Consider the following 133,007-nt stretch of genomic DNA (forward strand, 5'->3'; position numbering starts at 1 on the left):
AAAGATCGAACTTCTGGTGTTGAGTTGAACGTTCAAGCATGAGATGTGGCCTTGATGAAGCTTAGCCTGGCTTATATCACAGGCGAAGACACTAAACAAGAACAGTATGCTATTTCTCATTTAGAGGAAAAATATGTTAAAAAACATACTTGACAGATAAGTAATTGGGAAACAGCTGGCCAAAGCAAAGGCAGCAGAAGTGATTCCAATCAGAGATGGTTCGCTGAAAGCTTTTCATCTTGACTCCAACAGAAATGGCAAATTTGGTGCTTAAAGAATTCCAGCTTTCTGATGAAGTGTGAAAGAGGCTGAGAGTGAAAAGTGCACACAGACAGCCGGCATGAGGGGAGGGAAAGAAGCGACCAGGCTGCGGGTGGAGGTGCATGCCAAAGGCATGGAGGGATGGGTAGAGCTCTGACACTGTCACAGTGCTCGTATCGACTCCCCAGCACCACATGGGCCCACCATGCAATAAATGTCCCACCATGCAATAATTGGGTCCCACCATGCAATAAATGGGTTCCACCATGCAATAAATGGGTTCCAATAACCTGCAGGGAAACTTACACTCTGCAAGCCCACTGCAACAACACCACAACGCAGGAGCAGGAAGCAGGCAATATATTCCTCTCCAAATTAATTGTTGTTATTTTGATTAAGGCACATTATCATATAAATATTTGATTAAGAATATGATTGAATCTTTCTTGCTTATGAACTGTGACAACTTTAAAGTCTAACCTCTTACAGCTTGGCACCGCATCATTATTTTGCTCATTAGCTACATTTAATAATTCGATCCCATAATATGCTCTGCCATTTGAAACCTGCCTTTGTGTGCCAAGTTCAGATCGATACTGTTAGTTATTTGTACCACTGCAGATAATTAAACAAAAATTAAAAGCAATTTAACCTTGCAGTCTGGCTGCGGGGCGTTTGAGGAAGGCAGCGGTGGTGGAGCACAGTCAGCAGGGTTTGCTCTGCTGCTGGGGTCTGTCTGGGAAAGGGGGGGGTCTGAGGAGCCTTTGGGACAGGCACAAGGGGGGGGGGCAGCCAAGAGTTGGTCTCTATAGGGGGGCACCTCCTGTTCCCCCATAAGCAGAAGTCCCTGGGGTATGGCTGCTGCCCCTGGGGCCGTGGGATCACGGCTGTGCTGTGGGCTCCTCCTGTCACTTGCAGGCTGTCCCACTGCACAGCGATGCCTCTGTCTCTCCCAGCTTACTCTGAACAGAGCTCGCTTTCCTAATTTAAACTGCACACAAAAGCTTGCCATACATGGTCATGGGTGCTATTTTTAGGTTTGCCAATTAATCCAGCTCCGTTTGAGCTGGATTAGAAATCGCATACCCCCTTAATTATAGGTGTACACACTCCAGACTGGCAGCTGTTTGGACATTCTCAGCTGGGAAATCTGCCCTCAGCAGCCACCCCCTCCCCAGGCTGAGAGCTGCCTGCTCTGTGCCCATCTGCTGCCGTGGCACCATGCCTGCTCCCAGCGCTTGGCCGCCTGCCCCGGGACACAGGTGCCAGGCAGTGATGTGCTCAGACAGGCAGCCTCCCTCTCCCTTTTTCCCCCCCCTCCTCCTGGAAAATCTCCTCCGTGTCCCCCAGGCCTTTTCTTCTCGCTGCAGGCAGCGCATTGCTCAAGCTGCGGGCGCTGCTCTCTTTGCTCCCCACTGCTGAGCGCTGTGGGGAATGAGTGTGGATATCCACACCTTAGCAGTGAGTGATGCACCCCTAGCAGCTCCTGCATCCCCATCCACCTCTTCATAGTTCTGCAGCCTGGTGACCTTCTCTTTTTTTTTTCTTTTCCTGGTAGCTGACAGGAGTGGGCATGAATGCTCTTTGGTTCTCTGTTGTGTTCCAGCGTCACAGCACATCCCCGCTGGCTCTGCTGACAGCACACTGCTCTGCAGCACAGCCTGCTGACCGGGCACCCTGAGTGCTTTTCCATGGAAGCTGCAGCCACGTACATTCGTTCATCATCGTTTCCACTGCCCATTGGAAAAAAGGAAAAAAAAAGAGGTGAACGCTGAGTGCTGCCTTCAGAGAGAACAGATTCAGTACTGTTTGCATCGCCTTTGAGCGGAGCTGCTGCCCCTCCAGCCCCAAGTGCTGCCATAACACCAGCAGTCCCACCTGCAACACCACGGAGCCATTTGGAAAGGACCGTGGGTCTGGCAGGGGTGAGGAGGGGAATTGAAGCTCCCTGCCTTGAGGGGCTTTGGGAACTCGTAACAATTTGGGCAGAGTTCATAGATAGGTTTGGGGCCATCGTTGCTGAGGGTTTTGGGGTGGGCACAAGGAGTGGGCCGCCTGCAGCTGCTGTCATTTCTGCCTGGCACGGTGGTGACCCACCTGCTGTCCCGTGTCCCATATAGGGCCGGATCCCGGTGCAGCCTTGTGCCCGCCAGAGCACCGGTGCAGCTCCTGCTGTGAGTCACAGTGATGCCATGAGGCCGCCTCCCACTGGGCTGGGGGCAAACAGGAGCAGCAGTGTTTCATCCATGAAGCTTCATGATTAATAAATGGTTATCAGGGAGTGACTCAGGGGACAGCAATCCGGCCCATCCCCGCTGCTGGCAGAGCAAGGAAATGCCAGTGGTGAATTCCAAAGGCTTTGTGCATCGCTGGGCAGCCATCCTCACCAGGACCCACACCCAGATTGAAGCCATCAGCCCAAAGTGTCCCTCAGTCTCCCTGGGGGACAGAGGAGAGCCTGGCGTGGGGCTGAGCGGTGCTTGGGGCCCATCCCTGTGCTGGGGCTGCAGTGCCACCGAGGTGCCTTCCCAGCAGCCACCCCCCATGTGCTGCCAGTACCACCTGCACTGTGCTTGGGGCAAGCATGCAGCCCGGGAGCCCTGGCACAGTGAGCAGTCCTGGAGACATGAGGCTGTTCCTTACCTACAGCCTGGGGGCAGCTCCCGGATCCATGCGGGGATGGGAGGAGATGGCTCATCACCTGCCCCCTTGCTGAGGGCATGGGGACACCGCCAGGAGGCCACATCCTATAGGCCTGAGCAGCTCTGCACGCAATTCAGATTTTCTCAGGCTGCAGGAGGAGAAGAAATGCCAAATACACAGTCTTGTGGCAAACATACCAAACTCCATAGTGAGCACTGATACTTAAGTCCAAGGAGAACCGTAACATGACTGTTTCCAAACTCAAAACTAATTGGAAAACTGAAGATACGTTGTCCTGCCAATAGAGCAAGGGCTCACCTGGGGAATGCGGAACAAAGGAAGGGACAGGGAGACCAAGGAGGAATCACACAGTCCATGGCCACACTCTGCTCAGCTACTGAGAAAGCCAGAGGGGGAGTGGGAACCCCTCACCAGCTGAGGCCCCCACAGCCCGCTCCATGCCTTCCTCTTCTCGCAATAGCCAGCGGGAACTGCAATTAACGTCTGCTGCAATTTCTTCATTATCATAATGACAGTGCTCAGCAAAATATATGGGAGGCATTGACGGTGACGCCCAGATGCTGGAACCATACGATGCCACATGGAAAATCATGGCACCGCGTAAAACCCCGACGTTTATATGGCACAGCTGCCTCTGCATAATGCCCTTGTAATTCATCAGTGTGCAGCATCTGGTTCTATGCTGTCATTCTTCAACTTTCAGACAACCATAATCTCAAGTGTCTTAATAATAACACAGACCTGCCAGACGGGGGAGGGGGGGGGATATGTGGGGGAGGGAGGGGGGGCTCCTTTTGTGGCTTTCAACCCAAATGAGAGGGGAAAAACAGAAACAGTGAGGGGGTGGGAGGGCTGAGTGCTGCGGGGCAGGAGGGACGCGGGTGCTGGGGCTCAGCAGTAGGGCCTGGGGGGCCCTAACCCAGGTCATGCTGCTTTGGCCTGGGAGAGCAACCAGGCTCCTTTTGGGGCTCATCTGATGAAAATCCTTTGGCTGAGCCTGCAACGGGAGCGTGTAGGTGCAGCGACGGCACTGGCAGAGCTCGTCGGGTCCCCCATAGAACCTCGAAACGCAGCGCTGAGGGCCAGCAGGGGCTGCAAGGACAGGGCAGTGTGCTGCTGCCAGCCGGGTCCCAGCCCCCCGGCTCTGATCGGTCCCGGCCGTGATGCCGTGGGGCCGAGGGGACGCCGGCTCCGCGCCCAGGCTCCCGCTGCCACGAGGGGGCGAGCGAAGGGGCACCGTACGGTGCACAGACGCACAGACACACAGACACACAGACAGGGCCGGGGGGGTTTGGACACTCGATGAGAGCGATGTGCTGCGAGCACGGCTCGGGGCGCCCTGCAGCGTGCCACGGCTGCTCGTGTCCGCAGACAAACCCCGAGGGCAGGGAGCTTCCCCCTCCCCGTGCCACCTCTGCTGGGACATCCCCCCCACCCCCCTTCTCCACCCTTTGCAGCCGGGCCGGGTGGGAGCGGGGCTGGGGCAGCCCCATTAGCGCTGCTGAGCTGCACCTGGAGGGGGGCGGGGACTTCTCCTGGGTGCCGAACACGTTGTCCCATAGAAGGCAAAGCGCTGGGCTCTGCCTTGCGGGGGAGAAAGATGTCTGTAGTAACAGAAGGGGCATTTTATTAAGGACGTGCTGACTTTGTAAGAGAGCTGCTCAGCGCTTGCACTGGCTGGATGTTGGGCATCCTGATTCATCAGCATCGCAGCAGCCATTGTACTGCTGTTTTGAGAGAACTCATGGTGCTAAAAAAGGTAAGAGAAATTGATAATCTCATGTGCGTGCAGCTAACAGGTCTCCAGCAGACCTACTGGAATTGCTGCAATGCGTGGCAATGCAGGACATCCAGATTTGCTTCATTTTTAGCACACGGAAACCTGTGGCTGCTTTGTGCTTTTGAGGTGGAGAGGTGAGCAGGGAGAGGCAGGTGATGCTGCCCTGCTCTTACAGTATTTATGTCTTAATATGAAAATGGCATTACATCACAAGCCTACTTGTGATAAGCTGGAGTTCTTCCATTACAGAGCCCAGCTGGCCTGTATGCTTTCATACAGGTGTGAGTGGGCCATAGGTGTGCCCCTGCTTGCAGTGAGCACAGACCTGCCAGCCTCTCCTTGCTACCAGAGGTGACATTTGCTTCCCCTAAACCCTTGGCAGTGCTCAGATGTGAGGCAGCTCTGTGGGGTCGTTTTAGGACACCAGGGTTAAACATTGATGGCAGCAAAGGGCTCCGGTGTGTGGGCAAAGCACAGCACTGTTCAGTGTGTGCAGCAGCCTTCCCCTGCTCCATCCTGGGCACTCACGAGTGCTGACCTTTCCTGCAGCACTTTTTCCAGATGGTGCTTCTGCCTGGAAGAACAACAGTGTCTTCAGTGCCGGGGTGGGACCTAGAGCCTGATGGGGCTGCAGCCCTCCTAACCTGGCTCTGTTACTTCTGCAAATCCTGAAAATGAAATGTTTGCTCTGCTGGATACTGGGTTAATACATGCAGTGAAACGTTCTCAGGCCAAAGTCCGGCCAACAGGGCTGGTTCTGTGTGGAGCAAACAGGTTACACCAGCACTGAGCTGGAGCTGCATTCCTCAGTGTTTGTACCCAGCAGGGGCTGTGCAGTGACCCCATCCCTTTGTGAAAACAGACGTCTCAGGCTTTGTAAGTTCTCTTATTCTTTAACACACAGGTGTAAATCCACTTGTTGTAGAGCTGCCTTCTTCCCACACCTGCTCGTCATGGCTGTGTGGTCCACCTGTAGCTGCCTCTCATTGCCCTGATTTCCTTTCTGTTTGAGGAGGGTAAGAGGGCTGTGCTTTGCTCATAGAATCATGTGAGTTGGGAGAGACCTTCAGTGGCACCTAGTCCTCCTCCCCTCACCTCTCCATCCCTCGGGGTGGCTACCATGAGGATGCGTGGCTGTGGGTTGCAGCAATGGTCATCCTCGAAAGATATACTTATGTTTGGCTCATACCAAATGCTGAGTTTGCTGAGCTCTCACTGGTCGGACCTGAAGGCTGCTTTGTCCCCTGCTCATGGACAGAGAGCTGCGGATGTCCAACAGCTTGGGATAAAGCCCAGGAAGGAAATGCCTTCCTGCTGTCCCACCAGGAAGGAGGAATTTTTCTGTCCCTTCTTAAAACATCTTTTTAAATGTGGCTTATCCACCATTTCTTCTGGAGTTAGAGTGGTGGAAAAAACTGCTGAAAAATCAATTTGGATTTGGACGCCTCTTCTGGAGGGGTGGTGTGTTCTTATCTCCCCTCACCCCACTGGTAATACCTACATACGTGGCTGTAGAGCTGCTGAGGTGGTTACTTCATTGCAGCCTTTTGTTTTGTTTCATTGGAAACCAAAGTTTGGCTGTGTCTAGGACTGAATTCTTCTGTGGTGTTTTTAATCCAGGCTCGATGGCTTGCTCAGGTCCCAGAGGTAGAAAACAGAACAGCAATAAATACAGGGAAGGAACTGCTGGGATGTAAAAGACTCAGCAGCTGAGCAGAAAGCCTCCATCAGTTTCTGTGATATGGCTTTATGAAGGCTCCAAGAATCTCTGAGTAAAGAAGGGTGAGATGGTTTGAGAGCCTCTGGCAGCAGCATGGCAAGGAAGTTCTTGCTCCTCAAAGGGTTTGGGGTTAGAGAAGCAAAGTGGCCAGGAATGCTGGGGCTGGTGGGGATGGGTGCTGCTGCCTTTGTGCCTCTCGTCCTGGTGGCAGTGCCAGCTCTGACGGGCAGGTTTTGGGGGGAGCTGTGGAAGGGTGCTACAGGTGGTGCTGGCCTTTGAGCTGACCTCTGGTGCCCATGTTTCTCTCTCTTCTGCATTCTGTGAGGTCACAGAGCTCTTACTCATGCAGACCAGCCCAGAGTGCCTGCTTCCTGGGGCTGGAGACCTTGGCTTGAGGCTGAAAGCCCTCCCTGGGTTCCACTGGCCGCAAGGAAGGCTCCAGGTTCTCTGTACGACAGACTTCTCATGGGATGGCAGTTACTGTCCTGTTTGTGCCTGAAGGTGCAGTTATTGCTAGCAACCAAAGCGACATTTCTGCTGTGGCTGAGCAGCCTTTACCCAGGGCTGTGTTTGCAACCAGGAGAGTTTCACTTGCTGCCTTATCTGCCTTATCTATTGCTCCCTGCAGCCAGCACTCTGACGAGTGTTTTCTTCTCATTTATCTGTGCACTTGCCCTAGAAATTGGCCAGAAGAGCCGGGGAATGCTGCAGAAACCCAAACAAATCTTTTCCTTCTGATATGCATTCGTTACTCCAGGAATTAATTTTACTGCATAGGACAGAGCAGTCCAAATAGGGCACTGCTTTTCCCACTTACAGGCTCAGCACCCAAATGAAGCAGAATCTCACAGAAAGCCCAAGGCCCTAAGGGAAGGGGCAGCCCAGCCTTTCCCAGAGGAACCCCTGCACACCTCAGTGCTCACTGCTGTGTCCTTGGCAGTGACACAGGATCCCTTGGCCTCAATAACACATGCTGGGAGCTGGTCTCGCTGCGCAGATCATTTTGCTGGCTTTGTAAACTTAATCAGTTGACATGTTGCCATTAGGTCAGGAAAGCTGAATTTACCTTAAATAATTAATCCAGATCAATTAAACACAGGATAACTGTGAAGAATAGCGAAAGGAAGAATGACCCTTGTTGCTTCCACGTCTTTTTCCTGCATTGACAGCCCATAGCAAGAAGATGGCTTATGGAGCTTTACAGTGGGAAAGAAATGTACATTTATGTCTTGTGATGACAGCTCTATCCCGAAGGTTTGACCTAATTACTGTATCTTGTCTCAGTTTCTATCTGGCAGTTATTGTTGCTGTCACAGTGTCAAATGCAGCTCATGCAAACATCCAGTGGTTCCGTTAAAATATTAGTGGGGTGAGGCTGCTCTGTTGTGTGAGTGCAGATGCATGTTTCTGTGTTCCTGATACTTGGGGGTGGGGCTATTTTATCAAATACATCACCAAAATAAATACTTGCCACAACTGAAATGCCTTTGCACAGGAGAACCTACAGGGGCCATTCCAGCCAGTCTTGGAGCTGAGAGGCACTAATTGGCAGTAATTACATAGACTGTTTCTTGGGATCTTTATAAACTGGTTCCAGGTAACAGGGGCCAGTCAAGAAGCTGGCAGCAAGGAGCACAGAGCACACTTCTCCCAGGGATGCAGTTTTAGATGACTTTTGGTGGGGGGCAGAAGGGCCAGCACGGGGTGTTCCTGGGCCCATTTCCTCTGCTCCCAGCAACGTACAAAACTTGTTTTCCAGTTCTGAGAATCATCGGCACAAAAGGACCATAAAGAGTTTTAGAAGGACTTTTTGGCTGGCTGCTTCGGAAGCTCTTTGTAACAAACTGGCAAGTGCAGCTGCCTGCTGTCAGGACACAAGTGCTGCCCTGGCCAACTCCCAGGGAAGGGAAGGGCTGAGAGAGGTGAAAGTGTTTCCAGCCCTCTCGGTTGGTGTAAGGATCCCTTTGGTATGACAGTCTCACCAGCTTTAGCTTCCAGAAAGAAAAGCAAAGCTCTGAGCACAGACACAGCCTGTGGTTCAGAATCTTTCTTTCTTCCTTCAAAATAGAGGTTTTATCCCAAAGTGAAGGAAAATTCTGGCTCAGAAAGCAGTCCAGAGATGGACTGCTGCTCCACAACGATCCCTGCTGCCACCTTTGTCTTGTGTGGTTTGTCTCCTGTGGTTCTGACAGCTCTGCTCATCCTTTGTCCTCAGGCACAGTACATTGATAACTATTGAAAACATACTGTGCAGAGATAAATCACTGATCTTTTCCTTCCTGATAGGGAAATTAGAGGCTTTGTTTCTTTGGCTGCAGTGCCTGGAGATCAGCATGGTAGTGATGGAGCTGATGAACTTTGGGTTGGATGTTGCAATGCCCTGCTAGCCACAGTGCTTATCTGGATTAGTTCTCAGAGCACCAATGTCCTGACTTCTTCACAAGGAGGTTCATAGAGCAGTCCATAAATCCCTGGTGATGCATACAATGGATTCTGTTTTAATTCCCCATCTGTGCCAAGTCACAGCACACTGCTAATGAGCAGCAGGTCTGCCCTGCTGTCCTGATGTAACCCATGTGTGGTCTGACCAGATCTGTCCCGGACAAAGGTGGTTCTTCTGCCTGCTAGAACGGTGTGTGCTGTGAGGGCTGTGGTGCTAACGTGGGGCTGGTGAGTGGGTTCCTGTATTGTGTGCACTGCAGCAGCACTATCTGGCACCTAATGTCTGTAGTGTTAGCACTGGGAAACATCTGCTTGGGCACACAGACACATTGCAAACCTGTTAGGAAAAATAATCTGCAGCGCCAAAACAACTGCTCTGGTTTGTTCCACGGAGCTGCTCTCGCTTTGTTAGAGACTTTGGAGTTTTAGCAGTGATGGAGTGCTTAGCAATGCCACTGGAAGTTTGTGGGAGGAAAATGCAGCTGCAGGAGCTGTGGGTTCTGCAAAGAGTTAACCCGCACCGCTGGTTGCATGACAGCCCTCAGCTGTCAGTGCCTTCCCTCCAGCATTTCTCTCCTTCATTTCATCAAAGCAACAGGCATGGTTTTAATTTTCCATGACTTGCTTATGAAATATGATCCTTGCTGTAATAAAGAAATGATTTGGTTTGTAATGGGTACATAAGAAATCAATTTCCTATTTTTAAATTAGGTAGGATTAACAATGAAGCAAACAACAAGCAGAGCGACAGGGAGAAAGGAACAGGAGAAGGACTCAACAGCCCTGGGACAGAGTGGGCTGCACTGGTCGTGAGACTCTGCCTTCATTAATTGCTTTGCTGAGACACAGCTGGAGTGTTTCTTCCAATGTATATTCATTTTCTGCCTGAAAATTACGGTTTGGTGAAGATTGCTAAAGATTCATGACTCTCCTTCTGCCTAGCAGTGACATTTAAGGTGCAACACAGTTTCTGTTCAAATTCATAGTTCAAAATAAATTGTTACCACCGTAAATGTCTGGGGAACAGCTGCCTTCCCTGCCTTCCTCTGCAGCCCCAGCACCTGCAGCACGTGACTGGACCAGGAGGTTGGGATCTGCTCCTAGGAACAGGAAGAGAAGGAGCTCCCAGCTTGTCCTTTTTAAGGTTATTGCAGTATGGGAGAGAGCTGCTTGTTGGTAGATATCACAGTGGTGTGTTGTAGCCTGCACAGGACTGAGAGCCATCAGGAGGGGATGCAGCTCCTCACCTCTCAGGATGCTTCATGCACTCTCCTCCCTGGTGCTCCTGGGGCACGCTCAAGGCATGGAGCAGCACCCCGGGGCTGTGTGCTGTGAAGGCACCCACCAGCTGCAAGATGCCGCTCCTCGGAGCTGCGGCCGTCTCCAGAGGCAGATTGCCCTTTAGACCTTGGCCTGCAGACAGTTGATACAGGTTTCTCTGCCGGGCGGTGCTGAGCGCTGCCAGCATGTTTTTGTGTCATTAACAGATGTGCTGTTGCTCTGGTTTCCAAGGCTTGCACACAGTGCGTGCTCTTCTGTGCAGGGAGCATGAGGCCCAGGGCTGTCGGTCAGAGCGCTGTGCAGGTGTGCTGTGCTGGGGTCTGAGCCCATCCGAGCCTGTCCCCTCGCAGAACTGTGTGCTAGACTTGCTAGAGCTGCTCTTTCGGTGCCAGCATCTCCTCCTGGCCCCGCTCCATGCCTGTGCTAAGTGGCTTTGGAGCTGCCCCAGGGGTCTGTCACGGGTTGGAATTAGAGTTGCATTTGGCTGGCTGGTCTGTCTTCCCTTCCTGGATGCTCTTGCTTTTTTTTAGCTTATCTCAGTTCTGCATGGGTTTGTGAGTTCCTGCTGAAGTCTCTAACAAGATTTGTATGGTGGCTTCTTTTTCCTTCAAGCAATCATAATTTGGCCAAAAATAAATGTCTGCAGAAATCTTTTTAAAGTCTCTCCTTTATGTAGGTTTCAGCAGCCTTCTTGAGAGACAAGCCATAAAAACCGATGGGACTTATGGAAATGGTTGGTAGGGCTTCTAGGACTGGGCAGGAGTCCAAACAATTTCTTGTAATCTTCTCCACATAGATCTGTTATTGCTGGGGCAGGTACCAGATGCATTATCACTGCTAATCTCCTTCAAGGGTGGAGGGGTGTGTGAGTGCAGATAACTATGATGAAATGAAGCCAGCTTTCTGTCTTGTTGCTATAAAGTCCAAGAAAACTCCATGAAATCTGAGGCCTGCTTCTACGTACCAGTGTCAGAGGGATATTGTTTTTGTACTGTAAGACTCACAGTTATCAAACTTCTTCCCCCTCCAGTTCCAGCTATCCTACTTAAATTTATAGCATTTTTTTTTCCTTTGGCTATCGCTGGAGCTTCAAATAACTGTTGGTAGGCTTCCCAGTTCCCAGGACAAAACAGACAAATGTACAAAACCAAACCCAGATTCCTGATCATCGGAGGCTCTGCTCTCCACCTCCTCTGGCACTGTGGCCCTTCACAAACTTGCTATTTACTGTTGAGGTGATTCAGCCTAAGGTGGCAGGAAGGTTCAGGCATGCTTATTTTAATGAGATCATACTTGAATGGGCTATAGGAGAAGGAAAGTAGGCGCTAATTTGCATTAGAGACCAGGAGTCAGATTCTCCACCAGAGTCAGGGCAGTTTGCTGTCACCTCTGGAAGGTTTGCTCAGGTCTCACCACCCTTGTGTCAGCAGGGATCATTCCTGGGAGAGCTGGGCTGCTCTAGGCTTGGCAGCACATAAATGCAAATCACAGTGCTTTGGTAGCATTAGTGGGGGCTGGTGGCTGGCCTGTCCACCTCATAGAGGGTGAGTTTCGTTTGTCCTAGAACACGGCTGTATATCAGGAACAAATTTCTGGGAAAGGCCATTCCTTGGACACCTCTGCTTGGGAAATGCTGCTGTGGTGCTTTGTAAGAACAAGAACAACTACTGGCAGTTTGGATGAAGATTAACAACAACAAACTGCAGCTTTACGAAGGATTCTTTTAGACGAATACAAGGCCTTGAGGCTGTGCAAAAACAGCCCCAAAGCTTTTATATGTTCCTTTGGGAAGATTATAACAGATGTTTTATTTTCATTTTTTTCTGTCTTTTTTCTTGTTTTCCCCAGTGGTCAGGATCTGACATTTCCAAGGAAGGTACAAATACCATTTGTGGGGTGTGTGTTTGGAACAGTTCTGCAAGCAGCTTACTGATTTGAACAAGAGCTGTAATGTCAGCATACGACTGCTCACACTTACACTGGAGAAAAGCCATGGCAAGTGCAGTGACATGATGAGGAGCAGAGGCAAGGCAGCAGTGGCCAGTGCCACTAGTGGTAGTGAAAGCAGGGAAAGCTTTCTGTGTGTGTTGGAACAGCTCGGGGCTCTTCCACACGCCCTCCTAAAACAAAGAAATTATTTGTTTGTGATGATCGAAATCAGCCTGAATTTTGCGTATTGGTGTATCCTTCTCTATTAGAGTTTGTCAGGCAAAAGTAATATCTGTAATGGCTGCAGAAAGCTAGAAGGCATACGGTAGCTATTCAGTTTCTCCCTTTCCTCTTTTTTTACACCTAGCTGTTCTACATAGAGATTGACAGATGTGGTGAGATGCATTGTGGAATGTTGCTGACTGAGGTGTGCCAGCACCGATTTGACAAATGTGCCCTTTTGTACTGCTGAGGTTAAACCACTGCCAGAAGTGTCCTCTGTCATCACCAATAAAAATTACTAATTTGGACTTTAGAATGCTCTGCTGTGCCATTCATGAGGAGCTTTTTAGTAGTCTTGCAGCCAGGTACGTCTCTAGTCACAGTAATTGTCTTCAGTGAGGGAGCTAATTGACTACACTGCTGCAAGTATGGAATAAATCATGTTACTATGGTAGCCAAGGTTTTTGGAAAACAGTATTTCCCACAGCATAAATGCCATTTCTCTGAATTTTACTTTTTTTCCCTGAAAATAGCCCTATCATCACAGAGTTGTGAGATTTGAAGTGGGATTTTGTTTTTTCCAATGAAAAGCTCTTCAGCAAGCTGGATGCCACTTCTCAGTTTTACTTCTCTATTTGGTGTAGCCTTCGTTCATGTTGAAAGGACAGAGGTGTGTTGATATATGATGTACTCAGACTAATTATGAAAGGGATTGGAACCTGAGAAAGGGTTTTGAAGGAATGAGACAAAACATGGTTGGAAATATGACCTTGAAACACTTTAGAAATGAGTCCAAGACAGGGCATCGGGCTCAGAGACTTCTCAACCTGTACAGAGGTTGGACCAAGGCCTGCTTCTGAGCTCTGCAGACTTTTCTGTGCCAATGTGAGTTTTTGACCCTGAGACCAGTGAGTTAAAGAGACTGTGCTAACTTTGTAGCATTGAGCAGGGCCTCCATAGGCATGGTGTGTGCATCATTGTGCCATCTGGTTTTGGTAAATCCTGACAAAAGTAAGGTAAGCCCATATCCCCAATAGCATTAGTGGTTAAAGTGTGATTTTTGACTTTGTCTCTCTTCTCGTCAGCCACTGGTACATCCATAAGTGTTTTAACAAAGTATTTTGTTTCTCGTTTCCCAGAATACCAAGTGCATTTCATAACACAGCTGTTGCAAATGTTATGGCTATGTACTCTTCATGTGTTAGTCTTTCCTGTGCTTCCTTTCTCTGAATCTCATTTAATAGGGCATGTTTTGTATTTCTCTACTAATTTGAAGAAGTTTATTGCATTTGTTGTCTTCCCCTCTTTCTTTAGAAAATCAGGGGAAATTCCAAATTTCAATCTAAAAGCATTTTGTTGTAATTCATTTTGTTTTTACAGAGCACAGTATTTGTTGGAAGGAGAGAAGTTGAGATCATAATCTGGCTCGGTTGACTGAGTTTCTAAATTTTAAACCTCCGCCTTCTCTTTTTTAAACATTCTCTATGCCAACACTAAACACTGTGATCATTCAGGATGTGAACTGTACTCCCCATAGATGCTGATAGGTTACGGATACATTTACATACAAAGGAGCTGTTGAATGATTCATGTAAGAAGTTATTTTCTTGTTCTCAGCCCTCACAGTACAGCAGGTTTCCCTCTCATTTTCTGTATTTGCAGGAACAATTTGTCTGCCCATCACTCTGAGCAGTATTTGAGGAGGTACATGTGGCTAAAGCGTGTGGAGCAAGATGACTGTAAATGCTTTTGCCAGAAATTTTTGTGCTAGCCCTTTCTGAGGAGCTGTGGGAAGAACACCCAGAGCAGGGTTTGTCTGGAGCCTGTCAGGCTGCAGCGAGGCAGCCATCATGGGCTGAAGTGAGGCCTTAGGCTGCAGCGCAACACCCTGTGTTGGGCAGGTTGTGAGGCACCTTGTGCCACCGATACCTGCAGGTGGGGGTGAGCTGTGAGTCATCTGGGCTCAGAATGATGGTACCTGTCTTGCCACTGAGCAGCATTTCATGGGACGAGGGTCACTCCCTTATCCAGGTTCATGCACGTGCAAGATTTGGGCCTTTGGCATGGGTTCCTCTGACGTGAAACGTGAGCCGCTCCTTTTGTCAGATTCGTAGCGCTCTGGAAAGCCCTGAAATCTGCACATCTCCTGGGCAGCATTTCAAAAAGTGCTGAGTGTTTTGACATTGTTTAGAACCAAGAGCCTCTCGTGGGGCCCGTAAGAAATCCTGAGACTGCAGCTGGCTATCACTCTGATATTACCACGATGGATTCTCTGAGATCTCCTTGTCCTCCCTCAAACTTACCTAAATAGCAGCTCCCAAATAGTTTGGGAATGGACCAAGCCAATCAACTACATAATTATAAATAACTCTGTTTTATATGCACAATGTCACTTCTTGCACCCCAGAGGAGTGTGTATACACTGAATTGTTTAGAGTCTTCCCCCTTGATTGACTGATTGATTTGGATCTGGAGCACATTCAGGAGACCTACACCCATGAAGATGTGCTACTGAGCAGCAAACAGGCCAACAGACAATCACTTCTCTAGGGGCTGCACAGCTCTTCTCTGCTTCCCTCACAGCTTTCTGTTGTCCACACTTTGTGTGACCTATCGACTTGTGTCGTATTGCTTGTTTCAGAATTGGTAATGTTCGAGTTAAATCCTACAGGCGAAGCCAGGAGGCAGTCAGCGGCTTTTCAGGATGTGTGACCTCTCCTAGCAAACTTGGAAGGGCATCTGTTGACCAGCTCTGATACTGTTTGTTTTGGGAGGAAGCAAGGTCTATAAAAAGGCTTATTACACAGTGTAAATGATTTTCTTCTTGCTAAGCAAATATTTGCAATATATTTTGGGAGATCAAGCATTCAAAGTGGAAAAAGTACGATACCTGCCAAGGATGTGAGAAGCACATAACGGATATCTTAAACTGGGAGGACATGGGATGGTTTTACAGTCTTGATCTATGAGGAAACCAATCTGAGGCCCTTTCAGCTCAAGCTTTCAGGCTTCAGACACCTCAATCTAGAAAGCTTTTCACAAGCTCTCTTTGCTTCAGCAGTTCTGCTAGTTCTTTTTGCTGAAGCCAAAGCACTTTGGAACAGAGACAAACCCTAAGACTTCAGCAAATAAGCAACATCCTAATACGGGACTTTCCTAGAGGGCAGTTTATTTTACAAAGGTCTGAAGCAACTAATAATGGCTAGTTATGGAGAGTACGCTTCTAGCTGGATGCCTGCTCTCAGTTGGTGCCATAATTTCTGTATCATTCCTTTGGCTCGAATAAAGGTTGCAAGGAAAGTAATTGTTTAAACTATTTTGCTTAAGAGTAGCAGATCAATGCTAGTCAACATCTAACTTGTGAACTTGTCTCTGCGCTGTGGTATTGTCAGGAGGCCCAATTTGTTGGCACGTAGTTTTATAAACAGTGAGAATACTGGAAATTAGGTCATGTTTTGTATAAACTTTTATTTCAATAGTTTAAAGAATAAGCCATGTAAAACATCTGGAAATCACAGTAACATGAGGCATATATAATAGCAATATCTTAAATATGCATTAGCAATACAAAGCCATCTTTCACTCTGATAAAAGTTACAACTTTATTTTTCTACAAAATATTTAAGTCATGAAATATGTTTAGATAATACATATATACAACATTTATTTTTCATTCTTTCCTGTCAGTGATGCTGCTGAGATATGAAAAACAAAATTAATCCGAGACTCGTGGTTTATGTGCAGTTGTGAAACAATGTGCTACACCTTGCAAGCTGGATTATATCTACTGAGCTGTCAGCAAGCAATTTACATACATCATAGGTATGTGCAGAATTGTGCATGCCAAGTGACAGATCACAGTTTTGAAGACTGTGCTCACAGATTCCCACAGCTGCTCTACAAGACACAACAACTGATGTAGTTATAAATCACCAGGTCTGTAGTTATTTCTAGGATGCCCTTACCTGTAGTCTAACCAAACTAAGACCTACTCTTCATCATAACTCCTGCTCATCAGTGTGCTGCTGTACTTTCAGTGGTGATTTGGTAAAATGTTTCTATCCTGTTACAGAATGTGTGGATTGATAAGTAATTCTATTTCTGATCAGCTACAACTGTTTTATTCTCATCTGCAAGGCAAGCATTTCTCTTTCTATTTCATAGGGAAGGTCGGCATTAACTTGCCCCTCGAAGTACTGTTTGACTTCTTCCACCTCCTTTTCCCAGAACTCTTTGGAGATATTAAACAGTTCAGTTAAGTTGATGTCTTCTAAACCCTTCAAGTTCAAAGCAGTGTCAGTAGGGATGTAACCTATGGCAGTTGGCTTGGCAGAGGCTTTCCCTTGAATTCTGTTGAACATCCACTCCAGCACACGGGAATTCTCTCCATAGCCAGGCCACAGGAATTTCCCTTGGCTGTCTTTCCGGAACCAATTAACATGAAAGATCCTTGGTAGTTTTGCTGCTGGGCGGTGTGCCATGCTAAGCCAGTGTGCTAAGTATTTGCCAAAATTGTAGCCAAAGAAAGGTCTCATGGCAAATGGATCGTGCATAATAATTTTTCCTGTTCAAAACACAAATGGAGAATATTTATTCTAAAGCACAAAGTTTCAGTTCCTCACAGTATTTATTACCCAGCACCCTTGGCCACCTTTCTGCATGTGAACCACAGAACTTTGAGAAATAGTACAAATGTTAGCCTTGAAGTACAAATTGAATTAATCTTTGCAATCAGTGGAAAGTAAATTTCTTAAATCTCAGGTCAAACAGTTTAAGGTTCTTGAGAGCTGGCCTTCATTATTCATTTATTTTTTGCTGAGCGCTAGCAGAACAGAAAATTTAAGTTTATTATCCCAGAATGTAACAAGAACTCCATATCAACTCTTCTGGCAACACCATGATTGCACTCCGTTCTGTATGCTTGCCACCTAGGGGATTATTTTGCATAATTTGTCTTTTAAGGAAAATCTGGCTGTTAATTCCAGTATAAATATTTTCTGTTGTAAAAATGCATAGGTTGCACAATTAGCTGCCAAGATTTAAATGTTGAAGAGCAGAGGAGGAGGACAGAGAGCAGGCTCTCCAGAGAAGGTTGCTTGTAATACAGATAGGCAGACTAGATTTTGATTTACCTTTGTGCTCAGCAGCTGCTGTTGCTTCAGATCTCATAGCTGCTCCTATAAATACTCCATGCTGCCAGTTAAAGGCCTCGTATACAAGAGGCACACCTGTAAAGAGCAAAGTCACTTCAGTGATTAGTGATCCAGAAGCACTTTTATGACAGGTTTTGCTAACTGAGATATTGCTGGATCCCAGTTACTATGTAATTTATTCTAATTTTTCTTGTTGATTTTTTAACTTGGTTAATTTCCTGCCTTCTTAGAGCAATTTATATGAATGTTCTCAAAACTGGCTACTGATTATTGAACACATCAGCTGGGAGATATCTGAATTCCCAACAAGTTTTACTGGAAACAGATTCTGGTCCTGTGGTCACGATGGCAATATTAAATTCAGGCCTAGCATTACTTCTCTTTTTCAGCTTTAGCTATAACGGGTCTGTAAAGACCTTCTTTACCTGCAAACTGCCTACAACTGGTTTACATCTCTAATCATTTCCTATCTGAACTAGTTAGACTAAGCAATTTGGCATAAATAATTTGCTATGCCTCTCCTACCCGAGGTACTGGGTGCTGATTTCTCTCTACTCTCAAATTCACTCTTATCAGTAACTGTTTTGTGTTAACATCTAACAGTTTACACATTGTAAGTGTCTGTAAGCGTGTGTGTGAAAGGCTAACACGGAGAAGTTAAACTAACATGATTATCTCCTTGCTTCTGCTATCGTGATAGCAAAGCTTGTGCCTGTGCCCAGCTATGTTTCAGCTCTTCTGTGATGAGCACTTCAGACTTGCTGTGTGGTTTCTGCTTCTCTTACCAGCAGGTCTGCGGCCTCCAAATATTATCCCCTCAATGGGCACGCCTTCGGGCGATTCCCATGCTGGGTCCATGATGGGGCACTGGCTGGCTGGAGTGCAGAACCGCGAGTTGGGATGAGCACAAGGTTCCCCTGTACAGAATATGATAGAAAGGTCGTAACGGCAGATGGAACTTGAATTCAGTAGAGGAAGATGAGAGAATGTGGAACAGAGCCGGGTTACCATTATCTGGGGTCCAATCCTTATTCTTCCATGAAGTCAGTGTTACTCCCGGGGGTAATGGCTCGTCAATGCCTTCCCAATAGACACCCCCATCACTTGTTTCAGCTACATTGGTAAAGATGGTGTTCTTGAATATGGTTTTAATAGCATTGGGGTTTGTTTTGACTGAGGTTCCAGGGGCAACACCAAAAAAGCCATTTTCTGGATTGATTGCCCTTAAGTTGCCTGGAAGTTAAATGACAAAATATAAGTAAATAAAACTATTTAAATTATTTCCAGAACTTGTTAGCAAGTCTTGCTGACTCTAAAAGCAAACCATACCAGGCTATTCACCAATCTAATTTCAGTTCCATACCTTGTTCATCAAATTTCATCCAGGCAATATCATCACCCACACACTCAATCTTCCATCCTGGCAGGCTTGGGTTCATCATGGCCAAGTTGGTTTTTCCACATGCACTGGGGAATGCTGCAGCAAAATACTTCTTTTCACCTTCTGGATTTGTAATTCCCAGGATCTATTGAAAATCAAAGATAGTTGTTAAATACAGTTCTTTCTTCTTGTATTTTCTATTTTAAAAGCTGTCTCCCAGCAAGTGCTAAAGGTGAAACATTTGATTATGCAAAATTCTTCCTACAAAAGAAGCAGCATGTAATATAGTTGACAAATAACGCAGGCAGTATTTAATTCAGCAAAAAATCCACTTGTCTTGCCCTTAGATTATATGTAAATAGACCTTATATTTTTAGAAATGTCACATATGTATGATTCAAATCTTTTTATTTTTCTGATTAAAAATATACAGACTGTATATAACTGTGTTTCTTACTGAGACCTAAGAAAAACAGGCAATATTTTTTTACTGTAAAATTAGTATGGAGTGAGTGCACTTCAGGCATGATACTTCTCATAGTACATTGACATTTCTCCGAAGACTCCTCAATCACGCACTTTGAGATTCTTTTTGCCAGTTGTAATTTACAGTAGTAGAATAGTTAAATGACAACATTGCAGAATTTTTAGTCCACAGACCTGTTTATAATATGAGAGACAATTTTCAGACTTGCATTAATCCTTTATGATTCCATTTGTAGGGTCAGTGTAGATGCTCAGTGATTACATTTAGGCTTTGCTCAGTGCACAGATCTGCCCACAAGTCAGACGTTCTTAATCTTTCTTGGTTCCCAATTTTATATGCATTTCTTTAAAATGTTTGGTACTTGAACTTGCAAGCAGTTTCCTATTTATCAAAAGTCCTCTAAGTGATAAGTTCATACCTAACTTATCAGACTGTCATTTTATTGATCTCAAGATGTGACTGTATTTATGTTGGTCTACATTCAGGTTTAATGGTTGTTCAAACACACATCACGACTCAACAGCTCTTACCAGCATGTGCTCTGCTAGCCAGCCCTCTTCCTTGGCGATTCTGCTGGCAATTCTAAGAGCAAAGCATTTTTTCCCCAGTAAGGAGTTTCCTCCGTAGCCGCTGCCAAACGAAATGATCTCTCTGCGATCCGGGAGATGAGCAATCAGTGTTAACTCTGGGTTGCATGGCCAGTTGTTGATTAATGGTTCTGCAGAACAGAATGTTGTACTCATGAATGCAGCAATTTCCATGCTGTATCAGACTCTGCTGTTTCATCAGCATCGAGGCTCTGACAGCAACCCGTACCAGATGCTTCAAAGGAAACCCTATGGTAAATACTAGTGATAATAATCTCCTTTCCATGAAACTCTCGTTGAGCTTTGATTCCTTTAATTGACTTTTTAACCCAGTGCAATTACATAAACCACCCCGAATCTTTAATGATGAACATTTCCTATGTGCTGAGAATATGCAGCCAGCTCTAAAATGTGCCCAAGTACTTCCAGGTGTGACACATTTAAATCTTCCCTACCTTTTAGTGGTAGAGGGCATCCAACTGAGTGAAGGCATTTCACAAACTCTCCATTGCCCAGGGCTTTCAGAACAGCTGTTCCCATCCGTGTCATGATCCTCATGCTAGCCACCACATATGGAGAATCTGTCAGCTCGATCCCAATCTTGGCCAAAGGAGATCCAATAGGCCCCATGCTGAAGGGGATGGCGTACATTGTGCGTCCTGTAGAACAGGGACAGGAGCAAGAATGCTACGTGACAAAGAGCAAACCAGGGAACTTTTGAAATAATCTGTACTAATGTGGAGGTTGTTTCTCACTTCTTTAAAAGTTGTTTGTCTTGTGGGTTTCTCTGATGTTTAAACGTCTAACTTTCTGTTTGTCAGGTCATATAGCAAGAAGTTTCATCTTAAATGTTGAAAGCAGACAAAATGTCTAGGCAGTAGGAGAGGTGGGTGGAAGCTTCTCTGTTGGTGTAAATTGCTGCAGATGAAGCGAATGCTGGGCACGGGGATTCTCTGTTCTTGCCTCGCTTTCTATCAGCTGCTGAGGTGCTGCGTGACTTGAAGAAAGCACCTGAATTTTCCAAACATACTGTGCCTCTCTTTATGAGGAAAATGAGTTCTCTACTGGAAAGAGGCTGAGGACTACCCTTGGGCAGGCATTTGGATTTGTGCAGAAGATCTGGATGAAACCTACACAATGACTAATATGGAGGGCCTGCACCTAAGCCTTCAGCAAACACTTCTTCTATTAAATATTGGAATAATAATTATTAGTGTTTCAGTAATCCTAAAAATTCCATGTCGGCCTTTCTTTCTCACCCACCTTGCATGCAGCCTGGGAATCTGGTATTGAAAGCTTTCTCGAAATCCTCTTCTGACATCCAGCGACCCAGCTGGCTAGTTCCAGTTTTAGGGATTGGAATGGTATCTCTCTGTTCTTGAGTGATAATGACAGTTTTGCTCTCGATTCTTGCTACATCTCTTGGGTTAGTGAGAGCCAACCAGCTGCATTTCAGTGTAAATCAGGAAAATCAATATTAATTATTAAAAAAAAAATGATCAATATGACACTTCACCCACTTTTTTCACCCTTCTGCTAGGAACTCTTTAGCAAAATGGGTACAATGTTTTATAAGACTAAAACTGAAGTGGTAGCGCCAATATAACTGAGACAAATTTCAAAAATTAGTCAGATATATTCTGATACAAATTGCTTTTTTGCTTTTAAGACAGAGGCATCACAACAGAAACACTGAGTATAAGCGTGTCATAAACAGTGACGGAGTTTACTAAACAGAATTCTTTTTTCCCCTCTAAAAATTTTTGCCATTTATTTACAAAGGCAAGGATTGCTTTACGTTTTCACCTCTGTGCATAGAAATTTTCCACGAGTATAAAAATGTTCTAGCTGGGCTGTCATAACCATCATCACTACAGCTAAGCATATAATTAACAATGAATAATTTATCTGGTGAATCTTGCCCTTTTCTCTCCCAAATAGTCTGCAAACAGATTGCCAAATTCCTCCACTTAGTTACTCAAAAGTCTTTGCAGATTTCTTCCACACAGATTTCTTGGTTGGCACTTAATTCCTTAGCATGTACTTGTTGTTAATATTCTCCTTTCATGTTGGGTTAGTTGAGAGAGACAACGAAGTATTTGAAAAAAGTATTTGCTGAATATATTACAGTCAAAACTCATTGGCATGATGTGAATAATGCCTCCACTGAATAACATTTGAACACCCACGGATCTATTTGAATACCACAAAAAAGTATTTGACGAATAAACTAATTGACTAAAATAGAAGAATTCTTCAAAAGATGCATTTGCTAAATAATATTCAACCATTCCTAATGATTAGTTACATAAGTCTCATGACATTATTTCAGTTCCCTGATTTATGTAACTAATAAATAGAGACAATGTACTGCTGATATTCCTGTGTTTTATGTTAATTTTTACAGGAAAAGTTTGCTGTTCTCAATTATTTCAACTATGTAAATTGCAGTGCCAAAATGTTCATGGAAAGCAAATATTGAAGGTTATGAACAGTTTTAAATGTAAACAGGACAGAGAATGCACATTGCTATTCTGAGACACCCCTTGACCCCCTTTTCTGCTACTCACCAGTTCTCATACTTGCTCAGCTTCTTGATCATGCCTTGCTCCACCATGATGTCCAGAATTTTTTTGTTTTCTTCTTCTGAGCCATCGCAGATATGAATGCTCTCGGGCTGGCACAGCTTGGCGTTGCTTTCAATGAACTCCCTCACTTGTGGAGGCAGGCTCTCCAAGTCCCCCTGGATAACCTTAGGCATGACGTTGACCTCAGCTTTCAGCTCTGGGGGCATTACTGCTGCTGCAGCGGCTCTTGTTGAGGGCTTTGAAATACTGATCGCAATCTAAAATCAAATATATTGTGTTTGTTAGCATACTGTGATATTCTACCATTAACGATGCATAATGAGAGACCAGAATTTGTAGTAGGCTTAGTTTTATACCTCTGCCTAAAGTCAACAAAAAGAATTTTAATCACTGTTAATCTCAAGCTGGAAAAAATATATAGAAAGCATTGTACTTACTGTTGAGTTGGATGGATGTCAGTGGGGATTTGGCTCCCTTGCAGCTGATGGTGTTTCACTTGCTTTGGAGTGCTCGTTGATTTCTGAGGTGGTGTTCTCCTTCTTTAAATATTATCTGTGGTGTCCATCCCACCGGGTGAGGTGAGGGAGGCTTGTCCTTTACATCACCACCGGTTGTGTTTTGGGACAGTGCCACTGACACACTGTCATCATGCGAAGTTGTCAACAGCCCTGGCGAGGTAATCATTTAACAGGTCTGATTAATGAACGCTGAAAGCGGTAGTTCTTGGTCCCCAGATTTGCTCTTTGGAGCAGTTACAAAACTTTGATGAAGTTTAAACCACACTTTGATGCAGTTTAGCTTTGAAACCAAAAGCGTCACAACGTCTCAGTGTGTGGAAGAGGTTGGGTACAACCTGGAACAGGGAGCTGGCGCAACCCAGCAGCTGGCACAGCGAGCTGGTGCTCGCAGGTTGGCTGTGAAGCTGGGGCTCGGCTGAGGTGTGTTTGCTCTGCCTGGTCTGTGGATAAAGTTCAGTGCTGAGCACTGACGGGCCTGAAAAACCACGGCATGCTCCTGCCTGGAGGTCTTGTTTTTGTCCATGTGATTATAAATGCACGCAATGTAAATCGAAATGCTGAGTTTCAGCGCTGGAGGATTTCTGGTTATGGCTCGCTCTAGGCTCATGCAAGCTGAGCAATTGTTACCTATCTCTACGACTTGGAGAAGAGGCAGGTCACCAACTGCCTCAGCAATTAGCCCCCCACACCCCCCAGAAAAATTGTTATTTTACTCGGCATCCTGTGGCAATAAAACATTAACCTGTGCTTAAATTAGGTCTCCCCTGACTGCTCCTGACTCTGCCTGTCTGCCAGCTCCTTGCCTTCTGCCACTCTATTTTAAACCATCATGTCTGCAAACAGAGGCTGATCTTTGTGTCAGTTTGCCTGCATAGTCAGTGTGTGAGGACTGACATATTTCAGCCAAAGATCAGCGTAGAAATAACCCCTGTGCCATTTCATTGCACTCCGTTTCCATTTAGTCCCAGCAATGCTGAATTCTGGCATTTTTTTATATCAGCGGGTGTTCTACCATCGTGTAAGATATTATCAATAATAGCTCACAAAATGGTGAATTTGGAAATCCAAGATAAGTTTCTGGGAGTTCCTTAAAGCAACAAAATTGATGCAAAGGATATTCTTAACCCACCGCCTGCTCAGGCTCACGCAGTCAATGAGGCGTTTCCTGCAAGGCTCTCACTGGTGCAGACAGCAGAGCTGCAATTCCCGAAGAACTGGGTCTGGCAGAAGAGCTCCAAGCTGCTCTCTGAGCTGCAGGCACTGCGGGGCTGAACCTCACGAGCACAGTGGTCAGTGGCCATGGGAATGCTTCCCCTGGGACCATATCCTCTATCTCTCCTGCAAAGCCTTTTATTGTGTGTTGTAAATGCAAAGGGGAAAAAAATAGTGAAGTAAGAGGGGCTGCCCTTGATACACAGCAAGGCCAAACATTCCTGAGAAGGAAAACAAAAATCTGTTAGGATAAGAGGTGCTGGAGATTGCTTCAGAAAGGGCTCTGCCGTAAGCAAAGGTAAAATCAGAGCCGATATGATAATGCCAGTGGTGTTTGTGAGCAGAAATATTTTGCCCAAATGTTTTCATGTTAAAATATGTCATTAAGTACTTCAGTAAAAATAAAACTTCTGAAACACTGAGAAGACTTTTTTTCTTTCCAGAGGAGTACAGCAATAATCACAGTCTTTGCTGGTGGTCCCATAAAAGTCATTATGCATAGAAATAATCAACTGAGAGTAATACTTCAGATTGAAGGGGGAAAAAAAAAGACAGGGCCAGAGAATGATCATATTGCAGCACAGGTAAAGTCTGAATAAAAGCTTCAAGCTGACAGTGTAGCAGTGCAGGATTAGTCCTCGTGCCTCTTCAGTTTGGAGTGGAGAAAAAAATCCCCAAGCCCGCAGCATTAGATTCTGCCAATTAAATTATAGGCAGGCAGGTGTTGTGCAAATTTTCTCACACTGCAATCCTAACCTCCCACAATCTTGCTATACAAACTGTGGGCTTCTCTAGAGAAGACACTAAATATGCCAAATTGGTGGCACTGTGTTATGAACATATGTCCATTAAAAATCACATTAAGGATTCCAAATGTTTTTCATTTGTGATGGCAGCAGGGCTCGAGTGCAGATGTCCACTGGGAATTCTAGACACTTAAGCATCTAATTACTTCTATTTAGGTAACACCTCCTATCAGAGGATCTCAAAGCATGCCGCAAACACACAGTAAGCCTGAAGCCCCTATATAAAGCATGCATAGTATTTTGTACTGTGGTGTAATGACATAACTGAAGCATATGCAAATCAAGGCCAAGATTTTTTAAAAGAATCTTCTCATTTAGAGATTCAGATACGCAACATATGGCACTGAAGTTGTAATCTGAAGATACTGAAGACTCGTAACTTCCAGTGGCTGCCACAAGAAATTAGAAGTGGTATCTCCAGGAGCTCGGTTGTGGTGGTCCTGGGGTGTTCACCCACTGCCAGCGCATGTTGCTGTGTGCTGTCCATCTGCCTGCCTTCTGGCTTCAATGAGCGTGGGGATTTCACTGGTAAGAAACATGGGAGCTGGTCTGCAGGCCTCTTTTTAAATTAAAAAAAAAAAAATCTTGAATTTAAAGTGTATTTTCCACTTAGGTGAAAAATCTTCTTTGGTAGTAACTGTATTATAATATCTAATAGCTGATACAACTTCCTTGGATTTAACTTTTGTTTGGCACTTTTTCTCCGTACATCTTGACACTTGAATGTGATGCTAATCAAGGTGTCTTCTTGGAAGCTGTCAAATTATGTAAATGAGGGCGAATATGACATTTCGAGATGATCGTGTTCAACAAGTGCCTCAAAAGGAGTGTTTTCAGGATGTTTGCTTTGATGGACATCATTCAGCCTGTTCAGAATAGTGGTTTTGAGTACTTCCACTTCTGCCAACTCACTGGAACTCAATTCAGTAAATGTGAACGTTCTTGGATTCTGTGAGAAGGCGTCAAAGTTTCAGGCTTCGTTGCTACAAACAGAGGTGTAACGAAGCACTCTCAATGAGATTTGAAAGTTAATGGCATATAATAATACTGAGAAATTCTACCCCCTCCCATACTAATTATCCCACATATTGTCACCGCAGAAGAGTTTTTATATTGCCTGTTGTTCTGTTAAAGAAGGATAGCTTTTATTTTAATATTGTACTAGCTGAAGAACTCTGCTTCTGATTGTTGTTTTTGCTGCAAAGCTGTGCCCAGTTGCCACTGAGCGTGCTGCAGTGGTGTTTTACCGGCAGCTGCACAAGCCCTGCTCCAAGGGCTGCTCTCACACACAGCCTGCAGAGACCAGGGACTACTCGCTCACTTTTAGACAACAAATCCTGACCTGTGTGGATTACATGCAGTTGCAAAAGAGTCTGTGATAGAGCCAGGTGCTTACACCAGACCCGCTGCAGCTCTGCGTGACATTTCCACCTCACAGCCGCTTTTCTTGTGTGCGGTTTTTCAGCTCTGACGCAGCTGCGTGAGATTTGGAGGCTCTTTGTGCTCCTCTCCTCGTGTGCTCTGCTGACTGGGAGCAAGTGCCTCCCTTCCACATTTCCCTCTCCAACCTTCAGTGGTGCCTGTTGTGTTATATGCACCTCTTAGGATACAGGTCCGTGGCTCACTAAGCTGGTGTCCCTTTTTTTACCTGTCTTCCAAGTTAGGTGATCTGTTCTGAAGGCAGAGGAATGAGAGGGATAAATATGGAGATTTTCTCCCGGGTTGGTGAACTTTCGTTAGCCTGTCCAGCTTTTTCATCTTGACAACAGGCATGCTAAAACTTCTCAAAGCAAATGGAAGTAAATCTCAGGAAACCTGCATTAGTGCATGCTTATGTTTTCTGATGAAAATCATGAATATTTGATGCATAATTTCAGCTCCACTTCTCATTCCTAAGCTATATTTTAAGGAAAGTGCTGTGCCACAGTACATTTCAAGGCTAACATTATACTACAGACGGACTGCTTTCTTGCTTGTTATTCTTCTGCTTCAGCAAAGGAACTATTTACTCCTTTTCTTTTCTTTAAACCTCACTCTGACAGGCTCTCAGATATTGTTGTAGTCACTGGGGGTGCTGAGATTCTCTTTTCTATTTTCTCTTGTAAAGAATAAAAACTGGAGTCCGGACTGTGGAGGTGCTGTGGCTCAGCTACACATTGCCTGTAAATGACTGCGAGGATTTTAATTCCCTTTGTGTCACACAAGACAGCACCCCACAAGCGGAACAAGGCAAGCATTCCCGACGAATGATGTTTCCTCACTTGCTGGTTCTGAGCAGCATGTTGTCCACCATTTACCCTTCTCTCTCACCATCCCGCTAGTTCTAGAGATGGCATTGAGCCATGTAGTTTTAACTATACTGTGCATGACTGTCCACTGGTATGTGCCCAGTAGCCAGCTATGGCACAAGAGTGAGCACTCTGTAGAAGATCTAATAGGCATATGGAGTGTTGGGACCCACCAAGACTTTGACTGAATTTACCTTAGCCAGCACAAGACTGATAACAACATGTCTGATTTTTTGCATGGTTAATGCATTTTTTGGCTGGATGCACAGCAGGACTACAGCCAGGAGAGATGGGGACAAACTGTACTAAACAGAGTGGAAAACAGTCAGCAGAAGGTTCTGTTTCCCTTCACCTATGCAGCATCTGCTCTGCTCAGTCACACAAAGCCCAGATGGCACCAATATTTAGCTTTGCAAATAAAAATGGTAACCCTTGCTGGAGCGAAAGCTGTTTACCACAGTGCTGTGTGCTTGCAGCTGTCAAGGACTCCCTGCTTCCTACCTGTGGAAGGGTAAATGACAAACCTTGTACCAAACCCACAGTCTCAAAGCAGCAGGCAATGTTTCAATCTCTTGTTCAAGAGCAGTTTTTGTCTTCCTGCTGATTACTGGGGTGCTACTGGCACCTTTAAGAGAGACTTCACCTATGGAATGAAATGGCAGTGCCTTGTAAAAATGTAAGCTGGTTTATTATTTCTAGGATGAGCTAATCCTGGTTCCTTCCTTTTGCATGCTGCTCAGTACTTCTCCATGTTCCTTTGCTTGCTAGCAGCACTGCATTGTCAGTTGTTGCTTCAGTGTTATGCTGCTCTCTTTATCCAACTGGCAGCAAGCTTCTTCTCACTTACTGAAAGATTCTCATTTACCTTTTGTCTCACTTGTCATTTTTATTCCTCATTACATGAAATCTGACCAATGGGGCACAGATCTATGTCATTCATAAGCCAGTTTCCTTCAAGAAGAATGGTTCCCTACAGTGATTGTGGGTGCAGATTCACAAGTTTAGGTTCTGTTTCTTCCTATGGATTTGCTATGGATTTCCTGTTTGACTTTGGATGTTTAACTTTACGTCTCCAAGCCTTTATCTTCTCCATGGGAAGGGGCTGGGAGTTGGTAATGCCAGCTTCTCACTTCTTGTGTGTTCTTTCTAGTTTGGTTGATAGTTTCTAGTCTGAGGAGTTTAAAACATAAATAAGACAAGATCATTATCTTTTTTCACATTTATATTCTGTGCCACAGATAGTCCCTGCTGGCTACTCTTTAGATTATTGTGATGCAAATAGTGTGTCCTTATTTAAAGTGAAAAACATTACTATGATCAGTTTTCTGCTTTGATGGCACAAAAGCACTAACTTGTGCTAAACTTCTGATCCAAGTAAGATTTGTTCTATATTTTTCTCAGGAAAATGGCTTTAATGAATATTTCAAGCACTTTGTAACACTGGAAGTGACAACACGAAGAGAGAGAAGCTGATTGTGCAGAAATAAAAGCCAGGCTACAACTAAAGGTCAGAAGGCAAATGTGCCTAGGTCAAGCACTATATACCTTTGGGTTCTTGAACCTGACTGCTGCAGGAAAATCAGCATTACAAAAAACAGTTACCTGTGTAATAGATCCTGTGCTGACTGGTAAACCCTGATGTAAGTGTTAACAGGTCAGGTGAAACTCTACATACTGTACACCTACAGCTAGCTCATTTCTAACAGGAGGAGGGCAACTTGAGTAGACCACAACAGGATTTTTTGATGCAAAAGCATTCTAGTTGGCAGCATAAATGGTTCCCACCAGACATGAGCCACAGGCAGGACTATTGCTATAAACAACACTCAGTAAAGTGGTCAAGGATGCAACAGAGCACTGGAGATCACACTTTTTTTCTCGTCCTTCTGGGAAGACAGAATTCTGACTGCTGTACGTAATTCTGTTTATTGACCATCTATACCTGTCTCCAATGTTACTGATTTGGGGTGGTTCATTAGCATATGAATACTCTTTACTTAAGGAAGAAGGTCTTATTTGTGAGCTTTAATATGTTCAATTGACCAGCAGCCAATGTGCATTCTGGAAGTAAAAATAAGCAATCCACAGGTTAATCTTGTATAGTTCAGGAATTTGCATTGCAGTAGCACTAAGGCAGTAATTCCTTATTTTGTCCTTGAACTCTGCAGATCATCCTAAATTCCTTTGGATTCTTACACTGAGGAGTTCAATTCAGGATCCTCAGAAATTTATGTACCTGTGCAGATTTGTGATCTGAGCTGGAAAAAACTTGCACAGGAAGCCACTGCTCTTCTGAACCCACAGACAAGCTCTTTTCTGCTGACTTTGCAAGGTTTAACGTGCACTTGCTGCATATCCACGTGGAAGCAGAATTTGAACTCCTTTGGGTTGTACATCTCATTTATTGATTTATTAGGACAATGATTTAATAGTCTTGTTCTCTGGTGATCCTGTTAACTTCCAGACATTTATGCCTGTTTATTTGTCCACAAAGTGCTGTTCTCAGAACTGTTTTCTTGATTAAAGATTAACAGTGTGATAAAGGCAAGGAAACATGGGCATCCTTGAATTTTGTTTCTTACATCAGTTGGGTTAAACCTTTACTACCTTTTCTCACTGTGTGTCTTCACTTGATGTTTGGCAATCAAATTCTGCACAGCTCTAGCACGTTTCCTCCAGTTTAGTCAAAACAAGAGGAAAACTTTCTGCCTTTTAAACTTAACTTCTTTGACCTTTGCACAAACAGCAGCAAAAGGCTTTACTAACTAACTAAGGGGAGTTGTCTTTAGAACTTTCTTTGCTAACTCTTTGATTAAAGAGTATTCTGTAAAAACACTGGGAGTCACTGAGGTGTAGTTAACTGTAACTACGTTCATGTCTTTTGAAATGGAAGAAAAAGATCCTGAAGTAAACACACTTCTTCCAAACAGACCCAGGCACGTAGATCTGCTGCAAGCCACGCATTACTGGATAGTAAAATTGTTTCTAAATATATAACAGTGTTAGATGAAACAGTTCATACATAAATTGCAATTACGGTTAATATTTTTAGACCACTCCTGTGACTTGTGCCTGAGCAATCACCCCTGGTACTTTCAGCTCCAACAAGCTTATGCTAAATGCTTTCCCTTTTATGTATCCCACATCTGTATGCTATTATGCCCTGTTTTTTTTCATGCTATATAATTATAATTGTTAACTGTATGGAGCAGGATTTGAAAAGCAGAGGCAAGATGTGAAAGTATTAAGGTCTTTAACTCAATAGAAGTTGTTTTGGCTCTTCTATTAGAACCACTCATATTTAAAGAGGGTATTTGTCTTCTCAAAGCCAAGAGGAGCCCTGGAGAGAGAGCAGCACAAGACTTTTACTGTGCCTTCAGTACGGTGCATATCAAGTGGCTTGTGCATGAATGGCACAGTCCAAGCATCTCTGTGCCTCTAAGAGAGTGCTGTATCTCTGCTCACCCTCCTCTTTGCACTGAGAAAGAGAAGTGGTAATTTATACCTAGCCAGACACTAGTCAATCAATGCACCCCAGAATGACTTCTCTTTGACTTTGCTTTGCTGTGTTCCCATCTTTCTTTTGCTTTGGTGAAAAAGTATAGTAACAGTAGGACTGTATATACAAGTAGGGCTGCAGCTAAGCCGCTGGGCTAGAGGTCTGGCCAGCTTTTAAATGGCCATAGAGATGAGGACAGTAGTCCTGTGCTGTTTGACAAGAAATCCAAGTCAGATCTGAATGCTAAAAAATGCCTGCTGGAAACAACTGCAACTCCTGTCTCAGAGCCAGATGTCTAAAAAAAAAAAAGAAAAAGCTAAAATGTTTTAATAATCATCTTCTTTCCAAGTGATCAGTGTCTTTTCTGAAATTCAGAATGTGTAATTTCTCCTGAGAATCTTCTAGGCCAGTGCTGAAGCACTAAGTTTATTCTGAATCTGCTAATTTCAGTGCTTGGAACAGCACTGAATATAATGTATTTGTATATATATATAATGTATATATGTGTTTTTTTATCTTTAGTTGACATGACTTTCTCTTTTTTTAATTCAGGTTTTTGGTAGTCCCTGAAGTAATCCTTCTTCAGTGTGAAAATGGAACACTAAAAGAACAAGTTGACGACAGCACCAGAAAATAAAGTGAAAATATGTCACCATTTAGTGAGTACAACCTGATAACAGACCAACATATAAAGAGTCACGTGAGGTAGGAGAACTTAAAATTGTAATGGCTTTCTCTGAAACAGGTGATGGTGTGAGAGTTATTTCCTGCTATCATCATTTGGGGGAGCAGATCACACTGCAAAACAGGTGATGAAGGTAGCAGTTGTCCTGGTGTAAGAGCAAAAGTAAAGGCGTATGTGTTTGTAGACCAATGTTAGGGGACATAGATTCCACTATGACAGGTGCAGTGTGAATACAACATACACTTGGAAACAAAAGTGAGACATCGGAGGAAAGTGAAAATGGAAAACTTCAGATGCCAGGTGGAAAATGATATTAAAACTGTCAAAATAAGTCACAACAAAGACTGAGTTTCCTAGTAGGGTAACAGGAGTCATGTTCCAGAGGAGAATGGAGTTTTGAACTACAAGAAGAAATATCATAAAAGTGAACGATTATGAACATGTAAGGTTAAACTGGGGCTTATCTGTTAGGCTTTCTGCTTTGGTCTGTTTTTTGTTTTTTTCTTTCCAGTGTACCTAACAGCCCCGAGTTTTGTGGACAGGTCGTAAATGTGTAAATACCATTACTGCTTGAGTAGTTATCTATTCTGGGCCTACTTCCAAACGCATTTAAATTAATGGCAATCCTGTTGGTATCAGAGGGTTATAGTTTAGGACCTATGATGGGAATATGGAGGTGTAAAATATACACAAGAAAGGCTGGTTACACAGCCTCTAAATCTATCTGAAATGATTTTCTAAAACATGGGGAGAGAATGAAGCTGAAGACTTTGAAGTATGTATGTTTTATGTTGCATCATAATGAAGCTTTTATAAAGTCAGCTGCATATGTACAGATTCAGAAGATTATGAATAATGTGGTATCAGCACTGAAATATTAGCCCTAAATTGATGGAATACGTACTCTTCCTTAAATAATTGCTTTGGATTTGTGTTGAATCATTGTAACATAATAGGTATGACTAATTTGCAGTCACTAAGGGTAAAAATTTTATATTGTTCTTGCATTTACAACTCTACAGATTTGTGGATAAGAGTAGCTGAGTCAAGGACATCTGTGGGAATTACAGGAATCTGCTGCCTCTGAGGATAAGGTCCAATAAGGTCAATGACCTAATTAATATCAGGCTCATCATTATATTCATTTTTCAGGAAGGTTTTAATTTGCCATCCTTACAGCCTGTTACCGCTGTTACAGCCTTACCACTGAGGTACTTTTCATGGCTGCACCTTTTGTAGAAATCCAGAGCTGCATAACATGTGCTATCTTATGTACTCAGAACACAAAAATAAAAAAGTCCCTGCCAAATTCTTTGGAAGAGGGCTCATGTGGCTCCTGGATACCCAGTAGTGCTTACTGTATTCAGAAGAACACAGTATAATATTGGTGTTGGGCAAAATACCACCTTGTCTAATGGAACTATAAAGCCAAACAAACCACCAGCATTGCTGCTAACTTGAATTGAAGATATTTCACAAATGCCACTTTCAAGGAGTCCCTTACACAGGTGAGGAAAACCATAAATTGGCGAGGGATATTTTTTAAGGTCAGTAACGTGTTGAGTGGGATCTGGCTCATACCTGAATATAGCAGCTCTGCAATGCACTGTGCTGCATCGTACCTAACATTTAGAGGGAAGGTTCCACATCCTTCCTCTGCACTGGTTTCCAATAGAGTATGAATGATAAGTGGGCCTTGTGAGATGTTTGAGTGTTGGAAATTGCTAGTCTGGAAAGGTACACAAGATTAAATGTTAGTCTCTCAAATCTCACAAGTTTACCTCAGAAACATTTTTACAATACCTTTGGAGAACACTTATTCTCCTTGAATAACCAGCAGTGGCCTAAAGTATAATATAATGATGTTTATATACCACTCCACTGCCTCTATGAATGTACTTCAGTCAGTTTTGCATAATACTTAAGCTGTGAAGGTAAGAGATGCTGCAGTGCTGCCGTCAGCCAGCTCTTCAGCAGCACTCGGAGAGGTGGCACCAGGCTGAGTGCTTCCGGATGGGAAACATGGGAATCACTTCAAATACTTTGAAAAGTGGGAAAACCAACTGAGCTACACTGTGTGGTCTCCAGCTGAGCAGGGATAGAAGGTTAAGGGCCTATAATTAAGACTGAGCTATGCACTTTCTGCCGACCCTGGCACAGGGTCCTGTGTAGGGAGCCCACCACAGGAGGAGGTCTGCCGAGCTAGCTTGTGCTCCGCCGCCACAGCCCTGTGCCTCTTTCTGGAGAACACACAGTGAAAAACCAGCTAGCGGGTAGGCCTCTCCCTCATTGAAAGGCAGATTTGCCATGCTGAGGTGCTGCCATGGGCCGTTGGTGCAGCCTGGGTATGCCCTTCCCTCGGGGACAGGCCGGCTCTGCGGGCAGTGTGTGCCTGAGGGCCGCCCAGCCTGGCCCAGTCCCACAGCCCTGGGCTGTGCCTGCCCCAAGGGATGCGTGTGGCTGGGGAGCACTTTGTGCAGTGAGACAGCTCGGGTGGGGGACATGGCTGAGTGCGAGGGGAAGGAGAGGGCACGTGGAAGGTGGTGGTCAGGGAGGTGTGGGGAGACGGGGTCATGAGGGGACGGTGCGAGTGGACACAGAGGTGCGGCTGTGCTCGTGGAGGGCTCAGGGCTGAGGAGCAAGACAAGGCTGGGGAGCTTGGCCGGAAAGACCGTGGTTCGTTTGCCCTTATTTTAACTGTGCTTTCTAAACAGGCTTCTTCACTGGCGGATATGGTCTTTGGTCTGCTGGAGCCTTCCACCGAAATCAAGGGTGCTGTAAGAAACTGGGATGGAACAGAAGAGGGCAGGATAATCCCAGAGAAGGAGAGGAGTGGTGTCAGTGATGCGATGATGGGGACAAGTGACCCCACAGAGTGGTCCCTGTCTCCTGAAGACAGTGAAAAACATTTGCTGACGCTACAGACGGTGTGTTTAAGGGCTGAGGAAGATGACGTTGAGGGCTTCTGTCACATAACTGCCCACTCTCAGGAGGAGGTGATGCTGGCGGTGCCAGCCACAGTGGCCGTGGTGGTGCAGCATGGGCAGGGCGTGCCAGTGAGCGGGCACGAGGCCGTCTGTGATCTGTGTGACTTGGGCTTGGTGCAAATTAACATTCTGCAAGAAGGGAAGGCAGAGAGTTCAGAGAACAAGTCAGTGGAGGGAGCACATGACATGCTGCTGATTGAGGTACAAATTCTGGATGTGGTGAAGGTGGCAATATGATAGTTGTTAGCCTGTGCTATCACACACTGTTCTGACTTTAGTATCATTTTTCCTAAGCGATGAGATTTGTTGGACTGAAATAGCTAATCCTTTGTACAGCTCTCTGTTTTTATGCTATACTGAAAAAAGCAAACAAAAAAAAATGTAGCCTTTCTAGATTACTAGCTCTAAGCTGCTACAGCTCAGACAAACTTTTAAATCAATTCATCTGAAGCACTGTGGTGCTTCTGTTTTTCATAGCCTAGGTCTTTTAAATAGTGTTAGATAATTTCCTTTCTTCTATATGAGTACAATACAACAGTGGTTGTTGGGTGTGTGATATGATTTCATATGAAACGTGCTGTATTGAAAAGACATGAAACATTGGTATTAAATCTATGCTACTGCTGATTTATAATACTATATGTATATATTTGCTTTCAAAGATCCCTTGCCATCCTAGATAATCTCTGAGATGTGATCATATTTAAGATTACTGATTAAAAAAAATAAAAACTGTCATGACCTTATGACACATCATGCCACATGACAAAGGATAATACGTAAACATCACAAGTCCTATATTAGTTTCATTTAAAAAAAGAAAAAAAAATTGAGAACATATCTTGTCCTTTTTTAGAAGGCAAAAGTACTGAAATTAAGTTTAAAATACCTTTCCTTTAAATGTTGAGGATATAAGTTTTTATGTTCTCCTTGCTACAGTCTCAAAAAGATGCTCTGAAACTTGATGTAAAATTCTCAGGAGCAAGGACTCCATCTTAGTAATGGTTCAGATCCGTTAGGTTGCTGGATGTTAAATGCAAAATTTTATTGCAGCTTTCCCTAATAGTAGTTAGGATGACGGTGCATTAGAGGATTGATTCTTGGTGAAAGTTCAGTTCTTTTGCCATTAGCAACTACTTTTGATTAAGGCAGCTTAAAAACTTCTTATTTAAGTAGGTTAACAGAGATAATGATGTCACTGAATTTGAAAATAAGGTCCAACAACTGGCCCAATCTGAAGAGGATGGAGGAAAGGAAGCAGAAGGTCTGAGCTGTAAAGCTAGTGATGATTTGTCAGACTCGCATGATGAAGATAAAAACCACAAATATGCATCTCCATCAGTACAAGCAGTTATAAGAAATCCCAAGTATCTAAAATCTCAAATGAGTGCTTCACCTCAGAAGAAAGGTAAATAGTTGACCATAATATTCGTAGTTAATTATTTGAGAACATATTTTAAGTTAGACTTTGAAGCAAGATGAACATGATGTGGTTTTTAAAACCTCTAGGGAGCTGTCAAAGTTAAGATTGGGTATAAATGCCTTTGAATAAGCCTAATAATTTATTTAATCTTCCTTGGTCCATTCAGCTTCAAGATTCAGGAGTTTATGGATGAGCTTGGAATGGTTGCAACTTGTTGGTTGAGAGTGGTAGATAAATACCAGTGCCTATCATCAAGGTTATCTCCCCGAACCTAAATAAGAGTAATGGAACGTAGCTGTCTTAATATTTCAGGAATGTTAAAAGTGTGTTGCAGAGATTAAGGACTGGCTTAAAGGTCATGTAAAGTGACTTTCCCTAGAATCTGTATGTCTGTACTCTGAAAGTTGGATGACATCAGTGGAGTTGAGGAATCTGTGAATGTGTCCCTCATAATATCTGGATATGAAGACATACTGGTGGAGGAAGTTTGAAGTGTGGATGTTATATCAATCAGTAATGTCCCTTGGTTTAGATATTGTGTTTAAAGGAAGCACACTTGAGCAGGTTTAACAATGCAAAGGAAGTTCTGTTCTGTGGGATGACTCCATAATGAATAAACAACTAAACAACAATAAAACAGTCTTGTTGTCTGTTACTGAAGTGTTAGCTGCATGTTAGCTGTATAAAATGTATTCTGGTCTCAGCATGAAAAACATTACAATGTACACTTGGGAGCTGAGGCAACTGTTCTGGAAAGGCTCTTCTCATATGATCTATTTGCCATTTTGCAGTTTTGAATCCTTTTCAAAACTGGAAGTGCAGTATGCTTCCTCTTTGTTACTTGTTACTCTCAAAGAAATTTGTTACTGCTGTGATAAGAACTTGGAAATGTTATGTAATCCTGTAACTTTATTCTGTCTTCTTCAAGGAGTTGATCTTTTCTTGAAGTCAACTAATAATTTTGTAGAAGCTTTTACATCATAACAGATTTTACTTTACTGAAAGCTGAGGATAGCTTAGCCTGCCGTATCCAAATCTTTAAATTTGTTAGTACTAATCATACAGTTGACAACAAGAAGTGTGTTCCATTGTTTAGAAGTGCCTTGATGAACCACATCTTAGCCACTTTCATCCTCTCTTGGAGGTGGGAGTTAGACTAGAGGTAGGATTTGCAGAATTAGGTTCTGAACTACATCACTAATGCATGGCACTATTTTGGGGTGAATTGCTTTAGTCTTAAATAGCTACGCTACAAAAAGGCAAGCTGTCAGGCAGAAATTATTGCATTTTGAAGCACTTTTATAATAAATGTGTGGTACTTTTCCCTAAACTAGAGGCACTATATTGAATTCAGTACTATTTTTGAAGAGTGAAATCATTCTTTTGTATCTCATGATCTAAATGGGTCTTTGTTCTCACAGAAGAAAAAGCAGTCTTCAGCTGTGAGTTGTGTACGTACACCTCGCTCAAGATATCAAGTCTGAACCGTCACAGGAAAATCCATTCTAAAGAAAAATGTCACGTGTGTCACATCTGCCTCAAGGCTTTTCGAACAGCTGCTCTCCTGCAGAACCACCTGAATGTGCATACAGGTATCTAATGGGTGTAGTTATTCCACGTTACATGTTGTCTGCAGTATTTAATCAACGGGCAAGCGACAGACCTAGAGGTGTATTCTGTGATCATTCCGTCCTGAGAAGTTTCACCAGTTTTGTTTTGAGTTCTACACTGAAAGGATGTGGTCTGTTTGCAATTCTGTGTTACCTTTCACCATTCTAAGAATTTTTATCAACTGAAAATTTGCTTTGGTTTTGTCAGATTTTTGTATGCATGATAGAAACTTCTCTGATGTTTTCTTTGTGACTGTTTAACAATGGGAAGCAAATTGACAAAGCAGGTGTTTATAATCAGTATATGGAGGATGTTTATTGCCTATTTGAAAAAAAAACAGTGTCACAAAAAGGTTCTGATAAAAACTGTGCATGTTGATTTAATGCAGACAAATCATGCAGCTGTTAAATAAGGTTTTAAGAAACGGTATGTTCTTACAGGCACCAGGCCCTATAAATGCAGTGACTGTGATATGGCATTCGTGACCAGTGGTGAGCTTGCACGGCACAGGCGTTACAAGCATACCTTTGAAAAACCTTTCAAGTGTTCAGTGTGTAAATATTCAAGTGTAGAAGTAAGCACAGCATTTCTGAATCCTTTGGGGAAAGTTGGTAGGCTTTCAGATACTAAGTTGTACATGTCAAGCTACAGTATTAATGCTTGGCTTGCAGTGCAAATGCACATCTGTTCACTGCACTGGCCAAATGGCCAGAGTTGACGTTGTGTAATACTTTGACTTGTGAAAGGACCACAGGGGCTACAAAAGTGGGGGAACAATCATGCTTAATTCTATTTAAGTCAGTAGTATTGTAGATTTAAGTGGTTCTAGAAGTGAGCTCATTAAGTATGGAGGAATTATACAGAAGGTAACTCCTAATTTTAACTTGTATACTTGTTATTTATATAGGACAGAACCTACATAAAAACAGTATTAAAAAATAGAATGAATTGGACTTCTGCAATGAATGTTCTTTATATGAACTTGAAGATGAATAAAGGCTTTGGCTAATGAGTTTGGGCATTTTAAATTTGGTGTACTGAGTAGCATGAAGGTAATTGGTGTTCTTTTCAGCCAATTTTAAAATGTGACTTTTTCTATTCTCGTGTTAAGGGTTCTCCTTTTATTTATGTTGGTGCTAAAGATGGAAGTAAGATCATCTGGGGGAAGAATACAGAATATCAGCTAAAACCAGAACAGGCAGCACTAAGTCTGTAACTGATGCAATATTTAAAATTGCAGTAGATGTATTTTGTGAATGTGCTTGTATTTTAATTGTTTATACTTCTATAAATGTAAATGTTACTGCAGAAATTGTCTTATTTTTATGCCAGGCAAGTAAACTGAAGCGACACGTTCGCTCACACACAGGAGAGCGTCCTTATGCATGTTACCTTTGCACTTATGCTGGCAAAGATGCATATAAACTGAAAAGACACATGGCAACTCATTCAGGTAGGATTCCCCAGTGTAATGATTTATGCCTATGTCTCCTATAGGCCTTCAAAATCCCTGGGTTTCCTTGTGACCTAATTTCAGACTGTAAATCACAACGTTTCTCATTTGTGATTTTGAGTAAAAGCATACCTGCAAAGCACATTCTTTGTGCATTTTGCTTATTCCACATTGTTGTGACCTCAGATTGATCATGCCCAAATTTGACCAGTAAATTGACCAGTAAATAATCAAACTGTTTTAACACGATGCGCACAGATCATGACTCTGTAATGTGCATATTGTCTGAGAATGTAATTAGTATCTACCTCGTAATTCAGGTTTCAACTCAGTTCAGTCACAATGTAATGTGTGCCTCATTAACATTTTAGTACGAATGGCAGTGTGTTTCACATCTCCTAAATATGCCCACTTATGCTTTGGTTTACATTTCAGAGTAGTCTGGTGCAAACAGACTAACTTCTGTTTTAAGGAATTGACCAGAAATGTCTAAAAGTGGGCCTAGTGTTATCCAGTCATGGTGGGAGCTCAGCCCTTAGGGCCAGACTGGAGTTGGCTCAAAACCTCAACACTGGATGTTTCTCTGTGCTCTTAGTCTGTGCTTATCGCCAGCGCTGATGTCATTTTTGATGATATTCAGAGCTGATGTGGATTTCTGGGAAAGAAAGTCAAGGAAAAAAAAATATTTCCCCAGTACTGATGGCTGGGGTTGAATCAATTTTATCATGATGTCACAGCCATTCACTTCCTCTCCTTGTGCACTCAATCGTAATACTGCATTTTTGTACATGAAATGGAATATCCATCTACAAGATGGAATAAAAGATAATGAAGATAATTCCTGATTAATAATTTAGAATTAATGGGTTTATGCTTCATCAGTTTGACTTGCAGATTCAGGAAACCAAGAGTTTGCATAGGAATGGGCTATGTAAACTTGTTGGCCTTTCGTGCATAACAAGGTAACGTTACATTTTGGTTGGTCTGGCTGTTGCTGTTGAAAAGTAGATGTTCAGATCTGTGTGAATTTAGTGTTTGTATCGAATACAGAATTCCTAAGCATATATTCACATTTTAATAGGTGAAAAACCACATGAATGTTACATTTGCCACACCAAATTTGCTCAGAGTGGTAACATGAAAGCACATATGCTAAGGAAGCATGGAGAAAATGTGCCAAAATACCAGTGTCCACACTGCAGTACCTATATTGCACAGAAAAGAGATTTGGGTGAGTTTAAAGCAGGGGGGAAAAGCGAATGTGGAGATAATTAGGGCTGAAATGTTTCTAATTGTTACTGCTTACAGTGATACCAAATGCATTCTGTGACTTTACATCATTACAGAATATTCTATGGAAAATGTGGTCACTGCTGATTTACAGGGAAGTTCCTGCAAGGAGATGGGGTGACATCTTGTGGTTGATGCTTTAAGTTGTTTAAAATACAAAGCATCAAGTATTTTGGTCTTTTTCCCCTCCAGTATACCTGTAGGATTCTGAATTTGCTTACATCAATATCTAATATTATTTTCAGGCTGTGTAACAATCATGAAACATTGAAAGTGATACAATAAACTGAAATACCTCTTCTCTGGTTGGGGTCTTCTCCCAGAATGTAAAAAATAGAGCACTGCATAAGTTCGTTTTTATTCTATACGCAGAAAATTAATTTATTTTTTTCCCCATTGTCATCCATATCAAACAATGTTGGTATACAGAGTGATACTGAAAATAAAAGTTAAAATTATCATACACAGTTCTGGAGATGCAAGCCCTTGGGATTCTCTGGTGATTTCATGTACTACATTTTTAAAAAGCTCTTGTTTGGAAGACTGCTTGATTCAAATCCCTGTAAAGTCACTGTGGCTTTATTTCATGTGTAAATTCAATTCTCTTCTAGGAAGAAAATACTCTTGTACAGGTAAGAGTTTTATTAAGAAACCAGTATTAAGAAATAGAGCATATTTACTTATTTTAGGTGATTCAGTTGGCCAATACCAAGAAGAGCTAGATACAGTATTAGATTTTTTGAAGTTATGAAATGGCTATATTAAAAATATTTAGGCAGACAAAGTTGCCTTTTGTATCTATCTGTGTTTTCAGAAAGGTGCCTCTTAACAGATGTAATTATTTCAAGGTCGAAATGGAATTATTATCTATCATGTCACAACTCCTTTGTATATACAGATTACTTTGGGTAGCATTTTGAAATTAATCTTGTGCAGGTGAAAGCAGTTACTGGAATTTTCAAAGGGATTTGATTTATTAAGCAGTTTTCATTAAAATCAGTGATATTTCATCTTGTAAGTGCTTAATTACTCTGGAATTGTTGCTGAGAGTACAGAAGGTCCTTTTTTTCCTTCCATTTTCTTCTATAACCAGTGTGTTATCAGGGCTATGCACAATCTAACTCTTGTTCAAACTTGTGGAGATCCAAAATTGACCATTAAAATAATTATTTTAACTGTTCAGGTGTCCACTTGCAAAATGTGCACTCACACATGGCAGTGGCAGGTCAGTGCAGTCACTGTGAAGCTGCTTTTCACAACCATTACGCTCTTACTCAGCACAAGAAGATTCACAGGGATGGAAGAAGTTTCGAATGTGATCAGTGCAGCTCTGCATGCAAGCAGGTATTTAAACTCACTGACAAATTATTGCATATTAAGTGGATGACTTAATTCACTTTGGGTATGCTTACTGAAATAAGATAAAGATTTGTTACTACATTCTAACTAATATAGAGTAGTTATGTTTTATTTGCAAGAAAAATGGTTCATAAATGAAAAATAAAACAGGAATGCAGAAAAGTGAGGCTGTCTTCCTACATCTTTTGGACGTGAACTGTTCACAAGTATAAAGAAAGAATGGTCCTCCTCAGTGACATGAGAACAAAATCAAATGTTTGTGCTCTGTGTGATTTTTCAGCGGTGTCGCTGGATAAGATCAGTCTGAACACGTAAACATACTGCACAAACACACTCAGGATCACATTGCTTTCCAGCCTTAAGTGAAGACTGGACTTTGACAGTGTATTCCACTTTTAATTAGTTGCTGTATTGCTTACCTTTGCTGTCATCCAAGTGTACAGCACACAAATACCATGGGCGTGCGTGGTATTTCTTTATCTTGCAGCACAGTCAATACTTTAGAAACTTAAAAATACTTTTCTCTAACTTACAGGGAGAAAAAAAGGGGGAGGGGAGATCTCTAGTCCAGCTAGTGTGTGTGCTAAAATGAAGGGTCCACGGGTGTTCTGATCTGTATGTATCTCTGACAAGTATTTTTTTATACATCTGTAAAATCCAGAATGAAAGCATCGATTACACTGCATATATCTTCTGCTGAACTGATAGTATGGAGAAATATGAAGGTTGATCCAAAAGTAATGTCTCCTACTTATTTCCATGGAAACTACAAGAGATTTATAAAAAAAAAAAAAACAAAAAAAACAAAAAAAACATAATAGCACTATTTGATAGAGCAAACTGTCACGTAAAAATATCTTCATTCTGCCCTCATTCCAAAGCTTTCCCATTGCTTCCTTTCTCAGCCATCTGAAAAATCTGTCTTTTTGCTCATTCACAAGGCCTGTATTGTGAACATTTTTTGTTTTTGTTGTTGTTTTTATCCTGGATTTGCACGGTGAAATTGAGTACCACTACATTGACATATGATATGATAAAAATAATTTATCATATGACATATGATAAAAAAAAGCTCTTACATAATGGTTTGGGTTGGAAGGGAACCTTAAGATCGTTGGGAATGCAGACCTTCCAGCACATCAAGGTGCTCTAAGCTCCATCCAGCGTGCCCTGAACACAGCTGGGAATGGGGCATCTGCAACTTCCCTGGGAATGTGTTCCACTGCCTCACTTGGTCATGGCCTTGCAAACATTAATGACCTCAGGAGGAGAAGCTCTGGAGGAGACCTTCTCCAAGGGACTGGGCAGTAACTCGATGCATTCCTCAGCAGCTGCTAACAGTGGAGGGTAATGAAGGAGCCTGCAATGCTCCTGTCCTCCTGTCCTTTTCTGTGTGCCTGTGTGGATTTGTTGAATGTGGTACAGAGCCGGATAGTTATGTTGCAAATGTTTTCTTTGTTTCAGGAATGTCATTTAATTGTACATAAACGAACTCATAGTGGTGAGAAGTCTTTCACTTGCTCATGCTGCAGCAAAACCTTTCAACAGAAACAGCTTTTCACAGTTCACTCTAAGAAGCATTGTGATTCCAGTGTGAAATCTACAGCTTATGAATGCCTAAATGTGGCAAGGGCTCCTCACTCTGGGGAAGATACTTTGTTTTAAGGAATCTCTGTGGAGTTATCTTTAAGTATTTGGTATTTTACTGTTAGGAAGAACAGAGAATAGGAAGCAGTTTACTGGGTGGAATGTTAACTCCTTAGTGCTTAACCAGCAGAGCAGATTTTTGATGTCTTTTTTTTTTCCAAACATTACACTGATCCATTAATAATTGATACTTAATAATTAATAATAATTAATTAATAATTAGTTATAATTAGTAATAATTCTAGTATTCCCCTTTTGGCAGAGAATGGCTGCCACATCGTACATTCAGAGTTGGTACTGGCTTGTATAGCCTGGTATGGAAGTTATTCATTTGGAGTATAGTAGCCTTTTCAAACTAAGAACAGAGGTATGAATTTTAAGACAGATTGAGGAACTCAAGAAGATAAGTGAAGGGAAAGAGTGCTAGGATCAGTTCAGCAAGAAAATTACTATGAAATTATTACTCACTTATTCAAACGCTGTATGCTGTGAGAATGTATATCCATTTCTGGATTAAATGTGCAAATTTCTGAAACAAATGTAACCTTTTTTTTCCCACAGATTTTGCATTATTGCACATGCACAGATCAGAAAAAAAAAAAGAAAGAATGAATATAAGATCAGATGCACAGTGTTCCTCTCAAACAGAATTTTAGCATGTGTTCTGAACAAATCTTCAGGAGTTTTGTGGAGGCTGTTAACTAAGTTAGCCCTTCGCACAGTGTACAAAATTTGCCTGCCAAAACAATATTTGTTGGGGATTTTTTGTGTGTGTGTGTTAAAGCACTTACACATATTAATATTTGATTCATGTATTTATGGTTCATTGTGCTAACAGGGTGATGTGCACAAGCATCCTGAAAACTCTGGATTGGTGAGGGTCAAAACTGCTAGATCCAGCAAAAGAAGCAAGGATAGAAGGAAGGAAAGTGAGAATCTAAAGCATGCTAAGCAAGAAGGTAATCAGTGAATAACTTAGAATTTAATCATGTAAATTAGAATCAAGAATAAAAGGCTAAGGCGGTGAATCTTCCCTGCTGCTTAATTACTGTTTCACAATGAAGCTAATTTAGGTGCTAATAATGGAGGAATGCTTTAGAATAGTCTTGAATTGCTGAGCAGAAGTTCTGCTCAGGTACTTGTTCTGGGCCTGCTGTTCCCCAGCTCCTGCAGACATCTTCCTAAACTCCCTGCTCAGCAATGCTTACAAATGCATTTTTTCTTTTCCTTTTTACAAATTCACTTTGCCTTTATAAAGGTGAATGAAACACTCCTTGCTGTGTTGAGCCGTAGTGAGTTTCCTTGTGAGCCCATTTTTTTGATAATACACTGCTTTAATACAAATCAGATTGGATCATTTTCATTTTCAAAACTCAAATTGCACATTGATCTCAATACGCATCCTAATGAAGAAACTGTTCTTCTCTCATACTTGGATCAGATAATGAGCCAGCAATAAAAACTCTAGTGATCTAAATAGCTAGAGTCGTCCTTCTGTCGTGCTGCAGAGGTGACCAGGCCCGTTTATGGCTCTTGGCTCAGCACATCTGTACAGTCAGAAGGGCACTTGTAATCCCTGAGAGTTACTCAGTGTAGGTAGCTCTTGAGCACTCAGCGTTTATTCCTTCGATATAAAACAGAGGATGGTCTGTAGTTAATCTCTTTCCTTCTCTTTCTTCTGCTTCCTCATCTTTTCTCATTAGGTTAAGGTTCCTAAGAAGTGAATCAATTCAGATCCATTCACTGGCTGAGCTCAGAGAGATCTCCATAGGGACAACAGCAACACCTGTTCTGTCTGCTGGCGTATTCCTGGCACAATTATTTCTCTTCTTTGCAACTCTTAAAAGAGATGAAGTTAACTTTAATACTCTCAAACGTTAGCGTGTCATCACATACATGGTAATATTCTAGCAATTTTACCTTACAGTCTAAATTTGATCCAGAGATGTTTCCTTGTTTATGTGCATTTCTGTTGACTAGGCAAAGCACAATAGATACAAAATTCAGTTAGGCAAGGCTGTGGGCAGGATCCTGGTCTCCTCATGCATCAAGAGACAATTATGGAAATATATCTGAGGCCTAGGTGTCCTCAAACATTACGTTTTGATATAGCAGGTTATACCTATACTGACTTGTGGCCAATGACATGGAGATAAAATTTGACACAGAGTAAGAAATGTTGAAGCCTTTCAGAATCTAATGAATATATATCAGCAGCTGAGTTTACATTAGCACTGACATTTCTGTTTTCACTGGTAAGGCTGTAATGGTATGGTTAGAGAGAATTTTACAGCTGCAGTGTGTATGCTTTTGCAATAATTAGATTTAGCTGTTTATTAATGTTTTGGTACATGCAAACAATATATTTTTGGTATCTTTCAGATCCTTTCATCTGGCAGCTTCAATTTCTACAGCTAAGATAATGTCTCATTAGATATTGCTCATGCAGATATTCAGTCTGTTATTTGACATGCACAACTTTTAGAATTTCTGTGCTGGTTCCAGATTTTTTTAACATAGTTGACGTTTGGGAGTACACATTGCTGTTCACTTCTTGCACATTATGCAGGGCCTGTGGGATCCTCCATGTGCCTTCATTAATGGCTGTTACCATAAGAGCTGAGCCCTTGTTAGAAATGGCTTCTGGCTGCTGCCAGCAGTGATTTGCTGGAACACACATTTTCTTTTTCAATTGTTGATTATATTATCATATGAAAATTAAATTTCCACACATAATGCTTAGTTTTCTTCTAAACGTATAATGAGTGCTACTTGTGCTACTTCCTTGCCTGGCTCATCATATAATATTCAATGTAAAATAGTTTTATTCTCTAAATAAATTGAAAGTTAAGATATGATGTTATATACTGGAACTATTTTATCCACTACATTAAATTGCCTAATAGTGAAAACTATTGAAATATTTGCTTGTCTTTCTGGTTAATCACCACAATATTTAATTTTTTGCAAAACTGATCTGGAATTGTTCCCAGATGTCTCTACTGTGAAGAGTGAACATTGTGCCAGAGAGATTGTTCGTGTTTTAGAAGGAATAGAGGCAACAGCTTTGAAAGCAGAAGACAGAACCACCTCGTGAAGTGGCTGTGATGGACTGACGTCTGAAAATTATAGGGAAGCTTCACCTCTTTTTTTACATTCACACAGCAGAATGAAGAAAACAAGCTAATTTTGAGGTAAGTTAGGAAAGTAGGTTTCTTTCAGCTTGAATGTCATTTTTCTTCTAGGTTTACATATAGAATTCTAGATTTACATGCTGACCTGAAACAGATTTATTCTTTAGTAACTCTGTACAACTGAGAGCTGTGTGAACTTCAGTCTGTTTGTATTTTCCTGAGGTGAGAAAATGAAAGGCAGTGATGTTTCAGTGTAAGGAACATTTGCCAACTCTCCTTTCAGTGAACACTCTATATCAGATGTTTGTGCCAATTACTAGGAGTCAGTTTGTTTCATTTATTAAGATTATTCACCAGCTTTGTCCTCCTTCCATTATAGTAGTTGTTATTTGAGTGTTTAAGAAGGTTTAAAAATTATTGTTTTGTGTCTGTTTTCATAAAGGTTTTCATTATTGTTATAAATTCTGAGCAACACATTTCTTTGTTGAAATTCACCTTTGAAGTTTGTATAAGTTACTTTATCAATGTTCTGAGTATATTGCTTGCTTCAATTGTTAATAACCAAGCTGAATGCTATCCTGTGCTGGTATCTGAGCATCAGACTATGCAAAGAGGAATGTAAAAGAAAAAAATAAAAGATTTTAATGAAGTTGAAAAATGACTGTTTGAATAGTTAGAAGCCAGAATGTGTCCTTTTTGAAATCAAGAAAGAATTCTTCTGACCTGTTCAGGAGTCATTCCTTATGGACTCATGCTTTTTAATTGGGAACACTGATTGTTGTTCGTGGTTAAGAACTTGCATTACCATGGCTTCCAGATGATTAGTTTACAAAGTTAACTTAATGGTGTTATTTCTACCTTTAAGATCAGTACACATTTATTTGTTTCTTTTAAAACAGACCATACTCTGAACAGATGCCAATTTTTAAAAACTTCATGTTACTAATTATAGAGGAGTCATTAAACGCTCAGGAGCGGTTCATGTCACGAAGTAGATATTCATGGCAGTGCTGCCATGCCACGGCTTGGTGCTGTGAGCTGTGCTGCCACGGCTTGGTGCTGGGAGCTGTGCTGCCACGGTTTGGTGCTGAGCGGTGCGCGGTGGAGGCGATCGGCAGCGCTTCCTGGAGATGGCAGCACCGGTTCGCATCTCTTCCGACAGCAGAGCAGCAAAAGTTCGATGCGTGACAAAGATGCTCTGATTCTTTTTTTTTTCCTTCTTTCTTTTTTTAATTTTTATTAATTCACTTATTTATTTTTGCCTTAGTTTGAAATCGGGTGTCTCGCTTAACATCTTACACAGGTCAAGGCTAAAGAAGAGCTCTTGTTAGCTGTTTTTCTTTGCAGACGAAGCTCTGGTTGTCACTACGAGCTGCAGCCGCGCTGCCAGGAAGGAGGACGGGCTGAGGATCTGCCTTGCTCCCACAGCAGCACGCTGCTGGGATGGGCTGCAGGAGGCAGTGTGCCCAGGGGGCACAGCCCCAGCGTCCAGCCTGCCTTCTTCGGGCCGTGCCAGCCTGCACTCCTGTGCTCGTGTACTCCTACAGTGCTGTAGGAATAGTGCACAGTGTCACTGTACACATGAGGCACCTCGGCATGCTGTGATCTGGAATTTCACCGCACAGTGATCTTTATCTTTTGCCTGGGCAGTGTTCTGTAAGAGCAGAGAACAGTGAGTTTCCAGCTTGTTTCCATTCCTGAATTGTCTCCTTTCCAAGAAATTAACTGCCATCTTAAATTCCTGATATCCTCTCCTTCGTATCCAAAATAACTGTTTGTGTCTTTTAAATGTTGCTGGTTGCTGAGTCTCAGTAACAAAACGCACTGACTGTCATCTGCTCAAGATCTTCACAGCGATTACTTTTTTGTTAGTTAGAATTAATTTGTTACTGTTATTTAACGACCTCACAACTACACTGCAATTGGAAAACGAACACAGCCGCCATTTCTCTGATACCAGCCTGCTCTGGTGCACGTTGTCTTGTTCTATAAAAGAAAGAATCCAGTGACAGCTGTGGGACCTCAAACCTGAGATGCCCCTCATGGCAGTGCTGCCTGGTTCATTCCCTGATGGGCAGTACTGGCACTGGTGGAAGCAAAGGCGTTGTGCTGCTACAGCTGCAGCCAGAGCTCCCTGCCCACAGCTCTAAGCACACCTCCTTTTCCTCCCTGCTCCCGCAGCTCTAGCAATTGTATCTGTTGCTGTGAAAACCTGGCAGCTCCCAGCAGCAGCAGCTATGGCTGTCTCCATTGTACAGAGGAGGAAGATGAAACACAGAAGAAAATTAATCTCTGATTTAATTATTCTGCTTTTAGGAGCAATGAGACCCACTGATGATACAGTGTGCTGCTGTCTTATTGCTTGTTTAAAGAATCTCACTGAACTCAAAATAGAAACTGAGGAGTGTGGCAGCATGCAGTGATTAAGTTACATTAGAAAGCAGTGAGCAAATGTGCAAGGAACTAAAGACATTAAGCTGGTGCTCTTAATCTCCTCCAGAGACATTAAACTCCGAGTATTAAAAGTGAAATAACATTCATAACTTTGTAAAGGTCAGAGCTTAGGCTGATGTAAAAGCACTATGGCAGCACGACTAAAGGCCGTGGTTGTGGCTGGTGGCAAAGGGTCTCGTGGGGAGGAAACACGGAGGGAGATTCAGCTGTTGGTAACAAGGAAGCTCACAAAGGAGATGCAGGTTCAACACCGTGAAGATCTTCCAAAAGTAGCAAGAGTGAAACGAGGAACTCTTGGACAGGGGTACAGATGCAGTGCTGCCTTCTGCAATGAAGGGAGCTGCTCTGTGTGACTGGTGGTGGTAGAGGCGTGTGGGACAGAAGGTTGTGTGCTCTTACACTAACTTCCACTTGCACAGTTTAATATTGAATTTTTTTTTTTTGTTTGAGAAACTAAATGTGCATCTGAAAGCAGTTGACATTAATAGAATATGCCTTCAGGCAAACGTCATTGGTGTTGCTGGGCTCTAGTCAGCCCAGCTATTGTTTAACTCGGTTGCAAACCAGTTGGGTTCTGCCTAGCATTACAGGCTGTGTGAGCTATGGGGGTGTGTGAGCAATACGAAGGTGTGAGGAATCTTCTGACAGTTTTCATTCAATCTGTTTCCATTTTGAATTGGCACTTGACGATGAAGAATTTGGCTTCTTACTCCCGTGGTAGCTCACCACTGTGATTTAGTTTATTTCCAGCTTTGATTTTTTTCCAGTTTTGGTCTGTTATTAGTTGTATCCTTGTCCTGCTCACACAGCAGCACTCACAGCTAATGGGGTGAAAGCAAGGAGGGACATTACTGTTTGCTTTTGTTACCACCTTATCCAAGAGTATGTAGCAGCTAATAGTGATTGTAATTCAGTCTGGGAACTGCTACTCATTTTCTGGAAGGACTGTATGCTTGGAGAATTAAGCCATACTCCTTTAGGGCAGGAGTGATTCTCCATTATTTTGCTATAGCAGTTCATCTGTACTTTTGCCATAATAATTCACAATAATTTAAGTTCTAAAAATGTTTAGAGTAGTTATTTACCATCCTATATTAAACGTTCTCCTAGAACTGAGTCATTCGTGGTCTTTCATGCCATGTTGCTTTGCATTGCTGACTCCAAATTAAGATTACTCCATTTAAAATGGGCTGTATCCCCCAGGCCGTGCCCTCCAACAGCACTTCTGCTGGTGTTTCAGTACCAGCTATGTGGCAGTAAGCACAATAGTAGTGCTAATGCAAGACTATGCTCCATCTTTGCATAGGTGCAAATCATTAGCAGTCCCTTTTAGCTCAGTGTAATGCATTACAGTTAGATGGGAGCTGGGACAGTGCTGCCTTCCTACTGGGGCCACGTCCCAGGAATAATGGGTGACCAACAGACCCCACAGAGGACTGAGGCATTCGGCACCTTTTAGAACTAGGAGATGCATCTGTATTTTGCATGCAAAAAGATCTTTTCTGCTTGCCTTGAAATCCCTAAAAGAAATGCAGAAGTTTCAGAGGGCGCCTGCTGCTTTCGTCATGACAGCAGTGCAGCACAGCAGTGAGCTGCTGCCAGTCCCTGCCGCCCGCCTGGCAGATGCGGGAGAGCTGCAGGAGGTCACGGATATGGGCAGGCAGGCTGTCCTCATCGTGGGGTTTTCTCTTTCTCAGAAGCAGATGATTGAATAGAAACAATAGACTGCTTTCCCCATTTGATGATGAAGACTGACAGTTCGTAGGAGATGAGTCAAAGGTTACTGATGAGAAGATCCATCCAGATAATTGCCGTAATTGTACCCTGAGGATGCAGCTCCTATCACAAAGCCAGAGATTGTGATTCTATTTGTATATAAATACTTGGCAGAGAACTCCATCCTTTGCCTTAAATGAAGAGAATTCCTTCATGAGATACAAATGGAGAAAGCTCTCTTAAATTTTCACATTTGTGATAGAGAGCCCTGGGATTAGCTACAAAGGTGGTATTTAAACCCAGACAGCCAAATAACCAGTTGGATGTGATCTCTAACAAATTACAATGTTCTGAAAATAAAATTCAGCAAGTGTGACAGTCAGATGGGGGGGTTGGCAGCACGAGCTTTGAAAATAAATAGTCTTTAATTGCAGGAAATGACAGCGAGCAGCTCCTTGGCATCACTTCTCTCAGAGCTGTGCTGCACAGCCAGGCGGCCGGCACTCCTCCTGCTGTGTGTGGTGTAAAGCGTGTGGGCACATGGCAGGGACGGGGACTGAGAGTGGAGGGTTTGCCACGAGGGCCCCGTGCAGCTCTGAGAGCTGTGTCCTGTGACTGTAGTGGAAATGGTACATCATGGCCTGAAGCAGTGATGGAGCACCTGGTGAGAAGGCAGAGCCAACCCAGGTGAGCTCAGATGTAAGCAATGCATCTGAGTGATGGAAAGGCTGGAGCCAGGATCCACCCCTTCCCAGCCCTCATTTAAGGGCTGGCAGTGAAAGTGAAGGTATCTCATTTGGAGATGCCTGTGTATGACAGCATTTCACAGGTAACCTGAAGGTAAGCAGCTTCTTTCTCTTATTTCTGCACCCGCTGTTATCACGTCTAAGCAGGTCTTCACTTGCTGAAGTCTGAGACCTTGCTGCTCTTCCACCTTGTTATATTTTCTTTTCTATCATGTCATAGCATTGCAAGGTGGGCAGACAGTGAGATGTGTGGGCACAGAGGGCTGTGGAACCTTTTTTTTTTTCCTTCAGGAACCTTGGCAAAATAAATAAATAAAAAAAAGTGGAACTCTGTTCATCTCTCATGTACTGATTGATCCCTCGTGTGACCCTTCTAAAAGGTAAGTGAAAAGGAACAAATCCTTCATTTTACCCCTCTGAACTCTGGCACGGGTTTGGTTTGTGGTGTGATCTGTTGAGAAGCCTCCTGCTGGCTCTCCGTGTGCTGCAGTGTCCTTACCCATGGCATGCGGTCTCTGTACGTGTTCGAATTAAACAAATGAGAAAGCTGTGCAGCTTAGACCCTCTTCCAAACTTCAGTAATTGTCTTTTCCCCCCCGTTTTAGAAAACACAAATCCATCCCACGCAGCTCTCACGGTTACTGCTGGTTTATATCTGGGCAGAAGCAATTGGTGCAAGAGGCATTGCTTATAGGACAGTGCCTAAAAATACATCCAAAGATCACTGCACATCAGACAGAAGGCAGTGCTTGTGCCAGAGACTTGCCCTGAGAAATGCAGGTCTTTGTTAATACTATTTGTGTATATTTTAAACAACCCATGTTTTAAAAACACAGTGCAAACAGGCAGCAACGAATGCTTTGTGAGCTCTGAGAAAAGGAGGGTGCTTCCTCACCCACGGTTTTGGGCACAGATGTTTGCTGTTCTTGTTAATTTCAAGGTATGTCAATTAGAGCTGTATCATGCATATGCTTGGAGAAAAGTGAGGGCACTTCCATGCTCACTGTTTTCATGAATACCAGTGAAGCAACGACCCAGGAAGTACCAAGAGGATTTGTAGCTTGTTGTTTGCGCAGACATTCACCATGACTGTGCTTATAATTGCAACCACGGGCACAGAACGTGAGATGAAGGCCCAGTCCCATGTGCTCTCAAGTCTCTCCCCAGAAGCAGATGTGTGCTGGAGTGATGTGTGAGTAGTGCTGAATGGGGTTGCTGTGCTCCTGGTGTGGGACGAAGGCATGTATTTCCAGCATCTCAGAAGGGTGATGTTGCAATGTACCTCTTCTGTTATATTTGACCACTCAATTTCATCTCTGCCCACCAAATGCTTTTATTCTGGTTTTGAGAAAGCACAGTTGCTTGGATGGATATTGTGGAGCGTTTGGCACTTGTGGGTACACTTTGTACACGCAGCCTTTCCCAGCAGGATTCTGTGGGCTTTGTTCACCTCCCTGTGGCTGAGGTGGGAACACGCAGCACTGTCTGCCCACTCCACAGGGCTCACCTCTCTCCCTGCCGTGGAATACAAAGTCTTCAGCTCATTCCTGCCCTAGCTGTGCTGGTAGGGGAGGTGCTGGTTGCAGGGGGAGGCCCTCTCAATGCCCATCACCAGATGTCCCCACCTCTGCTCCCAAGACATCCCCAGGGTTTCCCCTGTGAGGACCTGTCCCTGAGCATCCCCCACCAGCATCCCGTAGGTCTGCAAGTAATGCTCCTTTACCTTTTCCTCAAATACCATTCAAACATACATTTGATGGGGAGATGCTGATGGACAGCAACATCTGCTCTCTCAGCTCATGGGCTCTTATTTGGATTGTAATTGCTCCATCGGCTGCGATCTGCTCTCTGTTTGCCCACTATCTGTTTCTGTCAGGTCTCAGCCTCTACAAACCACCCATTATGTGGTGGTGATAATTAAATCTCCCTGCTCCAGGCCGGGCTGAGCAGCACAGGGAGGGCCTTCCTTGTCCGACAGCTGCCAGAGCTGCAGCCCCTAACGATGCCTTGATCACCTGCCTGCTCTGCAGGACAGGACACCTATTTGTTCCAAACAAGCTCTTTCAGCAGCTGTCAGATGCTAATGGCTTTCAGCTGCTGACAACCTGTGCCCTATGCAAACCAGGGGCACATCATGGAAATGTGCATAAATATTCATGTGTGGCTGACAAAACCAGAAGTGCAAACGCAGTTATCAGAGTTCCTGCATGAATGTGCTGTAGCCTGCCCCGTTGTGTTGGTTTTAGTATGATGGATGTTTTGAAGTGATGTTGCCCTTTCGTTTCTGTGGTTAAAAATCCGCTGAAGGCAGTGGGGCAGTGGGTAAGAGCAGAATTTGGGTCCCTGTGTAACGTGGGCAGTTCCAGACTGATAATGCTCTATTCTGTGGGTCACGTACTGAAATTTTATTGAGAGAAAGGAGTTGCTTTGTTTAATCCCGTCTGTGCTCTATGAAGAGCTGAAGGTGTCTCAGTGGAATGTGAGAACGCAGTGACTGTGTTCAGTGCTTCAGTGTTTGAATCAGCAATTTTCAGCACAGAGGACTGCATGACTTGGTGAGGACCTGACAATCTCCCCCATCCCAGGTCCCTGGAGCACCAAAGTTTTGACACAGGCATGTTTGCACAGCTCACAACTCTTTTACAATTTAATTCTATCACTGGTTCTGCGGAGGATTGCATTAAAATACCTTATTAGCAATGCACCTTTGTTTTCTCCAGCAACTCCTGGACAACTGTGCTGAGTGGGTGCATTCATGCAATGTTTCCATTAAAGCTTACTGAAAGTTGCCATCTGTGGGACAGCATGAAAGGGGGTTGAGGGCAGCCATTGAGTCCTGGGTGGCCCTGACCCCACGTAGAGTCCTCCGTGGGTGCAGGAGGGGCAGGTTCTGTGCAGGCACCCAGCTGATCACTTGTGTACCTATGTATCTGGGATAGATAGGCCCTGTGAAAATGAAGTTAATTGAGTGTTTTAGATATAGATCCTTTTTTTTTTTTTTTAATTAAAAATTGTTTTGTTATAGTTACACAAAAGGGTTCAAATATTCTGCAGCTTAACATAATAAAAATTAGAAGATACAGGTGTTGTTTATGAGCCATCAGATTTCCACTGCCACAGTGCTTTAGTAAAATGAAAAGAAGAAGAGAAAAGGAGAAGCAGAGCCATGTGCTAATCCCTTCCTTTGTTGCTTAAGGGAGATTTCAGTGTAAAGTACCAATTTCCATATCATTTGAATAGCAGTTGCAGCCCATTGGTGTTAAAGTAAAATGTGCAACTACTATAATCAGCAAAACAGATGCAAATGCCTTGTCTGTCTTCAAATACTGCCCCCACCTTGCTGTCTCAATTAGATTTAGTGTGGAAAACTCGATCAGATAATTAAAAACGGGAGCTATTCTTCCATTTTTCATAGCAGTAGCTGCTTCCAAGGCAGCTCTGGGTATGGGACAGCCACCCTGCCCTCCCTTCTGGTGCTGCCCAGAGTGTCTGCACATCTTTGCAAAGGAGCGGCAACACAAATAAATGACGTTTAGTAGTTTGATCCCAGGTAGTGGTTCTGTGGGGAGGGATGACAGCACAGCAGGTTGAAGCCCCGCAGAGCCCCCTGAGCCCAGCTCTGGGCAGCTGCAGTCCATCCTCAGAGGGCTTTTTAGCTCTGAAAAGAAACATGGTATGAAGAAAGAGTTTACTTTATCCTTCGTGTTTCTGAATGAAACCATGAGCACGTAGTATCTCAGCTCCAGAAGGCTCATCTCATCTTCTCCCAGATGGTGGGAGAGCATGGGGTGGGTGAGGCCTCCCAGACAGGTTTCTAACAGAACAAAAAGCCCTGGTTTGCTTCCTCCAAAATGCTCTTCTGGGGAAATGAAATAATTTTCTTTTATTACTATTTTTCCTAATCAGGAGATGACTTATGGAAAAGGATTCCCATCTATGACCATCTGTGGTGATAAAATCCTCCTGGGACACTCGGGGCAGACCGGGATGCTTTCAGCAAGGAGCAATGCTCATTTGTTGTGCTCACTTGTGAGTGATAAAGGCCACACCAAGGCCATGCCAGCCAGGTAGGATGTGAAACAAAATGTGTCAGGGTTGTTCCCTTCAGGAGAGCATCCCTGGAACAGCAGAGAGCCAGAGGAACAAAAGCTGTCCATAATAGAGCACCCAGCTCTGATGGATGGGGCAGCTGCATACAGGGGCACAGAACTGCCTGCAGCCTTAGCAGAAGTGGGCTGCTGCTCCTGAACTTCTGGGAAAGTTTGAGCCCAGTATTGTTGCTCGGGTTATTTTCTGTTCCAGGATTCTTCCTCTGCTTGCTACAGTGGCATTATAAATTCATGCATATATTTTTTTTCTCCTGGAAAAAATGTGAAACTCATGCTCTAGAAATAGTAAAGTGCTGCAGGGTTAAGTGCTAGAGTTCACTGGAAAATCTACTTGCTTTAGTGGGAAAGGTTGGTGGGGTTTTTTTGTTGTTTTTTTTTTTTAATGTATTACAAACAAAACAAATTTGGAAAGTGTATTTTAAATATGAAGACCTGAGAGCTGTGTGAGCTGAGGTTGGGGTCAGCGTGGTGGAAGCTCAGGTGCCCTTAGAACAGCCTCCAGTCTGCATGTGGACCCATACAGGAGAGGCTGTTAAATTGAATAATTTAGTTCTTTTATTTAATTATCTTACTTTCCAGTTATACTCTGTGATGCCACCGCTGAAGATACTCTGACTGCTGTCAGTGGAGTGAGAGATGGACTGCACCTGAATATTTCTAACGAGAGTTAAATGTGATCTCAAATCGAATTCTTATGGCTGCTGGTAGGGATCTTATGGGTTCCTTTTATTTGGGGGCATGTAACTAAAGATGTTCAGCATGTTCCTCAGTGGGTGCCAGAAAGCTTATTTTCAGAAGTATCTGAGGCTCAGGGAAAGTCAACGGCAGCTATATTTACCCTGAAGTCTGTGCAACTGCTGCCAAAGTCGAGCCATGTTCTTTTTGTAGGAATAACCATGAGAAACAACAGCACTTGGAGGAAGGACCAGGCACCATACGTGTGACTTATCTGACATAGAATGACGTAGATGTCTTAAATGGGGCCCAAAAGGCCACCTGAGATTGTGCCTCGAGTGCTGCTGTCAGAAAGGTGGACGGGAAAGGAAACTTGAACTCTCGGTGCTATTGGTAAGCATTGTTTCTACAGAAACTCCCTCCCCTCGTTGGCATGTGGCCTTGCTCTGGTGGGAGCTGGGCCTGGGGGTCATGCCATGGTCTGCTGACATGATCCAATTTATTCTTCTGTGGAAATATAAATCTTGGCCCTTCGATCATGTGAACCATAAAAGAGGGAAACGCCTCTTTGTTTTATTTGAAAACAGTCAGAACTAACCAGAACTGCTCGTTACGAAATAGCGACAGAAGAGCTTCCTTAAATCAAACAGAGTCTCATTCTGCTGTTGGACCATCCCACAGTGTGCTGTGTTCACACCACTTCTGCTCAGGGGGAGTGCTCTGTCAGCTCAGACCGTGAGCAGCTCTCCAGGGAGCACTCAGTGCAGCTCAGGGCCCAGCGAGGAAATGGGTTTCTGTGTTTTTGGGTTGCACCACAGGAAGAGGAGAAATTACCCAGAGAGAGGAGGGGAGCAGCAGCTGGCCAGCAACAGGCAGAGCAGCTGGGCCTTCGTGGCCACGTCTCCATGTCACCGTGCCCTACCACGGTGCCCCTCAGTGCCACATCTCCCTTTGCTGGGCAGGCAGCCAGCTCAGTGCTGAAGGCAGGCAGGCTTCAGCCAAAGTTCTGCTGTGGGGATCGTGGGGCGGTGGCAGCTCTGGAGGGAACTCCATAGGGTTGGGAGCCCTCAGGGCAGGAGCAGAGGACCAGGAGACCCAGCAGGAGTGGGGGAGTGCAGCTGGATGCACACCAGGTCTGGCGCACGGAGGAGCTCCCAGCACCTCAAAGCTGGCACTTCACCTGCCCCAAACTCCAGCTGTTTCTACAGGTCACATTTGGTGTGACTTACAGTAGGTTTGGTTGTTCCACACTTGTCAAGCAGCGGGCAAGGTCTGTGGCAGCAGCCAGGCTCAGCAGCAGCCCAGCGGCTGCTTCATCACAGGTTGGTTAGCTTGCAGCCTGAGGCAAACCTGAAATCATTAACAGCCCATTTGCTGGGCTAATGACTCTTTTTTTTACTAGATGTATAATTTAATATATGGTAACTTTCATGCTTAATTACACTCTTCAAAGCTTCTTTTGAAGGAATTTATTTTTCTGCATGCATTTATTAAAAGGTGTTGGGAGATGGCTGGCTTGCTTCCCTGATATTCTGCTTTAAAAACCAGATCATTTCTTTAAGGAGATTTTAATTGGAGATTAAATATGGGTATTTCCTCCTCTGCAACTTCTCGCAATATTTTTAACCTTGAATGCTGGAAAAAACAAATAAGGGTGAATTATCAAGATGTTACAAACAGCACTGTTCTGTGCCCTACCGCAACCTGCCCCGTTGTTCAGCACAATGCAAGGCTTGAGCTCAGCAGCCTGGCCCCATTCCAGCCCATGTCTGACTCAGCAGTGAGTGCCCCTGCTCTGTAACCTCAGTGGGAGCACAGACAGGCTCCTGTAAGTGCTGTTAATCCCACGTGCCGTTGGCATGTGGCACTTGTAAGGCTTGCTGGGATCAGTTCGGATGAAAGAGGCTATGCATGTGAGATGTTTTCCACTGGCATCCCAAATCCATTACTGTATCAATGAAAGGATGGTGTGACTTTGTCGATCATGAGGCTTTTTTTGAGCTAGGCAGCTGATTGAGGGGATGGTATGAATTCGGGTTTCTTTCTGTGAGCTCTACTGTCCCCTTCATGGAGATTAAAAATTTCCCAGTGCTGTTTTCAGCTCCGCAGAGCAAGTAAAAGATAATCTCCTGCTTGGATATCCTCGTGCTATTGCGATCCACTAATAGGATCACCATCCAGTTTTGACTTAACAGGCACCGGGAGAGGATAATCCTGTTTATTCGGTCATCCAAAGCACTGATGATGATCTGAGATAACCGGTGGCTGAGAGCAGCCAGGAGGTGCTCCGTGCCTGGATGGATGAGTCAGATGCTCAGCACTGCAGCCCCAACAGGGTGTGGAGAAAGCCCCAACCATCCTCACAAAGACAACAGAAACCAACCAGGTAAAATAAAAGCATTTCCTAGGGTCTGTGCCAAACGTTTTGCTTGTAACATTAACTCTTACAGCTGACACATGAGCTGTGGATTAACAGCAAATTGTGCTGTTGACTTGTGAGCCTTGTTCTGTGACCTGAGAGCTGTCCCCACCCACATGACAGGTTTGTGGTTTATGGTTTGGTAAGCCAGCAGCAGCAGATTGCCCACCAGCCCTTATGCACCACAGCTAGGGGTCGAGCCCAGCTCCTCACCACAGCTACACTTGTAAGTACTGAACACACGCACAATGAGTCCTGGGTCCTGTGCAGTGCTTACTTCAATGAATATTTTATAAGGTGCTGGCTATATTTATCTTTCCAAACTTGAATGGACACGGAGACCTGATCCAAATGACAGAATGTTGTTATGTTCTTATATTTTAAAACCAAAAAGTGCTTTTCCCTCCTTGCTGCCAGGTGTTTGGGGCCCTGCAGGTTGGATTTTCATGTGTGGCTGTTCGATGAGCCCTGAATGGCAGAATTCTTGCTCTCCAAACTTTCTCCCTCTGCACCCGAAGAGTCAGTGCTGAACACTGTGCTCCTCCTGACGGTGCTTCAGGGCTCCTCGTGCAGAGCTCCGTGCTGCAGCACAGCCCTGAAGGCAAAGGCTTCATCTCTGCTGAAGGCACCGCTGCTGCACTCCGGCCACCAGACTGAAATAGTGGCTGCACTGCCCCGAAGGCACCACGTGTTGGGTACGTAGCACCATTTCTTTATTGGTGTTGGTAAGAAAGAAAAGGTGTCGTATGGCGGCTGCAGACCGCTGCGGCTCTGTGGATCCCTTCTAAAGAGACAGCAAGAGTTACCCAGCATGAGCAAGGCTTCTGGCACCGGCACAACGATTACAGTGGTTCTGCAGGTGACAGCAGTTCTGCAATCAGCCCGCAGGGAGCAGCAGAGCGGTACCGGGCTGCTTTCCTCCCGGAGCCCCTGGGGGCTGGCAGTGCCTAGGAATGGACCTGCAGACCCCCAGGAGGGAGTGCGCGTCCCCAGCGACCTGAGGGCATCACACCGTGCTGCAGCGAGCACAGCCGGGGCTGTCCGTGTGGCCACATCCGAGCAGGGCCAGATCTGATGTGACAGCCGCTGCCCTGCACAGCAGCAGCATGGGACCAGCAGGAGAGCAGCGGCTGTGTGGCTTCACAAGGTGGGAATCACCAAAGAAAAACTGTTTCTCGGTACTTAGGTCTGCCTAGATTGAATCCTGTGGAGATGGCAGAGAACAAACTCATAAATTCCCCTTCACATTAATATAAAATAGCTTTATTATAGCTGAGGAGATCTGGATCCACTCTAGCGTGGTTTTTCCTGCATTCTGGTTTTTGCATTGCTTTCCACTTACTATTTGTTATCCATTTTCTGTTGTTTTGGTGTCCTTCCTCCTTTCCAAGTCTGAAATATGGCATGAAGTTACAGACTTTGGCCTGTGGCAGCTTGATGAACATGTTTGTTTGTTTCAACTAAATCTTTTCCTTTCCAATTCTATTTTCAATGCCCTGGAAACGTTCCCTTAGTCCCAAAGTTTTGTTGGTCATCGTTGGTGACGAAGCGCACGGGATCAGCAGTGACCCTTCTCAGGAGGTGTCCTCAGCGCGGGGCTGGCTTTGGGAGGGCACATGGGGACAGCAGAATGCAGGACGGTGACAAACGAGGGTTTTTTCTCAATGATTTGGAAAGTTTCTTTTTCTTTGAATTGCGTTCTGCAGCGTAAGCACGAGGCAGGAGCTGACAGCCCCACCTGCACTCACATCTTGCTCAGCCTGATGCCAACATCTGGTGAGTTTCCATTCTTCCCCTGTGCTCACGGTGGGGAACGGGCCTTAATTTAACCCCACGGCCCCGTTACACAAAGCAGACAGCTGGGTGCCTGACTGTGCTGCTACAACAAGTGTTTTCCTGTTGGCCAAAGTTCAAATCAATCAGGTCGAGCCTGTTGCAGGCTGACTATCGGCGCAGTGAGTGATAAGAGAGGAGATGGCTCCGGAAGCCCATTCCAGGTGCTGGAGCTGAGCCAGCCTGGCTGTGGAAGGGCTGCAGACAGCACTGATACTGGAACCCAGCGGCTGCTCTCAAGCTGAGGGTAGCTGACGGGAATTCTTGACAAATTCTGTAAGAGAAAACTGGGCCCTGGTGGACAGGGTTTGTGGATTGTGGACAGGGTTGGTCCTGCCAAGGGCCGGTCCAGAGTTCAGTCCTGGTGTCTTGAATTTAGTGAGGTGTTTGTCAGATGGTGGAATGGCCCTGTGAGAGGGAAATGTGATTTTTCTGAACGGAAAGATGTCTCCTATGAAGCACACAACGGGAAGCTGTGTTTGTCACTGTGTGCTCACAGCACAGCGGTGCTCTGCAGCATCAGGGCTGGGCAGCATCTCTGCTGCCAGGGAAAGGATGGCTGGAGAAAACTGTGCAGAACTGCTGGGGATGTCAGAACTACAGCACTTCAGAGACCAGTGCCGCAGTTTGTACGGCTGCTGCTTGAGCAATGTGATGACATTGCTTTAGAAGAACAAGCAGAAAAATAAATTAAATTAAAAAAAGGAGAGGGGACGAGGACTTCTTGTAATAGGCTTCTTCTCTTTGCATTAAGGCGGGGGACATTTGCCAGGGAGTTAGAAAGCCCATTAGAACACCCATGGCCCACAGCCATGCTTTCACAAGCTTGCAAGGGATGGATTTTTTTACATTTACTTTTTTCTGTCAAAGAGAGCATTCTCCAGGGGCCGGCTACAGAAAAACCTCTCCCGCCTTCTTGGCAGAAATTCCCCCTTACTTACACAGCTAGGACTCCCTCAGCTCCAGCTCTCGTGTGACCCATGTGCTCAACACACCGAGGGCCAAAGGAGCATCTCTGGACTCAGGGCTGAAGCTGATATTTTTTTCTTATGTGGAAAAGACAGGAGTAGTTCTGTGTGCTGATGCAGACAGGTGATGCTGAGGGTGAGCCGACGCCGCATAGGGAATGTCTGCATGCCCCGACCCTCAGAGATCTGATCTGCTCTGCTTTTCACTCACCTTCATCTCCACTGCTGGCAAAACCAGCAGCAACAGAGAACAGTTTTTGTTCTGATCTGATTCACAAAACCAGATGTGCCTATGCTTTTTTTGAGCTCATTTGAATGCATGCGATGCACTTCTGGTTTTGCAGAATCATCAGTTAGCAGATGTCTTTTGAATCGTAGCTCTTAATTCAGAGGTTAAAACTACATCAAAACACTCACTGATAAGAATTTACATTGCACTTAAGATACAGTGGGCTTTTCTCCACCTTTTTCCACTGAAAATTATCTCCTGGAAATTTTTTGGCTTCTAAACAACTTGTCACTCATCTCTCAAAGGCCTTTCGGTCCCACATTTGCAGATTAATGCTGCTTAATAATCAATGGATGAGTGGATGGAGGCATAGGGTGGAGGAGGGCTGGGGGCTGCACTCCTGCTTCTGCCCCCCAGAGTCCCATCCAGGCCTCCTGCAGGGCTATCTGGGGCAGATGTCTGAAGGTAGACTCGAGGTCAACCGAGAAAGTTTGACATGCTGAAGATGAGGAAGAGCCATTTTGAATATCCAAACTCTGGACATGGGAGGCTAGACAAGGACGTGGCACTAGTAACCTGACAACGGCTGTTTAGCTTAAAAAGTCATGATAATTAAGAAGAAGAGCTCTGAAGCACTGTGCTGCTGGAGCTGTGGGGCTGCAGCTGTGCTGGTGTCAGTCAGTGCTGCCAGCTCCCATCCCAAACCAGCACGGTGGGCCCCGAGCAGTGCTGCCCATTGCTTTGGGCTCTTATCTTCCGTTGGATTTTTGTTGTTGCTGTTTTCATTTGGTTATTTTTTTCCTCTTTTGTCATAGGACCGACCCAGAATAGAATCATGAGACCGGTGTTTATAACTTCCCAAACCATCTATATGCTGTTTTTAGTGCTGACGCTGTGCATGAAAGGCCGTGTCACCACCATGCTCATATTTCCATGTGACTCTGGGGCTGTTTTGTCCCATTTCATAACCAGTAAGTGAAGTGAGTCTAACAGCCTTGGTATTGGCCCTCACTCGCTGGTTCCCATGCTGCAGATAAGCTCAGTTAGCAATAAATTCCTGCCCAGAGAAGAGAATTACAGTTCAGGCTCAAAATGTGCTGGTGTTCTGTGCGAAGTTTTCTTGACCAAAGCAAGCTGGAGCCGGTTGGAAGCGTGACGTTTGGAGTGCACAATTTATCTCTTCATTCTGCCCAAAAGTACCTAGAGTGGAAATATGCCTTATTTGCATCTGAGCAGAGAACAGTTGAGCTGCTCCAAAGAGAAGCGTAAACACAGCATTTTAAATGTCCCGTGTTGTTTGTTTGTTTAATTCTGTATCTAGCTGATATATGAAGCTTTAAAGAAAAAACAAATGGTTTTCAACCACAGGAAAGCTTATTTAATTGGTGGTAAGAACACCACGATACTCTTGTAGCACTCATTGCCAGCTCCAACTCCTGGATGCAGAGGAGCTGTGAGGTCACCACAGCCATGTGCACAGGAGCTGCACATCCTGCATCCCAACTCATGCAGAGCTGCTGCTGTCAGTGTGAGATCCTTCCCCTCCCCTCCCCGTCCCGTTGGCTCCGCTATTTATTGAAGCTCCATCTGTGCCTGCTGAGCTCTGCTCCTCCCCCCTGGGCACCAGCACGAGGAGCTGTTTTTAGATGATGTTTTCAGTGGGAGTTTCGAGCGGGATGAGCTGGCTCAGCCCAGAGGAGAACAGCATGTGAAACACAGCGGGGTCAGACAAGGACCAGCACCCCGGGCTGCCACTGCTGGGCCCTGCAGCTGAGCCAACCCTTGGTGTGCATGGGCACTGACATCAGATGTGGACTCCCAGTGCTTTGTGTCCATTGGGCTGACTTTGTCCTCCCATCTCTTCCTGCCTCTGCTCTGGGTTTTCCAGAAACAGGCTTTGGAGGGCTTTCTTGGGAGGAAACAGTTGCTGCATTTGCGTTTTGGATCTGAAGGGGCCCTGGGTCTGACCTCTGGTATATGACACGGAGTGTTGGATTTCATGCACTTAACTCCCACTGTCCGTCCAAGAACTTCTGGCTGACCACAGTGCTTCCCTAAGGGAAAAAAAAAAAGTGTTCTGTAAAAAAGCAAACAGACCACCCCTGATATTGCAGTCATCTCAGTGTTGTAGAAATGCTTCTTATTCCTAACGACATGCCAGGAGCAAGAGGTCCAGGGGTTTCCAAGAAGACTCCTGGACAAACAGCTGTGGCCCCAACTTCCTGCTGCCCTGTGCCCCCTCACTGCTCACAGCTCTCCTGGCCACGTGCTGGGCTGCATTTTTTTTTCCCCCCTTTCCCCTTACATTTGGACTTTTTGCTATGAAATTTCATTTCTGGTCTATGATTCTGAAAGGTCACAAGTAAGGATCATTGTCCCAAGCATCTTTTTGCCCTACCTGTAGCAAACAATGAGGGAAAGCTAATGGAAGCCTTTAAAGCTTTTTTTTTTTTTTAAAAAAAAAAAAAAAGAAAAGAAAATAATAACAATATCTATACCCTTTTAAGGTACAATTTTGTTCTTTTGGGCTAGGGAGATGTTACATAGGCTGAGGAGGCATAGAGAAGAAGAGAGACCCACGTGGGGATAAAGAAGGGGCAGCCTGGAAGTGGGGCTCTTTGAAGCCAGCTCAGCAGCAGTCAGACCATACCTACACTTGGGTGGGAAAGTACTTCAGTGTACTTCACTTATTCATTTCCCTTTTTGTTCTTGCAGTACCCAGATATTTTCCATTCTCCCAGAATATTATGTCAAATAAATGATTTCTCATCTAATAGACGAAATACAGGCAGGGAGGACTGGGACAGACCCACCTGCAGCAGTGGACAGCTGGGGGATTGATGTGGGGGACACAAAGGTCTGCAAAGGCACAGCATGGCCTTTCCAACATGGCACAGCTGAAGATATTCTAGAGGTTATCTGCTAAAACCTCCATGATCAAGGCTTTAATGACTCCTTAAGAGTGGCCAGATGCCTGCTTATTATCAATCACTTATTGCCAGCCTTACTCATTAATGAGTTTCTTGCTAACAGCTGCTTATCACCCAGAACTGAGATACCTGGTGCAGTGTGTGCTGCTGCAGGGCTTGAGGAAACACAGTGCATTGCCTTCATGCTGCTGACTCAGGCTGAGTCAAATGGTCAGCCTGGAAGCCAAGGAAGAAGGGGTTTCTTTCACCTCTTGCTTTTTAACCACCACTCTGTCATGCCAGAAGGGCTGTGCTGCCTACAGGAGCCCCACTCACCTGGCTGGAGGTCCTCAGTGCACCTGAGGAGAGCACACAGCCCTGCACACCCATCTGCTGTAATCACAGCTCCCTGGAGAAAACAGTTTGGAAATGGTATTTCAAGTCGTTGAGATTTTTTACGGATTTATTACCTGTTGGGTTTCCTTTTGTTCCCTCTTTGGCTGCCAGCTCCCTCTCCATCTGCCACCACTGAAATCCACCTCCCCTTATCTCAGCACAGTTTGCTCCACCTCTTGCCCATTTTCATTTTATTGCCTCGCTAATCTCAGCCTCCTGCTTTTCCTAACACCACTCCCCCCTCCCCATCTGTGGCAATTAAATCACTGCTCCTTTTGTTTGGTGCCACTCAAAATTCCCTCGTTTCACTCAGCCTTTGGGATGCTTCCAGGCACTTTTGCTGTTGTCACACACATCCGTTTTCCTGGCACAAAAAGGCCCGTCAGCATCTGATGGGAGCTTTAGCAAGCCCTCATTCCAACCAGCTCTGAGACAGCCTGAATGTGAAATGGAGCTGAGCTCAGCCCCAGACATGCACAGTGTACCAGAGGTGGCTGTGGGACTGCTGCAGGAACACTATGGGAGCACAGGGCAGCCCCACAGGGCACAGCTGGCACCTGAGCATCAGGCAAACAAAGCCCCAACTCCTGCTCCGTCTGAGAGAGGATTTCCCCCGCATACACAGAGACGGATGCACTGCAGGAAGCCATAATGTGCACACAAGTCCATGAGCCTGTGATTTCCTCTAAGTTTCCAGATGAGATCCATAGAGAAAAACAAAGGTGATGGAATGCATGAAACAGACAGAAACTAAAATACAACCAAAATAAAGCAAGTGAAGATTTGATAGAAATAGGACAGAAATAAACCTGACAAAGAGAGTCACCAAATTGGTTAAAAAAAAAAAAAAAACACACCTCTGGAGAACAAGACTCTTAGTTCTAATGACACCCAGACTTTGAAGAGGCTTTGCATGCACTGGGGTGATGTCTGGGTGCACTCAGCACCCAGTGGCCTTCAGTGCTCATGGCCTCAGAGCTCCCTCATCACAGCTCACCTGCTGAGCACAAACACTGCTGCTGTTCAGCTTAATGGTTTGTTTTTAACCTTTGCTGTTATCTCGTCTTAATTCTCAATTATCAGTGCCAACCATGATGCATTTACTCTATCTCCCCTTACTACTTTTATCTGCCAGCATGTTTTAAAGAAGTTTAGAGAGCTAAAAAAAAAAAAAAAAAAAGAAAAAGCCATCTGAAGATAAAAGCCAGCAGCACACTTTTAAAAATAGAGCAGCCCTGCAAGAGGTGCTGAGTAAATGGGTGCACAGGAGAGAGCAGAGCAGGCTGCAGAGGCATTGTTTAAACCGAAGGTAAATAAGTGGCAGGGGGAGCTGCAGTTCATTTTGTTCCCTTACGTGTTGGTCAGATAATGCAACATATCTTCAGGCAAGCAGCCGGGTGCTAAAAATGGATGCAGCTCTTGGGTTTCACCGGGTGACACACAGGCTGTGGTGCTCAGACTGGTTCTCCTCTGAAGCATCAGTAGAAACCAAGCAAGCATGTGCCAGATCTGCACACAGAAGCATTGGACATTTCAGAGCTGCAGCATTGCTCAGGTGGCAGCACCTGGATTGGGGAAGGTGCTTTCTGCATTGAAGGATGCCCATCTTTGGGATGGCAGCTGAAGCAGAAGGGCTGTGTGCAGACCCCTGAGTCAGGCATCCTCTCGTTGAAGTCTTTCCTGCTCTGGTTGACCTGGGAAAGCTGTGATCATTTTTTGGTGATGGCAGCACTTGGTCAGCAATTTAGGTTTGAAGCAACCCATCCACTGAGTAACTTCACAGAAGCAGAGTTTAGACTTGAAGTTAGTTTAATATAATAAAACAATTGTCTTGAAAGCCTCCTTGGCATTTTAATGGTGTTTTTCTTTGGACTAAATATACACTAGAAGTTGAGAGGCTATGTAAACCTAGCAGGGAATAAAAGGAACCGAGAGGAGGACTCAAAGGCCATGTCCAAACCCCAACTATCACACAACATACGAGCCACCAGCTCCTGCGGGCAGGAACACCCACAGCCCCCCATCCTGGGAGCCACAGCTTTTAATTTGTTATTTCTCTTTGTTTCCTCCTACCTGGGTTTGCTCAGCTCAGCTGGGAGACAGAAGAGTGTTTGATCCTCAGTGCTGTGGCAATGATTGTGCAGCTGTGTCTTCTCTGCTCACTGGGAGACCATGCTTGAATTGAGTATGTTACTCACTGGCATGGAGATTTCTATTGGCTAAATTTTCTCAGATTGTCCCTGTCCTACAAAGAGCAAATTCAGGAGAGGAAGGACAGCGTTTCTCCTTTGCCAAAGCATGGCAATCAATTGTTTTCCCATTCCTGCAGTCTATTAAAGTAATCTATTCTGAAGAGGCAGCCTTCCTCCTGGGAATAGAGCATTCCCCCCTAGGGTTGGTGCCTGTTGGGCAAATTATTGCCTACAAAGTTAGGCTATTGTAATGCTATAATATTTGCTGACAGAGAGTACAGCAATAATAACAGAGTGCCACAATTCTAGGCTGCAGCAAACGAGAACAAGCCCAACTACAACAACCGTGGATGCAGAAACAAAAGAAAGAAAACTGCTTACCTTCAAGAGACCTCAGATACACAGGAACCTCCAAAGAGAGATGCTCACATCTCCACTGCCAGCTCTTGAATGAGGGCTGGAAGGGGTGGATCCTGGCTCCAGCCCTTCCATCACTCAGACGCATTGCTTACACCTGTGCTGTCCTGTGCTGGCCCTGCCTTCCCACCAGGTGCTCCATCACCGCTTCAGGCCCTGACTCAGCATTGCTGCTACAGCTGTAAAAAACGAGCTGTGATAGATGGGTGTAATGAATTGTGCAGAATCCTTACATTGGAGGAATGACAAGCTACATGTTTTGGTCAGAATGGAAAACAGCAGTATGCATTTTGCTGTTGTTCTGCTTTCATTTCTAGATGTTGGGAAGTAAATCAACACTGCCTGAGTTTGTAAGGTTTGAGATGCATGGCTGTGTGATGTTTTATCTGCCTTCAAAAGGAGCACAGCTCTTCTGGGATCCGTCCATTTGTCCCCATCTTCAACAAATGTGATTTGGACCCACTATTGAGAATAAACAAAACTTTTCCTTAGGTGCAGGAGAACAAAATGTGTAGTCCCAGAACTGCGTGTTACCCAGCAGTTCTGACTGAGGCACAGCACTCTTGTGTAGGAAATTCCTGGTGTGGTGAGATCTGAGAGCCCTCTCTGTCTGCTGGGGGTGTCTGAGAACCACTTTTGTCACCACTGCCAGAATGCATCTGTGCGTTCGTGGGACTGAGCTTACTGAGGACTAAAGACATCAACCTGTGTATAACACTGCTACTAACTGTAAGTCAAAAACTGATGTCAGTCAGGACTAAATCGGTGCATTTCTCCAGATGTTTTCTCCTGACTGCAGCTCAGTGTGTTACGTGCTCATCCTGCTCTTTCTGGCCTCTACTGATGCGATCAGAAGCAGATCCACTCTTGCTGAGTGCTATACAAGGCATCATTCTAACACAAAGTGGAAATTTCTCCTTAGGGTGTGCAGCTTTCACAGGAGGCAGTCAGTGGGGTGACTGCTCACAGACCTGCCTGCATGCTTTCAGACATGAATCCATACAGAATATCCCGTGTGAAAGCAGCTATTCTTGCTCCTGCCAAACTGCTGAGAAGACCCATACAATGATGTTAATTGTAAACCACAAGCTGGCTCTTATCTTTGAATTGTTTTTCTCCAACGATTTTAAGAAGAGCTCAGCATGTTCTCAGTAGGAGCTGATAGATGCTGAGCACTTCTGAAATCCTGCCAGCTTCATTTCGGTTCCTAAACGGGAACTGAGTGCTTGTGAGCATCTGATCCTAAGGGTGCATTTTGTAGCACTACAGCTCTGTCCATCCCATTCCTTTCCTCCATTGCTTCCCACAGTGGCAATAACACCAGGAGCACCAGGCTGCTCAGGGCCTGACTGTCATCTCAGTTATTATGTTGTCTCAAGCCACACTGAAGGAATTAAATGACAGCAGTTAAAGGCGGGTGCTGTTGGCATCCAGTCTGCACCATCACCTGCTCCCCACCATCGCCATCGGCAGCACAGGCACAACTGAGATGGCTGTAATGGATTTTATATGTGTGTGTTTGTATATAAAACATTTAATGCTTTCCTTTTCAGAGTGTTTCACTTTGTGTTTCAGACCGTATACACTGTGGTTGTCAATGCTCAGCTTCAGGGTTCAGATTTCCTTCTAAGTCAGTTCTCTGGGCAGAATAATGAGCATTTTTTGGTGCTTTATGGAACAGAGCAGAGGGGAAGATGGGCTTTTATCTGATGCTTTTCCAACAGATTTCATGCGTGGAAGGCATCTGCTTGGGCCCTGTGGGCTGACATCCCACAGGACTTGGCAGCAAGTGGGAGAGCCACATGTCATAAAATCTGGGGGGCCCACGCACTGTGGACAAAAGTATGGCAAAGAGTTTAAACATTACTGACTGCAGGGATGTTGGAGGGCTGGCTACAAACGATTAGCATAGCGCTCTGGAATGTGGAGCTTCAATAGCCGCTCCAGAAAGATCTGCAGCCCCATTGACTTTTGCATTGTCAGTAGGAGCCCCTGCACTCCGGCTTTCGCCTGCCTGAATGGACGGACGTGCAGGGCAGCGTGTGCAGGGAGCGCAGAGCTGCCGGGCTGCTGCTCACAGGGCAGCACACGCCGTGCCCCACGTGCTGGGGTCTCTGTGCAGAACATTCGGGTGGCTGACAGTGTCCTGGTGCACCGCCAACACCCCCACGAAAATCTTTATCGGGGTTAGGCCGTAACCTTGTTGCTTGTTTGCACCGGGCCCAAGCAATAAAGCTGTATTTGGCTGTGATGTGACGGCGTGTGCGCTCGGCTTGGGTGTCAGCGTGGGGTGCGGTGTTTGTGTTCTGCTGCCTGGGCTGGGAATGCACCCAGCAGGACCGAGCGTGTGTCTGCGGTCGCACTCACTTCATTCGTTTCTTTTGCTGATTCCCTTTTTCTTTTTTTCCTTTCTGATTTCTAGACAGATAAAGTGCGGAATCAATGAATAATGAAGCTGAGAAGGCGGCCTGCCTGGTGTGATCACGTACAGTTTTAGTTGAGGTGGGAAAAGAATGGGTTCATTCAAGCCCTCATTTAGGCCAGGGAATTCCCTAACTTTTGTCTAAATATGGCATGCAAGAGAGAGCACAGCAACGCAATACTTCACTGAGTATTGTTTAAAGGGTGTTTGGCACCGCTCAGCAAGTAGGATTCTTGTAAAAACATGGCACGAGGAGTTGTTTGACAGATTTTGACATAGCAAAGTCTTTACAAGAGATGGAAAAAGAAAAAAAAAGAACAAAATAAAGAACAAAAAGAGAGAAACTACAGCGTACATAAAGCCAAAAGCATGCTCTCTGCCCAGGCAGGATGGAGAATAAAAGGGACTTAGCAACAACTCGCATGCTGTGCAGTATGTGGGTCTGGAGGCATTACACATCAGTAACGCTGGTCGGGCAGTCGGGAGAGGTGATGATGGAGTGAGAGTTGGGGCAGACATTGCTCCTGCCCGAACCCACTGACCAGAGTCCACCTCTGGATTTCCTGCTTGGATTGCCCCATCCTCTGCTGTCCTGATGCTGCAGAATGTTGCACCCTGCAGGCAGTGGCATTTCTCCAGCAGCTCTCGGGATGCACTGCCCAGTACCAAACACCCCTTGGTTTGGGTCGCTTCTCCCTTTTTGCAGAGCTCATGCTGAGTTGCTGTGACTGTGGATCGCTTTTGCAGCAGGGAGCAATGATTTGTGTCTGGAGGAAAGCCCATCTCCTGGCAACACGGCAAGGCTGAGCACATCTCAGCAACGGATTTGTCTCCAAAGTTCTTAGTCTGCTCTTGAAATACAGCCATTAGGTCTGTGTGTTCTGAGGGAGTGGAAACTCATCTGGGATTTAGACCACCTTTGGAGGTTTCAAGTGATCACAGAGTCACAGAACTGCAGAGGTTGGAAGGCACCTCTGGGGATCATCTCGTCCAACCCCCTGCTAAAGCAAGTTCCCAATGGTAGGTTGCAGAAGGCTGATGGCAGTCACTGATACAACTGCCCAGCAGGCTGTGGAGCCCATATAGTGAAAGTCTCAGCTCAGCCTTTGCTGTGCAAAGAGAAACCCTTCCCTCAACTGATCCCAAGCACAGCATCCATGCTCGATGAATGGGTGTCTGGCTGGAGCTCCTGTCAGAATTAAGGCACGCTTTGCCAGGTTGGTGGGTTGGATGGTGTCCTGCATCGTAACCAGCATGACAGAGACCAGTACCTCTGTAATTAGCACTTAACCTCAGGTAGTTCTGTAGTTCATTAAATGCAAGGGCTAGATTCTGTTCTGCTGCACTGCTATCAGCCTAAGGTGAGTCAACGAGACTTTCTGATTTTGTACAAGTGTAACTGAAAGCTGCTCCCTGAGAGCTGCAAAGCTGTCTGGTATGGAATAGGAACTGGGATATCTAAAATGGTGATGCCAATGGCAGTTCCCACATATATTCTAATATGTTGCCCATCAGATACACCCAGTAGCAAAGCAACCAAGTCCAAGAGTTTCTGGGTCATCACAGCAAGACTGAGGAGAGAGGAAGGCACAGGAGCACTCCCCCACCTCTTCTGAGCATTTCGGTTGATGCTGTTAATTGTAGAGGAGCTGTTGCAAATATTTCTGAAAGCAAATATTTGAAGTCCCCTTCCAGTAGAAAGTAAGTGGGAGAACCAACCGACTGCAGACTCACCTGGTCATGGCAACAAAGCCAAGCCAGGGCTGAGAACAAATAGCAACAACGCTCAGCCATTGTGTCCAGCTTGTCCAAGCAGCAGAGCTGAGCTGAGAGCAAACAGCTGCGGGGAAATGGACAAAGGCAGCACGGCTGGTGGGCAGAGCCATGGTGCTCTGGGGTGGGGTTGCTGGCAGGAGCATGAGGGTGTGACTGCCATTAATTAGCCCATGCTAATGCCATGCCAAAGCACCCTGCTTGCTCCCAGCTCCTTACAGAAGGAGCAGCCAGGCGAGCTCCTTCCCAAGAGCAGGCTGACATATAGTAGTTGAGCTCATGCTCGATAAACCAAGACAGAGAAAGGGCCACGGGCTTTTAAGGGAAATTTCTGCGCCATTCCTACCACAGCACTACACCCAGCAGAGGAAAAGGAGTCGGGCCATGGTCCCTGAGTGGCCCAGGAGGCTGCAGGCATTCTGTATCATGAGCATCTCCATTTCACACCACTACTACCCGCTGCAGAGTGAATGCTGCTAAGGAAAACAGGGCCACAGCCCCGAGCTGTGAAGGAAAGAGCACGTTCTTTGTGTGCTCTGATTGGGCATGCACACATCCCAATGCCCACTGGCTGGCTGATGTGCTTTTAGATGCTGGATTTTTATTTATTTTTTTTCTATTTAGCTTTCTGAATATAAACTTAGGCTTCATCAGATGGAAATGATCTCATTACATTACAGATGAATTACAGATTCGTTTTTCTGGGAAACTAAACTCCTGGTGTAACCATGGGAAACTCTCACCTTCCCTTTTTTATTTTCCTTTACCCAAGTTCCCTATTGAAATCAGGTTGGCAGGCTAACAGCTCCACTAAGAGACAAAAGGCAGCCCTTTGTTACTAGTAGCCTTTTTAATCTCATGATTTGCTTACCGATCTTGTGATTTTGGGGCGTGTGGTTTTTGAATATCTAACGAGATGAAACCAACTGCATGCAGAAGACAAGCCTGCTCGTAACGCAGGGCCGGCATTCTACCAACACGGTGCTGCTTGTCCCACTGCCAAAACAAAAAACCCAGAAGTAAAGCCCAATAGTTAATTACAGCTCTACCTCTTGTTCCCTCTGTACACTTTCACTCTTTCTCTGCCTCTCACAAATCCTTTGCACAACTGGAAACCCGGCTCAGCGAACCCAACACAACAGTGCTGCAGTAGAGCAAGGAGGAACTTGGCTCCTCTTCAAAGGGGCCTTTTATCGACTGCTTGGTGCGATGTGACAAAGCAGGGACGTGTGCCATGGATGTGATGCTTCCCAAACTCCCCCTTCTACCTTGATTAAACTTGGAAGCAGTTATCCATGCCAGGGTGATGAACCCTAACAACGTGCATCTTATTTACAGCTGCACTGAGCTCTTAACGAGTCTTCTTGTTTCTGACCAGGATGACGTGCTTCCACTCTATGCCCTGAATACAATCCCATTGAAAATATCAAGTTCGGAGTCTTTTGCTGCTAAAGCCACAGTAGTGAGCGAGCCGAGTTTGCATGCTGGCAGCCCAGCCTGCACTACAGCTACACCTGGGCCCAAGCAGCACCGCAGGCTCTGAATTTCACCAAAAAACTCCCACATTTTGGCAAAAAATATACTTCACAAAACAAACAACTTTGTTTTACCACTTTCCCAGTTATCTGTAGCAGTCACTTTAAGAACTGCTGCATTTCACTAGTCTTGCTTGAAAATATCCTCTTTCTTTTCTCTTCTATGATTATTTTCTTCACAAGAACCAGGTTGGATCCCACAGAAACCCAGAGAAACTTTCACAGGGAAAAAAGCACATCAGCACCCCATGAAATGTCCATGTTTGGCTTTGAATCTTGTCAGATTAGGTGGAGAAAACAATGTTGAGAATTTTCTAGTTCAATGACTGCGTGGTTTGGTGCTGTTGCTCTGCAGATTTGGTAGAATGCAATGGGGACGGGGGGGCTTCTCCCTGTTTTTCCAGCCTCTGCCGTATTTCTCATCCAGCTGGCCCCGTCCCACTGCTCTGTGCCAGGCAGCCGACTGCCTTCCTCCCCTTGTCTGCATAATCTTTTTTCCCTATTTTTTGTTGCTGACTTGGAGGGCTCTATTTCAGCTGCAGGAAAAATTGAGAGTGTGACAGCAGTGGAGCTGAATCCTTTGCTGAGGGCTCTCCTGTTACCTCTGCAGCCATTCCTGGAAGGTGGTGGGAAACCAGAGCCAACCCACGCCCCACTTTTTGGTGTGCATGCAGCACCCACCTGCTTTCTGCTGCCATGGTAAGCTCTGTGCTGGAATATCAGCCCACACTTGGCTCCACTGTTTCAGGCTGCAATGGATAATTTCTAATCCCTCTATTCAGAGAGTTTGAAGGAACAGGAGGAGAAACATATGGCATATGCCACCTCAGCTCCCAGGAGGTGTGGGGTTGTTGTCCTGGCAGCTGTTGGGGTAATCTCGTCCTTCTGTCTGTCCATGTCTGAAAGGTGTGCCCGGAGCACCTGGGCTCTACCTGCGAGCAGTGGGCTCTGCTCCTGGGCAGGGCCAGGTGCAGGAGCCCGGGTGGTTGGAGGCTGCTTGGGCCAAAGAAAGCCCATTGTGAGATGTGTTTCTGATGTGCTGTCATTGCTCACTGGCCTGGCCCCATCCTGACCCCACTGCAGCCAACAGGAGTGGTGTTGCTGGGACAGCATCGTCTCTGCTTCCTTCATTTGTTCCCCCCAGGCCCGTTCCGTCTGTCCCAATCTCACTCTCTCGCTGCATCACCCGCTCTGGGCACCATCTGGTGGGGTTTGCTGTGTCTCATCTCACCAACTGTCGTTTGTCCTGTGGCTGTGGTGGAAACGCACTCGCATTTTGCATCAAAGAACCCCTAAACCATTCACTCTGCAGGCCAGCCGGCCTGTCGGAGAGGAGCCAAGCTGTTGGCATTCAATAAGCGACAAGCATTAATAAAAGCATTACAGTGAGGTTAGTGCCTCATTAAAGTGATGCTAACGAACCGGCTGTCTTCCAGAAGTATGAAATTTTAACTAAGACTTCCTCCTTCTAATTTTATATATAATTAAATTGGTGTAGAGAGGCAATATTCACTTCTCCAGGCTGCTGCATTAGAAGCTGAGCCAAATTCACAGGAGTTGCTCTGGAAGTGTACCAGAGCTCGTGGGAGCAGCCTGCAGCCGTGCAGGGCACACAGGGCCGGGGTGCTGCAGCAGAGCTGTGGCTGTGCCCCCTGCCCCAGTACTGCCCAGATTTGCTGCAGGCTGCATCCACCTGAGCTGCACAACTCTAGACCCACATCATGCTGTGCTCCGGCTCTGGAGCAGGAGCCCCAGCCTGCAGGCAGCAAGCCATTAGCTTGTAGAGATGCTGAAATCAAAGTATAGCAGCACGTGTCTTGCTGCTTCTGTTCTTCGACAGATGTGCCAGGGAGGAAGTGTTCACACGGAGCCGAAGTGCCCTACATCACACGAGCAGCTCCAAGCTTTGCTGGGCAGATAGCACTGAGTGTGGGCTGGAAACTGCTGCATCTTGGCCAAGCATCTCCTACAGGGAGCAGCACAGATCTGCACCGGAGGGGTTTTGCTCTGAGCCCTCCCACAGCCTCGAGTGCCCCTGGGCCGGGCTCCAGGCCCCCAACAGCCCCTGGCCCTGCACAGCCCGGGCTGCCCGCAGAGCCCCACGGCTCCATTGTGAGCAAATGAATTCTGCTCTGCACTGAGGAGTAGCTCTGCTCTCAGGAAGGCTTGGCGGCAGCAGTGAGGAAAGCAGCTGCTCCAAGATACACAGCCACCACCCCCCCCCCCCCTTTTTTTTTTTCTCTTTTGGCTGGTTTTAGCAGCAGAGTGTTCCCATGTGATGGGCATGTGAGCAACGGCTCTGCTGGGAGCATCTTGCTGGGCTGGCGGCCGAAGCTGCTGCATTCTGTCCATGTGTCCACAACTTCGAAGCTTTTCTTCCTCCCCTCTGTCAGGTTTTTATTCCTGTGGTCTTCCTGAAGCAGATTCGGTCGTTGTGTTGTTAAAGGATGGCATTTGGTGGATGAATTTTAGCATGCCCCCTCTCCGGACAAGGAGGGTATAGACTAAACCCAGTGGTTTTAATGATAAATGTCACTTTCTTAAACAGAAACAACAAATAAATGTGGTTTTGGATCTGTTTAGAAGCTCATCTTGATGGTCTGCCCAGGGGAAATGGTGGTGTAACACTGAACTTAATGCCACACTGCTGCCTGATTCTCCACTTGTTGCAGGGGCTGCCAGAGCTGAGAGCAGCTGCAGGCTTCAGCTGAGGGCTCTTCCTGCTGCCTCCTGAAGCTCCTGGGCTGGAGGGGCTGTGTGTGCCAGGCTGTCTCTGTCTGAGGCCACAAGAAGTCCCCGGTCCGGGAGAGTTCACTTCTCACTGCAAAATTTCCTCCTCATCACAGGCGTTATGGCATAGATTTTCTTGCAAAGGCGCCAGCTTTGCAAACAAGCACTATCCTCACTGCAGTGAAATTAATAGGGCGTCTGGGGCAAAGGTAAAACTAAAATACATAAGTAAATGTTTGCAGGATCAGGACCTTATTCAGGCATAAATCAGGTATCACCAGCCAACAATGGAATTACCTAAGTATAAAATCCCATGTAAGCCAGTAAGATCAGCTCCAAACCTGCTATGAATTTGCTTTTTGTATCCATGCCAAGAATACATCTCTTCTAACTGCTGCAATCAGCTCTGGTCCTTTTTATTTTCTTTTAAGTGCTTTTGGGCACATTTATTTCCCGTCAGCGGCAGATAGGCACCGCCTGACCCTCCTTTCCCTGGGCATGTCCCTGCCTGCTTCACCCACGCTGAGCTGCCGCTATCAGGAGGGGTTTTTCTTTCCTTGTCTGCTCTGTTGCTGCATTCCGTAAACAAAGGGACACTGGTGACGATGTCGATCCCAAACTGTTCTTTTTTATTTGCCTGGGAACGGAGTCAACTATTTGTTGGTCTTTTGTTGCCATTTTTTTTTTTCTTTTCCTTGTAAACTGGTGACCGGTTTAACGTCTTGCCCATACCTGTGCCATTGCAGCACTGTGATGCTGTGCCTGTCAGCAGCTGGCACTGGGCAGGAGGAGGAAGCGGACAAGGCAGCGAGCTGCAGGTGGGAGAAATCAGATCAAACCTGAGGCCCAGGGCAGCACCGTCCCAGGGCAGGGACATTTAGCCTCTGTTGGAAATGGCCAGAAGGATCCTCATCCTGCCCTGTAGCAAATGCTACCTGTGGGCTGCAAAGATGCTCAAGAGGTCTGTGGAGGGATGATGGTGTCTGCCCGATCATGGATTGTTGTTTTTAATTATGTAGCCATAATGACATGTAATTAAACAAAGAATCCAATCTCGATGGAGACTCGAGATTTCAAAATGAATAACTGCTTTCTCTCCCACCTCTCTTAGAATGCAATGTTTGGATACAGCTGGTGAGGCGCTCGGGCTCTGGTAGCACTTGTTTCCACCCACCTTCTCCAGTTCGCTCATGAAAGCCCTCGGCTGCCTCGGACAGACCCGGAGCTCCTGCATAGAGCAGTGGGACAGCGGTGGGAGGAGCTGGAGCTGGAGCTGGAGCTGGAGCTGGAGCTGGAGCTGGAGCTGGAGCTGGAGCTGGAGCTGGAGCTGGAGGCTGCTCCCCTGGAGCCTCAGGAGTCGCTTGGGGCTGAAGAGCGAGGAGAAGCTCGTTTGTTATGCAAATATCTGCTTCGGCCTGGCCTGGCATAGACAGTGGAAAGCTCTTGAATTATTTTAAGCAGAGGACAAAAGTTCTTTCCCTCCCCCAATCATCTTGGATCCTTGTTAAAACAAAACAAAAAACAGAAACCTCTGGTGAACCATCTGAGGATGATCAGCGCTCTGCTTTCCTGGCAGGAGCGGTGTGGCCAGGAGTGCACAGGCACAGGGAAATAGAACAATTAAGACAAAAGAATGTATTGGAGGCAGACAGGCTTTATTTTGTTTTGATAACAGCACAAACGAAGCACCCTCCAGCCTTATCACCACCGGCATGCTAGGGGCAGGCAGGCCACGGGGGGGGGGGGGGGACAGGGCCACCCCTGGGCCGCCTGCAGGGAGGACACCGGGCAGCCATTCCAGGGAGCCACTTGGGATGGCTGGTTTTATGGCTGGTTTGGTGGGTGGCTGGGTTAGATGGCTGGTTTGGGTGCATGAAACACAACTCAAGGAGCCACCCATGCGTGTCTTAGAGGACAGGGCCTCCCACCATGGCACGATGTGGGAGCAGGTGTGCATTTAGTGGCTGCTGAGATACAGTACTGCATTTACATACAGCCCTGTGCTGCTGCTCTCAGGCCATGCATGGCACCCATGGGGGGGACACACAGAGCTGCAAGGACGTGCTCACAGACAGGGCTGGATTTTGGGGATATTAACACAGCAGAAGGGGCTGGAAGGACATGAGGTGCCCAATAGCTCCTTTCAGAGTTCAGCTGACTCCCAGGATCACTCAAACACTGGGTGCTGTTGGCTGGCTGCAGTTTGGCCATTGCGAGAGGAGCTGGGTCTGCAGTGCAGCAGTGTGTGGGCCACATTTTCCTGTCTATGTGAGCTGCTTCATTTCCTAAATGCAGAAATTCTGAACTGCGTAAAGCAGCTGCTCTCATGGGCCTTTTAAAAACGGTTAGAAAATTTGTGTGGGCATTGCAATGTTTGTTTTCTTTGAAGACATTTCTAACCTTCCATTAAGGAAGGTTAGATAGAAATTGAAACTCTGCCTTTAAAGACGACATGCTAGAAGCAGCACAGAAGCATAAGCAAATCAGGAGAGATTTGAAGCATGTGCCTAAAATCCACTGTGGGGGGATAAATTCTTGTAAAGCATTTGCTTGTCAATGCTGCTGCAAGCTGAAGGCCTGTGGCGCTGCACCATGCCCAGCTGGCACCATGGGGGTTAAGGCTGTGCGCTTCCAGCACAGAGCACTGGAGCTGTCCTGCCCAAGGCAGGATGCTGGCATTGTCCCCTCACTCTTCTCCACGGTGTCACACAGCTGCCGGTGCACCCCAGCAAACACGACCCTGAGCAATGCTGGGAGCAGAGGGAGAGGGAAAAAAAGGTTGAACTTTCACGCAGTGTTGTTTTTTGGTGCTGGAGACAGGCTGTGCATGGAGCAGGGCCCTCCTCCAGCTCCCCCACGCTTTGCTGGGGCTCTCCGCTTTGTTCCCTCGCCGGGGCTTTGGCCAAATTCTGTTCAGCCTGAGCCAAGGCAGCGCGGGCAGAGCGGGCGCGGAACTTCTGGCACAGGGACTGCGGGCACATCGGGGTGTGGAGGCAGGGCTTTGTCTTGCAGTGCCACGCAGTGCACCGTGCCACGAGGAGAGCGTGATGCCCACTGCAGAAAGCGCTGCCTCCGCAGTTACACATGGCTGCTTCAGCTTGTAGGAGCAGAGCCTTCCCACGGGATGCTCCTGCCCAGAGCTGGGGAGGACAGGAGGGGAAGGCAGCCCATGGAAAAGGCAGTGGCACAGACCCCTCAAATGTCACGCAGAGCTATTTTAAGATATTATCTTGCTGCCCTCTGACAAAAATGTGCTTTGGAGCAGAGCTTATCGCGTGTGCAGTTTGGCACACAGGGGCTTTTCCAGGAGCTGAGCAGTGGCAGTGCAGAGCGGCAGCGCTCAGTGCTCCTGGTGCTAGGGCACAGTCTCAGTGTCCTGTGGGCATTCCCAGCTCCTGCACATCTCCAGGGGGGGTCTGCAGGTCCCTGTGCCCCTCACACCGATGAGAAACTCCTCTAATCGGCGTGTGAGCTCCACAGTTGGTTTTTGCCATTTCTTTTGGCAGTGCTAGCCAAGCACTGCGATTTTGGCTTTATACCCCCATCAGAAGCCAGGCTGCCCATACCCACCCTGATGACAGCTGTGTGCTGTGCCCTGACCGTGCAGCATCCCAGTGGGGGTGGCAGTGGGGTGCTGTGCTGTGGGCACGCTGCATCCCACCTCCCCTGCACCTACACAAACCCCACAGCACCCTGGACACACTATGCAAGTGCGTTATCACCGCCGCCCGCCCAGCTGCTGGGGTTGGAGATTACGGAGCTGCTCCTTATCAGCCTGCAGCCCCACAGCCCCCGTGGCCCCGTTCACAGCTTGATGCTGAAGAAATGAGTAAGTGCCCAGTCACCTCGCTGCAGCCATTCTGCTGCAATGGCTCAGGCTGGGCTTTGTTGGTTTGGTTGTTTTTTTTGTTGTTGTTGCTGTTGTTTTTTCCCAAGCATCTCAGTGCAGCAGCCAGGACACATAGCATCTGTCTGTCTGTCCATCCATCTGTCCCAACAGGTTAACCCACCCCCCCTCCCCCTCCATCCTGCCACTGCACAGTCTGCTCAGCAGCCATTTCTGGCAATTTAGCAGGCAGTTACAAGAAAATACTCTTCATCTTTATTAGGCACATGCCCCAGACAGTGCCAATGGTATAAACATTTGGATTCAATTTATTATTTTTTCTGTACTTCATCCTGGTGGTGCTGGGAGGCTTGGCAGGCTGGGCAGGATGAGGCTGGGGGGGCAGCGGGGATGGGAATGAGGAGGGGGATGGAGATGGGTTGGGCTACAGCACCTCCCCTTCACCCATATGGGATGGGATGGCAGTGCCCAGGGCTGGGGCAGCCGGTCTCCTGCCAGCAGTCCTCCAACTCAAGGGCTATATGTGTATATATATATTTTTTCCATTCAAGCCATGCAGAGCTGCTGACAGGGCTGGAGCTCTCGTCCAGCATGCAGGTGCCCAAAATAGCTGTGTTTGTGTGAGACTGAAGAAGTGCTCGCGGTTGGCTGATGGAAGTGCACACATGGGAACGCTGCCACAAACCACAGGGCTCCTGCAAAACTGCTGTGAGCCCTGCAGGCACGTCAGTGGGCTCAGCAAGGGGGGAGCATGCAGAGGGGAAAGCCCCCAGCAGGCAGCACTCACTCCTGCACCCATCCATGCACTGATGTAGGTTTATAGTGTACATAAGTACACTATCACGGAATCACAGAATGGTTTGGGTTGAGGGGACCTTTAAGACCATCTCATTCCAACCCTCTGCTATAGGCAGGGACGCCTCCCTCTAGACCAGGTTGCTCACAGCCACATCCAGCCTGGCCTTGAATGCTTCCAGGGTGGGAGCATCCACAGCCTCACTGGGCAGCCTCTTGCAGAGTCTCACCACCCTCGCAGTAAAGAATTTCTTCCGAATATCTAATCTAAATTGCCCCTCCTCCAATTTAAAGCCATTTTCCCATGTCCTGTCACCACATGCCCTTATAAAAAGTCCCTTCCCAGCTTTCCTGTGGGCCCCTTCAGGTTCTGGAAGGCCGCTCTCAGGTCCCCCCAGAGCCTTCTCTTGTCCAGGCTAACTGTACTGCACATCTGTCCACGTATACATGGGTATTCATATATATATAAATATGAATATGCATGCAGCTGATAGAAAGTAGGTGTGTGTATTCATGCATATATGTTTCTAACGAGATTTTTCTATAGATCATATAAATATATAACTAATGTATAAATATATACACACACAAACTTAATCGGAAACAGGAAACTGAACTGGTTTACCTTACTAAAATGAGTCATAGTAGTGTACAGCGTTGAAAATAAAGTAGGATATGGGGTTTGAAGGCTTTTTTTCCCCTGAGGGCTCATCTTTATGCCTAAGACCTGCTAATTTTAAAGCCAGATCTCAGCAAAATAATGGTACCATGTATTCCTTTCATTTCACTTTCATTTTGCAGGGCTCCAGGTTTACTTAACACGCTAGCATGCAAGAAGCAAACGTAAACACGAGCAGCTGATGTTACTCAAGAAAACAAATGGACGGCTGTATCTGTGCGCTCCCCAGTGTTTATCCAGAGGGAGAGATTAAACGGGAACCACTCAGGCGAGCTTAGCCCGATTTTAAAAGGTCTTTTGAGTGTTGAACATGTAATAAGATGCTCAGTGCTATTTTTGAGGCAAGACGCTCCTCGCTGGTTTATAAAAGGCCGTGCTCTCTGGCTTTGTATGTCTAAAAGCTCCTCAAAACCTGCTGCTGGGATGCTGGGGCTCATCATGTCGGTGGGAACGAATGGTGGGCTGCCCACCCACCTCCAAGCACGGGGCTGGAGCTCACCTCTCGCCTTTCTGTGCTGCATTATTTCTCCTTAAGCTTCTTTCTTGCATTGCTGATGGAAGCAGAATAGAGTGGCTCTTACAGAAAGATGCAGAACACCCTTCTGTAAGCAGCCAACAGCAGTGATGCCCACACGTGGGCATTACCTCTGTGTCTCTGCTGTCACACAGGGCTGTGCTACACCGAATTTAAACACAGCTGTATGAAATCACGTCTTCGAGTTACATACACGGATTTTAACATCTAAACAAATAAATAAACAATATATGCACGTTTAAACAAATCTCTGCATAATTCTTCAGATGTTATGTATGAGCTTTAATACCTACACAAGTAAATGAATGCAGTCATGCACATCTGTAGAGGATGTGTGCAACCTCTGCAGCCCAGCACTGCCAGGGGCACAGCCCAGGTTCAGTGGCTGAGGAGTTTGTGGCTCTCAAGCTGTTGCCTTTATTGCCCAGTTTCACCCTAAAGCATTGCAGCACATGAAGCTCTGACCTCTCCATGTGAGACATCTCCGTCTCCCCCCTCTCCACGCCATCCCCCAGCCCCAGTGCTGCCAGGCTTTGAGCACACAGCTGATAAATCTGAGCCTGTCATTGCCCTCACACAGCGGGGTCTTATCTGTGTATCGTCCCTTTCCGTGGCACCCCTCTGTGCTCCCAGGTTTGTGCTGCACTGTCAGCACAGGGATAAGGCTGTAGGGTGAGGACAGATCCCCCCGGTGAGGCCCTGGGGTGCCCCATCCCATGGGAAGTGTCGGAGGCATCGAGGTGGCTCCGGCCCCAAGAAGAACCCATTCCTCTGCTCCCAAAGAGACATTCGCTGCTCCCCCACGTCATCCCACAGCGCTGTGGCTGTTCCTGCAGGCACAGCACTATCAGCAGCTGCGGGGCTATCAGGCTGAGCAGAAGCTTTGCCAGGAACTATCTGGAGCAGCACATGACCGTGCCCAGCCGGCGATATGGGACAGGCATGCGGCAGTCCCCCATGCAGGCAGTTGACTTTGTTATTCAGACTATTTTAGTGATGGGGTTTTTAATCCCAGGCTTAACTTTTTCTTTCTCTCTTTTTTTTTTTTTTCTTTCCTTTTTTTCTCTCTGAACAAGGGAATCTCTGCGCTGGCAGGATTCAGAGAGGCACAAAGGAGGGAAAAACAAGTTTCGGCCAGAAGTGGGGAAAAAAAGAAAAGGATGCTGTTAGCATTCCCTGTGCGTGAGGGGGTAAAACCGTTTTGCTATGAACTTTTCATTATAAAGGGCAAGTGCCACCAGCATCCCTGCTGCCATGCAACCAAACCCCACTTCAGGCCTTTCCCTCACAGAAGTGAAATTCTGGCTCTGCTGCAGGAGCAGGGCTGCATGTGGGCAGCACTGCACTGCCTGAGCACCCCAGGATGTCTCTGTCCTTTGGGTCAGGGTGACAGTCCTGGCGTGCTGTTGAGGGATGTGCTGGCATTTAAGGCAATGAAGACGTGTGACAGCAGGTGGATGTGCTGCAGCTCAACACTCACCTGGATAGCCCCAGTGTGATGCTTTCCTAGGAAAAGCGTTTGCATTTGTCTTGCAAATGAGCGAGCATACAGGCACAGCTGCAGGAGGTGGCCTGCACCAGCATGGTAGCGGCAGCCCAGCACAAGCTCTGATCCCAGGACAACAGAAGCCACGTGGCACAGGGGAAAGATGAGGCTCTGTCTAGAAATGCGCTCACACAAAAAATAATAATAATTAAGCTTTTAAATGATTGCAAGGCAATTTAAGCACTTTTCCTGACAGATGGCTCTTCAGAGGCCTTGGTCTTCTAACTGACTGAGGGAGAGGCAGGTCCCAGGTGCAGGCAGCAGCCAGTGCTGAGCCCTGCTGCGGGACCACATTAGTGCTTGGGAATAGGGATGCTGCAGGGCCAGGCACCTCCAGCAGCTCCCAGCTCCAAAATGTGCTCCCCACGAAACACTCAAACAGGGAGAAGGAACTGCTGAATAATCCCCACCCCAACAGGACTCCAAAGCCAGCAGCCAGGCTCCAATCCCGCCAGCGCTGGGCTGGATGCGGTGCTCAGCTCTTACTCGTTTGGCAGCCCCACAGCTGTATACAGAAAGTAATTACTTAAAAAGGAAATAAATGTCACCCGCATGGTTGTAAGTAAAACCCCAAGCAGAGCTAACAGAGCACCATCAGGCTCTGCATTCTCATGCAGTATGAAGAAGGGAGGAATGAGCTGTTTCCATTCATCTAGATGGGCTGTTTACTCTGAAGCCTACTGATGACGTTAGACATGCCCGCTCTGTGCCTTTACCTTCAACAGGGCAGTTGATCAGACACAGAACTGTTCTGCCTCTGCTTCTGTCCTACGGCACCCTCTTCCCCCATCACAGCTTTAGGCATCATCACCTCTGAGCAGTAACACAACCTGGTGCCAAAGATGCTAACGCTTCTTGGCACCAGTCCTGCCATCGCCTTTGCAGAGATTAAATAGATTGCTGGCGTGTTCAAACAGAATCATTTTATTTACTTTTAAAAACAAATATTGGAAATTTCTAATCGTCAAAATCTGAAAATCAAATTTCTAAAGCAGGTCAGTGAGTTCAAGTCACACGTGGCCACATGAGCAATGCACAGGAGGTTCAGGAGATGCAGGCACCTCTGCAGCCCATAGACTGAGGCAGGGCTGGGGCAGAACACTGCCTGCTGCCTGAGAGCTCTGGGCTGAGATGGGATGGCAGCTGCCTGGCTTTGCACTGAGGCTGCACGAGGTGTAAGCACTGCTGCACAGGCTCAGCACCCATCTGTCCTGCTCCACAAAGGCTGCCTGTGCTCAAGTACCCAGGCTGGGCACAGCCCCAGCACGATGCTCCCAAAGCTTAGAAGGCCCCAGCTGCCGAGAGCCACAGGTGACATGGGAGACACGGAGCAACCAACAGTGCATGCTGTACCAGGTAGTGACCACGCATCGCAGTGCTGGGCTGAGGTCCCACCCTGGCACATCACAGACAGAGGCCAGCTGCAACAGCTTGGTTTGATACACCCTAATGCACTCCAGCCAAGCAAACATGACTCCGTAACAGTATCCAATCACTTTAAAAGTTAAAATAGTTTATTGCTGTTCTTTGTAGAAATGCACTTAACTTACATTGCCTGTTCTCTTCCTTTATTTGGCTGTTGCGTTATAAGCATAAAAAGGTCACGTTTACTCATTTGTTCAGTGACATAACACCTTTCTTCCTTTTGCTTCACTCATGATATTCTCCTCAGCTTAGCTAGCCAACAGCCCCAAATCTCTGACATAAATACTGTAAATGTCTCCACAGTTTGCAGCATTGTAACAAAAGATCTACTAAAGTAGACAAAATGTTCGGTATTCTTGGTTGTTGGTTGTTTTTTTTTTTTTTTTTTTTGCATTTTAAAAATATACCTAAATTTGAGATAATCTTAACAGAGTAACAATTACAATAAGAAAATAGTACAGTGCGTTGACTAAAGGAATATTCGGCCCTCCTTCGAGCTGATATTCCCTTTTGCAAGTTGAAGTGATTCAGCAATTACTTAGGAACTTTTAACTACGTACAATAATTTAGTAAAATGAGAATTAAACAAGGCAGATACTTACTACTATTCTTCTGTCTGCAATTCACAGCTCATGCGAATAAAATCGCAATAAATATTAAAAAATAGTTTTTCTTTTTTTTTTTTTCTGTAAGGCATCTCTGAGTATTACAAAGTTTTTGTACAACCAAAAAATAAGATTGCTTTTTTCCACGTTCTCCGAGTACCTCTGTACCTCAACAGTAAATAAGAAAATTGCAGGTTCGATGAGGAGGGCTGGGGGGGCAGAAAGAAGCCCACAGGTGATGGAAGCAGACTGCGACATGTGCAAGGAGCTGTAGTTTTCCTGTGAATCATTTCAGTCACTTTAAGAACATCTTCAAGACGCGATCTATCCAGACTGAAAGACAACTTACCCAAAGTCCTTCTTCGTGAGCACAGTCAGACTGCGAGGGTTTGGGTTTGCCCGTAACACTATAAATAGCTTAGGTATTGATATGCACCTAAATAGATGGGAGACAGGGTCAGGGTGACTTTTTTTTTCCTTGTTTTTTTTTGTTTTGTTGGTTTGGTGGGTTTTTTTGTTTGTTTGTTTTTTTGCATCTTGGTTTTGTTTTGGTGATTTTTTTTTCTTTTGTTTTGTTTTGTTTTGTTTTTTTTCTTTTGCCGTTGCTTTTGTTGTCCTAATTGCATCCTTCCATTGCAAAAGACTTGTCCCAGCAATGCGGGCTCACTGCATGCGGTCGGGCTGCAGCTGCTGGGGCTGGTACTGCACGAAGGCGGTGGCGGGCGCTGCCGGGGTGCTGGCGGTGATGGGGGGCTGCACTGCCCCCGTGTAGCCGTAACCCACGAAGCCCGCGGCGGGAGAGGCAGCGTAGGGGTACTGGTCGTAGGCAGCTGTGGTGTACTGGGAGTAGGCTTGGCTGGCGGCGGTGTAGTCGATGTAGGGAGATGCGATGGACTGCACGGGGGTGGGGATCACCACGCTGGGCTGAATGATAGCTTGGGGGTAAACATAGTGAGGCGTGAGTCTGCGGGAGCAAAGGGAGAGGGTCAGTGAGGCTCCTGCCCGCGTGTCCCTGCCCACACCACGGCCTCGGCTCCACGCTCCCTCCCCGTGCCCCATCGTGGCTGTGCTGGGAGCGGCCATGGGCCTTCCTTGCTGTTATCAGTCAGCACACATTTAGGCTGGTGTTTCCATAACATGGGATGTTTAGGGCAACGCTACAACGTGTTTGTTGTAAAACACGAGATATTCTTTCTGGTTTTCTTCCCCCCGGTAATGCTCTTTGGTGGCTGCTGGGTCAGAGCAGCACTCCAGGATCAGCAGTCTGTACCTCGAGCTGCTGCTGGCAGGAACGGAGCCATGCACAGACCGAGCCATCCTGGGATGCTTAACTCATTTGTTAGGAACTGCTAATAAGCAACTTATAAATAAATGAATAAATACACAAAAACAGAAGGAAAGGCCCATGAAAAGATTTGGGGCTGCCAAAATAGTAGCTGACAGCACGTTACAACCAAAATGCAGTGCCCCATGCCCCAAGAGGTGCCTGCCATGTGCAAAGGCTCTCCATCGGACTGCCGTGCTGCGCTGAGTGACAGCACCGACCCACAGACATACCCCAGACAGCTCCTCATCCCCACCCCCAAACCTCACTTGCTTTGGCAAACAAAAACCCAGGTATAACCGCGCCATGCTTATGCAGATTCAAGCATTTGGGGGACTTTTGTGTGGATGTGTGTGACAGCGCATTTTCAAACACCACCACTTTTAAAAGCCTCCCACAGGCTTTTCACACACCGCAGGCTGCTGCATGCCTGAAGCACTTTGTGAAGCGGAGCTCAGCTGCTCAGGGACCCGCTGGTCCATTTGATCCCTGTCAGAAATAGGGCAGCAGAACCCCATGCGCTGCCCCAGCCGTGGCCTGGAAGCTTCTGCAGGGCCTCTCACCTCCCTCACCCCATCTGAGCACTGCCCGGGGCCTCAGCGGTGCCTTCAGTGCCTGGGGCTGCCCCTGCCAGCAGCAATGGGGCTGTTCCCATTTGCTCTCCAGCCAGCACTGGATGCTTTCACCTGCTCTTCAGGCAGGAGAAAGGCTTTCCCCAAACAAGCACACACATTATCTGATCTTTCTCTTGTTTTGCCACTCGCACACTGTTTTTTTCTTTAGGCAATTTGCACTGTGAGAGAACGATTGCTGTCCTTCCCCTCTGCCTCCAAAATCAGCATCCTCAGATGAAGGGAGGTGGCAGCAGCAGGGTGGGGGCAGGATGCATGGTGGGGAGCAGCACCTCCATGTTTGGCTGATTAAATGCAATGGCCACCTCCAGAGCTCACAGGGAGCTCACAGCCTTTCAGTCCAGAAATACACGGTACCCGATATCACCCGGTGACTAACAAGAATGAAATGAGGTGACAGACGTTCACTGAATCATTTTTGTTGCAGTTGTGATCCAAATTAAGACCAGCGTGGCTGAATCAGAAGCTCCCACCAGAGCTCAGGCCTCAGGCTCAATGTCCCGTGCTCGCATCGGATTGCAGCAGCAGGCGCCTCTTCCTTGGACTTGGCCATTGAGCCTCTGCCTGTGGAATGACCCGGCTGGGCTGACAGCCTCTGGGAAATCCAGCAGAACTACACGCCATGTGAGTGCATGCTCCGGGGGCTGTCTGTAAGCACACGGCTCCTCTTGAAGCATGCTCCAAAGAGACAGCGAGCCTGCAACATCCTAGACTACTACTTCCTCAGCAAGGAAAATTTCCATCTCTTCAGTGCCTCTTTGAATAAAAAACACCATTAGCTAACAAGACAATGAGTATTCTTGTACCCTGCTTCCAGAAATAAACCCCAGCCCAGTGCATACACAGGCACACACCACACATCAGTTTACTTCACTGAAAAAACTCCAGCATCATGTTCTATCATCTTCTGGTCTGTGGGTTTCTAGCATTTAGTTATAGGAAATTCACTACAGATATTACAGAGTTTGGGCTTCTGAATTAGCATATAGATGGAGAGTCATTTGTCAACCCAAGATAAGGTCACTTGGATTACTTGCAGCTACAAAGACAACAAAACCAGTACAGCACGACGAAGTTAACTGCTGGCTGCATTTAGCATCTATAGAAGGTCTTGAAATACCTTTCCCTCCTTCATTATATTTGAAAATCTTAAAAAAAAAAAAAAAAAAAAATCCTTTGGAGTGCTGTATTTTTCTAAAAATCAGCAAACTGTAACTTGAACATCTCCAGAATGAGATGTGTTCACATGCCTCCCCTTCCTCCCTGCAGCTTTCCTCATCTCCACAACAGGCCCTGCAAGCCAGAAGGGAACTTCATCCAGAACACACAGCTCAAGTAGGAAACATCACCCAGGTGAGCAGCAATTGCCACCACCCCCCATTGCCCCCACCAGCAGATGCAGCAGATGCTGATGGCATTGGGGTAATGGGGGGTGAAGGCCCAGCAAGAATCACACAGACCCCTGCAAAGTGTGCTGGTCTGGGAAAGTCGGAGCTCCCGGCCCCCTCGAGCCCCGCCAGCCACACAAGAGCTGCCTTTGCCAAGGTGGGAGACAAGTGCAGTCCTCTGTCAGGAGGGACACGGCATCACACAAACACTTAGGAAGCAAGAAGGGGCACAGGGCTCTTGGCAGCCTCACAGATCAGCACACAAATGCCACTGCCGTGGCCAGCCATTTAGTCCTTGAAGAATAAAAGAAACAGAGCCCTTTGTGTCTGCCACTGCAGGCACAAACTGCAGCATTTCCCCAGGAATTTGGCCTCCATTTCCACCAGAGTTGACCCGTCAGCTGCTACAGAGACACCCACACTGCCCCAACACGTGATGCCAGGACAGACGGATGTGTTTGAGCCCTCTGGGTACGCAGCACCAGCAGTGATATCATGGGATGCTGGGCTCCAGTGGAAGGTACCACAGCAACGTAAAAACTGCCTGTGCAGAAGTAACACGTCCAACTATAGCCTGGGTGATAGGTTTGAAGAGAGATTTTGAAGGGAATTTGTCAGTCTAAGTGCATCAGACCAAAACTGCTCTGAGAAAACCCCTGGCTGAAGTGCTGCAACACCACTGTGGTGTAAGTGATGTACAGACACAGCCTGCCATGGCCGATGCCCCAGGAGCAACATTCCTGAAGGACAAAGACAGCACACATCACCTCGAGGAGCTGCCTGGGCACTTTAACCCTGGGTGGAACACTGGTTCTGGGCAGTGCCTACAGCCACAGTGCCAGGCTGCAGAAACGCAACAAATTCAAGTCCTGTTCTCAAATCCAAACACAATGCAGAACCGTTTGATGCAGATTGGGACACTGATTCTGCACCGACCGCTGTGCAGTTCGTCAGCATTTACTGACTTGGGCTGGGCTTCAACCACTGACATGACAGACTTCTGATTCCTGAAATGTCCCTATTAAAGTGTGCACTGAAATGTCAATGGTTTCTGCCTCATCAGCCAGATTCCAAACAGACGAGGGTGAGCCCTGCAGCACTGAGGCTGTGTATGTACCCTCGCCTGCTGTACCGTGACACAAACAAATCAGCACCAAAAAAGGAAAAAAAAAGAAGAAAAAAAAAAAAAAAAAGAAAAATTCTGCTCATCTTGTAACTGATTTGCCTGTCTGTCTTGTGCTCTTCCTCCTCCAGTCCTTTGGAAACAGGTACATGACTGGGTTTCCTGCTTGGTTGCCACAACGTGCTGGTGGCAATGGCCGAGGAGCAGCCTGCTGTAACAGACTGTCCCAGGCAGGCAGGAATCAGTGCAGGGGAGAAAGTGAGTCTACTGCAGGATTCAGTGATAACCCCTACTGATTGCTGAGCACCCTAGAACCATTGCTTAAGAAATGCAAATGCTAACTATTTATGATTATTATGAGCATTTATGATTTCAAACTAACTTCATTTTGTCAGGAGAAAAAAAAAAACAACATAGGGAACAGGGAGCACTGCAGTAGCTGAGAACCCAACATAGCCCAGCAATGCCATCATTTTACAGCCTTAGCTAATCTTGACTTTGTGATGCAAACTAATGAAGTTGGATCCCACAGAAAGAAATAAAAATAAATGCCATCCACGCCTTCAGCAGGAAGCACAGCCAGTGCAGAGGTGTGGAAAAGAAAAAACAAAAGAACAAAACAAAACAAAAAGAAAGAGGATGCCTATTAAAGATGAGAAGGCATCTCCTCAAAACGATCTAATCCTCTTTCTTAACCAAGAGGCTGAAAGCAACATCCTGAGCTCCACCGCCAGTTAACCAGGCTCAACAACTCTCAGCTTTATCCTCTGCATCTCACTTCCCACACACCCATGGGAAAAAAAAAAATCAATAATAATCCCCAACAAAAGCATAGTGGGCCAAACCAAAAATAGATTTGGAGAAGCAGGCTGGAAACCACTCAGGTAGAAGAGGTGGAGATAAAATCTGCCTGAAACAAGAGCCATCTGGCACCAGGGGAAAAGTTTATCCACAGCCAGTCAGCGATCCAGAGTTATCAGCACAGCCAAAACAGACACGGACTGACAGAAACAGCAGAAAACTCTTCACCTCAGTCATCTGCAGGTGCCTTCAGCATCAAGGAGAGAAAGCCAGTAGGATGCTACATTCATTGTGTCCACACAGGAGGAAAATTAATGGCTCTGAGAGATTAACGTCCAGGAAGCCCCAGAAATTCCACTTTTAACTGAGCTTTCCCAAGTTCTTCTGCAATTTGGGAAGGTGCAAAAGCTGCAGAAACATCTTTAAAGTCTTCTCCAGTACCTGACAAGCTTGATAATAATATATATTAAGCTGCCTACATTTAACTGACTCTATTTCTAGCAGACTTCTTTTTATATGATTCTTTCCACTGATCTTTAATTAAAATCTTCATACCTTTATCAAAGTTCTTTCCTGGATATACAAAGTATTTTGAAGCAGAGTGCTTACCTGCAGAAGCAGCAGTGAAGTAATAGGTTTTCTTTTATCACAAGTAGATAATGGATAAAACAAGTGGTTGCTCAGACAAGAAAGAAATTTGATTTCAAGAGTTTCTGGGGTCTCTCTTGCCAGCTGTGCCTTCAGTGACTGCCCCAAGCCCCCAGCGAGGGCACAGGGGAGCTGACACACACAGGGAATCAGGGTCAGTGCAATCCTGCTTACAGGATCAGGAAATTAAGAAATAGGAGAGTGAATTTTAACTCTGAGGTCCAAGACTTTTCATCTTTTGTGATCATAAAGTATATTTAGCTCTGGTATGTAGCCTGCTCCATCTGTGGGGAAGAAATTCTTTATAGAAGTCATATTTAGAAGTGACCCAGTGTCCTTGCTACCAAATTATCAGCACAACTGTTCCCTCCCGGTGTCCCCAGCTCAGAAGCAGGCTGGTCAGAGCTGCATTTATCATTCGAAATACTGGGCATGTGTTTAATACCACAGAGTTGGGGACCAGCGGCCAGCAGCTGCGCTCAAGAAAGACGAGATCAGGAACAGGCTGGGCTGCTCTGAAAACTCAGGCACGTGCACAAATCCGCTGCCCTGGGATTAAAGTGGCAGTGGATCAGAAGAGGACAGGCTTACATCTGCTGCTCCTTAGCTCCTTGCAGCCAGGGGAAAGGACTTGGGTCACTGCTGCTGCTGCTTTGGGAGGGAGAACACTAAATCCACCGATGGAGCCAGGCAGAGGAGAGGGCACAGCTTGAGGCACGTGTTAATGAGCTAAGCCAGGGCCAGCTCAGCCTTGTTCTCCTTCACACACATCAGAATTGCACAGTGAAGCCTGAATCAACAGCTCGGTCCCTAGGAAAGGTCCAGTGCTGCCCTGAGCTCAGCACCCCAGCTGTACAGCCACACATACAGTCAGTATATCAGGCTGTTCTCTCTTTGTGTCTTCTATAAAGATGCAGAACATGAGAATACTGTGTCCAAAACAACAGCACCAAGGCCTTGGCCCCAGTACCAACATTTGCCATCCTGAAGTAGATGTCCTAGTTTGCAAAGCCATTGGATCCATTTATAACTACAAGTCTATTCTTAAAAACAGCAAAAAAAAAATAAAAATAAAAAAGAGTTCTTCCTGACTGGGAATCTTTTGGTCTGAATAGCAGCAAGCATGCCTGAGAACTAGCAGCTGAAGCCATTTGGAAAACAAATTTGAGTGTTTCTTAGGAAATCACCCCCCCCAAAGCTTTCATGTTATTGGCACGCGACACACAACAGGTGCTGATGAGCCTGCCCCACAGGAGCAGCAGAGCAGCCGGGGGTCCCACAGCAAGCCAGCTTTGGGACGTGGTGCAATGGAAGTCAGAGCTGGGGGTGCCAGCTGTCAGCCTGAACAGAGCAAGGGCAGCATGTGCCTCTCTGGCCACTGATTTCTTTTGAATTTTAATTCAGTAGAGAAGTTTTAAGGATAAGCAGCTGCAAGGGAGGGCGGGCTGACACAGAGAGGGACCTCCTTCACTTCCCAGTGCAGCAGGACCAATGCATGAAATGTCAAAATCACAGAGATTTAACCATTTCAAGTGTTGCCCGGGACCACAGGCCAGCAAAATAAGCAACTGCAGAAGGATAGGAGGTGAAGACTCTGGAGCAACATCTCATGTGCAGATATGGAAAGAGCTGGATACTGCTGCAAGAGACAGCTGTAAGTTTCCAAGAGCTCAGTCACTTACTCAGCCACTGGTAGATCTCCCACACAGATAGCTCATTTGCTGAGGCACAGCCACAGGAATGCAGCTGCCATGCACCGCCTGCATACAGAGCTGAGAGCACAGCTGGGAAGAGGAGAACCAGGGAATCCCCCTCCCTGCAGGGCTCAAGCCAGCCTGGGGCAGTGGGGTCACAGAATCATTATGGCTAGAAAAAACCTCTAAGATTGCCGAGTCCAGCTGTCGACCCACCTCCACCGAATCACGTCCCTCAGTGCCACATCTACATGCACCTTACCTTGAAAACCTCAGGGGTGGCAACTCCACCACCTCCCTGGGCAGCCTGTGCCAATGCCTGACCGCTCTGAGAAGAAATCTTTCCTAATATCCAACCTGAATCTCCCCTGAGGAGGAGGTCCCAGAGAAAAAGACCACAATGGGGACACAAGGCAGCTCTGCCACATCACCAATGCTCCTGGCAAGTGGCCTATGGAGGTACTCCTAGCAGCTTCCAAAGATGCTTCAGATATTTCTCAAAAGTTCTTTATAGGGACATTTCAGCAGTAAGACATAAGTCCATCTGAAGAGTCTTCCCATCCTCTGGTCACATAAACACAGCTCCATGCCAGCTGGTAACCACAGGCAAATGCTGTGGCATTCCAACCTGCCTCCAAGCCAAGTGCAACCCACAAGCCACAGACTGAGCCCCCAGGCCCAGGGCTGCTTCCCTAACCCCAGAAGCCAGATCTCCAAGTCACCCTGACACAGCCACATCCCTCACCTCACATTACTGTTAAGATCTCCAGTTACGACAGCCCAGAGACTACTTTCAAAACAGGATTTACTACCGACTCCGTGCTGTCTGCTGTGTGCCTCCCCTGCCAGGACAGCAGCAGGAAGGAGAGAGGCTCCTCATGGTTTCTCTTTCTGTTCCGCATACCCTGGGCAATATTTACAGCTGCATTTGGGTCTCTGGGGCTGTGGGGAAGCCTTCGGTTTATAAATAATCTTTACTAATGTTTGGGTAACTTTCATCATAGTTTCCACTCACGTTTTACCAAAAAACCTGCATTTTGCGGCTTGTTTTCTCTTATCTAACTGCCTCATAGATCACGGGCTGTTCATTCATTTCTTCCTTGCCACATCCAGCTTGCACACGTAATACTCCACGTCCCATAAGCAATCATCACTTGGAAACTGTATGGCAATCCCTGGATGCAAACACTTTGCAGAGACAGAAGGTACAGGAGGGGGAACCCTGCAACACTTCGTGTGCAGCAAAGCAGAGAAAATAGAGAGCTCTGTTTGGGGATGACCAGGATTCGCTCCACAAGGCAGACAGCAAATGAGCAACAGCAAGTTGGCCACACTTCCAAAGACTGCCAGACCCCGATAAACTCCTCATCCATCCTCAGATCCCACAGGGGACAAAGAACATTGTGAGTTCAAGGGAATACGAGAGTGGAGCCTGGCAGGCTCTTGTTTCTGCTGATCTAATGACAACACAAAGGGGAAACTGGCAGCCAAGCCCCACTGCTTGACTGAGCACCTGATGCTGTGCTCAGAAGCCACAGAACAGCCCCAGCCGTGGTGCTCAGGTAAATGGCTCCATGTTCTGCCAAACCCACATTTCTAGCCATTCTGCTCCAGTGGTGACTGAATGCAATGAAATTCATGTTTACCGATGCTTGCAAATAACGATATATAATCCCCTCCCCTTCCACTCCTCTGCTTTCCTGGTTCCTGTCTCTTGGCAACTGATAAATAATTTATAGTGCTCTCTGCTGCATGCACCAAGTGCAGCTCTGCTAGCTTAATGATGAAACCAAGAACTGGAACAGGAGCTGCCTAGATCACAGGGAACACCTACTCACTTGATCCCACATTTTTCTGTATTTGAAGCTAAAAAGTGAAATGCTCAAAAAGAAACACCACGTTTTGCACAGCCACAGAGCTGTGGCTGCTGGGAGGCACACGAAGGAACAGTAGATCGTCTGCATGGGGAACAGGCAAGGATCAGCTCCTGCCTGCACACCTCGCCTGTTCGCTCATGAAAAACCTCATAACGTGCTGGGCTTTATCACCCTTCTCTATAGTGTGCTCTCATGCATTTTGGAAAGCCTCTGGTGTTCACATCTCAGAGGTGCTGCCTACCTCCAAGGCTCCGAAAGCTGCTGTAACTCCCAACACTCCTGAAGAACAGCAGCTTCTCTATCCGTGCTATTGTGGCTCTCACACAAGAAAACTCTTCGTTTCACAACAGATGTTCTTTAAGTCCTTCCAACAGAGCTGCAACCACTTATGAAAACTGGCATGTTTGAACTGTACACAACGCACATACACCGGGAACGCGCTTTTGTGGCAACACAGCCTCTTGCACCCATAAACTCAGAGGAATGAGATTACCCAGGCAGTTGGCAACTGCAGGCATGAGGGCAGAGGAGTGAAAGTTTCTGTTTTGTTGTTAGCTCGTTTTTTTCTTCCCCCTCATCCCTCAAAAAAGGCACAAGAAATGCTACAAACAGAAAATGTTTGTAGGAAGGGATGATGTAGGGATGGGATGAAATGTAGGGATGGGATGAAATATTTCTGTTGACAAAGGCCAAAATCCCATCTATTTATATTAGTCACATAAAAACTACAACAGAGAGGTGCTCAAAAGCCTTACAAAATGCACTGCTTTCTTAATGCTCTTAGAAAATAATAATAAAAAACCTTATCAATATTCACTTTCTGAAATAGCATAGAAAAGGAAAGGCATCAATCATTAAACAGTTAAATGAAGGCAGTATGACAGTCACTATTGTTCTCGTGAAGCACACTTGTCTTTTCCCGAGCAGCTGCCAGATCCTATTAGATGTATAAAAAGAGGACTTTTCTAACCGAGCAGGGATGGTATAAGCTATTGAAAACAGCAGACAAAAGCCCACTTTTGCAGACTATTCAAGCCTTGTATAACATCTGTCCAAAATCAATTTTTGACCTAGTGTTACTTTCATTAAGTAACAGACTTTGTTTCCAATGCAATTTGTTTTCTAGGATAAAACTGTACCCCAAGCATTATTACGTGGGAAACAGTGCAGAGGAAGCAGCTCTTACTTGAGAAACACGAGAACAGAATTTGCTTAATTGCTTTGACACCTTAAGTACTACAACAGAGAAACTATTTTCCATATATCTGAATTCTCGTGAATTCTTGAAGCTGGCAAAGCAGCGAGCAGCGCGCCGGGTTTGCTGTGACTGAGACTTACTGAGGATAAAGGAGGATCTTTGGGAATTATATGAAAGCTGACAAATGCACAAAACTTCTGAAATCTCCACCAGAAATAAAGCACTCCCAGCATTAACAACAGCTGTCGCAACTCCCTTCTCCCGAGCTGAAGCTCTTTTCATGCATTTTAAATAACGAGGAAGCTGATTTGCGAATCTGATTTCCAACCGACTGCTAACAAACACATCCACTTACCCAAAGGGTCTCTGGATGAAGGCTGGGTGGAGCTGCTGCACACCTATGGTAAAACCTGAAAAAAAATTCAGGGAAACAATATGACCAAATGGCACCCACCGTGCCCTCACGACACACACACAGAACATCAGACCAACGCACATCCATTTTGTGCGCTGTGCGTGAGCAAATTTAGAGCCCCTTTTAGGAGCAAGTTCATTTGGTGCACAGCGCGCAGCAGATGGGGGTTCAGATTAAAGGATGGCGTATGAGCGCGGTTATCAGCACAGACAACGGCACAGCACCTCATCTACCGCCCGGCACCAGGGCTGAAATTAAACCCAGGGCAAAATGCTGAAATGGATCTCGGTGCTAACGCTGACGTAACGGAGGAGAGAGCAGGAAAACAGATCAGCCGCGGAAGAAAAGGGCTTTAACTCAGTTACGTGAACTTGGGTGTGCTGTGCTGGTGTAACAGGTACGGTAATGGACACGGCACAGAGGTAACGCGACCACAGCGCGTCCTCCGTCAGCAGCACCCAGGGGCGAGCAGGCAGCGTGCCAAATCAGCCCAGCACTCCTTCCCGTGTCGCAGCAACCCCAACAAGAGGGGGACGGACCTCTCGGGCTCCTCACCGGTTTGAATACTCCTCGGCTTTGCTCCCAGATACGCCAGGTTCACGTTTGCTTTCCTGCCATCGATGATGGGGTTGGGGTCTTTGCACGCTCGCTCAGCCGCGGCTCTGTCCGCCATGGTCACCTGGAAGGACAACCGCGCCGTTTGTAGCGACCGCGCCTCGGGAGCGCTCCGCCAACGGGCGCCCGGACCGCTTTGTTTTACCGCCGCGCTTCGGTCCCGCGCTCAGCTCAGCTCAGCTCCGCTCCGCTCCGCTCCTCGGAGCGCCCCGTGCCCAAACGGGCTGCGTGCCCCGCACCGAGCTGCGCTCAGCCGGCGGCTCTCCTCGCCTTCCTGGCGCTCCGTTAGGCGCTTAGCGGGGCCGGTCCCGACAGTCCCAGCGGAGCGAGGACTTTGGGGGAAGCACGGAGCGGGGAAGGGGGACGGCGGGCGGGGGTGCAGAGCGGTACCGGCATCGCATCGCACCGCGCCCTTCGCCCGCGCGCAGCCCGGCCCGCAGCGCAGCGCTGGGGTGGCACTTACAAAGCCGTATCCCCGGGATTTGCCCGTTTGCCGGTCGGTGATCACCACCGCCTCCTCGATGTCCCCGAAGACTTCGAAGTACTTCCTGAGGGAGGAGTCGGTGGTGTGGTAGGGCAGCCCCCCGACGAAGATCTTAGTGAAGGTAGTGTCCTTCTGCACGGTGTGCATGGTGCCGGGCGCGGCCGGCCGCAACCGGCATCCACCCGCGGCCAGAACCCCGTCCCTCCCTCCCTCCCTCCCTGGAGGCGGCGGCGGCTCCCAGCGGCCTACAGCGGGCTCATGGCCGCGCTTTGTCCCGTCAGCGCGGGCGCCGCCCGCCCTCCCCGCCCGCCGGTGCCGGTGAGTATCGGCCGCGCGCCGCACCACCGCCTTTGTAGGGCCGCGCCCGGCCCCGCCCCGCGCCGCACCACCGCCGCGCAGAGGCGCTCGGGGCGCGTAGTCCGGCCCTGCGCCCGCCGGGCACCGGCGGCGGCCCCGGAGGAAGGGAGGGAGGGCCGAAGGGCGCCGGGGGCCGAGAGCGGAGTGCCGCCACACAGCCCGCCTCGGGCGCGCCGCCGGCACCGCCCGCCTCCTCGTGCTGGACTGCGAGGGCGGGGGTCTCCTGCACAGCACCGCACCACACAGCACCGCATCAAACAACACCGCACAGCACCGCACCAAACACCACCACACAGCACCACAACACACAGCACAGCACCAAACACCACCACACAGCACCGCAACACAAAGCACAGCACCAAACAACACCGCACAGCACAGCACCAAACAACACCGCACAGCACAGCACCAAACAACACCGCACAGTACCACACAGCACCGCAACCCTTCACTGCCGCAGCTCCCACGCCCCGGGTTTCCATCAGCCGGAGCCTCGGTGCCTTCAGCTCATGCCACATTACGGTGTTAGCGTGGGGCAGAGGAAGGAGTTTCACCGGGCGATAAATGCAGGGGCAACATTTTAGCGAGAAAGCCATTGAAGGGTCTGACTCCATCCTTTGGCTTCTGAACAGACTCGGCCTCTACAGACGTTTCTTCTACAGAGCCCACAGAGAAAAACCAGTTATTTCAAGAGAAAGGAATGCATTAAGGTCTGTACTCCATCGTTATTCATTAATATTTTTTCTTGTACTGCTTCCATAGCTCTAAACATCCTATACTTCATAGGAGAAGAAAGGAAAGCCATTAAGCTTTTCATTCCTACAGCCCCAGACCTTAAGGCTAAGACACATTTCCACTGATTGCTGTAGAAGGCAGATGGAGCTGGGCTGGCACAGCCAGCATCCCACAGCAGCACCCTTTGAACAAGGAGCAGCCAGAGACCATCACCCATCGGCTCCCAGCAGCACAGCCCGCAGCCCAGGGCACACCTCAGGGGTCAGAATGCAGCGGGAGCTGCACCTCTGTGACACCGCATCCCTGCCCTCTGCCTGCATGACTTCCCCCACAAACTGCCCTCTGGGCCACCCCGGTGAGTAACAACCCAATTGGCATTCAATCACCAGCCCTTAACAGCCCTCACTCTGCTCCACACGGTGGCAGAGATTCAAACCATGCACATAGATTCCTGCTCCAATGAAGGCAAGGTTCCTGGAGTCCTCAAAAGCCGCCACAAACATCTCAGCTCTCGACACTCAAAAACCATCACACATACTGTTCTCTTTTCTGCCTCACTGCACCCCACCTCTCTCTCAGGATGAGACCCAATTCCTCTTCTTTCACGAAGACAGCAATGGGAGCTCTCTACAGTCAGAAGAGAAGAAAGAAATGAGGATTCAATCCACACTCTGAATCCCGCAGTACCACTGGCACCGTGGGGTGGGGGGAGCACATATTTGCTGTGCCACAGCCTGCAAGCAGGACGGGAAATGAAATCTGCCTCATGATGCAGCTATTACAAACACAGCCTGAGATGTTACCCAAACACAGTGGGAAGGAAAAGAGAAAGAAAGTGATTAAGAGTAGCTTTATGAGACTCTATATATCTATAATAGAAAAAAATAAACGTCTATGTATATAATATAGAGATACATACAATTACTTTAATTTGGGGGGGAGCTGGCCTCCCTGTAACACCAAGCAATTTGACTCAGCCAGCAGATCAAAGCTGCAGGAGCTGTGCAGAGCTGATGTTTTCCCCTGCTTTTATTATGATGAGAGGAATACCTGAGAACAGCATGTTTTGAGCTTCTTCGGTCAACTCCTGCAGACACTGGATGTATCTCAAACTACAAAGCTATAGCTTGGGAACACTGGGCAACACTCAGCACAAAGCTGAGAGATGACTGCAAGCAAAAAGTCACAGAAGCAGCAATGCAGATCTGATATGTGCTATCACAGAGCTCTATGAACCTCTGTGTAGTTATAAGCACTAAAAGTACACTGGTCACCCAACACAGAGGCAATGAAAGTCATATCTGGCAGCAGTATGCAACTGTCCATACTCCTGATTTATGTGAATTGTATTGCACATCCAGAGCATCCCATCCTAATACACATTGGGAAGATTAACTTCATGATAACATAGTTAAGAGAACTCACCGATTTCTTATTTACATTAATATACTTCTACTCACATTGATCTACTCACTCCTTAAGGCTGACACAGAACTGATACACAAAGGCTCCTCCCAGTGGGCTCCAGCAGCAGCATATCCCACAGCCAACACAGAGCAGCTGCAGGTCACCAAACCATGTGCACAGAGTCTGTTGGGAGCTCTAGCAAAGGCACTGTAAGATCAAACAGGTACAGAACCATAGAAACGTCCCTGACTAAAGGAACGAAAACAAATGGTGGCAGAGGGAGCTGTGTGCCTGACAGCACAAGAGCAGGATCAAAGAAAAGTAGATAGCAAACTCATTGCAGGGAGAAAGCTAGCCCCGTTCCCTGCTTGCTGTTAAGCCTGCCCTGCTCTTGTCCCTCTCTTGCAGGGATGGACAAAACAGCTGCCAGCGTGGCTCAGTGGTGCTGTCCTCGTGTACACTTCTCTTTTGTTTGGGAGAAGTGTGCTGAGATAGCACACATCTGATCTGAAAGCTATTAAAGAATGTCCCTCATTTCTTAAGAAACTGATGGGCTTTATTTTTAGAATGGAGCAGTGCTACTGTGGAACTCTGACCTTTTTCAGTTTCTGCTGCTGCTCAGCCAAGGCTTCGTGGCTGCAGGGCAGTGCCCTTGGATTTTGTCATGGATACCCGCTCACTGCTTATTGCAACAGTAGATGAAACATGCCTTTCAGATGCTCAGCAGTTAAATAAGTTAGCTCAAGAGCAAGGGACTTAGTGTGGGAACAGTTTGGTCTGTTAGTTTTACTAATGCTCTGCCTGGATGCTGGCCACCAGCTCGGCTGTGAGCAGCAGTGTTGCATGGAGACCTTGGGGGAAGCTGCGTTCAGTGGCATTTGGTTTAGGTTATGGCAGGAAATTCTGCATCTGGGCCCTTTGTCTGATTTTCTGCTTTGATGCCCTGAACACACCATGACCACTGTTTAATTCAGAGCTGCTGCAATGAGAATTAAAAAATAAAAATTCTTTCTCTTCAGGCCACTTTTAATAAAATATTTGAATAGAGAATGTTCCTAATCAGGAGAGCTCTTTGAATAGGCTTTTGCATTAGTAGGAGTCTTCCAGTAGGATTATTTTCTGTTCTGAAATATTTCAGAACCGGGGATGCTGAGCAAGATCCATTTCCTTTGCTGGCTCCACTGGCTGCACACAGGCAGACCATTAGCTCTAGTGGACACAGAGTGGTCTGATTTAATGCTGCAGGTAACCTGCAATGAAAGAGCACAACAGGATGCCACATGAATATGGACATTCTATAGTTTGGAGTGCTGTGCTTTGCCTTTTGTTGATAGCATGCATGCTGTTCTTACTATTTCTTTCCCCCTTCTTTCAGTCCTGTACTTCACAGGGTCAACAGGCAATGTCAGGAATCAAAGTCCATTGGATGGTAAATCACTTCCAGCTGCTGGGTGCTGCCACTGCAAGAGCTTTGCTCCCAGCTATGAGAATAGATGAGCTGTGGCAGCGAGATTCCCCAGTGAGATTCCTCACTGGTACCCTCACTATCACTTCCCCTGCAAGTTTCCTCAAATCAGGCTCAGATGCAGCACAGCAGCTTGGCACTTTCCCCTCCACATGCTCCAGCACTCAGCATACACATTACAGACTCCCTTCATGCTGAGACCATGCTTGGGACTGATAGGTGTGGCTGTGAAGCATCTGTGTGGTAACATATCCTTGACCAAAATGGGCCATGATGGCAAGAAAGGGAAAATAAGCCTTCTGTGCTGAATTGCTGCCTGCAAGGTGGCTGGCTGGGAGCAGCTGGTGGCAAGCCTTGATGAAACTGAGGTCCAGCCTGATGTGCAGGACTCTGCTGGTTGACTGTTGTTGGGGGGTGGAAATCATCGCTGAGACAAGTTCTGGTATAACCAGAGCAGAGCTGGTTATTCTGCTCTTGGGGAGTTTCTCCTCCACGGTCTGCGGTGTGCTGTTTTTCACAGGTCACCTCTGGGGATTTGTGGAGCCAACCCAACTATAGCCAGCCTGGGCAGAGCACGCTGGGGAGCTGTGAGGATGCAGACAATCTGATTAGACCTGCTAGCTGGGAACTGTCAGTCTGACAGCAGGGTGCTATGCTGCCTTTCTGAGTGATGAAAACACTGCCCTTGATTAGAACAGTGACTTGTTTGCCGGCATCATTGAAATCTACGCCAAACAGTTTTATCATAATCACTACGATGATTTCTTTGCCTTGAGTGATGCAGCCCTTACCTTTCGGGGCAGGATGGCTCGTTGGCCCGTTTAGGTTGTTGGCATTCAGTGATGCACAGTGCAAAGGAGGCAGAGCCCTCCCTGCATTTTTATTTTTTCCATTCCACTTGAGTCAAACTGCAAAGCTTTCCAATTAGTTCTACAAATATTTTCATTACTTAGATTTAATATCGTACACATGGGAAATACTAATTGTAACTTCAAACTTCTGTTAGCATTTTTTAAATCATAAAATCCATTATTTTAATATGAGGAAGCAATCGTTTTGTTCCTTAAAGGAAGGAAGCAGAAAATCTCAGGCATGTTGAAACAACATATTTTTTTTTCTCTCCAAATATTTCCTGAGCTATTAAAAATAAGTGGTATTTTCTGATTAAAAGAAAGAAAGAATAATGCCAGAATGTTTCTAACAATCTGTACCAGAGCTGACAGGGCCACATCCTATGGCCTTCTGATGAGCTGTGTGTGACACCACAGAGCAAACAGGGCAGGAACCGTCCACCCATCCAACCCCAGAATGGTCAGAGTGAAGTAAAACATTCAACAAGATGTCTCACCTCCCAGACTGACAGCAGGCTGGTACATGCAGAATGGACATTCTTAACAGCTGCAGGGACTGCGGAGCTGAACACGTCAACAGCACTGGGGTGGAGCTGAGGTGGGCTCTTCTATCCTGCTTCACACAGATGAACCTGATGGCTCTCAGCCATCTGCAGTGCCTCCTTTAGACCTTCATAATATAGACTTCTGCCTTGCCACATCTAACGAGATGAATAATCCATCTACCTTCATATCCCTCTTCCAAACAAACTCTGATACTTTTGAAGGATATATAATGCCTGCAGTGAACCTTCCAAGTGCAGAGTAGTATACACCAAAACAAAAGATGATCAGCATGAGGTCTAATTAACCTTCTTTAGAGACGTGGTTAGAAACTCTCAAAGCCTTCTAGTTGCCATGTCTACTCTGTTCAAACACCAGGCAGCAAAGATTCGTTGCGGAGCAGTGCTCTGCCCAGGTTATGAACACAATTGAACTGTCTAGACATCAAAACAACATATCAATATTGGATACAAAAACCGTATCCATGGAGTCCAGAAAGGTATTTAAAGAAAACCAACACAGTTACCTGGACTGAACTTCAGGCAGAACGATTCCAGTTTCTACATGGCCTTGTAGGGCCTGCAGCACGCCTTGTGCTAAAAAACCAAACCTCAGCCACCACGTTGGCACAGAAGAGCAGCAGGGTCATAGGGCACAGGAGGTCGAAGCTCTCTGGGGCTGTGGCACCCAGCTCCTTACAGCACTGCTGCAGCAGCCGGCTGGCACGTTGCCGTCATTGCGGAGGGGGAAACGTCATCAGTATCTTAACAGGCAATTGCCAGCAACACAGCAACAAGGAGGGTACGTAGCACATGCATACGTTCTCAGAGGGAAGAAGGTTTAGTTTCTATATGAAATAAATTCAAGCTTGTGAATGGAACGTGTGAATTGGTGCTGTATCAGGAAATAATTCTGGAATAATACACCAGGACTGGCCTTGGTACTCCAGGCCCACAGAATGGAAATCGCCTCAAAGTACATTTTCATCAGTCTACAAGAATAAAAAACAACGGTGCTCTTTCCTTCCCAGGATTAACAGCTCAGCCCATGAAGAAAGGCCTTGTAAGAGCAAGGGAGCAGCAGGTGCATTCTCAGATGTCTCCATGATAGGAAAGTTACTAGTGGAGAACTTGCCATGTTCACCGTAGTTTGGAGAGCTCAGTCTTCTTTCAATTCTCCACTGCTGCTGGCAAGACCACCAAAGAAAGGTGTTCAGATGGTGAACAGGATGACCTAAGCCATTGTGAAAGACGTAGGTCAGCATTAGAGAACTAACTGCATCACACAGCCTGTGTTTGAACAATAGCTCAAAATAAAAAAAAAAAAGGTTCAGTGGAAATGTTTATACTAAGCTGTACTCCTAACAGATGCTTCCCACCTTTCTGTGTTTTTGTGGAAAGACATTTCAACCCAGCCAGTGTGTTGCTACACACTTTTTGATATCATCTGACAACTTTCAGCAAATGTAAAGCTGTTCTTCACATACAGAAACTAGTCCATAAATTAAACATCAAAGCACAAGCAACTAATTACTGCCTGCAGCTCTGCTGATTTAGACCATGAATTAACATTACCTAGAAAAAGGAGATCTCAAAGGAAAAGAGTGGGAAAGCAATTACCTATCAGTAAGTGATATCTGTCCTTTTGAGTCCACATAAATCCCACTCTGTGTTATAGCAGGAGCGTGGCAGACAGCTGTCCTTACAAAAGAAAGTTAAAAAAAGGTTGTATTTTAGCTCCAGTTTTAGTCAATTGAGAATAAACAGCGTTTTCTATACAAGGTAGACATCTTAGCTAGATTCTAGTTTAAGGTACTGCATTATTTCTGCACCTTGCTGAGTACAATATCATGCCCATCCCAAACAAAACATATCTCCCCTGCTTGCAGGTTAGTTGTGGTATTGTGGGCTGGTAGAGAAAGATCACTGAAACTTTTGACTCAGAAGGCGGCATCTGAACTTAAACTTCCCTGGCAAAGGCACAAATGTGATTAAATTCCTTAGAGGAGGCTGAAGAAAATCTGTGATTTGAGTTTTGCTTACTTGGTGTTCCCAGGAACTGAACATCATCATTCTCATCTGGTCCAGTAAACCAAGGAATGCAGCACAAATAGTGTCTACATTAAAGAAACATTAATGACAGGAAGCATCCTGCATCAGTCTGAAAAATATTTGTTGATGCACCATAAAGTAAGACAAAGACCTGTGTTTAGAAAGCAGTTTTCAGTTCTTTCTGTTGTTTCAACAGGCTCATTATTGGACCGTAGCATAGGCGCATTTCACATTTATAAAGCAGTTCTTGCCTGCAAAAGATACACTGGACAGTAAAGGGTAGACTTTCCCATTTCAGAGCAAAGAGCATTACCTTAATCTTTTATCTGGGCCTGCTTTTCAGTGGCACTTGATACAGGAGCTATACCAAACACTTCCTTGAATACATAAAGCCAGAGATTGAGTTACACATCATCTGTGCCGCCGGGAAGACAAAAGCTCCTGTATTACCTGGCACATGCCTGCTGAATTATTGAAGTGACTCTTCAAACTGAATATATTCACTGGATAATTAGTCAACAGAAGAAAACGGTCTCTCTTTACAAAGCTAATGCTGGCAGGTATTGTATCTTTCATGTACTGTAACAGAAAGTATTTGCAGAACTGCTGCAACACAGACATTTGGAATTGCTCTACCAACGTGAGACTGTTCCAGAGGCACACAGCCCTGCCTGCGGTAATGCCTCCACCTCCTGCTGCCTTACCAGAGAGTCTTGAACTTCTTTTACCTAAAGGAGCACTATCCCTATTTCAGGTGCAGGGAAACGGCACAAACAACCAAAGGTTTGCTTTGTGTTAACAAATCCTCTGATGGAACTGAAACAGATACCTGTGAGCCTGAGTCCAGCCCAGCATCAGGTGGCACCCACAGATCACTGCTGTTCCTTCGGTAAGGCTGCAGCTGCAATGTCAGCTCCTCATCAGCTCCTTTCCTGCTGCAGGTTGGGGATGCAGGCGATGACATTCTGCCAGCGCAGACCTCATTGCTCTTTGCTTCAGATGATACCCAGGGATAAGAAAGCTACGTGAGGTAGCAATCTTAAATCGTACACAAACATTATCACTCAGACTATTTCTCTCTTTTGTTGTCTTGCACCCTTGTTAGCTTTGAAAATGAAAATCCAAAGGCACCGCATTTCAAATTGTTGCCAAAAAGTGCACTTGTTTTTAGGTAACACAGCTCTGAGCTTACCTGCTTGCTTTTACTGAAGTAGATTGGCTTCTTTCTTGGTCTTGGTTCACCCTTACAGATAGATGCACTCCTCTAAAACTTGAATTAAAAGGAAAGCATTGCAACCTTACAAAGTCCTTGCATTCTGTCAGTATTTTGGGGGGATAACTTGATATTAGAAATACATTTTAAGTTTTTGTGCTTTTTTCCTTTAAAACCTCAAACTTAAGAATTCAAAGCTGTATAAGCCAATACAAAGACAAGAAGCAATGAAGGCGCGCTGCATTCCAGCACAGCTGCAGCTGCGTTGCACTGCAGAGCATCTGCACACAGCGTGCACCATCCTGCCAACGCTGCCACCTCCTGGCTGCAAGGGAGACGCACAGCAACAGGTTGAGATGACTTCACGCCTTCCATGCGTTACGGCATCTGTCAGTATAGAAAATTCGACGAGGGACTCGTTTTCCGAATTTATTCCATTCATTGTGTTGTGCGCAGCACTGCTGAGAGGCGACAGAAGCACAGAAACCAGGGGAATGTTCCGTGGTGAAGCTCCACCACAAACGATTCCTTCCTTTGGCATTAAGTGGGAATGGGAGAAGATCTCTGCACGGCCAAATGCGACCGTACTGTGCAGCCAAACCACCACAGCGGCTGTGAAAACACCTTCCCCAAGAATCTTACTTCGGGTATTTTTGGATAAGTAACTGCCACACAAATAACACCGAGATGTGGATAAGTAAGCTCTTATCTTAAGGCTTGAACAGATACAGTTGTGTGCACTTCACAAAAGAACCCACAATAATCCTGGGGAGGAGTAAATTGCCAATGCATTCTTTCGGGTAATGGAGAACAAATCAGTTCAAAGTTTGACTCTGTCATCTCAGCTGAATGTATCTAACACACATAGCAATGTAATGGAAAGTATGCCCTTCTAAAATTAGTCTGAACAATTAACGTGATGACTAAATAATTCTGAGGCCTCACTGAGATAAAGGAATCGATTCCAACACGAGAATAAGTACTCAACTTATTAACACTAAATGAAAACGTTCTGGCCAAGCTCAGTACCCTCTCAAGCAGGTGCAGCTCCATTGGAACCCGCAGAAATGTACATGCCAAACTGGGATGAATCTCTTTTCTCTCAACTTCATTCACACAGTTGTGTATTTAAACAAAGAATCAGAATCTTTAAACAAGAGACAGATGATACATTCCATTCTTCCCTATTTACACCAGTGGGAGGTTCTGTTCACGGGATTTTAAATTTTTTGGCCATCAGCAATCACACACAACCTTGAGTCTACTGCCTGCTGCCATTCGGCTGATTGGGAAGACTGGAAAAACGTGGGAACAGCCAAAGATTACAGCACAAGCAACAACTGAAAAGCAAGCAACAATAAAACATCCACACAGATCTATTTAAGCAAGCAAGCAGCTATTGCTGAACTGTTGGGAACTTTTTTCTATGTTAAAGAAAACTAACAGACCATGAATGTGAAAACCAAAATCATATCAACATAGGAGTAGCAGGAAAAAACTTAGCTCGAGAAACAAAGCCCAGAAGAGACAACAGCAGAATGGACCTCCCTCAAAGATGCACCAAGTAGGAAATACACACCAAGAAAGCAAGCAAGGACTGATGAACACAGCAGAGTCTGAAGTCAGAGGGCCGGTGAGCTGGAGATTGTGAAGACAGTGTGACTCAGTTATACTAAAGACCAATTGTCAGGTGTCTGGCTGTTGCAATAGCAAACAACTTCATTCACTCTCATAACACAAAAGGCCTTTAATGCTGCTACTCTTAATTCTTTGAGGCAAAGCCACAGGTATGATTCATAATGAAACAGCAGCTGCAAAATGCATTCCATCTGCAGATAAGGCAGCCGGGGAAAAAGTATTTTACTTTTAAAGAATGCATGAATTGCAGTGAAAGGACACAAAGCTGCTCCTAGAAGCAAGCACACCAACTTGGCCACGTGATTCTATCAGAACTACAAAATATAAAAAAGCATTTCGTAAAAATTTTATTTGAAACATAGCATGAATCCATAACCATAACTGTCACAACATACAGTTTCACAGAGTTTGTACAATATGACAAGTATTTTTATACATGCATCCCCTCACCATTGTTATCAAACAAGAGTTGAACAGGAACAGTAAGCATTCACTTCTAGAAAGAAACTTTGGCATGTGTACAACTGGACAGTTAGAAGTAAACAGTGGTAGATTCAGATCAGAGAGACACACGTTGCTTTGACTTTGCTTCACAGCGTTTTTGATCAGGATGAAACTCACCAGCACTATTCTCTAGTTAATACAAAAATGAGCTTTCTTTTCAGTCCAGAAACCCCTGGTAAGGGACGAGAAGTGTTAACAGAGATGTAGAAACTAACTCTTAACTCAAAAAACGTCAGCTTTAAAGCAGTGTAGGCCACCGGTATTTTGCACTCATTAGTTCGGTCACGAACAGAACAGAACTGTTAATGGATTGCTGACATTACTGTACTCTATACCACTTGGCACAACTGGCAGTTTCTCCTTTGGACTAGCATGAGAATCGTTGGCTCAAAAGTCTTGTGCATTGCTGGAGTGTAAAAGTAAAGGAAAACAGAATTTGCACTTGTGTCCATCCATCTTCTGTCTTGAATTTGTCAATGCTATACATACCTACCAAAGTCATTAAAAAAAAGGAAAACAATTTGCAAGGCATTTCCTCCCAGCACACAGCAGGCAGTACTTCCATTTAAAATAATTATTAAAAATATATATATATATCAACCAATGAAAGAATCCCTAGATCGTAAGTAAAAACAAGCCTCCTTTGAGAAGAACTACATGAAGAATTGCAAGTGCTTACAAAAAAATACAGTATGCATACAACTTCTCCAGAACGATTACAATTAACACATTTTAGTTAGTACCAATTAAAAAAACAAAAAGAAATGCCTGAGCTTCTAAGCAGGAATAACTACTGAAGATTTAAATTTGTGCTGCAATTTCATTATTGCTTTGGAACAGACAGTGCTTGAGTCACATGAACAACCGCCTCTCTTCCAAAACATACAAACACATCATAATATCTAGCTTGAAAAACATCCTCCAGCAATTCACAACACAAATCATTCTTACTCTTCTTGTTGAAAACGATCCAGATTTGACAGAACTGTGGTGCAATAGGGCACAAGTGGCAGAGTATAGGCATGAATGGCAGAAACACAGGAGAGTGACACAGCTCAGACTCATACTCACTACTTCTTATTCCGAGGCTTTAACTCTTCTGCTGCATTTCGCAGAAAAATGTAGTTTTTCTTTTGTGGATTATAAAATTCATGACCCTAAAAAAGAAAAATCAGCTCTATTTACTCTCTTCAATACAGACAATATCAACATTATCTTAAAATACAAAAATATGAATGTTCCATTAGTTTCATTTATTAAGATTCACTCGAGGTCTTTCAGGTCAGATATCAGACATTACTGAGTCATAAACAGTTTACCAGTTAAGTAATTACAAGAATTGTGTAGAACTACTGAAGTCTGATGCAAAACCTGAAGCTTATCAAAAATGCTACGTAGAAACAGTTGCAGAAAACAAACTTAGTATCTGCTGGTGAACAGATCTGAAAGATACTTTGGTACATACATGCCATTGCAGTCTACCTGAGTATTTAGAACAGAAGAATTCATCTGCCCCTGTCTAACAAAGTCATTTTACTTTGGACAGCATTCCTAAGAGTAGATACAACATAGGAAATCATAGTCTTACTTCTCTTCGTGGGATGTGATAGAATTAGTTTGTGTTATTTCTGCATTCATTTAAGTTGAAAATACAATGAATGTCATCTTCAAATTTAAGAGTGTGAGTTATAACAGGCAATAAACACTTCCCCACTGTAATTCCACTAAAATTCAGTTGTATTTCAACTGTCCCTTTCATCAACTATAAAGAAGAACTGATCCTCCACCTCATTGTTTTTTGATTCTCTTGCACCTAGATAAATTCTTGTTGAGTCAAATCTGGAAGATATATCAATAAGTGAGTGCCACCAGCAAGCTGCACTTGGATCTGGAAATACAGTACATACCACTGAAACACTGTTAGAAGTGCCTATAAATACAATGACAGCTTAATAGAAAGAAAAACTAATCATCTTCATGAGAAGCAGATTTCAAAGATTAGTGAAAACTTCTGAGTGTGCAACGTGCACCACTTCCATTTCCACAGCAGAACACACGTGAGCAACCAGCACGATTCCTTGCATGAATCCTTCCAGCACAAACCACACTGCTTACATCTTGTTCATCCACATCTGCAAAACAGCAGTGCTTGCCAATCTTACCAACTGAAGCTAAAAGCCATACTGAAGAACACACTGCTCCAGTGTTAGAATTCATCATTTTTCTGCCTACTATGACCACTGTAAATTTTCTTGCGTGCCTATGAAGCTAGAAAGTTTCTATCACTACCTACAGAGATCAGTAAAAGCTTTGTGTGATAGGATAATTGCCTTAGTCATTAAGTACAAGAGTGAATACGGGTTGAAACCTCTCTTACCTTTGACCAATCGTAACTGGAGGCATATGCAAATATATTTCCATTATGGTTGAAACAACAAGCAGATATTGGTTGGTCAAGTTGTTCTGATGTTTTTAGCTTTGTTCGTGCATCTTTATCCCAAAAGCTGAATCTACCATCAGATCCCACTGTTGCAAGAGTGCCATGGACAGGATGGAATGCTATTCCATTTACCTGCAGAACCACAGAAAATACTACGTAAAACAGCACAGTCATCCACAGATGACTGGAACAAAACATGCTGGATCCCAAGAGTAAATACAGCAGAAAAGGCTTTTTGCAACTATAGATACATCTTGTTTTTTGAAGTGTTTTACCGGATACATTTTTAAAACTAGACACTGGAGCAACAAGGAAAGCATCTTTATTGTAGCAGCTAAATATTAAATGGGTAATGCTTACTATATTGTGTAATGGCATTGGCTCAAAATCAGCAAGAACAGCAAGATCAGAAAATTTTATCTCCACCAAAAGGATGAAACGAATAGTTAATCTGACTTCTGTTTTAAAGAAAGTGCAAAAAATTGCTTTTCCTCAATGCACATCAAGGACTGCACTTCAAGCACAGAGTCTAACACAACTTTTACCTGGAGCTGAAAAAGAATTAACAGTTCATAGCAGGTTTTACATTAAGAACTTATGTTGTTTTCCTACACAAACGACCTCGTGATATAAGCTCACTACTTACAGCATAGATATCCTGAGGTGCTGATGTGTTTGTTCCATTGGAGCGATGACATTTGAAAGTGAAATTATCTTTTGCACTGGGGAAAAAAAACGACAAACATCTCTTATGTTCTTCGTTGTAAACTGAGAAATAAATTAAGAACGATTTAACAAGAATACTCACGGATTTGGAGGGTTGATATAATGAATAGCTACTCTTCCTTCAATACTTCCAAGGGCAAATCCAGTAGGTTTGTTCACTTTGTCTTTAAAAATAGCAACGCAGCGATGCTAGATTTGAGAAGGAGAGTATTTTAGATAGAAACTTATGTCTTCTCAATGCTGCTCTGCATAGGGACACAGAATGCTCCATATAACAAGGGAAAGAAAAGCACACAGAAAAGATCGAGAGATATGGCCCAAATTCTCAATAGAATTTGACCTATTATTTACATTTGTAAACCTTATCAAGATCAGCAATAGAAATTTCCTCAGGAGAGAAAAGTCCATGTACTTAACTATAATAATGGCTAACTACTCTAAAACATTATAAAGTCTAAACAACCTAAATTTAAAAGACCTCTCAAACGTCCATTTCTACAGTGCTGCAACACCTGATATTAATGAAATATTTGCAGTCCCACCTTCTTGGAATAAATGCCATCATCATTCTTGTATTCTATAACCATTTGCAAAGTTTCAAACAACCAGAAAGAAACAAAGTCTGAGTGACAGCACACTCAATAGCAGGCTATCTTCCAAACCCTCTCATAGCCCCACAAAGAACAGATCTGCAGGACACAATAAATCTCAATTTAAATGCTGTGTATACAGGTAAACAGATTTATGTGCAGCAGTAATAATTTTGTGATTCTTATGTAAAATGCAAGTTTTTTGTCATTTCTTATTTTATTAAAGAATGCTTCTGAAATTATTTGTACTTCACATATAAGGAGCTTCAGATATGGAAAGCTGGATGAAGGACAAGGAAAAAGGTAATCTCAGAACACTTCTGTTGAACTCGAAGAGCATTTCAAGAAATCCCTTTCAATCCTTGCAGTCCCATCACAGGGAGGAAACAGACTCCAAGATGCAGGGGGTGGCAATTTATTTTAATATACCACCATAATAAACATCAAAGTAGGACATGTGCCATACCAAAGGAAAGTACTCCACCTTTGAAATAATTTGTTGTTTTTTTTGTTTTTTTTTTACATCAAGAACAGCAAGTACATAATTTCAACAATCTGTACAAATGCACCTGTATCAAATATAACTCTTTACCTGGTGTTTAAGAGGTGATTCTATTCTTCTAAATTCAGATGGCTGGTTCTCTAACTGATAAACTATCAAACCCCTTTCTGCGGTGGCCACAGCAGCCATAGGATGAACCTAGATGAGTTATAAAACAGGTTGGAAGAGAGGCAGTGGTGTTCATAGCATGACAGACAACTCAACTTATTTCACAGAAATCCCTGAAGAATTTTACAGCACCAGACTTCTTTTGGGGGAGGTAGGAAGAAAAGAGTTCACCTGTAGGTGGATCTTCCAACAAATCAGCTCTCCACTGCCACTGAGAGCCTTCCCAAAACCCCCCATTATTAGATGACCCTTCCAATGTGAATTCCAACAGTGGTATACAACCTAATCTGCAAATAAAGGAAAGCCAGTCTTACTGCTGGTTTGCCTTTGGGATGTTACCAGCACAGCAACCCTACTCTGTATGATGCAAATATCTGTTTTCCAGAGGTTCAATCATGAACATCAACATTAGTGTTATCACTAAGATCAGAGATCAAATCCTAACAGTCAGTACTCAGCGTGAGCCTACAAAAGCCCCAGAGATAGCCACTTCACTCATCCCCCAGCCATCCAGCTGACTCTTAGTTTACTACACATCATAGCTCACCACATCTGCACAGTAACATCTTTCAGGGAGCTGCAGTGTCATCATAGGCGTTGGTGAACGGGTATCCCAGAACTGATGGAAAGAAAACAAAACAAACAGAGGCTCAGAGTTGAGCAAATAGTACCAAGCTGATTCACTCTTGTCAGACATTACAACTCTCTATGAAGTGAAGTTACTACATTGATCTGCTCTTGAATCGGCGTGTTTAAGAAAGTATTTTCACTCTGATAAATACTGCCATAAACAGATTGTTAGCACACTCTGCACCCACTTGTTTGGATAAAAGTTGTACCTTCAAAGTTTTATCCCAGCTTCCTGTCATCACACAGCTGTAATTTGGTGCTTTAATCCAATGGATGGTCTTCACAGGAGCTTCATGCTGAAGAATAAAAGAAAAAAGTAAAAACACACACTAGGGAACAACTCACGTTTCTTTTTTATGCTCCTCACATTTTTGCATGTATTTACACTTTTTAAACCATTCAAGAAAGTCTCTCTCATATTAGTATCTACTTTAGAGGCACTGAACATTAGCATTTCTTTAAAATTAGCTAACAAAGGTAGCTTTTAATTAAAGAAAAGAAAAAACTACACAATAGCTTAGGACTTACTTGTGCAATCTGAATAGCCTGATTACTGTTGAGATCCCACATTTTGGCCGTTTTATCACAGGAAGCAGTAAATACTTTACTTCCATCCTGAAAAACAAGAGAAAGCCCAAGAGAAAAAAATATCTGCATCAGAAAATTGTCATGTCTTACCCTGTTCCGTAGTATAACAGTAATGTAACACATACAGGCATTGCAAGACAAACAAAAGAAACAAAAAGAGAAAAGAAGAAACAAAGTGGAAATTTCTTTGAGTCTGTGTAACAGTGGCACACTTAGCAATGCCACTTTCAACCTGGAACCAGGCATTCCTCCATGCCTGCCCACTACTGTTTCTTCACAGCTATATATTAGTAACAAAGATAAAGCCCCAATAAACAGTGACTATTTGCTCCAATATACAGAAAAAAATATTCAGTATCTAGCTAAAAGCTTTTCAAAGGAAGGGGGGGGGGAGGATAAGGGTAGTTGATTTTGGCACATTCTTTTCTGTTGTACTCTGGACTGTTACATCAACAATACCGATAACAGCCTTTAAATATTCTGCTGGCCAAATCCTCACTAGCCCATCTGTGTCCCTTTGCTGTAAACATGCTTTACAGAAGGCCGTGGGGATGGCAAAATCTTCACAAAAACACATTCTGTATTGTGAAATATAAACACCACACAATGGAAACTCAGCTTAAAATACAGCAGCTTTAGATTTAAGGTTCTCCATTCAAGGCCTTTTCCAAATTTTCTTTTAAGCCCAAAGAGAAAGCTGTGCTATTACCTAGCTTTAAACACACTTTCACTTTTAAACACACTTCTACCCTCTTATCTGCCCATCTCAGCCTCTTCTGTTAGAGTATGCTCAGCACACAAACACAGTAACAGAAATATGTACAATAACCATGGGATGCATCTACATCTATACTCATGTTTCCAGAAAATACGTGCCAATTTATTTAGGCTTACGATTAAATGTCACTGTTTATTTTTAAACTGAAACATACATCACTCCAGCAGCCATCCAGTACAGGCCCTGTGTGCATCTGCTGAGCCTTTGGAATCGTCTGTCCGTTATCCTGAACCTCCCAGCAGCGAACCTGGAACAGGAGACACATATACAGATGTAATATACAGATATAAGACTACAGAGTTAAAAGAATTCTCACCTTGAAGATTGCTCATCTTGAAGATGCTTAGCTGTCAGCTAGGAGCAAGCTGTTGCAGGCCACCAGCCATCAGACCAAGCAGAATTGGTAAAACCTGCACTCGCATTTCAGTCCTACTCTCTCTGTGTTGGTTGGGAACACACACTCCAATCCCAACAGAAATTTCAGTAAGATTGTAAGAGCCTCATCTTTTTGAGATGAACATGTCAAACCAGCTAGGATTTATCTGCATTCATGGCTTTTCCTCTGGGCAAAGTATGATAGTCTAGTTATACAAGAAAATGGATCTTAAAACGTCAAATCAGAAACCCAATAGCAGAAATACTGATTACGTGTTCTGAGCTGAAACTTAGAAGCCACAGGGAGATGAATGGCTAACATGAGCTCACAACTCAATCCCCCAGCTGAAGCTGCCATGTCAAAGTACGCAGTGCCAAGGCATTAAGACACACATTTTGCAGTGGAAGAGGAAGACTTCCAGCTCCACGGTACAAGCTCTAAGGACCACATTTTGCACTGTAGGCACCGATGCTTTCACTTTATTCATCTGTAGGCCTGGCTGTGGGTACTCACATCGTTTGCCCACGATCCTGCAATAAGGAAATTGCCCGGCAGTGTTGGTGGACTGAACGCTAAACAAGATATGCTGTCGTCGGGCGGAGATGTTACCTCAATATCCTATAAGAAAACAAAAGACACCGTAAGATTAGCCACATTTGAGAACCGTGACACGGAAACCTTTACCTGTGTGGGGTTGGTGGGGATGCGGCGCTGCGAGAACACAGCACACAGGGTATGGCTTCCACGGGGTCACACACGCGCCTTCATCGGGTTGTGGTTATCCGCAGTCGTGCTGCCGAACATGCTGGTACCGCCGGTACCGAACCCGGACGTGGAGCCGAACAGACTCATCCTCGCTCTGCGAACGAGAAAGCGGCCCGGTGAGAAGCGGAGGGGACAGCGGGGGGACAACAAAGTGCCGCATCCCGAGAGACCCCGCCCCGCGGTGCCATAGGAAGCCCGCAATTTCCCAGCAGAGCCCCGAGCTGACGGCCGCCCGCCCCCGGCCCCCGGCTCCCGGCCCCAGCCGCGCTGTGCCTACGGTCCGGCCGACGCCGAGGCCAGCACTGCGGGCAGGCGGGGCAGCGCCATGCAAAGGATCCTCCGCGCCACCGGCAGCGCGGAGGACGGGCCGGCGACGGGACCGGCGCGGGACGCGACCGTTTTAGGAGCCCACCGGAACCGACCGCGGGCGGGGCGACGCGAGACCGCTCGAGGGCTCCGGGTACCGAACGCCCGGTCCTCGCTCACCGCACGGCTCAACGCGCCTCCCGCAGCACGGCCCGGCGGAGCGCTGCGCACGGGGCAGGCCGCGCCTCACTGCGCAGGCGCCGCTCGCAGCGGGGCGGGGATGGCGCATGCGCAGTGGCGGCGGGGTGGGGCGGGGCGGGCGCTCCTTCGGCCTCGCGGTGCTGCGCGGAGCGGCGTGGCAAAAGCTGTTCCGGTTCATTTTTAATTTGGTACAGCGGGAGGAAAAAGAAAAGTCTGCCGAAATACGTGCATCGGTTTTGGCTGCGGATCGAGTTTGAATTTCCCACGCAGTCAATTCATTTCTTCGCATAGGGTTCATTATACGCTTTAATCACTGCCGTTTCCGGCTCCTTTTCACCGTTTCGGAGCCAACTAAAGAAAACGAACGAGGGGTTTTGTTGTGATGTGCAGCATTAACAAGATTGCTTATTAGACTCTTAATGAGCAACATCTGCGTGCTTGCTCACTCCAAACAAATAACAGTTGGGTCGCTGGAACGTTTGCAGCGGTTTGGGATGTGCGGGAGTGAAGCACTGGCTGTGCGCTGTAGCCCGAGCGCAGGGAACACGGAGCAGCGCAGTGCCGGGCTGCCGTCCTTTCCACAAGGAGGTGCTTACAACAAGCTGCCAACAAAGTCCTTTACTTTGCAGAAATGGAAAGGTGTGCGCAGCATCGTTTTCTGCTTTAAGACAGAAGACAAAACAATTCGTCGATACGATCCTAACTGCCATCTATAACAACGTTCCCTGGGTGGAAGGAACACATGCAGTGCTGAAGGCACGGAGTGGAACGAACTGTACTCTGTAAAAGAGCCGTGATCCCTTTTACAGCTCGAAATAGAGAGAAGAGACAATCCTAATCTAGTTACAATAACAAACTGAGCAAGATGCTGATGCACACTCCTTTGCTTCTCTGTTTTTCTCTTAGTCAAGAAAACAAATCAATATGAAGAAAAACAGCCCATTTGCAAACAGGCATTCATATCCATCCACAAAATTGCAATTTGTTTGGTAAATACACTCTGGAAAGATAATCTGATGAAAGAGAAGTTAGAACTTGGATTTCAGCCTTCATTTTAGACGCTGCCATAATTTCCAGCTAAAAGAAATAAAAAAGGAACTAATTAATATGTAATGCTGTAACAGCCAGACCCAGACCCAGGGGTAGACATGGACTTTCTCAATCGTGCCCTTTTTTACTGTTGCAAAACCTTTCTGCTATACTGAGAGTTTATAAGAATAAGAAGGAACAGGGCTGCAGGTGACAGGATTTGCCCTGTGGAAGTGAGGAATAGGAGATAGCTTTGTACATACTTCTTCTTTCCACGCTGGCTGACAAGCAATGTAAGGTCTCTTTTGTAGACTTGTTAACTTGTTTTGATCTTGCTTTGTAAATGGAATCAGGATATCTTCCCGTATGTTTAATCTGAAAAGTAAATAAAGTTATTACATTTTCTCATATATTTCAGAAACACTGATTTCAAGTTACTTCTATAAGCCAGAATAATGGATGAAAACAGCAAACAATATTGGATTCAAGTGTTGCATGTTTGTTTCGTTATTGTGGCTTTGTTTGTTTGATGAATTTAGGCAGATTTTATTTACTGTCTATGAAAGAGAAGAAGACTTTCATTCCTTCTGGGAAATAACTAACCTCTTGATATCAGATGGAAGGAGACCAAGCCACTTTATGCATGGAACGGTGAGCTGGTGAGCCTCAAAAGACATTGACTGGAATAAGAAAAGCCAGCTGTAACATTCAGAGACTTTTAGTTAAATCCTTTGAGATAGAAACCTTTCTTGGCTACAGTCAGGTTGCATTACAGGGCTGGTTGGCTCTTTTCACTATCAAAACTTTAGAGGAGGAAATAGTGCAACTGGAACTCACCATACCCCATTCCTGAGAACAGTTTCTCTTTTATGGCTTGCCACCTTCAGCATGAAAGATTCTAGATTTGTCCATTCTGTTCTTTCATCTTCTTGTTTTTGTTTATTTGTTTGCAGTCAGCCTGACTTGATTGCCAAACAAAACTGAAGCCAGGAGAAGCAGTGACAGCTACAATTGGAAATTCCTGATATTTCCTGCTACCACATTATATATAATCAGTGAATTTCACTGTGTAAGATTATCAGAAACCCGATAATCTATTTTAATCCTGGAAGATGCTGTTCTATCAGTTTACACACATTTCTGGCAGAGCTAAAATCCTGGCAGATCACCTGAAAACACATGAGTTCTGTCTCCACACAGGTCCCTGAGGCACGTGTTATGACATATACTTGAGCCTGGACATCAGCCATGACAGTTTCCAGAAGGAGGGGTTTATTTGTTTCTTTGTTTTCTTTAGATGTTCTTCCTCCATCTCCCAAGCAAACTGTTCCTGCTCTCTGCAGCCTGCCTGCCTTCCATATTGTCTTTCTGGACCTATTGTTTTAGTGATGTAATACAGTGCCCCTACTTGTTCCCTCTGCCTCTTCCTCCATAATTTTCCACGCTAAAATATGTATCCAAACACAAATTCTCACCCCAAACCAAAACCTTCACCAACACAACACGATTCTTTGGAGGACCATGCTGTTCACCTATCTCACAAGTTATGTCCTTTTCCTCCCCAGCTTCTTCCAGCCATCATTTGTCTTCTATGGCAGAAACAAAGCCAAATGGAAAATGCTTTTCTATTTGGATTTCCTGAAAACTGCCTGCGTAGCAGGAAGAAACTGAGATACAGTTAAATGAAACAACTGACATCGTTATCCAATTTCTTTTTGTTACAGGAAGAAGCTCTTCTTGCAGATACACAAGGCCTAAAAATGGTGCCTGTGTTCAAAGAAGATAAGAAGAGCTAGTAACCATTCTAACTCATCGTGCATCCAAACTTCAAGGCTGAATACAGATCAATAGATTTGAATGGAAAATGATACTCACCACAGATCCATATTTGTAGATACACATTATTTCCACACCTGGGTTCAAGAATACCAGTTGTCAAGTATCTGTTATCTTCACACTGGGAATGCTTAGGAAGACTGCATTAACAATTCACTTTTATGGCATAACAGCGCAAAATCAAAATCAAGGTAAATCTTGCTTTCTTCTTCTGTTACAGAGCCTCTACAGACTTACCGTGTGGATCTGCATCCACAAGGGTGAAAATAGGAATTTGAAATGTATCCCAGAGCTTTCTGACCAGAAGTCGTGTATTAAGATCTGGTATACCTCTTCCCTAAGGAAACAAAATGAAGCAGACAGATTTAAATTAATTAAAACAACACCTGGCTACATATATGCTTACATTTGCCAATTAAAACTTGCAAACAAAACGCCTGCAGGAAAATTTCTCCAATAGGCGTTAAGCATTAAAAGAAAAAGGCTGCTTTTTTTCCTTCTCAAAAGTATTTGTAGCACTAAAGAAACAATGTAAAACAAGGTATGTACGGTGTGCTACAGAGTATAAGTGCTTCTCTGCCTTAGATAGGGGCCTAAGTTTCTTCCTCCTTGTGGGCTACTTTGTCCCAGAACATGTAGATGTGGATACTTACACATCCCTCCAGTTCTTAATTAACTAATGAATGAATTAATTCTGCAAGCTCCGTAACTCTTTCAATGAAATCCAAAAATCAAACAGTTTTACTTCACTTGGGCTTGCTAAGTTTAGGATTCTGGAGGACAACAGCAGGGGCCTTGTGTGACTTTGCAGCACCCAGACGAGTTTGATAAGCTACCAGGCTCTAAGAGGATGGTTGGAGGAAATAAGTCTTTACAGTGTTCATTTTGTATAATAAAACAGTACAAAGATGCTAAGATACACTATTTTTTACTGTCTTTTGGTCAAGTTTGAGCACCGTTATGATGCTGAGGTATCTTGTAAATTCTGATGTCTAACTGAGCACAACGAAATGTAAACTGCATACCGTAATCATTATGCATGGGGCCAATTTAATGCAGAACTCATCATCCAGGAGTCTCTGAAAAGTTGCATCTTTTTCTACAATTAATATAAATTTGGCATGTGAGTACAGATCTTTTATGTTAAGGCTACCTGCGTGTAAAACAATCCGTCCCAGCAATCCATTCAATCTGAATGTTCTAAAATACTTATTCTAGAGCCAAAAGCAGCTCTTGACTCAATTTCAGAGCCAACAGGCAGAGAAAAAAATTACCAGAACATGGTTTAACTTGGAATATTCTTTGTTTTTACTTTATTTTTTCAGTCCACACTGAGAGTTTCTGCTCAAAGGATACTTTTAATTCCTTGAACATTAGATGGCACGGTAACTGCCTAAAACAACACAAACAAAACCAATAATTTATGATAGAGAAAATGATATGTTTTAAAATAACAACATTAGGTAATGAAGGACACCATTACATCCTAAAACAACCATTCATCTTCTAATATATAAGATCAATCTTGACATTTTCACTGCTTTATAAGTACATTCAACCTTTCATATCCTGCTCTATTGCATGTTTTTTTTTTTGAAGTGCATCAGTGCTACTGTTGCAGAAGATCATCTCTTTGTATGGGCTTACATAGAAAACAATGTCCTGATTCATTTCACATCTCTTTTAGCCAGAAGAAAAGTCAGCTCGAGGCCAATTTAAGATTGCAAATTTAATCCAGGTTTAAAGCATTTGGGCTTTCTCTTTGGAAGACCATTTAATCCTTTCTTTTATTAACCTGTAACCTGCTTTTATAACTATATTGCTGCAACAGTTTAAGGCACAGTAATGTTTACTTTACATCTCGTATTAGGATTGGGTCAATCTGGCAAGCATATGGATAACAGAGCAGGGACTGGAGGAAGAAGTTGGCAAAAGAATGTGTCTATATTGAAGTGTGTGGTCTGGTTTTATTTCTGACTGCTAAATCACCTCCGGTGCCAGCAAATAAAACTATGAAGAGCTGTAGAAGAGTATTAACAACAGGGGTCTTCACACTTTGCTTAAAAACAAAGTATGATGGGCAGCTAAAGTAATCTTTCCGTTTGGAAGCGACCGGATTAAGCTTACAACGAGCACATTTGTCAGGAAATCGTGACAACAGTCAGCAAGTCACAGTTCTGCTTCCACTTTCATAACCTGAACAGCGATAGCAATCAGCAATTCCTGGCTGCTTATACAGCTGTGGTTATAAACTTCTCTATAGCTCAGTATCACCTTTGATAACATCAGTTGATTATACAAGCCCTTCTAATGCTTGCAAGTCCTGTATTAGTGATATTCTGAAACTAACTACCCTGATGTTATATTCACAGATCTTTGGTTGTACACTGTTGGGCACATGATGAGAATATTACCTCTTATGCTAATAGAGCATTATTATCAAACTTGTGTAAATGACAACATGGTTTGGGTCCAGAAGATAATTACTCCTCTTACTATTGTGGCTCAGTTTATTCTTTTTTTCTGTGTTGTTACTACTAAAGAAGTTAGAGAGGGTGAGTGTCAGGTCTGTATGGAGCAACCTGAGCTACATGAAGTACAGGGTATCACACAGAGGTAGCTGATCTATGTAGGTCCCTTCCAAATGCAACTATTCTATTTATTCTAATTACTGTTACTGTTATTTAATACATACTGTTGCACCACTGGTACAATTCACTTTTGTACCATCTTCCTCAGTGTAACTTAAGTTACCGGCAACAAAACCTTTAGTCGTAGACAGCTGAAAAAAATAATAAGTTGCATAGAGTAAATTGGCAATTATGTGCTTTTATTTTACTGTTATTGAATGGGCAAACCAAGAAACTTCTGGAAAACACTCCAACTGGTAACAAGCCGCTATCAGCAGCCATCGACCTCTTAAAACACAAAGCAACATTGTTGACAGCATGGATATAAAGGTGGATTTACAATAAATTACAGAAACAACTGCATTTGTGTGTACAAAATAATTCTTGTGAAGCATGCGATACCGGACATTCAGATGGCTGTATGTCTGACTCACTTGAAACTTCCACTTAATCCCCACACTAGCAGGTCATCTCAATATCAACTGCAAAGCAGATGCCTTGCACTCTGCACTGCCTTCCCAGGTAATAGCAAAAGGCCTTGTGACCTTGGCTAGCACTTTGTGCCACTCTTGGAAGCAAGCAAACTATATGAATTTTCTCTGAAAACAGGAACCTTTCAAATGTTATGGTAGAACTTAATCAGGTTTCTTTGATATTTCAGCTTCACAGACTATCCATATGATTTAAAAATGATTACAGAATAAAAACAGTAATCATAAACCACTTACAATATGCAGACTTCTTCGAGGTATCTGAAGCATGCAAGAGATTTCGTTGATTAAATCATCCACAACTCTCTGGCTACCAAACAGGAGTGTATCCGAGTAGTATATATCTCTGGCAAGACAAAAACATGTACTTGTAATTACAGTATTGATTACAATATTGAAAAAGCTAACAGGCTGTCAGAATACAGAGTAACACTCAGCCGAAGGCATGGATAATCAAACCACTGTAAAGTATTTCCCACAGAGAAATCTGTTATCTGAAAGATTTGCATCCCACACTGCTTCCCCAACAGCGTTCTTAAAATACGACTGCATTTGAAGTTACAGAAATGTGACATTACCTTTTAGTTGCATACGAATTGCTCTGCACCATCTTATAGATCATAGATAATATTTTGAGCATCATAGCTGAAAAAATGCATTATAAATTTATTTTTGTCAATGTTCAGAAATGCACATGCAATCATCTGTATTTATGTTGACCGATATTTGTGTCTCATGCAATAAAACAGTAAAACATGAACACGACTTGTGCATATATTTTAACATGGTGTGAAATACTGAGAGATGGCACCCATCAGCAGACTCAGTAATTTCTAGCAGTTAGAAAAAGCTGCATATAAAGGAGCTGAGCGAAGGAACATGTCCTGCTGTCCAGATGAAGAAATTCATTGCCTGATCTGGAAAAGTAAAGTGGCTTATTGTCTGTACTCCAAGATTCCTTTCCCAGCTGGCTTTTTGGAGGAGGGTGATGCTTTTACATGTAGACTTTGCAAATATGCCTCAATCTGACATTCAGTCAGGCAGCACAGAAACTGTAAGAACACTATAATGCAATAGAGAAAAGCTGAAGTGCTTTTCATTAGTATCAGTTTTATTAGTCTTCTAGCACACAAGGCATAAATTACTTCTTTTACAAAGTTTCAAACTAAAATACAACAAACAAGTTAAGAATTCAACTTTGGAACTTACCAAACTTTGGTGCTGTTGCAGGGCAGTCGCTTCTGATTTGTTTTGTGGTAGAATGTGGTATCATTTGCAGACCTACAGAATCTTTAAATCTGACATATGGCAAACAAATGCAATAAAACTGTCAACTTACAAGGTAAGGATATGTAAATGATTTTATCCAAGATTACTCAGACCGAGAGCCCTCTCCTAAAGTCAAAGATGCTTGTTCTATTTTCAGACATGATAGACTAGCAGCAAACAAATAAATAAAGGGAAAAAAATGTGATTCATTATCAGTATACACTTCAAGTCTAACATCAGTAACTTTCTGATGTACAATGTATGAGAAAGTGTAACTATTTGATTTTACAATGGTATGATCTAATTTGCGCCCTTAAATTATTATCAGAATAACTCAACTCGATTTCATTCTTGGAACTTTTGGAAAGAAAATTGTGGGGCACCCTATTCTCTGAACAGCTGTCCCATCTCAGTGATCCGCACCGTTTCATTTTGTATCTGGAGGTACACATTTCACCAAAAGAGATGGTGTTTTCTTTGTAGTGCCCTCAGGTCTGAGAGCCTGTCTACACAGCACTCGCTTCCACTTTAGAACTCTGCACGTACTTTTTAAAGGCACTGACAGTGAAGTGACCATCATTTCATACAAAATCACATCAGGTTTCTCTAAGCCTTTCTTTGCTCCTCGCATCCTTTGGGTGGCAGAGCACAACCAGTGCAGCACAGCTCCCAGCTGCTCGGCAGTCACCGTCCTGCAGTGTTGCAGCACTGAGAAGGCTGTGTGCTTTTCACTGCCTGCTGCCTGCATCAGATCTGCACAGAGCAGCAGTCACCTCTGTGCTCCACTAAGGTCGATAGGAACACTTCTTTTAGAGAACAGTCTGCCTAAGAACCAACCCCACAGCCCCCACAGATGGCTCACAAGGAAGGGTCAGCCTAGCTTGCCAGCCAGCCCCCAGCTATCCTTCCTGGCCTTGCACAGGTCCCTACAGAGTAACTTTCTGTAAAGCACACATCCTGCTTTAGGTCTGGCATTCCCATAAGTTGACCTCATTCCCAGGTAAATCTCTCTCTGGATATCTACAAATGTTTTCACTCAGTGGAATGCCTATGCAAGATTCCATTTCTCCATAAATAATGGTTCAGCTTTTTAAATTTGATTGATGTGTCTTATTTTTAACAAACTGTGATGCTGTTTTCATTTGAACGTTTTCCCTCTATACGTTCTGATGGCAAATTACACCCCACATTTGTTTTCCTAGCCCAGAATGGCCGTTCCCCTGAGACTGCCAAAGATGGCAAAGCTTTGTTATAATATTTTCATTCTACAGCCATTAAAATAAAACATTTGTTGTCAAGCCATCAGAACACCAACCACTGCATTCACTGGGGCATACAAGCGTTTCAGTTAGCTAATTACCTTTGGGACCTTCACTTTGATTGACAGAAATTTACTGTTCTCATTAAGTGAGTATTCCACTGAGGTGTTATGCATGGAAGGTCTGCTACGCTTTCTCAATCTCCAGTGTTTGTAATGTGTCCACTTACAAGGACCTCTGCAGTCATATTGATCTAACTATCCTTTAGCTCATGGGTGCCCAAAGCTATTACAAGACAAGGAACAGATCCATGCCTTCCTTTATCCTTTTGCTTTCGTACTATAAAAAGTAATGGATTTCTCATTCTCAGTTGAAATTCATGCCTTGGAAAAGTACCGTTACATGGACTTCTACAAAGCTGTGATATAAAGGACAGGTTGTTCTTTCTCTGCTCCTGCCTAGGTAAGCTGGCATGAGATCTGAAATGTAGATAACATTGCAGAATCTGGTTTTACTTTATTTGGCAAATAATGGACTTACGATGGTGTATGGACACAGCATGGAAGTAAGAGAATGGTAAGAGCTGGCAACTATCTTCTTTGAAGGATAAAAGGAGGACATGCTTATTGCTATCATTTGAAGAAATAAAATACCATGAAGAAAAGCAGAGAAAAAGAGAAAGCACTGTAAATGGATTGGTAAGCAAAATTGTGAGTGTTTCCAGCCTAAAACAGTTCTGCTTTTTTTTTCTTTTTTCTTTTTTAATCAAACACAACGTACTATTTCTGTTTTCTACTGCATCTAGAAAATATATGGTTATAGGACCTCTTTTCTTTCTCATTCTTTCTACAGAAGTTTTACATTCTCCTTCATGCTATGGCCTGCTCTTTAGTTAATGCATGATGTCTGCTCGTGTGTCACTTTGTACAGTAGTTTTTCAAGAAGCTGAATTACTGATTCTGATAGAACTACGTCAGTTCAACTTTTGTGGAAATTATAAAATCATTGTATTTGTGGCATACATATTCATATAAGGCAAGACTTCAAAACACATTGTACTTACTCTACATTCCTCCAATCTGATCTATTAGCCAGTGTGAGAACAGGTGCTTGATTTTTGGCCAAACTTTTAAGCACATCTAGAATAACATTTTCTATTGCTTCAAGAACTTCAGAACTGAAAGAAAGAAAACAATTAAGCAGTTCATATAATTTAACATAGTTCTACTTTGCATTTTGATCATTTATCCTCATCCTTCCAGAAATCATTTAATTCAAAACTTCTTCAGGCATGTATACATACATACACACACACACACACATATATATATTTGTATGTATACACATTGCAAAACCTTCTTTGTTTTTGCATGTCCTTCTCCTTAGTTTCCATGTAAGATTTGACTTTCCATTCCAGATTCATGACTGAGAGCACAATTAAAAGTACATTTCTATTCAACCCTAAAACCAGTGGATTTTTCACCAGCTGAGCTTTCAGAGCAGCTGGCTGGTTTCTGATTCATGATTAATGTTTTACTTCAAATGATGTAATATTGGCCTTGGCTGTGATTTGTGCTAAGTTGTTTTTAAATGCTGTAAATTTAGAAAAAAAGTTCAACAGAACAAATACTTCCTGTTGTACCACTGCACATTAACCTTTTGATCTGTTGCTCTAAACAAACTGTTAAGGGTTTTAATTATACGAAGGCTTGGTCTCAACAGATGCAAAGAACAGAACCTGCATCTTTCACCTAAAAAGACCAAGTAACCTTGCAAGCAGACGCATTACATCCAAACTTTAGGCTGCTCTGAGTGTTATGACAGATGCTCTTTATTTTCATAAGCAATCTGACACCAACATTTCAGCTGTCCTTAACATTACAACTCTGTTATATGCCATCGTAAGTATAGATGGGATTGAAGAGTAGAAAACCAAAAACAACAGACAAACAAAAACTTATATTAGCACAAAGATGTATCAGCAAAGACATATTTTGTCATTAAGTAACACACAAAGAATGAATTATCCTACCGTTACAAAATCAGTCGGAATAATGTTTTAAACCTTGCTATGAGTGTCCCTAAACAACAATGAGGTGTCATTAAAGTTCTCTTCTGTCATCTGAATACATTTCTTCCACTTTGTAACTCAACTTGCACTTCCTCATTGTTTTGCTAAACCAAGATTCTCATTCTTTGGGAACAATTTCTGGGAAGTATTAACCTTTTCTTTTAAATTATTCATCATAGTATCTGTGTATAACACAAACCTACTAGTAGTACTAATTTTTTTTTCTCCATTAAGATTAAATTTGATCACAGAGAGACAAGATTTTCTGACTTCCACTCATGGTCTGTTCCTTCAACGTAACATCCTACGTAACGCACATTATCCAAAATAGCAGTTCTATAAAGTAGAGAGGAAATGGTCAGCTGGTGAGCTAAATGTGTAACGCAGTGAAGGGTGACAGCAAAATAGAAAGGCTAAGGTACAGAGCAAGTTAACAAAAACTAGAGTTGAAGATAACAAAAATATGTATAAGCAGATGGATGAATGAATGGTTGGGTTGCTGGTAAATCTAAGCCATGTCATTGTTCTGATTCCTGTAAGTATTTTACATATTCATTTGGTTCTGTTCACTGTAACTGTCTGAATATTCCATTTGCACTTCATGAATGTGAAAGCCTAGGCTGCTGTTCCCACCCTTTTCCTCAGTGCTTGGCCAACACAAGCTATAATTGAGACAAAATAGGAGGAAGAGGACAGCAATTCTATTTGTACCCCTTGCTGATATTCCACCTCCCTTTGCAGAGATAAACTGAGTTTTCATAAGCAAACATGCAGTGCTGGCCAAGTATGCCTGCATGACATTCCCCGTGGTTTAGCTAACACTGCAACGGGGCTGAGGGCAGCACTGTGTCTCACAGCATTTCTAACAGTGTGAATAGACACCAGCTTCTGGATAGCACAGGCAGTGATCTTGAACATTAGTAGCATATAAGACTCATTTTATAGCACAGTGAGCAAGCAAGCATAACATAACTGTACAGAAACAGTTACCAGTATCTGCACTGTGGTAAAGCAATGCACTCCAAGCCCCAGAGCTGCAAACTGAACGCTAGAAGCACGCATTCCCCATGCCCTGCCACAGAGACCAAGAGTTCTCCAAGTCAAGCTATTATGATTATTATCCTTTTCCTCTTAAGATACCCCTGAGATGCTCCCTGTCTGTTACATCACCATGATACTCAATGTGTTTGTTGTCACTGTTTTCTGCACTGCTGTCTGTACCTACAAATTTGCTGGGAAGTCTGAGGAAACCCAGCTGCGCTGGGACAGTGTGAGAGCTGCTCTTTCCCGTGTTACAGCAGCAGAGTGTTTCTCACTTTTGCACAAGCACTGCCAACTTGGTAGGAGTTAATCCTACCATGGAAAGAGCACAAGTGCAGCATTTCCCGGCTGTTACCTAGGGACGTGGCTGCCACGAGCCGACGCTCTGGTTTCCTCGGAGCCATCCTCGTGCCCAGCCAGCGCCTCAGCACCGCGCTCCTCCATGGCGGGCACTGCGCACCCAGCCTCCCTGGAAGGGTTGGAGCTGTTTTAAAGAGACTGCCAGATTAGAGAAGGCTATTTTGGGACATAAAGAGAAACTGTAGGGGTAGCTGTTCAGGGAAAGCAGACATGTGCTGCAGAGCTTGCGTTGAAGAACGGCTTTTCCTGACTGACCGAGGACTTTTCCCGCCCTTTCCAAGGGGGGAGTTGGCCCCACCCTTGCCAACGTCTGGCAGCCTTTCCCGCCCTGACCGACTGACCCATGGACTGACTGACCCACAGACTGACCCACTGACTGGCTGGCACTGACTGACTGACTGACTGGGACTGACTGACTGCATTAGCAACTGAAGCCAAAATCAATCTCCAGGGTTGCTGTTCCTCAGCAGCTGTTTAAGCAAAGCCCTGCAGCACCCAGATCCCTGTGGGCACTGCAATCAGTGAAATGATTGATCACAAAATGGCGGCATGGCTCATCAACACTTTCCTTACCCTTCCTGAGCGACCAGTTATTTTTTCTTCCTGATAGCTCTCAGTAGCTGGAAGAAAGCTGAAAGCCCCAGTGCCAAGCTGAGAAGTCAGTTTCCTTTCCCTAAATGAAATACAGCTTTATTTAATACTAATTTTATAACTTGCCTTCAGTGTTCAGAAGATTTAGAATAGAGTTGGGATATGTTTTCATATTTTTCTCAATGCACTATTAAAAACTTGTGTTCAGAAGAAATACTCAACCCGCAGTGCTATGAGCTGAGCCACGAACTGCTGGCTTCCAAGGAAGCTGAGCTTTAAAAAAAAAAAAAACGGAATATTGTCAGACTTTTGGCTGAAATGGGCCATGTATGATTCATGTGGAACCCTCAGCCAGAGGGCATCACTTCAAAATGGACAATACACAGCTAAACTGTGAATTTGAAAGAAACCCCACATGTCTATCTTGGTGCGTTTCATACCATTTTTCTTTAGATATCTGCCTCTTTCCTGCCAGAAATTCAGAAGACACCATGATCTTCAAGAGAAGATGCAGTACTTCTGGGGGAGCAGAACAGCAGAGCAGTGTGTGTCCACCTTCTGCTCAGTGGCTGAAGCAGACGTGCTGTGGTGCCCAGGATGAACCATATGCTCTTTCTGCTCAGTGGTTTCTGAATGCAGAGTACGGGCACCCCTCACTGCAGCTCTGCTGCAATAAAAGCCACGTCTGGGGATTTATACAGCTCTTACCTCTACAGCTATGATAGGCCAAGGACTTTTAAACTCCTAACTGTGTCAGAGCAATCGACTGACTGAAAATGGTCATTCTGTGAATATTAGTATCTACTCAGGAGATAAATATCTTTAAGGCTTGTCCTTTCTGGAGAAAATACTAGTGAGCTCACCACTGATAGCACTGCACTTTGTGCACAGCAGGCAGTAACACTGGAAGCTGTGCTGTGCCTAGCTCACTGCCAGCAGCACTTCAAAAGTCGCCATGCTTAGGCTTGTTGTTAGCCAGGTTGATGACACGGGGCATTAAATGTTGGAGACAGCAGGTTTATGCTGTTGCTCCATTGGCTCCTGCCTATGAAGTTTCTTTTCTGGTACTTACGAGAGTAAGCAGTCCAAATCCATCCTGAGTAGGTAATTAAAAGAATCAAGAATTGATTTATCTGAGGAAAGCCCCAGGCTATTAAGATACGAACACAAGGTGCTTCACTTAGCAGAGGCAAGAAGAAGAAAGGGGAAATAATGAATTGAAATTTTCAGTTCTTTCATCTTCAGTCTTTTGGCCTTTAGGTACCTTGAGATCACTCCGGAAATATTTATTTAAAAACTCTGTAGTTCTTTCCAACAATTCAACATCAAAATCAACAGATTTTTGTTTGATGTAGAACTGACAACACAATACCCTGCTCCTAGGGACAGATTGCAAATAGAGCTATATATATCTACATGAGAGAAGATAATTTAATGACTTGTCCCTTCTCCATAGCAGCAAACAGCAATTAGAAAAAAAGCAGGACCAACATTCTCAGTGCTTACACCAGAATTGACAGAAAAGAAATTAAATATATGTATATAAATATGTATGCATTTGTAAACAAATAAACTAGTATCCAGGATAATAAATGAACAACAATCAGTAATAGAACTAGCAAGTTTATTTCTGAAAGCCCTGTTTAATAATTCATTTTCTCTCTATAAGTTCTCCTTAATTTTTTTTTTTAAAGCATTTCAATTATAAATGCAGAATGTATTTTTATGTGTGTTAGAGGGAAAAGGACCAGGAAAACTAATCACAAACAATTATTAAATGTTCAAATGTGAAAAAGAGCAGTATGAGGAATGCAGATGCATGTGCACTTGGCTTGCTCCTGCAGAGATGTGCAGCAGAGGGCACCACAGATGGCACACAGAACAGTGCTGCTTTGAAGCTGTTAAGTTCTACCCTGTAATTTCACAGCTTTAATAAAAAAGGTACCATAGATAAGTAAAGGTTTGTTTTATAAGACAGCCGTTTACCAATAATTCCCATAAGACTGCCTATTTTTTATAAACATGTGGTCTTTTCAGAGCAATCGTGAAGGGAGCTCTGCTATGAAACAGTCTATAGGAGATGTCTGATGTCGACTTCCAAGAATGTTCTGTAACTGCAGAAGAAGAGCCTGTCTGGATCAAAAACTATTGTAGTCAGTACATGCTACAGATAAACGAGCAACACAGAGCAAAAATGTGCATGTATCTTAGTGCCAAGATATTAAACTGCTTGATACTAACTTTTCCTACATAAATCACTGCATCAATAGAATAAATAAATTTATGTTACTTCCTTTTCTTTGTTGCATGTCCTATCAAAAGGAGCTTTCTCTTTTTATGTGCAGTTGGTCGCCTACGTTCAGTTTACACGATTGCAGTGGTATGTATTTCTCATCAAAGGTCTGTCCTAACCTCTTTTAGTGGACTGGCTGGCAGACCTGTGGATCTGATAGGTTTATTCTGAGTTAACATCCAATAGCATGGGAAATCCAGTATCTCACTCACGCCTAAAGCAAAGACAAACTTCTCCAAATTGTAGTGATTCAGGGCAAGCAGAAGTGTTTGGATCAGCAAAGAGTCTCAAGGAGACAGATGAAAGCTCAAAACTACAGTGAGAATAGGAAAAACAAAATCCCCACTGGCCATTTAAGAGCTTGCCTTAATGCCTACTATGTTCCAGCTAGCTTCAGTCTCTTGCTGCCTCCCTTGGCTGTGGTCTGGACAATTGCTGGAAGGACGGACATCTTGTGAGCCAGCAGATCTTACTGTGCAAAGTTAGGACGCAGCAGGTGCCAGATCCATCATCTGCCAGTTACACTAAAAGTTACTGATCTTTTTCTAATGAGCAAAGCCCGAAGGAAAAAGGGAAAAAAGAGATGAATAGTCATTCTCTGCTAACAGCTAACAACCTCAAATGGGATAGCCCCTTCCAACTAATATGTCTGGGTTTTGAAAAAAAAAAAAAAAAAAGAAGAAGAAAAGAAGATCTTAGATGTTTTCAGTTTACCTGCTATGGAGGGAGAAACACCTGCAGCAATCTGTTCTGCAGAGAACCAAATCACCACGAGAGCAAGTGGGGTTTTTTGTTACCATCTCTTCCTGTTGTTTTGTTTTTCAGAAGCAAACTCCAGCAGGCCTTTCTTAAAAAGGAAAAGTGATTTTCATCTAACTTCTGTTACAGGGATCCAACATTCTCTTGTGCTCTTAGGAGCAATACTTTATTTTAGGCAGCAGGACAGTTATCTGAGACAAAGAAACACCAAGTGAACTAAATAAAAGAATGTCTTTTCCCAATTCAGCATAAATGCCACGAGAATTGACAATAATTAAGCTGCAAACAGAATTATGTCTGAGCACTCAAATAGACAAACTTTATGTGCTGAGAAGTTTGAGCATCACCAGTACTATCATAACCATTATATTTCAACCCTTCACTGGTCTCCAAACTGCCCTGAGACTGAGACTCCAGAATTTCGAGGGATTCTCTCTCTGGAATCCAAATCACTGCACCAACTCCCCTGTTTTAAAACTGCTGCAAGGATGTAACTGCAAACTGTAAAAACAAAAGTAAATTAATTTAAAAGGAAATCAGCTGCAGCAGCTCTAGGACTTGCAAAAGTTACATGAAAATAAGAATAGGATTTTATAATGGGAACTTGGACATTCTACTGCTTTTGTTATTCCTTTGAAGAGCATGTTGGGAGGGAATATAAAATGAGAAGATGTTTTGGAACATCCAAACCTCTGTGGAAGTGACTCAGCTGGAATAAAACACAAAGCCTGCCTTGCTGTTGAATAACCTACTGGTCTCTCACATACGAGTAACAAATCTAAACGTCAAACTCTTCATCTGTTGCCTTCTTTTTAAAATCCCATGAGTGCTGAACTATAATAGAATCAAGCAAATTAGTAGCACCACCTTCTGCATGAACACCTGTCTACTTCTGACAGAAATTAACACCTAACATTTACCTATTACCACATTCTCCACCACTAGGAATACAATGAGAATTTGGGCCGAAGTGTCCACGTGTC

At 44.9% G+C, this 133,007-nt stretch overlaps 5 protein-coding genes and 1 long non-coding RNA gene across 15 annotated transcripts; 2 read left to right on the top strand and 4 right to left on the bottom strand.

The window, feature by feature from the left end:
* The first annotated feature begins 4,251 nt into the window (after positions 1-4,251).
* Positions 4,252-77,579, top strand: CTCFL (CCCTC-binding factor like). Of its 7 annotated transcripts, XM_085241706.1 has the most exons (19): positions 4,252-4,684; positions 25,350-25,559; positions 27,139-27,260; positions 31,371-31,477; positions 31,564-32,607; positions 34,218-34,691; positions 35,706-35,898; positions 37,335-37,505; positions 37,965-38,098; positions 38,857-38,977; positions 40,059-40,208; positions 40,879-40,899; positions 41,451-41,611; positions 44,112-44,232; positions 46,267-55,390; positions 56,012-56,136; positions 56,321-58,493; positions 58,944-76,891; positions 77,042-77,579. In XM_085241706.1, exons 6-15 carry the CDS (start codon positions 34,236-34,238, stop codon positions 46,368-46,370), a joined length of 1,632 nt encoding a protein of 543 aa, XP_085097832.1. In that variant the 5' UTR covers positions 4,252-4,684; positions 25,350-25,559; positions 27,139-27,260; positions 31,371-31,477; positions 31,564-32,607; positions 34,218-34,235; the 3' UTR covers positions 46,371-55,390; positions 56,012-56,136; positions 56,321-58,493; positions 58,944-76,891; positions 77,042-77,579. The 7 variants fall into 7 exon arrangements, with proteins under 7 accessions (XP_085097832.1, XP_085097831.1, XP_085097837.1 ...); XM_085241705.1 differs by lacking the exons at positions 4,252-4,684; positions 25,350-25,559; positions 27,139-27,260; ... (1 more) ...; positions 31,564-32,607; positions 40,059-40,208 and having other exon boundaries at positions 33,783-34,691; XM_085241704.1 differs by lacking the exons at positions 4,252-4,684; positions 25,350-25,559; positions 27,139-27,260; ... (1 more) ...; positions 31,564-32,607; positions 40,879-40,899 and having other exon boundaries at positions 33,784-34,691.
* Positions 15,748-23,092, bottom strand: PCK1 (phosphoenolpyruvate carboxykinase 1). The gene is made up of 10 exons (XM_003212123.5): positions 22,933-23,092; positions 22,478-22,752; positions 21,171-21,352; positions 20,363-20,566; positions 19,851-20,038; positions 18,816-18,978; positions 18,461-18,685; positions 18,238-18,369; positions 17,432-17,527; positions 15,748-16,863 (listed from the first exon to the last, which is right to left on the bottom strand). Exons 2-10 carry the CDS (start codon positions 22,699-22,701, stop codon positions 16,409-16,411), a joined length of 1,869 nt encoding a protein of 622 aa, XP_003212171.2. The 5' UTR covers positions 22,702-22,752; positions 22,933-23,092; the 3' UTR covers positions 15,748-16,408.
* A 7,545-nt stretch (positions 77,580-85,124) lies between the features above and the next one.
* On the bottom strand, positions 85,125-103,056 carry RBM38 (RNA binding motif protein 38). Of its 2 annotated transcripts, XM_085241717.1 has the most exons (6): positions 102,874-103,056; positions 100,128-100,267; positions 99,222-99,280; positions 97,018-97,141; positions 96,403-96,457; positions 85,125-86,326 (listed from the first exon to the last, which is right to left on the bottom strand). In XM_085241717.1, the coding sequence occupies exons 1-6, from the start codon at positions 102,912-102,914 to the stop codon at positions 86,026-86,028; spliced, it is 720 nt and encodes a 239-aa protein (XP_085097843.1). In that variant the 5' UTR covers positions 102,915-103,056; the 3' UTR covers positions 85,125-86,025. The 2 variants fall into 2 exon arrangements, with proteins under 2 accessions (XP_085097843.1, XP_085097842.1); XM_085241716.1 differs by lacking the exons at positions 99,222-99,280; positions 100,128-100,267; positions 102,874-103,056 and adding an exon at positions 97,541-97,862.
* A 313-nt stretch (positions 103,057-103,369) lies between these two features.
* On the top strand, positions 103,370-110,290 carry LOC146542986 (uncharacterized). Its single transcript, XR_014887766.1, has 2 exons — positions 103,370-105,859; positions 106,372-110,290. It is a non-coding gene; the product is annotated as an uncharacterized LOC146542986 (long non-coding RNA).
* RAE1 (ribonucleic acid export 1) lies at positions 108,146-116,497 on the bottom strand. 3 transcript variants are annotated; one of them, XM_085241712.1, is made up of 12 exons: positions 116,375-116,497; positions 115,886-115,982; positions 115,637-115,741; positions 114,902-114,994; positions 113,910-113,996; positions 113,591-113,677; positions 113,299-113,370; positions 112,674-112,781; positions 111,574-111,680; positions 111,412-111,487; positions 110,703-110,897; positions 108,146-109,482 (listed from the first exon to the last, which is right to left on the bottom strand). In XM_085241712.1, the coding sequence occupies exons 2-12, from the start codon at positions 115,973-115,975 to the stop codon at positions 109,396-109,398; spliced, it is 1,107 nt and encodes a 368-aa protein (XP_085097838.1). In that variant the 5' UTR covers positions 115,976-115,982; positions 116,375-116,497; the 3' UTR covers positions 108,146-109,395. The 3 variants fall into 3 exon arrangements, with proteins under 3 accessions (XP_085097838.1, XP_085097839.1, XP_010720848.1); XM_085241713.1 differs by lacking the exon at positions 116,375-116,497 and adding an exon at positions 116,301-116,320; XM_010722546.4 differs by lacking the exon at positions 116,375-116,497 and having other exon boundaries at positions 108,146-108,814; positions 109,397-109,482.
* SPO11 (SPO11 initiator of meiotic double strand breaks) lies at positions 116,493-128,465 on the bottom strand. The gene is made up of 13 exons (XM_003212141.5): positions 128,377-128,465; positions 125,973-126,086; positions 123,591-123,679; positions 122,960-123,026; positions 122,619-122,727; positions 121,956-122,042; positions 120,617-120,653; positions 120,286-120,395; positions 119,498-119,597; positions 119,300-119,337; positions 118,028-118,104; positions 117,688-117,799; positions 116,493-117,472 (listed from the first exon to the last, which is right to left on the bottom strand). The coding sequence occupies exons 1-13, from the start codon at positions 128,463-128,465 to the stop codon at positions 117,353-117,355; spliced, it is 1,149 nt and encodes a 382-aa protein (XP_003212189.2). The 3' UTR covers positions 116,493-117,352.
* Between the last annotated feature and the right edge of the window lie 4,542 nt (positions 128,466-133,007).

The sequence above is a fragment of the Meleagris gallopavo genome, chromosome 22 (assembly GCF_905368555.1).
Source record: "Meleagris gallopavo chromosome 22, MGAL_WU_HG_1.1, whole genome shotgun sequence".
In the NCBI taxonomy this organism is placed as follows: Eukaryota; Metazoa; Chordata; class Aves; order Galliformes; family Phasianidae; genus Meleagris; species Meleagris gallopavo.

Excerpts from the sequence above, each read along its gene's own strand:
- PCK1 (XM_003212123.5), bottom strand. The coding sequence starts at position 22,701 with ATGCCCCCAGAGCTGAAAGCTGAGGTCAACGTCATGCCTAAGGTTATC. Across the intron at positions 18,370-18,460 it reads GGATTGGACCCCAGATAATG|GGGAACCTTGTGCTCATCCC; the intron begins GTAACCCGGCTC and ends TATTCTGTACAG. Across the intron at positions 16,864-17,431 it reads AGCAGCTGCTGAGCACAAAG|GAAAAATTATTATGCACGAT; the intron begins GTAAATCAAAAT and ends TGTTTTGAACAG.
- CTCFL (XM_085241704.1), top strand. The coding sequence starts at position 34,077 with ATGAGGGGACGGTGCGAGTGGACACAGAGGTGCGGCTGTGCTCGTGGA. Across the intron at positions 40,209-41,450 it reads TGCACAGAAAAGAGATTTGG|GTGTCCACTTGCAAAATGTG; the intron begins GTGAGTTTAAAG and ends TTAACTGTTCAG. Across the intron at positions 44,233-46,266 it reads AAAGCATGCTAAGCAAGAAG|ATGTCTCTACTGTGAAGAGT; the intron begins GTAATCAGTGAA and ends AATTGTTCCCAG.
- RBM38 (XM_085241717.1), bottom strand. The coding sequence starts at position 102,914 with ATGTCCATTCTGCATGTACCAGCCTGCTGTCAGTCTGGGAG. Across the intron at positions 100,268-102,873 it reads GCCTGCTGTCAGTCTGGGAG|TGCCTTTGCTAGAGCTCCCA; the intron begins GTGAGACATCTT and ends TTGATCTTACAG. Across the intron at positions 86,327-96,402 it reads TTCATCCAGAGACCCTTTGG|ACTCACGCCTCACTATGTTT; the intron begins GTAAGTGGATGT and ends TTGCTCCCGCAG.
- RAE1 (XM_085241712.1), bottom strand. The coding sequence starts at position 115,975 with ATGAGTCTGTTCGGCTCCACGTCCGGGTTCGGTACCGGCGGTACCAGC. Across the intron at positions 113,997-114,901 it reads TGGATGGCTGCTGGAGTGAT|GATGGAAGTAAAGTATTTAC; the intron begins GTATGTTTCAGT and ends CTTGTTTTTCAG. Across the intron at positions 111,488-111,573 it reads TATATCAACCCTCCAAATCC|TGCAAAAGATAATTTCACTT; the intron begins GTGAGTATTCTT and ends TTTTTTCCCCAG.
- SPO11 (XM_003212141.5), bottom strand. The coding sequence starts at position 128,465 with ATGGAGGAGCGCGGTGCTGAGGCGCTGGCTGGGCACGAGGATGGCTCC. Across the intron at positions 126,087-128,376 it reads CGTGGCAGCCACGTCCCTAG|TTCTGAAGTTCTTGAAGCAA; the intron begins GTAACAGCCGGG and ends TCTTTCTTTCAG. Across the intron at positions 120,396-120,616 it reads TAATGTTCAAGGAATTAAAA|ATCTGTACTCACATGCCAAA; the intron begins GTATCCTTTGAG and ends TTAACATAAAAG.